Source organism: Mustela nigripes, chromosome 13 (genome assembly GCF_022355385.1).
Source record: "Mustela nigripes isolate SB6536 chromosome 13, MUSNIG.SB6536, whole genome shotgun sequence".
Taxonomy (NCBI): domain Eukaryota; kingdom Metazoa; phylum Chordata; class Mammalia; order Carnivora; family Mustelidae; genus Mustela; species Mustela nigripes.
In genome coordinates this window covers 98,537,548-98,681,726 of record NC_081569.1, presented here as the reverse complement: position 1 = coordinate 98,681,726, position 144,179 = coordinate 98,537,548, and the positions used below count along the sequence as shown (strand labels likewise).

The 144,179-nt window shown below is 40.3% G+C and overlaps 2 protein-coding genes across 6 annotated transcripts; one reads left to right on the top strand and one right to left on the bottom strand.

Annotated features, from left to right (window-relative positions):
• Positions 1–57,891: 57,891 nt before the first annotated feature.
• On the bottom strand, positions 57,892–132,834 carry FRMD6 (FERM domain containing 6). 5 transcript variants are annotated; one of them, XM_059373193.1, is made up of 14 exons: positions 132,713–132,834; positions 94,195–94,439; positions 89,273–89,363; positions 85,867–85,970; positions 84,343–84,419; positions 81,966–82,152; positions 79,838–79,993; positions 76,756–76,821; positions 75,840–75,908; positions 73,002–73,176; positions 68,582–68,917; positions 66,938–67,069; positions 62,977–63,068; positions 57,892–60,854 (listed from the first exon to the last, which is right to left on the bottom strand). In XM_059373193.1, exons 2-14 carry the CDS (start codon positions 94,291–94,293, stop codon positions 60,570–60,572), a joined length of 1,869 nt encoding a protein of 622 aa, XP_059229176.1. In that variant the 5' UTR covers positions 94,294–94,439; positions 132,713–132,834; the 3' UTR covers positions 57,892–60,569. The 5 variants fall into 5 exon arrangements, with proteins under 5 accessions (XP_059229176.1, XP_059229175.1, XP_059229179.1 ...); XM_059373192.1 differs by having other exon boundaries at positions 94,195–94,395; XM_059373196.1 differs by having other exon boundaries at positions 85,891–85,970; positions 94,195–94,395.
• LOC131999434 (serine/arginine repetitive matrix protein 2-like) lies at positions 132,250–140,076 on the top strand. The gene is made up of 5 exons (XM_059372146.1): positions 132,250–132,621; positions 132,720–133,649; positions 135,479–135,526; positions 138,839–138,893; positions 139,662–140,076. The coding sequence occupies exons 1-5, from the start codon at positions 132,250–132,252 to the stop codon at positions 139,730–139,732; spliced, it is 1,476 nt and encodes a 491-aa protein (XP_059228129.1). The 3' UTR covers positions 139,733–140,076.
• The last annotated feature ends 4,103 nt before the right edge of the window (positions 140,077–144,179 follow it).

Sequence of the window (144,179 nt, the reverse complement as noted above, 5' to 3'; positions counted from 1 at the left end):
AGTAGATCTTAAATGTTCTCACCACATTCACACAATATAATTGTGGGAGGTGATGGTTACCTTATTGTGGTAACCATCTTTGCAATATATAAGTATTTCCAGTCACCACATTGGACATCCTAAACTTATACAATGTTATGTGTCAATTATATCTCAATAAGGCTGGAAAAAATATTTAACAATATAAAAAAGTTATGGTATTCTTAGTGGAAAAGTAGAATTCAAAATTATAAGTACAGTTTATCTATACTTAGGTAAAAATAAATCTTATCCATAGAAGTAAAGATAAAAATTACTGAAATAAGGGGTAATGAGTGGCTCAGTTGGTTAAGCATCCAGCTCTTCATTTAGCCCACATCATGGTCTCAGGGTCCTGAGATGGAGCCCCACACTGGGCGTGGAACCTGCTTGAGATTCCCTCTCTCACTCTCTCCCTCTATCCCTCCCTTATGCTGTCTTTCTCAAAAACAAAACAAAACAAAATAAAACTATAAAACAAAACAAAAAATCAACCTTAAATGTGACTGTAGTTCAGTTTGGGTAGTAAGACCACAGGTGGCTTTTTTTCTCTTTTCCATTTGAATCAAAATGTATCGATGAATTTTTATAGTTTAAAAATGTTGTCAGCCATTTGTCAAATCATTTGTGCAACAAACACCGATTTCAAAACTACCGTGTGCGAGGTCCTATGTGTGCCAGTTGCTGGAGATTCCAAAATTGTTAAGACAAGGTTTTTGCCCTGAAGTAAATCACAGCCTAGTATAGAAACAAGAATAAGATGAAGAAGAAAACCCATGATTAAAATATCTAGTCATGGGGCATATGGGTGGCTCAGTTGGTTAAGTGTCCATCTTTGGCTCAGGTCATCATCCTGCAGTCCTGGGATCAAGCCCTGCGCTGAGCTCATTGCTCAGTGGGGCATCTGCTTCTCCCTTTCCCTCTGCTCTGCCCCACTCATACTCTCTCCTCTCTTTCTCAAACACATAAATAAATAAATAAATACATAAATACATAAAATCGTTAAAAAGATCTAATCACAAGTTCAATAATAGAAGAAGGGACTGGCTACTATTGGTGCTTTTGGATCCCGGAAATAGGGCAACTAATTCAGACCAGCTTGGAGAAGAAACAGCAGCAGGAGCAAATTTCACCTGAGGGTCACCAAATAATGACATGCCATGATGAACAGTTTGAAGAGGGGGTTAAGTTTGTCACATATTCAGATGGCAATATCTCAATCAGAGCGACTATCACATGAAATGGAGGATTCCAGGATGACTTGCAGGCTTCTGGCTTAAAGGTACTGATACCTTTTAATAAGATAGGAATGCTGTTTGGAGACAAGATGCTGTCCCTCCAGTCTTGGTCATGTTGAGTTCAGGGTACCTGTGGGCTATACTAGTGGAGATGTCTTATAATAGATAAGAGTTTGGGAGATAGAAGCAAAAGTCTGAGTTGTATGAATTTGGGTGGAGAACACAGGGAAGATGTAGAGAGTGGGAAATGGAGCCAAGAACCTGGGACAGGGCTCAGGGGAAAACACATTTAAAGAGGAACCTGAGAAGAATCCCTCAAGAAACAAAAACCACCTGAAAGCGAGGTCCAGAAGCTACGTGGGAGAGGGGTGTGGTTCAAGGTACTGAGTGCTATGGAGAGTCCAAAGAATAGAGATGAAGTGTCATGGAGGAGCCAGACCTTCTGTCCAATCTGTGAACAAAGGAGGAGCAAGGTAGGAAGGGAAGGTGGAAAGATGGACGAGAAGATGGGAGTTGGGGACCAGTAGTGTTGTGAAGGCATTAACATGGTCCAGGAGTATGTCACTAACATCCAGAGGAAACCCACATGTGCCAGATATTAGGGTCTTGGTATAAAGGCAAGTGAGGCATATATTCCTGCCCATACTGAATTTAAAATGTTATGGGAGACAGGCAACACTCAAATGACTAGCTAAAGAATAAATACTTTTCTTAAACCTCTTCCAAACTTGAGTCATGGTCACAGAATCTAATATGTCGCTTACACAGCTCTCAGCAATACATACCCCCATCTGAAACCTGAGCTGAGAGCCCAACCAGGCTCGGACAGTGTCATCGCCAGAGAGGTTCTTGTCCTGTTACATTCAGTTGCACTTCAACGGGTCTGCTGCTAGACTCATTAAATGCTCTCTATTTCCAGCTACCCTGAACCCTTGCCAGGGCAATACTGTTGTCCAAGAGCCTCTGATACATTTATCTGTCCCCACAAAAAAGCAATGTCTATTCATATATATATATCTATGTAGACACAGATCTGCTCCCTTCGGGGTGCAAGCCCCCTAGGTGTTGGTAGGCTCCTCCTGGTCCTGACATTGTTCCGTGGTTTCTAGGGTATGCTTTGTCTTCCCATGTGAACTGTAGATCCCTGTAAAATTGGGACATGAAGTTTAGTGTTCCATCTGCCCCATGGATTCCAGGGCTTGGTACTTTGTGCAGCCTGTGCCCCTTCCCCCTTTCTTTCTGCTTTGAAACTGGGCATGATGTACGGAGCTGGGAAGGGTGATCTTGGGAGCAAGGGGTGACCAAACACAACCGAAGGGTCAAGAAAATCACTGGGTTTCTAACCATGACATCATCAAGCTTTGGAATCAATGCCAGCAGCCAGCTAATACAATCATTGATGTGAAGAGAGAAAAATGCTTTTGGGCCCAAGCCACTTGTAAATTGAGTTTTGTGTTTCCTGCAACTGTATGTCATCTATCCAGCATCCAGCCTCCCACTTCTTCATGAGCAGAATCCTGACATTGTTCAGATAGCCTCCCCTCTCCACTCAGCGAGGTGCTCAGGGGATACGGATTCCAGCTCAGGTTTGGGGGGTGGGGGGGTGGCACTGATCGGCCAACTGTAATCCCATTCCCCTTGTCAGTGTTAAGGAATCAGTGAGGCACGGGGCGGGGTAAGGGCTGAAATCTGTTTGGAGCTTCTGAGGAAAGGCTCCTGGGACAGATCAGTAAGAAGAGTCCATCTCTCTCCTTCTGAAGGAAGGTTTGATAACCCTGAACTATTGCTGGCACCTTGCTGCTCCCCTGAGGATGATGCCAACACAAAAGATTGTGGGGTGAAGACACAAAGATAACTCGGGTCTTTGTGGACTTTGTTGTCCCTCTGAATCAACCGGCTTGGAAGGTTGCCTAACCCGTGAGCTTCCTGTGCTGCCACAATGTACACTTATGTCTTTATTCTTTCATGTAGTTTGAGTTGGGGGGGTTGTTTCTTCCCCTGAAAGCCCCTTTGCAAGTAATGAGGGTATTTTTTAAAGTTTTGTTTGTGATGATCTCAATCCAGCTTTTTGTAAGAAAAGGTACATCAAGGATCAGCTTGTATATGTAGCATTTTCCAATGCTGAACAGTACTAATTTCCTCCCTCTTGAAGGTAAAAACTTTTGATGCAGACAGGGGTCGAGATCAACATGTGTCCTGAAGCAAACATTAATTTTATCCTGGTCAACCTGACCCAGCCAGAAGAGCGCTCTGATTTATTAAATTTATGTTTCTAAAGAAGATTGAGAAATCAAACCAATAATAGTCTGTCTTCACTGGTGGGGCCTTAGGGGGAAAGGAGCCAATGAGAAATAACACTCTTACTTCTGATAAGACTTGAAGAAGAGAGACCTGTGATTCTCTCGTTATAGGAGCTGAGGCTGGTGTAGATGGCTTTTTCCCTGACCCCTAACATTTCAGTCCCTTCCGGGACTATGAAGATGGGGACCTGAGTGATCTGTGGGGGATCTGTGGTTGGTGCTGTTAGTATTAATTAATTAGTAATTATAACTAATACTATGTCTTGGAGTCATTTCATCCCAAGGAGAGGAATGCCTTGAAACCTGCAAGGTTTATACAGCTGGCAGAGTGCTTGGTACATAAAAGGTCCTTGAGATGACGTGTAAATGGATGAACAAGGGAAGCTAAGACAGGTGGAACCATTCGTAGTTTCCTCTCCCCCTACCGATCAGCCTGATAAGTTGTCCTCTTTTACTTGTTTAGATGCTCATTGCCAAACATAGCTGAACTATGCAGGGTGGTTTAGGGAGACTTGGAATAGCCTGTCCGAGGTCACTGAGCTATTCCAGAAGCATTCTACAGCACACTGCCTCAACCCCTGGGCCAAAACTTTAAGCCCAGAACATTTTTAGAAGCTGTGGGCTAAAAGAGAACCCTTCCCAAAATATTGCTTAGCCACTCAGGATTTAAATGCATGTTGCTTGTTCCAGTCCCCCAGCCTGTCGTGCTCCTCTGACAGGAAGGCTGTGTGAGTCTGTTGCCATGGCCATGGCAAAGACTTCAAAAATGAACTTGGAACGTTCCAAGGATATAGCCATGTCCCTCACCCACTCATGGTGATAATCCAGAGATTATGTTCCCAGACCAAGGTATCCAATGTCCACCTTCATTCTGAGGCTCTTTGGAAGATGTGTCCTCTTAAAAGGCTTAGATCTTACAGTTGTTCAAACTCCGGTTTCCCCCGCTATCCAAAAGTAGAACATTCCTATGAAAGCTTCCGTAAGCAGAAATGGAGTAAAACAAAAAAGCACTTCCCATTAATTTACATGAAAATTTTTTGAGCATTCCCAGACCCCCTAAAGAATCTCTCTGAGGTATTTCTGAGACCTTGGGATCTTGCTAACTGACTCAGAAAACAAATTGAGATATAGCCCAGATGCGCCGAGACCCAGTTCAAAGCCCTGGCGGCCTGATGCTGAGATGTTGAGATGTTGAGTGTGGTTCTCCAGGAAGGAGCTGTGTGGGGCACCTCTGCCTCCATAGCAGGGCCTGGAAAACAATCACTGAACATGCTGTTTTCACTTTTTACCCCCCTTTTTAAAAAAAATGAAAACCCTCTTTGGATTTCTCTCACTGAGCGAAAATAGGTACTAACTAATATAGGTATTTAGTACCAGCAAAGAAAGTAAGGTGAACTTCCAAGGAGTGAAGATACCTATAGTACAATTGCTTACTAAGTGGCATCATAACCAGACGTGTATTCCCAATTTCAACCCTGAACAATCTCACAGCAGACTGAATAGTTCCACCTGTTTTGTCCACACATGCCTTCTGTGGATGCTCACAATCCATGCACAGTGAAACCTAACACAGTCCTCAATACAATCTGTGGAATTAATGAGTGAGATTCATGGATAACAAGAGAGGAAATAGACATAGGATGTTCTTTCTTAAGATCTAAGTACCTCACACTTATTTAAAAAAATATTTTAGAAGATGTTATGTATTAGAGAGAGAGAGAGATCAGGAGCAGGGGCAGAGGGCAAGGGGAAAGCAGGGTCCTTGCTGAACAGGGAGCCTGATGTGGGGCTAGATCCCAGAACCTTGGGATCATGACCTGAGCTAAAGCCAGGTCGATTGCTGAATCAACTGAGCCACCCTAGTACCTCACATTTCTCTTATTTTCTTATCTATCTATCTATCTATCTATCTATCTATTTATTTAAAAGTAATTTGAAAATGTCCCCAAGTCCTTTATTTATTTACTTTTTTATTATGTATCTGGCAGACAGTCTAGCTGACAATTTGGGTAAGAAATAACGTCATGGGAGGGAGGATCTGAAACCTGAAACTAGTGGGTTTTCTACCTTATATCATCATAAATACTATATTTTTATTGTTTATCCTATAGATATGAGTTATTGGCATCACAATGGGTGCTACATATTTGACATTGCATTTTATTCTTACAATGACCTTGTTTAATAGACACTATGGTTGTAATAGTTCTATAGATGAGGTACCCAGGGGATTAAGCAGTTTTCCTGTAGTTGCATGGCTAGAAGTGGTCTATGCACGTGCTTGGCCAATTTATAATCCCACTGGGGGGCCAGGGTACCTCTAAGAAACTGATTAGATCTGAAAGCGGCTACAAGAACAGAGAGAATTTTGGGTCAGGTGGACACTGAAACTATTTCAAAGCTGTAAAGAACTCTTGGGGCACTACTAAAACCCATCTTGGCATGGGTTTGGCTGATATTTTATCTATTTCCAATGAGAAATTTTCAACTCTTTCCCTATAAAAAAATACCTCTAATGCTTTAACCAAGTCATCAATAACACTAGACTTGTGTATGAAGAAAAATGCCAAGGAAGAAGGATAGAAGGTAAATGCTTACTCCGAACTACAGCACTGTCATGAGGGCAATCTTGTTGAATCTTCACAACAGTGATACCCACCCTGCTCCTCAGGCTCACTCCAGACCTTGTGTGTCTCGAATTCTGTGCTAGCATTTCCTTTTTCTTCCAGAGGGGCTCTAGGTGCCTCTCCCATCAACCTAAACCCTGCTCTCCCGTTAATGTTAGCTCAAGCCTAATCACCATTTCAGCCTGCAGTGACAATTTCAACTGTTAGCACTTATTGAGCCTTTACTGTATGCCAGGCTCTGTGATAAACACTTTAATGATTACTTAACTGCCACAACAATGCCCTGTAGAAGGATCTACCTACCGCTAGTCAACTGATGAGAAAACTAAGTCACAGAGCAATTGCATAACATCCTATGGTCATAGAGCAAGGAAGTAGCAGAAGGGTAATCTCTTTTTACTTGTCGGTGAACCATATTTTTTAAAACTTGATTTGACTTTGGGCAATTAAAATACTCCTGGTGTATTTTTCTCAGGTGATTGTCTTCAGGACACTGAAGTACCTAGATTTGAGGAAATGCACCGACTCACAGTAACTAGTTGAGTAAATCTCACATGAACAAACCACCTTTTGGAAATTTCTGTTTTCATGGCATGTGTTCATTCTGTGCCATCCTTTTTTTTTTTTTTTTTTTTGTACTTGACTGGTACCTTAATTCCTCAACGGAGCTTTACAATGCAGCTTAGTGGCTGTGGAATGGTGTTCCTTTTGTCAGAATAGGTATCGTGATGCTCTGCAAAAGATAAAAAAAAACTTAAGACACGTTGGCTGGACGACTGCCTTCAGCTCAGGTCATGATCCTGGAGTCCCAGGATTGAGTCCCACATCGGGCTCCCAGCTGCATGGGGAGTCTGCTTCTCCCTCTGACCTCCTTGCTCATGTTCTCTCTCACTGTCTCTCTCTCAAATAAATAAATAAAATCTTAAAAAAAAATCAAAATCATGATTTTAAAGAATATCTAATGACATGGAAATAAAAAAGCAAATAAAAGCATAATATAATACCAAATATATAATATCTGCCCATAATTTAAATTTAAAATATTTTCCTATAGATAAATATTTTATTTTATTTTACTTTTTTAAGATTTTATTTATTTATTTGACAGAGAGAGATCACAAGCAGGCAGAGAGGCAGGCAGAGAGAGAAGGCAAGCCGAGCAGAGAGCCTGATGCGGGTCTCCATCCCAGGATCCTGGGATCATGACCTGAGCCTAAGGCAGAGGCTTTAACCCACTGAGCCACCCAGGTGCCCCAATACGTATTTTAAAAACCTAGAAATAAGTACAATAAATGTAAAGAGTGGTTAGCTCTAGATGATAGAGGAATAGTGTTTTCATTTTCTTCTTTATACTTTTTTCCCCCAGGTTTTCCACAATGACAAGCATTGCCTTCAAAATGAGAAAACAGCACAAAAGCATTCTCCAGTAAAGGGAACTAAGGCACTCTGAGGGAAATGTCTGAGTCCATGTCAAAGGGAGGAAAAGCACAAGGTGAGTCTTGACATATTGTTTCAGAAAGAAAGAAAATGCTCAAAGGCTAATGGGGTTGTGTCACAAGGTTTTAAGAACCAGATCAAAGGGCTCGCACTAGTCAAAGTCAGAAGGACTAGAGCATCAGAAATAATAATGAGTCTCTCTAATGGCAACACACTGAATAATAGTGATAGAAAAAAACAAAGAGAAAGGGAAAAGAAAGGAGAAGAGATTTTCAAGATAAGAAATGTTATCATAATGGTATTTACTAACATAATCATTTTGCAAACCCCAATGTAATCATTGATTAAGTCCAGAAAGATCAACAGATGCTAAAACTATTGGGTGAAAGATTGCTAGGGCACTAGATAATGTCACTGTACAGACAGTTTATTTATTGCAAAGAGAAGGATGGCCCTTTAGCAAGGAAGAGATTTAGCCAAAAGATCAACTTTCATATCACTAAAAGTGGAGCAATTTGACAGCATGTGCTTTCTGATATGATACAACATGAAGTTCACAACGTCAATGATGTATTCTTGACAAAAGCATTTAACCTGAATCCAATCAAGCCTCTAGACTTGAATCGAGGGGGAAGAGAAACAAGTCAATAGTACCATGAGCAAACAATAAGACAAATGTAGAATGTGATAAATGTGATACACCTAGTAAGACAATTGTCTTAGATTCTTCGAAACAATGGCATAATAAAAAAGAGTAGGATTGTGCTTTTTTCACATTTAATATACTTCGTTTTTTAAGAGCAGTTTTAAGCTTATAGAAAAATTGAACATGAAGCACAGACTTCTCATATACCCTCTCCCAACCCCTGAAATTTCTTTTATTATTAACATCTTGCATTAAGTTCTTCTATTTGTTGCAATTGATGAACAAATATTAATACACTATCATTAGCTAATAGTAGTTCATAGTTTACATTAGGGTTCACTGTTTGCATGGTCCAGCCTATGGGTTTTGACAAGTGTATAACGTCATGCATCTGTCATTCTAGTATAATACAGAGTAAGATTCACTGCCCAAAAAATCCTCTACCCTCCATCCATTCATCCCTCTCCCAGCCCCTTCACTCCTTGGAAACCGCTGATCTTTTCACCATCTCCATACTTTTGCCTTCTCCAGAATGGCACAGAGTTGGAATCATACACTATGTAGCCTTTTCAGACTGGTTTCTTTCACCTAGCAATATGTGTTTAAACCTGGATTACTCTGAAAAGTGATCCTATGTAGTAACACATGAACTTACATTAAATCCAAAGTTTTGTTTTGTTTTAAAGAGGGGTATAAAAGACATTCTTGGGATAATTGGGAAATTTTAATATGGACAGGATAATGGATGATATTGTGGGAATTAGGCATTCCTCAGACATGATCACAGCATTTTGGTTAAATCTAAAAGCATCCTTATTCTTAAGAGATGCAGCTGAAAAATTTAGACATTAAGTATCATAATGTATTTATTTGCAAGTGCTACAACATGTATGTGTGTGTTTGTATGTGTGGATTTTAAGGATGGCTGAGAGAGAAAGAATTATAATAGCACTATTTCTGAAAATAGAAAAATATACAGGTACTACTATAATTAAGCTTTTCTATCTGTTTGACATTTAGTCCTTAAATATTAAAGAATTTGCCTGCCTTTGCTACAAAGTCTCTTTTGGGTAGTTCTACCAGAATCATTAGCTTTGTTCCTCACTGTGACTCTAACTCAATTCAGTTCCTCACTTAGCATGACTCAGATGCCTGTGATTAGTGCCCTCAGTCAGTATATTAGTGGGTGACAGTTGGTTGTTTCCAATTATTTGCTATTACAAAATAATGTAGCAATGAAAATTCCTGCACATATATTTGTAGGCATTTGTGCAAGAGTTTTTCTAATGTATTATTCCTAAGAGTTGCATTACTGGTGAAAGGTATGTACATCTTCAGACTCACTAGATATTGCCAAAAGATTCTCTGTAGGGAGCTAATTTTATCTCCATGAGATGAAACAAATGAGAGTTCCTATTTCTTTTCCATCATTCACTCTCTCATTTATTTTTTTTCAGTCAACAAGTCTTTATGAGTAACTACCTTATGCTAGGTACTATCCTCGGTACTGAAAATACAGTAACAAACAAAACACAGTCTTTGCCTTCAGTGAACTTACATTTTAAGAGTAATGGGATTTTAATATTGCTTAGGACATGTGGTTCCCTTCTACCTTCCATTTTCTCTATTTTGTAACAGTAATGTCGGTAACTGTCCCATCGTTGTATTCTGGAAGCAGATATCTTTTCTAGTTTCATGGGTCACATGGAGAGGAATTTGGTACCAGGATGGATCATAACCAGATTAGCCCCCATTCCTGTCTTAGGTAATTTAGATAATGTGATATGGGCCTTGGGAGCTGAGAAAATTTAGATGAGATTTTGGTCTTGAAATGATGCTTTAATGGGTCGAGATTTGTAAATATAGGAATTGGGTGAATACATTTTGCATGTGGGAGACAGATGAATCTTTGGGGCCAGAGGGCAAAGTGTTATAGACTAAAAAATGCTTCCCCCACCCCAAAGATTCACATGCTAATTCTTAGAACTGGTTAATTTTACCTTATTTGAAAAAAAAAAGTTTTTGCAGATGTGATTAAAGACCTTAGGATAAGGAGAATATCTTGAATTGTCTAGTGGGCTCTATATCCAATTATAAGTGTCTATATGAAAGAAAGGGAAAGACGATTAGACGATTACATAGAGAAGAGGAAGAGGCAGTGTGAGCACAGAAGCAGAGATTGCAATGATGTGGCTCCAAGTCCAGGAATGCTGGTAGTACCAGAAGCTGTCAAGGGCAAGGAATCAATTCACCCCTACAACCCCTAGATGATGCACAGAGCTGATGATATCTTGATTTTGGCCTAGTAATACTGATTTCACATTTATGGTCTCCAGATTAATGAGCCAATAATGTTCTGTTGATTTTAGCCATCCAGTTGTGGTAATTTGTCACAGGAGTCATAGGAAACCAATCCAGGCAGTGAGGGAGGTCACATTTCATAAGAATAAGAAAGCAAGGGACTGAGCCACAGGGCTATCTGGAGAGAACACATTCTGGATGGAGAGAACAGAAAGTGTCCAGGAAGGCCCTTGCTTGGAGTATTACAGGAATAGCAAAGAGGGCAGTGTGAATGACTATGGTAAGAAAAGAGAAATAGATGAAATCAGAGAGCTGAAGACAAAGGACAGAAGTTGTTGCCAGACCTTACAGACAGGAAGGCACTTCTCTTGAGCAGAGAAGTGACATGATCTGACTCATGTTAGACTCCTTTTCTGGGTGCTGTGTCCAGAAGAGACCATGGGGAACCCCCGTGGAAATAGAGAGACTAGTTACAGGGCTCTTGCTAACAACCAGGAATGATGGTGACTTGAACATGGACGGTAATCAGAGGAAACAGTGAGAAGTGACTAGCATCGGGAAACTTAAAAAAAAAAAAATCAGGATTTATAGACAGATTGTATGTGGAATGTGAGAGAAAAAGAGGGATCAGGAATGACTTTTTGGCCTGGGCAACTGAAAGGACAGGATTTACTATTTCTTAAAATGAAAAGGCTGTGAGAAGAGCACATTTGGGGGGTGAAGAATCCAAATGTTAGTTCTGAATATGTGAAGTCTGACACGGTTATTAGACACAAGGTGTTTAGTAGGCATTTGTTTATCTCAGTGTAGCATCAGGGGAGACCTCCAGGCTGGAGATAGAAATCTGCAAGTCAGCAACAAAGAGACAGTATCAAACATGTTGAAACTGATTGAGATCAGCAAAACAGTAAGTGCAGAAGAAGGTGAAAAGATTTCTGGAGAACACAACCATGAGACATGTCAACATGTAGACATCATCAGGAAGAAGAGAAACTGTCAAACGACAAAAAACCAGAGTAATACAAAATAAGAACAAAACAGCACAAACGAAAACCAGCTAAGAAGGAAGAGCTGGTGAAGTAGGAAAAGAACTAAATAGTGTCCTGCACTAAAAGGCAATGGGGCAGTACCTGAAAATGTCCCAGGGAAATGATTTTCAAACTGGAATTCTCCATCTGGTAATGTGTCAATCAGTCGGAGGATGATCAGCAAGGGAGTTGACCACTGAAGAGGAAAACATGAAACCTAGTAGACAGGAGGGCCATCATGGAAGAGAGGCAGAGGGCATTCCTAGAACGATGCTGAAGGGAGAAGACAGAAATCTCAGGAGGAAGGATGCTTTCTCTGGAGGGAAATGGATCAACAGTTATCTGATATACTTGAAAATGGACGTGTGCATACATGTGTGTGAGTGTGTGTGTGTGAGAGAGACAGAGTGTTTGGAAGGGAAGTAGGGAGCAGGAAGCAGAAGAAATGGTGGAAAGTCAATAGGTAAGAGCTAAAGTTGATGATTCAAAATATCAATTTAAGAATATTATTCACCTGGGGCGCCTGGGTGGCTCAGTGGATTAAGCCTCTGCCTTCCGCTCAGGTCATGATCTCAGGGTCCTGGGATCGAGCCCCACATCAGGCTCTCTGCTCAGCAGTGAGCCTGCTTCCCCCTCTCTCTGCCTGCCTCTCTGCCTACTTGTGATCTCTCTCTCTGTGTCAAATGAATGAATAAAATCTTAAAAAAAAAAAAAAAGAATATTATTCACCTAAATGTTGATAGAAAGAGCTGAAGAGGTAAAAGCGGTTGCTATTGGGGAACAGGAATCAAGAGAGGCAAGGAGTAGGATGATGGGTTTTGGCTTTTTACTTATGAAGTTTTAAGTACAATATAATTGGTGAGTATGTACACATAATATTTATTTTAAAACATTAATTTAGAAAGAATAAAGTATAGGTATTCTGTAATCAAGTGAACACAATTTCTGGGGAATAAAGTTGAGTTAGTGGAGGTCTGAGCATTGAACATTGGGTTTCTCCAAGGGCAGGTGATCAAAGTTTGGTGAGTGTAGATGGGGAATGGTAGTCGTGGAGGAGCCGGAATGAAGGAAGTTCGAGAAAGAATGGGAGGAGGGGGAGACAGAGATGGCTTGTGTGTTCACTTTATTTATTTTGTATCCTCTTTAAGAGGGCATTCCTACATGCTCCTCTAAAATTATTGTTCAAGCTTTCTTATTACCTTAAATTTGTTAAAATGAAAACTTTATTTTAAAATAAAAGATGGTGACCCTCAAAATTTCTCTTCTCACAGTTTTCTAACTTCCCTGGACAAAAGGTCAAATCATTTTCTTCTCAAAAAGAGGATATCTATCAAATATTCCCTTTTTGGAATATCTCATGGGATCATTTGAAACAGCCCTCTAGCAACTTTGAAATATGAAAGTATTCGTATTTCATTACTATGGGATGCTAGTTCCCTTGAAGGAAAGAATAGTAACCTATATATGGTCTTCACTAATTATCACAAATCTTTATTCCTAGAACGAGCTGCTAAATTTTAAGTTCCAGGACTCCATATGGTTGCTTAGCCCTTTGTTGCCTGAAGCATGGTCCATGAACTAGTAGGTCAGCCTCACCTCGAAACTTGTTAGAAATACAGACTCTCGGGCCCTACCCCAGACCCACAGACCCAGGGTCTGCATTTTAACAAGGACCCCAGGTGATACCTATGCTCATGAAAGTTTGAGAAGAGTGGGCTTAGCCCATGAGACAGAAAAGTGCGCAAGAGACAAATCTGTCATAATTTCCCTCTTCTGAGTATGGTTCTCCAACTTGCCTGCACACTGGAATCCCCTGGAGAGCTTTCAACACTACCGATGGCTGTGGCCCACTCCCAGAAATTCAGATATGACTGATCTGGAATGCACTTTAGGTCCTGAAAAATTTTAAAGTCCCCCCACCCCCGGGGTAATTCTAATTTCACAGAAGGTGGAGAAACGCTGCCTGAGAAGACCTACGAGTTGGAAATGCTTTCAGCTGCAAGGAATAGCAAACCCTGGTGGTGGTGGCTTAAGCTAGTGGTTCTCAAATTTCGTTGTCCATTAGAGTCATTTGAGGAGATTTTTAAAATCCTGTTGCTCAATGACTCAGGGAGCACTACATCAAAAACAAATGATGTACTGCATGGTGATTCACAAAACATAATTTAAAAAATTATAAAAATAAATTTAAGCAATAAAGTTCTGATGCTCAAGCTACAACCCAAGGGATGGGTGCAGTTTGGTGGCAGATACACTGTGGCGGGTTTAGTAGTTCCGTCATGTTAATTAATACCCAGGTCTTCTCTTCCCTTCTGTCTCCCACCGAATGGAACCATAGCTGGGATTTCTCCAGGCCTCTTTGCAGCCGTTCACCCAAGTCCTTGCCTATGGAAGAGGAAGAAGTGTGTACCACTTCTGAGTCAGCCCCATAAACTTGGTAGGTGTGCTCCTCTAAAAGCTCTCTCCTCCCTCCTGCTGGGAATGGGCATGACCAGAACAACCTTAACTCTAGAGAACAACAGATGGTTACCAGAGGAGAGGTGGTGTGGGGATGGTGAAATGGGTGAAAGGGAAAAACAATACTTAAAAAACAAAAAAGAAGAGCCACCCACCAGTCTGAAACTTCCAGCGTGGGCTGTTCTGTGGAAGAGAAACAATCATCGGAGCCTGTGAGGCATTTTCATTATGTCCACTTTACAGAGGAGGAAGATAAGATGTAGCACAGTTCAGTAACTTGCTCAGAGTCACGCAGCTAGAAGGCAGCACAGAACAGGGGTAAAACCAAAGTTTTCTTATTTTAAAACCCAAGCTCTTATTCACACACCAGGTATCTTTCCATGGATTTTTTTTTAAAGATTTTATTTAGTTATTTGACAGAAAGAGATCACAAGTAGGCAGGGGGTGGGGGAAGCAGGCTCCCCGCTGAGCAGAGAGCCCAATGCGGGACTCGATCCCAGGACCCTGAGATCATAACCCAAGCCAAAGGCAGAGGATTTAACCCACTGAACCACCCAGGCGCCCCTCCATGGATTTTTGAAAAAGAGCACACATAGTTGGAAAAGATAAAGAGTTACTTGAGTCTGTAGTTACGGCAGAAAACTTCTGTGCTTTAAGGTCAGAATGTTTGATTCTGCATTTTGTGGCTTCTTGCTCAGTCATTTCTACGCAAGTCTTTGGTTCAGCAACCAGGTCTTGCTGCCTTCTTCCCTCTCACCTGCATCCTGTATGCTTATGTCTGTTCTATATGCTGCTGCTGTGTTAGTCTTCTGAAAAAACAATCTTCTCATGGCACCTGCCTCCTCAGAAATCTCCAGAACCTACCAGCTAAGGCTGAAATTCCTAAGCTTGGCCCCAAAGGCCCACCTCATCTGGTGCCTCACTTACCTTCCAATCTTTTCCTATATTAGCATTCTGTGCTTACCAAATATGCTTATCCCACTTTATGAGCCATCAACTTTCAGGGCAAGAAGGAACTTCAAGTAATTCAGTAACCATCTGTATCAGTTAACTATTGTTATGTGACAAACCATCCTAAAACTTTGTGTCTTAAAACAAGATTATCATTTCTTACTGTTGACTGGGTTGACTAGGTGGTTCTTCTGTCAGTCTTAGTCGGGGCCTCTCACAAGACTCCAACTGGCTGACAGCAGGGCTGGACTCGAAGTCCGTGAAGGCCTTTCTCACAGGCCTGGGGGGCTTGGTGCTGTCAGCTGGGGTGCCTTCCTCCTCCTCCTAGTCTCCTTCCATGAGATGTCACATTCTCCAGTCTTCTTCACGTGGCCTCTCTTTCCGGCAGGATACTCTCGGTTTCCTGACATTTGGCTTCCAACAGGAGAAAGGCAGAAGCTGCTGGGCCTCTTAAAACTCAGACCTGTATCCTATACAACGTCCCTTGTGCCACATTTAACTGGTCAAAGCAATCACAGGGCCAGGCCAGATAGACTCTGTCTCCTGAAGGGAGACGGGGCAGAGAACCTGCAGCCTTCTTTGATTTCCTGTGCCATCTCATTGCTTCTACATCCTCCTCCCCTTATTCTCACCATCACTACCCAATGTTCCTTCTTAGAAGAGCCACTTCACAGTGCTTGGGGTGGGGGACGCTATGTTTGAATCCCAGCTCTACCCCGATCTGTCGGCGGCGTTCGGTGGATCTAGTACTTCTTAGCTAGAACAGAACACAAAGGAGTCAGGCTAGGCCTGGGGTTTAGGCTCCAGGGCAGAAGGTGCTAGAGGAAGGGAGTAATAATCCCTAAGGAGTCATCCTTACTCAAAATACCTTGACTTAGTCAAGATTACAGGAGGGGTATTTTAGGGGAAGGTGCTTAATGCATCTTTCTCAGCTTCTCAAAATGCCCCCCCTTTGATAAAACCCCTATTTCTATGGAGCTGAAAATACACATCCTCTGCCCTAGAAGGTAATCTCAAAATCAACGAAGTTCAGGTTTCCTAATTTAATAGAGTTTCAAACCTCATTCTATTAAGACTTAGACTCCTAGTATTTCAATGCCTTTTTCTCACAGGGCACTTTTTAGACCTGAAGGAGAAGCCTGCAGGGGAAGCCTGTCTGCGGGATTCTAAATATTGGCAGCTCCAGTGTTGGCGCACAGCACACGGAGCCCCGGGCAGCCGTGATTTACAGCAGGAGAGTCTGGGCAGGAAAGCAAGCAGCCCTCACGACACATGACAGAATGCAGAGCCCAAAGCACACAGACCATGTGGCAAGAGGAGTGGGGCCGAGCTACGAGAATAGATAGGGAGCCGAGGGCAGACCTCTGTGGGTATTGCTAGTCCCCCTCTCTGACCATTAGTCATGCTCTGTGGCGGTGAGCCTTATTTTTCCAGTTCTGATCTTTCACCAACAGATTAATCATTGCTCTTTCTAAGGGAGAGAGGAAGAAAAAAATGATTGAAATTCACTCAGAGGCTGAGAGTCATCATACCAATGCATTATTTCAGTTGTTATTTTGGGGCAAGATTGCTATTAGTTTGCCATAATTCATCTGAAACTTCTGTAATAAGCTTTCCTGCAGTTATTTATTTTTTTGTTTCATAGCCCCAAATATGCCAAGTGTAGTCTGAGAGATGAAAGTGCTGTGTAGAGCTTATGCCTAAAATTCTGAAATAAATTTAGTTAGTGTCTTTATTGTCTTCAGTTCAAGCAATATTGTGAGATTACCCACTGTGGATATTGCATTGTGCTAGGCACTAGCAAGGGGATGAGATGCAGGAAAAGAGAATCAGATGTTACTAAGCCCACACTCTGGTTACTGAGCCCTGATAATATGGGATTTCTAATGGGCCCTGGGAGTCGCAGCTTATAATATAGATGTGGAGATGGCATAAACAGAAAAAAATGGGTAACATATTTTTTTCCGGGTTTATTGAGGCATAATTGACAAATAAAGATTATATATACTTAAAATGTATGATACCTTTTAATGATATATACTTAAAATGTATAAACCTTGAAATGTTTAAATAAGCTAATTAACATATCAATCACCTCACTATTACTATTTCTTTTTTTTTTTTAAGATTTTATTTATGTATTTGACAGACAGAGATCACAAGTAGGCAGAGAGGCAGGCAGAGAGAGAGAAAGGGAAGCAGGTTCCCTGCTGAGCAGAGAGCCCGACTCAGTCCCAGGACCCTGAGATCATGAGTGGAAGGCAGCAGCTTAACCCACTGAGCCACCCAGGCACCTGACCTCACTATAACTATTTCTTTGTAGGAACAATTAAAATTTGTTCTCTTGGCAAGTTTCAGGTGTACCACACACTATTATTAACTATAGTTACCCCACGGCACACTAGCTTTTCAGAATGTATTCATCGGCATATCTGAAACTTAATACCCTTTGATGAATATTTAATCATTTCCATTACCCCTTAGCCCCTGGCAACCACCATTCTACTCTCTGCTTCTGAGAGTTTGACTTCTTTAGATTCGACACATAGGTGACATCATGTAGTATCTTTCTGTGTCTAGCCTCTTTAACTTAGCATAATGTCCTCCAGGTTCATCCGTGTTGTTGCAAATGCTAAGATTTCCTTCCTTTTGAAGGCTGAATAATATTCCACTGTGTGTGTGGGTACATGTATTACATTTTCTTTATCCATTCATCCATCAGTGGATGCTTGGGTTGTTCCAACATCTTGGCTGTTGTGAATAATACTGCAATGAATACAAGAGTGTAGGTATCTCCTCAGCACTGTGATTTGATTTCTTTTGAACATATAGTTCTATTTTTAAATTTTGAGGAACCTCCACACTTCTTTCCCTAATGACTGTACCATACACTGTTGGTTCCCTTTTTCCCTGTTCTCAATGCTTATCTTTTGTCTTTCTGATAACAGTCGCCCTAACAAGTCTGAAGTAATATCTCGTTATAGTTTAGTTTGTATTTCCTTGATGATGAGTCATGTTGCACACCTTTCACATACTTGTCCATTTGTATGTCTTCCTTTGGGAAATGTCTATTCAGATCCTCTAACCATTTTTGAAAAATCAGGTTGCTTCCCGGCTTTGAGTTGAGTTGCTCATTATGTTCTAAATATTAACCCATGGTGAGATGTCCGGTTTGCAGATATCCCCTCTCATTCTCTAGGTTGTCTTCACTCTGTTGATTGTTTCCTTTGCTGTGCAGAAACTTTTTAGTTTGATACGTCCTATCTTTTTTTGTTTTGTTGAACCCTTTTGGAGTCAGCCAAAAAATCACTGCTCAGACCATTGTCAAGAAGCAGTTCCCTTATGTTTTTTCCTAGTAGTTTTAAAATTTTAGGTCCTGTGTTTAAGTCTTTCATCCATTTTGAGTTGGTCTCTGTAGACAGCATGAGATAAGGGCTCCATTTCATTCCTCTGCATATGCATATTCAGTTTCCCCAATACCATCTGTTGAAAAGATCACCCTTTCCCAATTGTTTGCGGCCCCTTGTCAAAGATCAGTTGACTATACATGTGTATATTTATTTCATCGTCCTCTATTCGGTCCCATTGTTCTAAAAATGTCTGTTTTATGTCAGTATCATACTGTTTTGATCACTACAGTTCTGCATTGCATTTTGAATCAGGCAGTATAATGTCTCCAGCTTTGTTCTCCCTCAGGATTGCTTTAGCTGAAGGCAACATATCAACATTAAGAAATACCTTGAGGCTAAATGAAAGTGTGGACTGCATTACTGCTGAAAAAAGTGTGAGCTCCTGCTGTCACGGAACACTTCCTCAAGGAGCAGCGCCCTAGAATGTGCTTGTCATCTAGAGGTTAAGAAGCATGGGCTCAGAGTTCAGATTCAGGCTCTGGCTCTCGCATGTGAATCTGTGTGAATCTGGCAAGCTACTTGACTCCTCTGTGCCTTGGTTTCTTCATCTGTAAAATGGACATGAGTGAGATCTGCTTCAGAGTGTAGTTGTCAATATTAAGTGAAGAAAAGATACTTAGGCTAACCACATCACTAGTTTCACTCAAGTGCTAGATGTATAGTTTCTTATTGTTCTGAAGGGCATGGAGGAAAGAAGAGCAACATCAAAGGTTTATGGAAGAAGATGAGGTAAGCCATCTGTTACTGGACAAAATAATTAGCAGGGGGTTGTCACAGTCTCTTCCACATTCCATTGTTTTCCTCACTTGGCTCCCGGAGCCACAGTGTGTGGCAAATAGAGAGAAATGGAGAGAGACACAAGGTTTACTCTTGTGTGATCCCTTGTGTGTCCTTTGACATTCTTCAAGAAGCTCTGGTGGGGTTTGAATTGCTTTTCAATCATTCTTGCCCTCTAACTGCTCTTTCTTTAAAGGAGAAATGGGGCGGAGACGGTCAAGACGGGCTTCCGGGTTATATCCTCTTAATCTGAAGTAATCTTAGCCACATCTGAACCCTTGGGCCACTCTGTCTGAACTAGGTTCGTTAACTCTTGCTCTGTCTGTAACTGGGTATGTTTTCTTTTGCATGTGTGATACGCCTCTGATAAACCTCACTGGGGTTAAAACTAGGTCTTATTTGCTTTGTATTCTGACCACAGTCCCTTACACAGAGTAGCTTCTCATCATTACTGCTGAAAAAAGAAAAAGAGTATTTTCCAGGGTGAGTGATAAGTCCTCTGCTTGGAATAGAAGGTTCTAATCTTAAATAGTGGAAGTGCTAAGGATTTTATAATCCTAATCTTGAATAGGATTTCTGTTCATTCCAGAAACTGAATTGGCACCTTTAATTTGAAGTAAAAGATGTGACTACTTGTTTTCATTTCAGATGCTCTTTTTGGGCAGAATCGAGAAGCCTCAGCCAGCCCTGGTTTCCTCCCAAGGTATACCACTTTATTAAGAATGTGCTAGAGCTGGGGCTGTAATGCTGTTAATGTGATTGGTTTCCTGGTCAGATAGCTGTGAGCAGAGTTTGAAGGCAGGGGTAGATATTTTCAGATCAGTTGCATTTTCAGCTTATGATGCCAAGAAACCTCTTTAGTGTACAGTATTTAAAAAACAACTCCTAATCCATAATACAGTTTAGGAAATATCACAGGAGAGGAAAATATCCAGATAAATTTTGAATTTTAGTTATCCTTTCCAGTGTTATTATTGCATAAGAAATTCTTATAACTCAAAAATAGAGGTTTAGAGAAATAGTTTAATGTTCATAGCATTTAATTCACTCCTTCCCACTAACACTCAGGCCAGTGGGGATTAACCATGCGAAGGCAAATTTCAGTGGAATCCATTGAAAGAAGGATTTTAGGGAAATAAGAGGAACTAGGCAAACCTCACTAACAAAACGGAGTGTGACCTCTTTGTTAAATGCCAGTTTGTGGCTGGGGCTACAGAGCAGTGGGCTTTCAACCCTGGCTGCCCATTAGAGTTATTATATTTTTTTCCTGCTTTTTTTATTTGTGCTTTTTATCAAAACATGACATATGTTTATAATGAAGTACACTAATCTTAAGTGTGCAGCTTGATGACTTTTTACAAGGCCATCTACCTGTGTATACCATCAGATCAAAATATTTCTAGGCTTCTTCTGACTCCTATCACCATGAACAAATTTCATCTGCTCTTAAACTTCATATACATAAGATCATACAATCTGCATTCTTATGCATCTGGGGTTTTTTCTTAACTGAATAGAATGTCTGTGTGATTTGGCTGTTGTTGCTTGCACAGTTTGCTCTTTTATATAATATGTTATATATATAATATATATATTATATGCTATGTCGTATTCCAACATATGAATATATCAGTTTCTTCATTTTCCTGTTTGCTTTTCTTTTCAGGGCGAAGCAAATGGATCTGTCTTTGTGTGCATGAAATATTCTAGAAAAAACTGTTAACAATTGCTCTGGGAAAGGAAACTGAGTGACTACAGGACAGGAAGTTTATTTTCCACACTCAGCTCTCTCTCTCTCTCTCTCTGTAGCTTTTGATTCTGTGCAGTGTATCTGCTATAGATGATACATAAATTTAAGTAATTAAACATTTCATTTAAAAGTAAATCTTTCTTATGTTTCAACTCTGGAAATTCATTCTACTGTGGATGGACATTTGGATTGTTCCCAGTTTTTGGTGATTTCAAATAGAGCTTCTGTGACTAATCTTGTACCTGTCTTTTGGTGCCACAGACACCAAATTCTCTTGGGCCTATACCTAGGAGTAGAATTTCTAGGTTGTAAGGAAGGCATATGTTTAGCCTTGGTAGACACTGTCAAGCATTTTCCAAGATGGTTGTATTAACTAAATAATTTTTTTTGAGAGAGATAGAAAGAAAGAGAGTGAGAAAGCAGATGGGGAGGGGCAGAGGCAGAGGGAGAGAGAGAACCTTAAGTAGGCTCCACGCCCAGCATGGAGCCCAAGGTGGGGCTCAACCTTATCACCCTGAGATCATGACCTGAGCCAAAGCCAAGAGTTGGACACTTAACCAGCAGAGCCACCCAGGTGCCCCATTGTCTTAATTTATATTCCTACCAGCAATGTGTGAGAATTCCAGGTGCTCTATGTCTTCTCCAACAGCTAATATTACTCGATTTTTCAAAGTTCAGCCTAGGGAGCTTTGTAAGTGACCATCTACCCAGAGACTTATGTAATTCTTCTCAAGCAGCAGTCACACATCAGCACTTTTGGAAGTTCTCCCAGGTTCTTCCAATGTGCAGTGAGGGCTGAGAACCACGAATTTGAATGATGTCCTTACTTGGCTGGCTATTGGAATCAGTGGGAGAACTGTAGAGGATAGAGGTTCTTGGGTCCTATCCCAGGCCTGCTGAATCAAATTCTTCAAGGGAAAATCTGTGGTTTGAACTAGCTCCTGGAATGATCTGGATGCAATGAGCCTTAAGATTTAAGGCTTAAGATTTAAGACATGTTTACAAAAATTTTAGTTACCTTTTTTCCACTGAAAGACACACACAGTAAGAAGCAAAGAGAAAATTAAAGCAGTCCATTTGCCTATGCAGTGGAAAGGAAGCCTTCTCCTATCCTAGACTCCCAGTACCCCTCCATAGAGGTAACTGTACTGTTGAGTTTCATGTTTTGCGTGTATTCTAAAAATTTTTGGAACATACAATATTTGTTAAGATACTTTATGTCTCAAGTCATTGAAAACTCTTCATGCACTGGCTTCAGTTTTAAAAAGAATGTGGGAATTACTGATTTCCAGAACTGATTAGTTCAGAGTTAGTCTTGGCTTCAGGAAGTCAACGTTTTACACCTCTTAGCTGTTCCTTCATTATCAGGCCCATTCCCTTCATGGCAGCAACAGGGAGGCAGCTGTTTCTGGCCTCAGAATTTCACCCCCACACACACTCTACAGATTGTGGCATTTTCTCCACCTCACTGGTCTGAATTGGATTACACACTCATCCCTGATTGGCTTAAGCCTGTCTCTTAGCTCTGAAGACTAGGTCTTTTTTACCAAAATATGTGATTACAAATGTGAGGGAATTTCCTGAAGGAACGTTAAATGAATGTTCTCCACAGAGTAAATCATGACTAATCCTTATTGCCATTTACTATGGAACAGTACACTCTATAGTTATCCAAAACCTGTTTCAAGAAAGCACGTTACAGCGCTCTGGTCAAGACAGGTTGTCTCAGAGAGTTCAGTCTAAACCCCAAAATGTCCTTTCAATGTTTGTTTTATTATCTTCTTTCCTCTTGTCTTAGCAGCAGGGTAATGGAGAGTATGCTTAGGGGCAGAAGCTTGGGGAATCTTGGAAGTGAGGGCTGTTTGGTTTGGAGTGCGCACCAACTCTTATGTTCAGCTCTCCTTCCTCCAACTTGGAAATGAATCGGCTGAATGTTATTTATTTCCCAATTAATAGGCCTTCACCTCTTTCTGAAGCAGTGAGGTTAGGTTAGCTTCCTTAACAGCCAAGATCCTTTACACACACATTCTGGAGTAGCCTCATTATCGACTGTGCTTGCTGTGGCGGCAGGGTTAGGAGGACAATGCTGGCACGTTAAGGATTCGCCTTACAGTCCCATTTAGCTCCTCAAGACAACCTTCTGGCCACCCTTTGTTAAGACTGGTTCTTCCTTAATGTCAGCCCTTAGGAAATCCAGGGGTCTCCTACTCCCACACTGATGCTGGGCAGAATGGTACCAAATGAAACAGCTTCAACATACATCCTAGGACCTGCCTAGTTAAGACCTATAAGCAACTCTCAAATTGTAAGATTTGTATTAGCAATCTTAAAAGGTTTTCCTCCCTATCTCTATTTATCAGTGATGGCCACAATGATAGGAGTTGTCTAAAACAAGAATGGAAATTGTATTAACTTAAATGAATTAATAAACAGCTTTATGGGGGGGGGCGTGGGAGAATTGGTTACAGTATTGTAAACTGTTGTGTGTCTTACAAACTTCCTTGTATATATATTTTATATGACCTATTTTTATAGCATAATGCTTTTGATAGACACAACTTATTCTAATGGACTCTATACTACTATCATTACTATTAATTATTATAAATCTGTTCAGGTTTTTTTCTATCTTAACAGTAGGAATCTGCTTTTCTTTTAACACTAGTCAGAACTTTCTAAAAGTATTCTTGCTTTTTGACAGTATTAGAATGTTTTCAGCCTATCTTGTTTTTTCTCTAAGACTGGTTCCTAGATCCACCAAGGTACTCTGGCTCCTTTTCATGGCAAATAGCGAGAGAGGTCAGATTGTGGAATCTGTTACACTCCAGACTTGACTGTGACTTTTGCCTGCAGGTATGACAGAGCCAAAGGCACAATGTACCATAAAGCATGGTTCTCAGTCTGGGCAAATTTATCCCCTATAAGACTTTTGACAAAGTTTGGAGACACTTTTACTTGTCAGGACTGGGGAGAGGAGACTTTCTATTGGCATCTGGTAACTACACACTAGATGCCCATGGGTACTAAATATCCTACAATATGCAGGACAGCCACCACCATAAAGAATTATCTGGCTCTAAGGTCAATAGTGTTGACGTTAGAAACCTTGCCATGAAGCATTAGTTCATGTTGATAACATTCAATTCACCTGCTCTAGTTCCCTCCCTTTGTTTTGAACTTTCTTATTAAATATATAGGTAAGTCTCCAAGTCTTTTGTACATACTTACACACACACACGTTTGTGCCATATACATATATTTTATATATATAAAAAATATATATATCCCTATCAAATTTGACATTTTATATTATATGTTATCACATAAAATTCTGTATTTGAATTAAAGGGCTGCCCAGAACAGCAGATATTACCTCCACTTCCCATATAAGAGCATTTATGATCCTCTAGTAGCTGCATTTTAGGTCTTAGGGTGACTAATGTGATTTATAAACAATATATAAGTAGAAATGTCATGGGAAAGTGTGGTGGCCATGTTTAGTTTAGTTTTGTTTTTTATTTTATTTTTTTCCTTCCTTCTCAACTCTTAGTTCAAAACCTGGGAACTTGTTCCAAACTGTGCAGAGTCTATGATGTTTTGGTTGGTCCTATCAGAGAGGAGCACCAGCTGTCAGAAAAGAAAAGCAAAATCCAACAACCCTCAAGAGGACCATCCCTCAAAGCAATCTCAAAGGCATGCAGCCCTTAGTATGACAAGGAGAGGCCCTGTTTTGGAGTCCATTTTTGTATTTTCCTGTTAATAGTGTCATTTTCATTCCCTCCTTATTTATTTATGTATATATTTTTAATTATGTATATATTTAATTAATATATTTTTAATTATGTATATATTTAATTAATATATTTTTAATTATGTATATATTTTTAATATTAAAAAAATTTTAGGGGCACCTGGGTGGCTCAGAGGGTTAAGCCTCTGCCTTCGGCTCAGGTCATGATCCTGGGGTCCTGGAATCAAGCCCCACATCAGGCTATCTGCTCAGTGGGGAACCTGCTTGCTTCCTCCCCTCTCTCTGCCTGCCTCTCTGCCTACTTGTGATCTGTCAAATAAATAAATAAAATCTTTAAAAAAATAATTTTAAACTAGTCTCTACACCCAAATCACAACCCCGAGATCGAGAGTCACACACTCTACAGACTGAACCAGCCAGATGTCCCTCATTCCCTCCTTATTTTTAAAACTATTTTTGAAATATAGCATACATACCGGAAAGTGTGCAACTTGATGAATTTTAAAAATCTGATCACACCTGTATAACTAGCACCTAGAGTGAGACATTAGCGATGACCAGTAACCAGAAATCCCCTTGTATTTTTCCTTTCAGTTACTACCACACCTCCCAACCAAGTCATTCTTGTAGCTTCTAACAGCATAGACTAATTTTACCAATTTTATAATGTAAACAAATGAAATCATACACTATGTATTCATTTGTGTCTGGTTTCTGCCACTCACCAGTGTGTTTGTGAGACCCATGGACACTGTTGAGGGTTATTTAGCCAATCCCTTATTTTTACTAATATATAGCATTGCAGTATGTGAACTACCACACTTTACCCATCTGACTATTGATGAACATTTGTGTAGCTTTCATTTATGGGCTATTTGAAATAGTGCTGTTATAAACATTTTTGTCAATATCTTTTGGTGAACCTATGTGACACACATATGCATTGCTCTTGGTTCCTAGGAGTGGCATTTTGGGGTCATAAATATGCACATGTCTAACTGTAGTATATAATGTCAAACAGGTTTCCCAAGTGGTTGTGCCAATTTACACACCCATCATTAGTGTAAAAGGGTTCCATTTGCTCCACATTATCACCAACACTTGATATTTTCTACCCTTTTTTTTTTTTAAACCATTTTGGTGGGTGCACAGTGGTATTGCAATGTGGTTCCAATTTGAATTTTTCCCTATGAGGAATGCAAGCAAATACCTTTTCATATACTGGCTGTCCATTTGGGTGTCATCTTTTGTGACAAGTCAGTTCCTTATTCTTTATTTTTAAAATCTTATGGTATTACCTTCCCTGTTCTATTTTCTCTTGCTGTGTAAAGACTTTCTCCCAACACTTACCCTGGGGAGTCATTATAACATTTGAATTTTTTAAGGTAACATTCTTTCATCTTATTTTTGAGCCTGTGCTAATTCACTCTTCGTTTGTTTCTCTTAATGAGGAGCATAGTATTTTATTTTAATGATCAGTTGTTAATATACTAAAGATATAAAATAAAGGACTTCATTTCTTCAGAAACTTAAAATGTAAAAGTATAACCTCCTCAGCAAAGCAAGTCCTCCTCACGAGGTTGGCTTTTTGGCAGATGTTTTAACTCTAGACCAAACCGGTGCCAGAGAAATCTGTCATATTGAGGGCTTTCTGCTAAATCTTTAATTTGAGTAATTTAAAATGTGGTTAAAATGCATATCAATTTTTTTTAGTGAAATACATATAAGATTACAGAATACAAGGTTATATTCTTACTCACAAGATGGTCTGATTCATCAATACTGATTATGAAAAATACATATGTAGGGGCACCTGGGTGGCTCAGTCATTTAAGCATCTGACTCTTGATTTTGGCTCACATCATGGTCTTGAGGTCATGAGATCAAGCCCTACATTGGGCTCTGTACTCAGCAAGGAGTTTGCTTGAGATTCTTCCCCACTCCTTCCCTCTTCCCTTCACCCTGCTTACTCCCACTCTCAAATAAGTAAATGAATAAATAAATAAAATCTTTTTGCAATACTTATGTAGTTAAAAGCATATTTCAGTTAAAATTCCACCTTCATTATTACATTAGCTCAATTTTTATTAATATTTTTGCTTACAATTTTCACCTATATTTCATAATAGTCTCAGATATTTGTATAAAGTTTAACAGAGAAAGGTTATATTGTCTTGATGTTAAGTATCCAAATTTTTTCATCTTAATAATTACTGTGCTTGGAACTCCCCCCTCAATTATACATTCTGTGGGAATTATATAGCTACTACCAAAAAAGTTTGCCAGTAGAAATTTATTCCCAATTTCACATGGACTTATCTTCTAATGTCCCCCATAGTGAACCCAGAAATAAACTTGCATATATATGGTCAATTAATTTATGACAAAGGAACCAATAATTTATGATGGGGAAAGAATGGTCTTGTCAATAACATTGGAAAAACTGGACAGCTACATGCAAAATTGAGAAACTGGACCATTATCTACATGATACACAAAAATCAACTCAAAATGGATTAAAGACTTGAACACAAGACCTGAAACCATACATCTCCATAAAGAAAACATAGGGGGAAAGCCCTTGGATCTCAGTCTTGGGAGCAACTTTTTGGATTTGGCACTGAAATAAAAAATAAACAAGTGGGATTATATTGATCTGAACAGCTTCTTTATAGCAATGGAAACCATCAGCAAAACATGAAAGAGCAACCTGTGGAATGGGAGTAAATATTTGCAAAAGGTATACCTGATAAGGGGTTAATTTCCAAGATATATAAAGAGCTCATATAAGTCAATATAAAACAGATAATTTGATTTAAAAATAGGCAAAGGACATGAATAAACATTTCTCCAAAGAAGACATACAGATGGCTAACAGATATATGGAAATATGTTCAACATCCCTAATGAGCAGCGACATGCAATTCAAAACCACAATGAGATACTATCTCATGCCTGGTAGGATAACAATTATTAAAAAAAAAAAATAGACAAGATGTAACAAGTGTTGGTGAGAAAGTGGAAAGAAAAGGAACACTTAGGCAGTGTTGGTTAGAACCCAAACAGGTGCAGCCGCTGTGGAAAACAGTATGGAGGTCTTCAAAAATGTTGAGGAAATACCATAGAACAGAAGTAACATATGGTTCAGAAATTCCACTTCTGGGTATATATCCAAAGGAAATGAAGTCACTATCTTAAAGAGATTATCTGCACCCTGTGCTCATTGGAACATTATCAACAATAGCCACGACATGGAAACAATCTTAGTGCTCACCAATGGATGAATGGATCAAGAAGATGTGATATATACACACACATACAATATAATATTATTCAGCCATAAAAAGGAAGGAAATCCTGCCATTTGAGACAACAGGGATGAACATAAATGAAATAAGTCAGGCAGAGAAGGACAAATACTGTATGATCTCGCTGATAACATGGAATCTGGAAAAAAAAAAAAAAAGCCAAACTCATAGATACAGAGAACAGCTGGTGGTTTCAAGGCAGGGGGTGAGGGGAGAAATAGGTGAAGGAGGTAAAAAGTTACAAACTTCCAATTATAAAACAAGTCAGTCTTGGGGATATAATGCACAGCATGGTGACAATAGTTAATAATGCTGTATTACATATTTGAAAGTTGCTAAGTGGGGGGAGGCTCCAAAGTTGTAATCAAAAGAAATTTGATACAAATTTGTAATTATGTGTGGTGATGGAGGGTAATTAAACTTCTTGTGGTGATTATCTCACTGCATTTCCATATGCTGATCACCATGTTGTAGACCAGACACTGATACAATATTATTTGTCAATTATATATCAATTTAAAAATATTTTAAAAAGGAAATCCCTCAACTGAGATATAACAGAGTTTTTATATTGTTAGACTATTTTACCATCTTTTAATTTTTAATTTAATAAAAACTTCAAAATTACTTATCAGTACTTTCATTAAAAAGAAAAAGAAAAAGAAAACAAAGTTGTTATTCTCCCGTGCCCACATTATAGCTTAGCAGGCAAAGCAATGACCTCAGGCCAAAATCATAAAAGCTTTCCATTAACTAATAATTGCTGGCATGCTTCCATTTAAATATATTTGCTTTGTTATCTCTGGTTGCTTTTCAAACTGTTAGGTCACTAAAGTCTGCTTTTGAGACAAAGACTATTCCTCCCCCATAAGTCAGGGGAAATATAAAAAATGAAATTAGTGATTAAGGACGTAAGTTAATTAATGCAATCAATTTGGCTTAATTATTTAAAGTCCAGTTCTTTTTTCTCCAGCACACCTGACAATACATTATCCCCCCAGCTACCAGAATCATACTGAGATCTGTAATTTTTCAATGATGCATTTATAGCTCTCATATACATGGAGAGAAGAGAAAGAAAGAATCTTAAAGGCAAGCCACACAAATTCATTACCTGCAGTCACACATACACCAAGTTTTGCATGCCACACTTTCCACCTCCATTATTTTATTTTATTTTTGAATTTTATTTACTTATTTGACAGAGAGAGAGATCACAAATAGGCAGAGAGGCAGGCAGAGAGAGAGGAGGAAGCAGGCCCCCTGCTGAACAAAGAGCCTGATGCGGGGCTCAATCCCAAGACCTTGGGATCATGACCTGAGCCGAAGGCAGAGGCTTTAACCCACTGAGCCACCCAGGTGCCCCCCCACCCACCACTTACTTTAAAAGATGGGTTCTTTAACAATGAGATTTTTGTTCCAACTAAGCAATGTCAGGACGTCTTTTGGGACACATTTGCCTAGTGAACAGTCACCTTTTAACCCTATACTCTCTGAACTTTGTGATCTTGTTTTTACCATTTTACCCATTTTTAAGTGTATAGCTCAATGATAGTAAGTATATTCACAGCATCCATCTCTAGAACTTTTTCATTGTCCTAAGCTGAAACTCTGTTGCCCTTAAACAATAACTCCCATGACTTCCCCCCTCTACCCCTGCACTGAGCAGCCAGTTTTCTTTTTCCTGTCTACAAATTCGACCACTCTAGGTATCCCCCATAAGGAGAAGCCTAGGATTTTGTCTTTTCGTGACTGACTTAATTCACTCAGCAGTGTGTCTTCAAGTTTCATCCATGTTGTTGCTGGTATCAGAATTTCCTCCTTTTTAAAAAAAATTTTATTTATTTATTAGACAGACAGGGATCACAAATAGGCAGAGAAGCAGGCAGAAGGGGGGGCAGGGAAGCAATGCGGGGCTCGATCCCAGGACCCTGAGATCATGACCCGAGCCGAAGGCAGAGGCTTAACCCATTGAGCCACCCAAGTGCCCCTTCCTCCTTTTTTTAGACTGAATAATATTCCCCTGTACACAGGGGAATTTTTTTATTCATCCATCTGTTGACAGACTCTCCGATGGTTTCTGCCTTCCAGTTATCATGAATGACGTTGCTATGTACATGAGTGTGCAGATCCCAGTTGGAGCCTTGCCTTCACTTTTTTGAGAGCCGTGAAAGAATGCCAGGAGCGGCAATCTTGGGTCATGCGGTGAGTCTGGGTTTCATTTCGATGAGACACTGCCGGGTGGTTTCCACTGTGGCCGTATCATTTTACCCCCACAGTCATGTACAAGGGGGAATTAATGCTTTTTAAACTCATAACTTCTGAATGCCTTTTGTAAAAGTCTTGTGCTCTCAAGACCTGCATTTGTCTGTTGACTTATTTACAGAAATATTTAGAATAAAATACTTTGCAGCTGGTGGAGGCGCTCTGAATCCCGAGGTTGTTCTGATGGGTATGTGTACAGGCCCGGCAGGCTCCTCTCTCGCTGGGGGTCTCTCATTCTTCTGACCGACTACGGAGGGAGGTGGGTGTGGGCAGGTATCTCTCCCTCGCTCTGTAGCCGGAGGGGAAGATAAGCACTGCTGGGCAAGCCCCGGTGACCCAACTGTCCTCAGTAACAGAGACCCAGTCTCTTCCAGAATTCTTTTTGGCAGATTTGTGACTGTGTTCTCCAAGGTTGTCTCCAAACAGCGCCACCTAGAGGGATTCTGTTTACAATTTACTTTATCTTTGATCATCTTGTTGGATTCTCCTCTGATTTTCTTTGTCTGGTCTTCTAATTAATTGAATCTTAAGCGTTTTCATATTTTTGATGATACATGTCTGAGAATTCCTCTGGGTTTCCTTGGACCCGGATCGTTCACATCCTAGGCAGGAATTTGCTTTTGGATGGACTTCTAGCAAGTGATGGCCATTCGATGAGGATCTGTGAGTTTTAATTGTTGTGACCCTTGGCAAGACAAGAGAAGTTTTTAATACCTGAAAAATGTGGACCTGACTTTTGTCACTTAGGGTTTGGAAGAGGTGGCAGAAGAGGAGGGGGTGACACAGAGGTTCATTCTCATGGGATGGAGAGCCTCTGGAGTGTCGCCGTCATAGTTCTGGGAACCGATGATGCCTGAGGGTTCTCCGTGGATCCTTCTCTAGCTTCCCTTATGCCTTCTGAAAGGTCCCTCTTCCAAACAGGGCTGTAGCAAGGACTGGGACTTAGAGTGATCGTGTGTGTAAGCATGTGTGTGTCTGTCCTCTGTCCTCGCTGACACTGCTGAGTTCCTCTGCCGGATCCCTTTCCTCACAGCCTCTAAGTGTGGAAGTGCCCGGACTTCAGATCTTAGAGCTCTTCTCTATTCTATCTACAGTCATTCCCTAGGGGATTTCTCCCCTTCCTTGCATTAAACAGATCATTATGCTAATAACTCCCCTTTTGTCCTATTCTTAAAACCCTGCATTTGTTTATCCAACTTCCAACTTGTTATCTCAAATTGGATATCTGAGAAGAATGCTGAATTCAAGGTAATGAAGACCAAACTCTTCATTTTTTCCACCCAAGTCAATTTTCACCTTCTTTCTTTCCTAGCACTGTAAATGCCCCCTTACCAGTAGCACAGGCCAACGTTTTTTCATCTTGAGCTTTTCATTCTCAACCATACATCCAATCCAATCTGCAAATCCTGCCACTCTTGCGTCCTAATGTCTATCCGTTCTCACCTCCTTCACTGCCTCCCCAGCAGGCCCCTGCTTCCAGGCTTGCCCCTTCACAGGGTTCCCAAGATTGTCCATTCATCATATCACCTCTGTGCTCAGACCTTTAAGGGCTTCTCATTTTATTCCCAGAACCAAACTCAAAGTCTTTGTCATGACCTGAGCGCCCCAGAAGGCTCTACACGATCTGTCTCTGGCTGCCCCTTCCGTCTTATCTCATCCTGCCCTTGCCCCTCGTCCTCCACTGTATCTACACTGGACTTCAGACATTCTTCACACTCAGTACTCCTACCTCAAAATCTTGAACCTTGCTTTCCCCTACATCTGGACTGCTCTTCTGTTTCGACATGGCTCGTTCCCTCCCTGTATTCAGGTCTCTGCTCATCTACACCTCCTCTGAGAGGCCTTGGCTCATGACCTTATGTGGAATGTCACCCTGAACCCCCAACAATATGGTGGGTTGCACCATATGAAATGGCCATCTTTGTAGGTCAAAAATGGTAGAATAGTGTCAATTTCCATTGGCTCAACACACACACACATAACATTATCATACTTACCTGTCATCCTTTAAGTATTTATGGTTTTATTGCTTATTTTTTGGCTTATTTGTCTCTTCCCTGGGAGGTAAATATCTTGAAGGCAGTGACCTAGAGAGCTCATTTCGAGACGGCACCTGTAACAAAGGGGCATGGACTGATCACCATCTGCTGTACACCTCTCCTATCTTTGGCTGAACACTTTGATAAATTAAGCTCAGTAGACTACTCTCTGTGCAGGCATACTGGCATTTCTGGAGGCCGATCTCTTTCACTCCTTGCCAAGAGCCTTACTCTTCCATCCCCAGATTTCCATTTTTGAGATCCGGTCACACCTCATATACTATTTTCTCTTTCAGATCATCTGGCTATGGGATCAGACTGCCCTTTCCTCTGAACTTCTGAGAGCTGTGTGCTGACTTTAGGATCCATATCAAAGCCTCCCCGAATGGTTTTTCTTGGACATTTTAACCCCCCATGTGAAAGATTCCCAGCCCCGCAGCTTCCTACACTTCTGCTTCAGTAATCAGTTTTTAGTTCTTCCTCCAAGGTCAGAATTAAATCTAGGAGGAAAGTTCCTTGCGTTTCTTTCTCTTCCTCTGCAAAATGAAATTATCAGCAAGACAAGGTCAAAAGTATACTGTATGTTCTGCTTTTAGAGAAATGAGATTTCCAGTTGAAACTCAGAGGGCTGGTAAGTTCCCATTATTGCTATGACTTGCAAATGTGTCAATTCTGTGATTTTTTTAGGAATATATTAATCAGAGCTCAGTTTTTTTATTTATCTGAGGCTTTATATTCACTTATGTTATGCTAGGTGCTTTCCAAACCATTAACAGTGGATGGAACCTTCCACCACCAGTATGACAATGTTTTAGACGTTCCCCAAGGAATGCACCCAAAGACTGTAACTTGAGTTCCTAATGATACTTGATTCAAAGTGGTTTTTGAATGACACTGTTAATAAAAAAATTTTTTTATGATATTTGTTGAAGGTGGTGAGACAGACTATATCAAGGACCGTTATGAATGTATGGGGAGCACTGCAATGGGATTTCATGGTGGGAGAGAGAGACGGGACTCAACTCAGAATACAGGATGGGCAAGTGGGAAGCATGGTGAGGGTCAGTAGATAGAGAATTACTGAGAGGAAACATGTGGGGTAAGGGGGATTGGTCTGGCTAAACTGACCAAACTGAATTCCTGCTGAAGACAAGTCAGGATGACCAGACACCTGGGGGGTGCCGGAGGATGGGCAGCCAGATCAGATACTGAGGGTGGAAGGTTCTGGTTAAACTGAGTTAGTGGGGTTTTTGACAAAAGTAGATTTTTATAATGTGGTGCATGGATGGGCCTAGCAGAAGAATTTAGGAGGTTGAGTAGATCAATGCCTCTTTGCCTCAGGTAGCAAAAGGGAGTGAGAGGGAACAGCACATAGCGGGGATCAAGGTTCTGGATTTGAGTCAAACATACTTGGTTTTGAATCCTAATGCTCTGTGTATTAGGAAAACAGAAACCAAGCCAGTAACTTTAACAGAAAAGGATTTAACCAGAAGAATTGGTTAAATGGATAGTGGAGATGGAGTATTAAAAAAAATACAACGAGGTCACGGAGGCACAGAGGGATGGTGACTTTAGGAGGCAGCGACTGCTGCAGGGCTAGTGGGGCAGAGAGAAAAGGACGAGGGTATTAGAACCTCAACGCTCGGAGCCGAGCCCTTCATAACTGGGACCCAGAGCTCTGGGCTGACTGACACTGGCATTTCTGAGGGGCCTGTCTGAGGATGTGGGAAGTCGTGAAAACCACAACAGGCGAGATGCTGACCCTACTGGGAAGCCAACGGGAGGCAGCAGTCCCTTCTCCTTTGCCCAGCCCGACCGTCTCCTGATGGCCTGCCAACGAGGAGCCAGTGACAAAGCAGAAATGCTGCTTGCAGAGTCCGGCCTCAGCATCACAGAGAAGATGGGTTCTGAAGCAGAAAAAAAAAAAAAAATCGCTTCCTAACCAGTCCAATGGCCTTACAGGCAGGACAGAAGCTCTCTGAGCCTCAATTCCTCTCCCCCGATCCTGCAGCCAGAGAGTGACAAAGGAAGGGAGAAAGAAAAAATGGAAAAAGGGAAGAAGAAAGATGAGAGAAGGGGTAGGAGGGATGGAAGGAAAGTGAGACACACCCTGGGCTTGCGTGGCTACATCTAGAGGGAGACTCCCCCCCCACGGAGGGGAGGGCTGAGGCTCTGTGGACCATCCCTGGTCCCCCCGGGGGAGACTTTTCCCCTTCGGAACAGATTACATGCTCCATGTACTTTTAATGACTCCTGGGTGTTGCTATGATTTCTGAAAAATCAAGGGAACCACTAAGAGTGGCTGGAGGTATGGGGTCATTTTCTAAGAAGTGAAGGCTCAGTGGCTTTGCAAAGGGTGGCAGCAGGAGGTCGTAATGAGTGAGACCACAAATTAATCCTGTCTTGCTTCTCCTTTAACTGTTTTTTTTTTTCCCCTTGTCTTTGGCGGGCGCTAGCAGCTGTTCCGACTGTGTAATTAAGTCATTTCTGAAAGAGCTGAGCAGCTGGGTCAGTACTGTATGTTCCAGTGATCATTGGCTGTCAGGCTGAAGCTTAAATTAATATTCTGAACAGTTATTGAATTTATGCTGCCCCATCTTCATGGAAACCAGCGACGGGAACGATACCGCTATTCAGGCTTCTACTTTCATCAACAAATTCAAGGAGGGATAAAATCCAGAGCCAGCCTGCTCTCTCCAGCCATAGTTCTTAGACTAGCTGTTGATGTGCAAAGTAGATAAGCCCAAATTGAGTCTGAGGAATTGGAAATGCAACTGTTGGCGGAGGCTGGACGGAGAGGCATTGCCCGGCCACATGGAGGTGTCTTTCTTGCCTTCCAGCCTCGTTTCCTTCCTGGAGAATAAACACAGATTCCCTATAATGCAAAAGGGTTACTTTTGGGAGGTGCAAATTGAAATTTGCTGGCTGTATAAACTTATGAAATTAGCTTCGCTGGTGGAAGAAATCTTAATTAAGGGACTGCTCTGAAATAAAGGAGAATAATAAAGTATTTTTCAATATGTTCACCTTGGCACCAGTCACCGTCACTTTAATGATCTAATTTCTATTTTTCTTATTTAATGGATGACATTAGATTAGCTTTCCCAACAGTTTCATTTTCAAGTTAATGAAGTCAAAAGCTAAGTACATATAGTAGGATCATTAGGGTTTCTGCCTAGAACCACCAAGATCCCATGGTCCTGGGTTCTGCTGTTTTGTGACAAGATGAGATTTATCAGAAAAATCAGTCCCACTTTTCATACTAAATGGCTGTGTCCTGTGTATGGGGAGATCATTGAACTATCAGAATTACAGAGGAAGCAGCGTCTCCTCCATGTCTGTAAATTTGCTCCAGTATTGGTTTTTCTGTGACTTTTCATACAAAGAATCGGACAAAAAGAAGAGATTTAATGTATGAAAATCAAAATTTGGGCATTTAAAAATTGATGTGTAGTAACCCAATTATATCAAGTGGTGGGGGACAGGGTTTTAAACATTTATTGAAGGTAGTAACAGGAGTAAAATTTAACTTCTTATAAAATCTTTTTTGTTTGTTGGTTTGAAGGTGAGGCTATACTCACCTTCTCTTCCATCAGTCTTCTTAAGGAAAGAGCACAGGATTTGGGGTCAAAGACCTTAGTTTGCTCATCTGCCATTTAGTCAAGATGGAGTAACAGGGAAGAGATTTATAATTCTCACCTAAAACCACTGACAGAAAGAGAGAGAGAAACAATGGTTTTCAAAAATATGGATATTAGAGGGCACCTGGGTGGCTCAGTGGGTTGGGCCACTGCCTTCGGCTCAGGTCATGATCTCAGGGCCCTGGGATTGAGTCCCGCATCAGGCTCTCTGCTCAGCGGGAAGCCTGCTTCCCCCCCACTCTCTGCCTGCCTCTCTGTCTACTTGTGATCTCTGTCTGTCAAATAAACAAAATCTTTTTTAAAAAAATATGGATATTAGGAAACAAAGGACTGTGACTCCTGAGACATGATTTTTATATTTTATTTTTATTTTTTAAAATTTTATTTATTTATTTGACAGACAGAGATCACAAGTAGACAGAGGCAGGCACAGAGAGAGGAGGAAGCAGACTCCCCGCTGAGCAGATAGCCCGATGCAGGGCTTGATCCCAGGACCCTGAGATCATGACCTGAGCCAAAGGCAGAGGCTTTAACCCACTGAGCCACCCAGGCACCCCTCTGAGACATGTTTTTTAAAAAATGAGGTGAATCTTACAATCTGTGTAAAGTCAATGCAATCCTAAACAAAATCTCAGAAGCCTTTTCTGTAGAAATTGAAAAGCTGCTTCTGAAATTCACATGGAAATGCAAACAAACAAAACAACAACAAAAAAAACACAACAAGAATATTCAAAACAAGTTTGAAAATGAAGAGCAAATTTGGAGGGCTTATACTACCTAATTTCAAGACTCATCATAAAGCTATAGTAATCAGACAGTCTGGTATTGACAGAAAGATAAATAGCGGAAAAGAACAGAGATTCTAGAAATAGGGTTACATATATCTGGCCAATTGATATTCAAAAAAGATGCAAAGAAAATCCAATGGAGAAAGGACAGCTTTTTCAATAAATGGTGCAGGAACGACTGGATATCCATTTGCAAACAAACAAATAAGAAATTTGGTACATTCTCACATCATGCAAAAATCAACCAAAATGGATCAGAGACCAAAAGTAAAACCCCAATCACAGAACTTCTAGGACACATAGAAAAAAATCTCTGAGACATAGGGTTAGGCAAAGACATCTTAGATACAGCACCCAAACCATGATCTATAAAAGACAAATTTTATAAATTTGACCTCATCAAAATTTAAAACATCCACTGTTCAAAAGACATTAATAGAAGGAAAAGACAATCTACAGAATGAGAAAAGTATTTGAAAAAATCACCTATCTGATAAATACTCATGTCCAAAATAAATAAAGAACTCCTAAAACTCAAAAAGCAAACAACCCAATTTTTAAAAATGGGCAAAAGGTGCTCAAAGTGTAACACGCTAGATTGTGGTAGGTCTTGAGGACCAAGCTCCTGGACCTAGTTCAGTACTCTTTTTCCACAGTAATCTCTGCTGCTGGTTCCCTTGGCTAGACTGTGGCAGAGAGGCAATTAGATACTGGTTGTCTTAGCTCTCAGTGCTCTTGCCACGGTGCAAGGTAATTTTTTTAAAAACCACCATGAATTGGAATTAACTTATTAATTAGGGAAAAGGACACCTAGAGATAAAATCATACTAGCTGCAGGAAAAAATCCCTGTGGGCTGTACTCCCATGCCATGCATTCCCAGTTCAATCCCCAGTGTCTCTCTAGAGATGCATCCTCGGATTGCTATTGCCCCTGAACCAGAAGCCTGTTTAGAGCTTTACAGCAGGTAACTGCGGGGCTGGACTGGGAAGGCCTCCCTGGTGCATAACCGCTGTCATGGCGCCCTTCCACCACAAGATGGCACACAACTCTCTTCTTTTGGGAGGGAAGTCTGCGCCGCAGCCAAGTCTGAAACGACGCATATTTCAAATCAGTGGAAGATGCATTTATTTTTAAAACTGACTTTCTTTCTTTTTTTTTTTTTTAAGAATTTATTTATTTATTTATTTGACAGAGTGAGAGACAGCGAGAGAGGGAGCACAGCAGGGAGAGTGGGGGAGGGAGAAGCAGGCTTCCCGCAGAGCAGGGAGCCCGATGTGGGACTCGATTCCAGGACCCTGGGATCACAACCTGAGCCCAAGGCAGACACTCAACAACTGAGCCACCCAGGTGCCCCGCACTTATTTTTAAAAGTTGCCCCCTTCACTCTGAAAAACGGCTGGGACAAAACGACGAGCACAGAAGGAGATTCTGCTTGCCGGAGAGGTGATGGGAGAAAGGAGACTGCGACGGAGGGTCTCCTCGAGACTTGACCTTCACGTTCCTGAATTCCTCTTCTACTTCCCATAGAGACCCGTGTTCCTGATCTCTTTTCCCATAATGACGAGGACATGTGTTTCACGCTTCCCTCCGTGTTCTCTGCTGCTGACCATCCACTTCGGACATGCTGCTGTTGGGCTGCCAGTCCAGGCACAGAGAGTCGATGTTATTGTGTGTCTCACCTGGAAGACAACCAGGCCTGGGCGGCAGCCCTGCCCCTCCTCCAAGCTGCGGCTCCACACAGCCCCCTGCTGACAGGGCCACCATCTTCCTTCCAGATCCTTCCTCCTCGCTGAGATCCATCAGCTGGCAAAAAGCATATTATGGAGCCGAAAGTCATTTTTAATGCCTCCTGAAGAGCTCATTCATCTCACTCAAAGAGAGGAGTGAGCCTAAAGTAAGAGAAGCCTGGCACTTCAATCCCATGTCATCATTATTCCTAGGAAGTCTTGAGGAAATGTGGTTCAGACATACGGACAAATCATTGCAACGTAAACCCAAGCAGGTGGGAAGGACGAGTTTGAGATGATCTCCAAAGGCTGAGTGGAAGTTAGCTAGTTCTAGGTGGGCAGAGGTGTGGGGCTGGCAGGAAGGAAAACGTTCTCCACAGACACGACCACATGCAGGCCTGAGGTGAGGAACAGCAGACGTGAGCAGTGTGCCCAGGTTGTTCTGTGGTGCTAGAGACTGAACTGCAGAGAGTCACTGAGGAAGCCACCCCATGACAGGTGGTTGCTAGACACAAGGGCCCGATGTTCCCTAGTCAACGGCTGGGCCTCTGGCTCTGAGGGATGGACTGAACCCCTGACGAGTTTGACAAAGAGGGTGTATGATTTAAATAAATCATTCTATCCCTGAGGTGAAGGACAGATTAAGGAAAGATATTCCTGAATTCTGGGAAAGTGGTTGGGAAGCCATTGTGTTAATTCAGGCGGGAGAGGATGTGGGCTGAGCCTGGTCGGTGGTGAAAGCGTAGAGAGGAGCACCGACTGAGAAGGCTCCTGCAGGAGACTCCGTCAACCAACTGCACGTGAGGCATCAGGGCGACTCCTAAGTGTCTGGCTTACAAGAGTAAGGAGCTGTGGCTTCAGGAGGAAAAGCTGATTTGGAAGGAAGGGGACAAAATAGGATTTGGGTTTGTTGAGTCTAGAGTGCTCAGGGGACATCGAGCTGGAGATGACCAGCGGGCAGGTAGTGATAGCCGAAACCTGGTCAAGGGCCTGGAGCAGCGGTATTTACTGGGATATGGCAACAGAGAAGTGTGGTTAAAACCAGGACGGAGGGTGAGACGGTCCTGGAATCGAGTGAAGAGGAAGGAAAGCAGTGGGTTACAGCTGATTCCTTTTAACATTGACAGTGAAGGGATAAGAAGCAGAAGAGAAGTTAACAGAAAGAGAAATCCATCCAGGAGACAGAAAAGGAATGGCAGAGAGGTGTAAGTCGAAGCAGGAAAGGGCTTTGACTCCAAACGATTAGTAGGAAGGAGTCCATGGTTTCAGTGCAGCCGAGAGGCCCAGCAAGATTGGGACTGTGGCCTCTCCATACTGCTTGGTGGCAGGGAGGTTGCAGAAGGCTGAGGGGCTGGACTGGAGAGCCAAGGGAAGCTGAGAAAGTGAAGACAATAAGAGCAGATAGCATTTTGGGTGGCACAGGCTGAGAAAGGGAAAGAGAGGAGGGAGATGGGGTGGAGACTGTGGGGTGAGCAGCCGGCTGGGCTGAACTGAATATAGGAAAAGAACCTTCTGTTATTTGCTTGATTTTAAAGTACGTGAATTTTTTTTATATTTTACTTTTTATTTTAAAATCATTATAGATCCCCAGGAAGTTGCAAAAACAGGGCAGAGAAGCTCTAGGTACCCACCACCCAGATTCACCCACAAGGAACACTTTAGGTTGCAGAAGTTGAGAGTCTCCAAACCAGGAAATTGACATTGACATTGACAAGTAGACCTTATTCAAATGTTAACAGTTTTTACAGGCACTTAGTGTGTCTGACTAGTTCTGTGCAACTTCATCATCGGCCTGGATTTGTGTCACCCCCACCGTCGAATACAGAACTGTTCCGTCACCACAAAGAACTCCATCATGGTACCCCAACCCCAAGACCACGAATCATTATAACTGTCATTTCAAAAATATGATAGAAATGGCACCATAGAGTATATAACATTTAGAGATCAGCTTTTGTTCACTCAGCCTAACGTCCTAGAGACCATCAGTGTTGTTGTAAATATCAAGAGTTTGTTTTTAATTACTGGATAGTATCCCATTAGATGGAAATACCACTCAGTTCAGCCATTCACTTCTTTGAAAGACATCTGTGTTGTTTTCAGTTTGGGCCTCTTACACAGAAAGGTGCTGTGGACATTGTGTGGTAGTAGGGCAGAGGTTTGGGGGATGTTCGTTTACATTTCTCTGGCATATTTGCCATTTTTGTATCATATGGTAAGTGTATGTCTACTTTTATAAGAAACTACCAATTGCTTTCCAGAAGAGTGTACCATTTTGCATTCCCACTAGCAATTTTTGAGCGATCCAATTGTTCCATATCCTCACCAGCATTTGGTATTGTCTGTATTTTTTATTTTAGCATTTCTAATGGGTACAAGACATAGGGTGCATTTATTGTGTTGTGTTGTATTTGTTTGCAGGTTTGCTACCAAAAGGTGAGCCTCTGACAAGTTCATGGGCTGAAGGGAAGGAATGAGCAGAGATAAGGAATTGAGGGTCTAGGAGAAAGGAGATGAGTGAACGTGGTCTAGAGGAGAAGGAAGGAAGATGGGGGTGGAATGAACTTTGGCAGCAAGATGTGTGCCTTATTCTCTGACCCTGGAGGAAAGAATGTCAGGATGGCTAAAAGTGGGTAGGGAGAAGCTGTAAGTGAGAGTTTAAGAAGTTGACTCTAAGCAACACAGTAGCAGAAGCAAGATGAGAAGTGGAAGGCCCTGGAGATCATTATCACCTGGGGAAGAGCCTGGGCACTGGATGCTGGTACCAGGGCTGCCCAACCCGCTCACCAGCTACGTGACCTGGGGCACGCTATCTGATCCCCCCAAATACTCCATGTCCTCATTTATAAAATGGGGATGATAATAGGCCCTCCTTCCTAGGGTTATCGTGAGACTCGTGTAAGGTTCTATGCATGCTGTGAATGGAGAGTGGCAGTGAAGATGGTCACACAGCAAATCAAAGAATTAAATATGCCAGGGAAATTCATGGTCCAACTAGTTCGATAATTTTTGGTGTATATGTCTTTCTACTACCTCCCACAAGGCTGAAAATAACTTGAGCGTACTTTTCTTTGTCTTCCTAGCATCAAGTGCCATGTCTTCTTCCTAGAGGGCTCTCAGTAAAATTTGTGAAATTGACTGAATAAATGAGTTGCAGTCAACCGGAAAACAGCTCAGACTCCTTGACCCTCAGGCTGCCTTCCCCTTCAGCACACTATCCCTGGGTGGAGGGGGACGAGGTGAGAGGCTCTCACGTCTGTGCTTGCTAGCCTGCTACACCAATCTTTCTCTGGGACCACCAGATGAAAGAATAATGATTCCTCGAATTGGGCTCTATAATTCAGTTCTGAAAATGCAAAAGCATATTACTTAGGATTAAAGTCAAGTGATCTATTTCTGTTGGTTACAACTTAGGGAGAATTTAAAAAGGAAAAGCAGAGGGGTGCCTGGGTGGCTCACTCCATTAAGTGTCTGCCTTGGGCTCAAGTCATGATTCCGGGGTGATGGGTTCAAGCCCCACGTCGCTTTGGGTTCTCTACTTAGCGCCGGGGTGGGGAGGGGGCTGCTTCTCCCTCTGCCCCACCCTACCTCCTGCTCTCTCTCTCTTTCAAATAAATAAATAAATAAATAAATAAAATCTTTAAAAAAAAAGGAAAAGGAGAGAAAGATTGTCAGAGAGATTTCTTTGAATTACCTGTTTTTAGGACCGTCTCGCCTTCTGGGAAGGACCAAACTTCAGCTAGTTCAACAGTGCAGAGTCAGAGGGCTTAGTAGGCGGCTGGGAGCTGGAGAAGGCGGAGTTGGGGGGTGGCGGAGGGGTAGTGGGGCCAGCTGGCTGGTTCTCAGTGGGTTCAGGTGCGCAGTGTGGGGGAGGGGCTCAGACCAGCCAGGCTCACCAGGGAAAGGCAGCGGCCAGAAGAGCGGCGGCCACAGCACACCTGTGTCTGGTCGCATTTTTTAAACCTTGGTCTTCGCCCCAACCTTTAAAAAAATGATTGTAAAAACACCCAGCTTCCGGTCCATGTCTTCTCTCTCTCTCCTCCATCGCTCGGGTAAGATATGGGGCTAACTAACAAGGGGCCTGCAGACGTTCCCGGGGCAGCGGCTCCAGCAAGATGAGTGAGCCACGGAGGCAACACAGGAATTTGGAAAATCCGTGAACTGCATACCACCCCCCGCCCCCGCCTCAAATCCTTCCAGTCTTGGCAATTGCGCCCCCGCAAGCACAGGTGGAGTGTAACTTTTTCCCCCCTGAACCTCCACGAGCCCCAAGCCCTAGGTCCTTCCTGCCGAGCCACTCGCTCTGACCGCCAGGGGGCAGGCTGCGGCCAAGAACGCGCTGGGACACCCCGAGGCTGAGCTCGCGGCCCCGCTCTCCCTCCCGCTCCGCCCCGCCAGCCGGGCGGACAGCGCCCCCAGACTCAGCCCAGCGCGTCCCGCACTGGCCTGTGGGATTCCTTCCCCATTTGTCACAGAGGCTGCCCAGGAGTTGAATTAGGCCCGCGAGGGAATCATTCCCGCATATCCATTTGAGTTTGGGAACCACGCACCTAAGAATTACGTGGGGGTGGGGGGAGACAGCGCTTATTCCGGGTCCTGATTCTGGAGGCTGACTCTCTGGGTGGGGGGTTTGGGCCCAAGAATCTGTATTGTATGCAACCTTTTTGAGGGTTCTGAGACAGGTGGTGCAGGAACACACTTTGACTAGACAGTGCCTTAAGCGGTTCAAACCAGGACAATCCATTCATGCAGGGATTTGGCTTTGTGTCTAGCCCAGGACTTAAGCAGGTCGATGGGATGAGGCGTCAGATGCGTGGTCTCCCGCCACGTGAAAGAACGCCCAAGACCGGGCTGAAGGAGGCTGAGGATGAAGGGAAATTCTTACTACTGGTCCCAGATGAATACTGCTGCTCGCCCAGCCCTGTCCTGATGTCCTTCACGCCCTCTGTTCCTTCTGACCATTTCTGGGCACTGGTTTCCTTATGTCATCCTCTTCGATGTGCCTCCCTCCTCTTCATTGCTCAGGAAAAGCATCCTGGATTAGAGGCCGCTAAACCCTCTGCTCAGGATAATGCTTGCTGTCCTTCATTGGTGCTAAGACACAATCTACCACATGAGCCTCTTGATGGACTAACAGCTCTTCAGGGAGAAGTGGGAGTGAGATAGGGCATCAGATATGCTCATCGGTCCAGTCCCAGACCAATACAAAATGTGTTTGAAAATTGAGAAAGGTTTCTTCTTCTCATGATCGAATGTTACTTTATTCGTTCAACTCAAATTCATAGAGAACCTTCTGTCCAAGAGCCTGTTGGGAGGGGTGAGCCAGGTTCCTAATGTCACCCTCATGGTGCTGCTACCATGGTGTAGGAGGCAAGAGATGAGAGCATAATAAGTGAATCAGTGAATCACAAGTTGGAGATTGTGACCAGTGCTAGGAAAGAAAGAAATAGGGTGATATAGCAGAGACGCAACGGAGGGGCCAATTTCAGTTGGGTGTTCAGGGACGAACTTTCTGAGGACGGGTCACAGAAATGTGGTTGGAAAGAAGAGAAGGACCTAAAGTGGAACATTCCAGGTAGAGAGTGCTTTCTTGTAGTTTCAACCAAGTCCACCAGGTGCCTTGGCCCATGGCGGTGAAACTTGCTCTCATTGCTTAACTCAGCGTTTTCCGGAACACCCTTTTTGAGTCACGTGATACTACTTGGTGAGGATGCGGGTGTGTACGAGAATGCCGTGGCTTCTTCCCTCCTAAAGTTTATAAGCCGGTGCAATTCTTAATGATAAAGCTCTGCTGAGGCTCAGTTCCTAAGTTTGCCATTAATCTTCGTTATAGAAGATTTATTTTAGATTTTGGTTTAGTGTGGCCCTGCTTGGGGAGGCCTTTGTGACTGCAAATACCAAAGTCCAATGGGAAAATCATCCCCGGGGATTGGGGGTGGGGGTTGTCCCAAAAACCTGAATGGGATGTCTGGTGGCACAGATAAAAAAAAAAAAAAAAAAGTCCAGCCATCAAAGCCTGCCCATTTTGAGGGGGGGGGGGGAAGCTTTTCTTGACTCTCTAGCCTTCCCTTCATAACCATCGCATCTCACCAGTTCTGGGTAAGAAGACAGATTGGGTTCCCAAAGCAGAGTAGGAACCTTTCATCACTGAATCCCGCCAGTTCTGGCACTTTCATTTGGGGCGTCATCTATTGGTGTTGAGCAGAAGCGCAACGGCTAGGGCGGCCCGCACTTCCCAGACCTTGGAGGCTGTCAAAGGGGGGAGAACGATTTGTGCTTGAACCTCTCAGTGGCCTTTCTGAATTTCTCACCGAAGATAAACAATGCTATAGAAGTGGCAACAATCTATAGGAGCTCTTTGCTCCCACCCTTCCCAGGAAGCCTCTGCTTCTCCTATAGCATGAATTTGCAACTGCCAGATGCTGTCAACCCTCCCTGGCAAAAAGAGTTTTCCCCTGGGTTTCAGAAAGATCCTACTGCATCTGAATTGCTACTGAAGAAGGAAGAAGAGAAAGCTGAAGTGAGAGAGGACTTCCCTGGGGCCCCGGGCAGGAGTGGTCTGGAATGGTTTGGAAGCAGCAGAGCAGGGCCTCTAGGGGACGATAGAGGAATGAGTGGGCACTGCAGAATCCTGAGCCTCCCCTCTACAGGTTCTGATGGGCTGGTGGCTTTTTTGGCCTGGAAATAAATCTGTCTTTTAAAAAAAGCTTCTTTGGAGCTTCTGAGACTTATTCAGGTTTGTGGACACTTGACCGAGGGCATAGACCCATCAACAGTCTTCTACTTACAGTCATCTCCCATGCTGACATCCTCTGTATCTCCACCCACTCCCTCCGCATGCAAGGCCTCAGGTTCGTTTTCTGCCCCACTTTTTGTCTTAGCCCCTGGAGGCCAGGGGCTGAAACCTGAGTCAGCCCCAATCCCATGCCAGGTGGAGCAATTGACTTGAGCCGTTTCAATAAAGGCTTTAAGTTACCAGACACCCATCTGCTGGCTGTTCTCCCCAAGGAAACAGGAGCCAGATCGCTTTCACTGGGCATCGACCCCACATGTCCCAATGTGCAGGGAGAAAGGGAGATTCATCCCGGCCTTCTGGTGCTTTCACTACGAACAACTCCCATGTGGTTGCCTGAAGTCTTCTTCATTAATAGCCCAACACCTCCCAGAATAGCCTGCAGGCATTGTCAGAAAGAGTTCAAGCCCAGAGGAACAGCCTCCCTCTTCCCTTCCACCTCTTGGGTTGGTGCCCACATTGTGTTCTGTTCATTGGAGATCAACTTAACAGCCCACTCCTCAAAACAAAGCCTGACTCCCCACCCTTCTTGCTTCTATGTGCTGATCCTTTTCTCTTTATGGTCTCTGGGAACCCAGGGTTCTTTGCTAGTGACTGAAATCAGTTTTATTTTCTTAAAAAGAATTTTTAAAGTAATAGATCTATAAAGCCTCTAACAAAAAAGAGCAGTTTCCTCTTCCCTCCCCAGATGCTAACACTTTGAGTTCTTGAGGTGGTTCTAGAAGAAAAGTATTTGCCTCCATATTTTCAAGTAACATTCTTGTAATACTGATATACTGTTTTTTTGTTTTTTTTTTTTTCAATTTAGGATATTATCTGTCAGCTTCCTATTATGGAAGATAAGATACCACTTAGTATACCCAGTCACTCTCCCTCTTCTAAGACTAGAGGTTCTCTGGACCTAAGAGAGCTTAAAAAGAAAGTCCTTTAAATATTGAAAGAGAAGTGCTCTTCAGTACTATACCCAGCAAAGATCTCTTTCAAAAACAAAAATGAAATAAAAACTTTTTTTTAAGGCTTGGCAATAATTTTATTTTTAGATTTATGGACATCAGAATATTCCTGTGGCAGAAATAAAATTTAACAGATAACCATACATACCTATGTTTCAACATGTAAATTATACATTTGCATTTCTTCCCCAAACTTGGTTTCAGCATCAAAACTGAAATAAAAATTTTTGTAGGCTTACAAAAGCTGAAAGAATTCAACACCAATAGATGTGTATAAGAAATGTCAATGGAAATCTTTCAGGCAAAAAGAAAATGCCAGATGAAAAAATTTATTTGCACAAAAAATGAAGAGTACCAGAAGTGGGAAATATGTGGGTAAATATAAAACACATTTTTTTTTCATATTTTAAGTCTCCTTTTAAAAATAACTGACCATTTAAAGCAAAAATAAAAACAATGCTTTGAAGTTTATAACATATGTAAAAAGTCAAATGTGCCACAACTGCAAAGGACCAGGAAAAGGAAGCAAGTATTCTGTTGTAAGTTTCTTATACTATATTTGAAGTGGTGTAATATTATTTGCAGGTGGATTATGAGAGTCTAAGATGTATACTATAAACTTTAAAGCAACCACTACAAAACAAAACAAGAAGCGTTAGAGAGAAAATGAAATAAAAATTTTTAAGGCCAAAGAAGGCAAAGAGGAAAAAAGGAACAAAGAAGAGAACGAGTAAAAACAAATAGAATGTTGGTACATTTAAACCCAATCATACCAATAACCAATTAAATGTAGAATTCACTGAAGACATTTATTTACAAGGGATAGGCCATAACTTTTTAAAATACAGACACGATAAGAACATTTTTTTCCAGAGACAAAAAAAACCCATAGAATTCCTGTTATTAATGAGAGTGATGAAGGTTAGCAAGATGGCAGAGGAGTAGGAGACTACATTTCATCTAGTCCCAGGAATTCAGCTAGATAGTTCTCAAACCACTCTGAACACCCATGAACTCAACAAGAGATTGAAGAAAAGAATCGCAGCAACTCTATGAATGGAAAAGTGACTGACCACTTTCTGGAATTTCCAGGTCTCTTCTGATTTGTTTAGTGTATTTTTTTCTGGAGTCATTGCTACCCTTTTAGCAGTTTGTTCTCTCCTCCATCTATTCTTCTTTGGACAAAATGACAAAACAGAAAAACTCATCTCAAAAACAAAAGAACAAGAGGCAGTACCAACTACCAGGGACTTAATCAATATGGACATTAGTAAGATGTTGGAACTAGAGTTCAGAATAACAATTATAAAGATACTAGCTGGGCTTGAAAAAAGCATAGGGAATACCAGATAATCCTTTTCTGGAGAAATAAAGTCTAACCAAGTAAATATCAAAAAGGCTATTAATGAGGTTCAATAAAAAATGGAGGCTCTAACTACTAGGATAAATGAGGCAGAAGAGAGAATTAGTGATATAGAAGACCACATGACAGTGAAAAAGAAGTTGAGAAAAAGAGAGACAAATAACTACTGGATCATGAGGGGAGAATTTGAGAGATAAATAACACCATAAGATAAAACAATATTAGAATAACTTGGATCCCAGAAGAAGAAGAAAGAGAGAGGGGCAGAAGATATATTGGAACAAATTATAGTGGGGAACTTCCTAATTTGGGAAAGAAAACAGCCATCGAGATCCAGGAGGCACAGAGAACACACCTCAAAATCAATAAAATAGGTCAATACCCCAACATCCAATAGTAAAAGTTACAAATCTCAGAGACAAAGAGAAAATCCTGAAGGCAGCTTGGTAAAAGAGATCTATAACTCACAATGGGAGAAACATTAGACTGGCAGCAGACGACCTATTCACAGAGACCTGGCAGGCCAGAAAGGATAGGCATGATATATTCAGAACACTAAATGAGAAAAATATGCAGCCAAGAATACTATATCCAGCTATTGAAAATAGAAGGTGAGATAAAAAGCTTCCAGGACAAATAGAAATTAAAAGAATTTGCAAATACCAAACTAGCCCTATAGGAAATATTGATAGGGGTCCTCTAAACAAAGAGAGAGCCTAAAAGTAACATAGACCAGAAAGGAACAGAGACAATATACAGTAACAGTTACCTTACAGACAATACAATGGAACTAAATTCATATCTTTCAATAGTTACCCGGAATGTAAATGGGCTTAAATGCCCCCAATCAAAAGACACAGGGTATCATACTGGATAAAAAAAACGAGACCCATCAATATACTGTCTGCAAAAGACTCATTTTAGACCCAAAGACACCTCCAGATTTAAAGTGAGTGGGTGGAAAAAAATTTACCATTCTAATGGAAATCAAAAGAAAGCTGGCATGGCAATCCTAATATCAAACAAATTAGATTTTAAACCAAAGACTATAGTAAGAGATGATGAAGAACATTACATCATAAAGAGTCTGTCTAACAAGAAGATCTAACAATTTTAAATATCTATGCCCCTAACATGGGAGCAGCCAATTATATAAAACAATTAATAACAAAACCAAAGAAACACATTGACAATAATGCAATAATAGTAGGAGGCTTTAACACCCCCCTTACTAAAATGGACAGTTCATCTAAGCAAAAGATCAACAAGCAAATAAAGGCTTTAAATGACACACTGGACCAAATGGACATCACAGATATATTCAGAACAGTCCATCCCAAAGCAACAGAATACACATTCTTCTCTAGTGCAAATGGAATATTCTCCAGGACAGATGACATCCTGGGTCACAAATTAGGTCTCAATCAGTATCAAAAGATTGGGACCATTCCCTGTATATATTTAGACCACAATGCTTTGAAACTCGAACTCAACCACAAGAGGAAAGTTGGAAAGAACTCAAATACATGGAGGCTAAAGAGCATCCTATTAAAGAATGAATGGGTCAACCAGGAAATTAAAGAAGAATTTTAAAACTTCATGGGAACAAATGAAAATGAAAACAACTGTTCAAAATCTTTGGGGCAGAGCAAAGGTGGTCCTGAGAGGAAAGTATATAGCAATACAAGCCTTTCTCAAAAAACAAGAAAGGTCTCAAGGGCCTAAAAGAGTTGGAGAAAGAACAGCAAATAAAGCCTAACTACAGTAGGAAAAGAGAAATAATAAAGATCGGAGCAGAAAACCAATGAAATAGAAGCCAAAAGCACAATAGAACTGATCAACGAAATTAGGAGCTTGGTCTTTGAAAAAATTAATAAGATTGATAACCCCCTGGCCAGACTTAGCAAAAAGAAAAGAGAAAGGACCCAAATTAATAAAATCATGAATCAAAGAGGAGCGATCACAGCCAACACCAAGGAAATAAAATTATAAGAACATATTATGAGCAACAATACACCAGCAAGTTTGATAATCTGGAAAAAATGGATGCATTCCTAGAGATGTATGAACTACCAAAACTGAACCAGGAAGAAATAGAAAACCTGAACAAACCCATAACCAGTAAGGAGATTGAAGCAGTAATGAAAACTCTCCCAACAAACAAGATTCCTGGACAAGACGGTTTCCCAGGGGAATTCTACCAAACATTTAAAGAAGAATTAATACTTATTCTCCTGAAACTGTTCCAAAAAATAGAAATGAAAGGAAAACTTCCAAATTCATTTTATGAGTCCACCATTACCTTGATCCCAAAACCGGACAAAGACCCCATCAAAAAGGAGAATTATGGACCAATATCTTTGGTGAATGCAGATGCAGAAATTCTCACCAAAATACTAGCCAACAGGACCCAATGGTACATTAAAAGGATTATTCACCATGACCAAGTTGGATTTATTCCTGGGCTGCAGGGTAGGTTCGACATGCACAAATCAATCAATGCGATACACTACATTAATGAAAGAAAGAACAAGAACCACTTGATAGTCTTAATAGATGCAGAAAAAGCATTTGACAGAATACAGCATCCTTTTTTTTAAATTTTTTATTTTTTATAAACATATATTTTTATCCCCAGGGGTACAGGTCTGTGAATCACCAGGTTTACACACTTCACAGCACTCACCAAATCACATACCCTCCCCAATGTCCATAATCCCACCCCCTTCTCCCAAACCCCCTCCCCCCGGCAACCCTCAGTTTGTTTTGTGAGATTAAGAGTCACTTATGGTTTGTCTCCCTCCCAATCCCATCTTGTTTCATTTATTCTTCTTCTACCCACTTAAGCCTCCATGTTGCATCACCACTTCCTCATATCAGGGAGATCATATGATAGTTGTCTTTCTCTGCTTGACTTATTTCGCTAAGCATGATACGCTCTAGTTCCATCCACGTTGTTGCAAATGGCAAGATTTCATTTCTTTTGATGGCTGCATAGTATTCCATTGTGTATATATACCACATCTTCTTGATCCATTCATCTGTTGATGGACATCTAGGTTCTTTCCATAGTTTGGCTATTGTGGACATTGCTGCTATAAACATTCGGGTGCATGTGTCCCTTTGGATCACTACATTTGTATCTTTAGGGTAAATACCCAATAGTGCAATTGCTGGGTCATAGGGCAGTTCTATTTTCAACATTTTGAGGAACCTCCATGCTGTTTTCCAGAGTGGCTGCACCAGCTTGCATTCCCACCAACAGTGTAGGAGGGTTCCCCTTTCTCCGCATCCTCGCCAGCATCTGTCATTTCCTGACTTGTTGATTTTAGCCATTCTGACTGGTGTGAGGTGATATCTCATTGTGGTTTTGATTTGTATTTCCCTGATGCCGAGTGATATGGAGCACTTTTTCATGTGTCTGTTCGCCATCTGGATGTCTTCTTTGCAGAAATGTCTGTTCATGTCCTCTGCCCATTTCTTGATTGGATTATTTGTTCTTTGGGTGTTGAGTTTGCTAAGTTCTTTATAGATTCTGGACACTAGTCCTTTATCTGATATGTCGTTTGCAAATATCTTCTCCCATTCTGTCAGTTGTCTTTTGATTTTGTTAACTGTTTCCTTTTACAGCATCCTTTTTTGATTAAAATTCTTCACAGTGTAGGGATAGAGGGTACATACCACAATATCATAAAAGCCACTGATGAAAAACCCAGAGTGAATATCATTCTCCGTGGGGAAAAACTGAGAACTTATTCCCTAAGTCAGGAACATGGCAGGACTATCCACTATCACCATTGCTATTCAACATAGTATTAGAAGTCCTAGCCTCAGAAATCAGACAACAAAATGAAATCAAAGGCATCTGAATCAATTTAGCAAAGAAGTCATGCTCTCACTCTTTGCTGATGATATGATACTTTATGTGGAAAACGTAAAAGACTCCACTCCAAAACTGCTAGAACTCATACAAAAATTCAGTAAAGTATCTGGATGTAAAATCAATGCATGGAAATCAGTTGCATTTCTATACACCAACAATAAGACAGAAAAAAATGAAATTAAGGAATCAATCCCCTTTAACATTGCATACAAAACCATAAGATACCTAGGAATAAATCTAACCAAAGAGGCAAAGAATCTGTACTCAGAAAACTATAGAATATTCATGAAAGAAACTGAGGAAGACACAAACAAATGGAAAAACATTCTATGCTCATGGATTAGAAGAGCAAATATTGTGAAAATGTCTCTTCTACCTAGAGCAATCTACATATTTAATGCAATCCCTATCAAAATACCATCAAGTTTTTTCAAAGAAATGGAATTAATAATCCCCAAATGCATGTAGAATCAGAAAAGACCCTGAATAGCCAGAGGAATGTTGAAAAAGAAAAGCAAAGCTGGTGATATCCCAATTCCAGACTTCAAGATCTATTACAAAGCTGTAATCATGAAGACAGAGTGGTGCTGGCACAAAAACAGACACGTAGATCAATGGAACAAAATAGAGAGCCCAGAAATGAACCCTTAACTCTACGGTCAACTAATCTTCAACAAAGCAGGAAAGAATGTCCAATGGAAAAAAGATAGTCTCTTCAAGAAACGATGTTGGAAAAATTGGACAACCACATGCAGAAGAATGAAACTGGACCATTCCCTTACATCATACACAAAAATAGACTCAAAATAGATGAGCAACCTCAATGTGAGACAAGAATCCATCAAAACCCTTGAGGAGAACACAGGCAGCAACCTCTTCAACTGAAGCCGCAGCAATTTCTTCCTAGAAACATCGCCAAAGGCAAGGGAAGCAAGGGCAAAAATGAACTATTGGGACTTCATCAAGATCAAAAGCTTTTGCACAGCAGAGGAAACAGTCAACAAAACCAAAAGATAGATTGAGATAGATTGAGAAAAGATATTTGTAAATGACATATCAGATAAAGGGCTAGTATCCAAACTCTATAAAGAATGTATCAAATTCAACACCCAAAGAATAATCCAATCAAGAAATGCACAGAAGACATGAACAGACATTTCTTCAAATAGCCAACAGACACATGAAAAAATGCTCAACATTCCTCCACATGAGGGAAGTACAAATCAAAACTACAATGAGATACCACCTCACACCAGTCAGAATGGGTAAAATTAACAGGTCAAGAAAAGACAGATGGTGAGCATGCAGGGAAAGGGGAACCCTCCTACACTATTGGTGGGAATGCAAGCTGGTGCAGCCACTCTGGAAAACAGTGTGGAGGTTCCTCAAAAAGTTGGGAATAGAGATACCCTACAATCCAGGAATTGCACTACTGGGTATCTGCCCCAGAGATACAAATGTAATGATCCAAAGGGGCATGTATACCTGAATGTTTATAGCAGCAGTGTCCATAATAGCCAAACTATGGAAAGAGCCCAGATGTCCATCTACAGATGAATTGGTAAAGAAGATGTGGTATATAGACACAATGGGATACTATGCAGCCATCAAAAAACCCTGAAGTCTTGCCATTTGCAAAGGCGTAGCTGGAACTAGAGGATATTATGTTAAGCAAAATAAGATAATCAAAGAAAGACAATTGGCATACAATCTCACTGATTTGTGGAATTTGAGAAACAAGGCAGAGGATTTAAGGGAAGAGAGGAAAAGATGAAATAAGATGAAACCGGAGAGGGAGACAAAAGATAAGAGTCTTAATCTAAGGAAACAAACTGAGGGTTGCTAGAGTTAAGGGGTGGGGGGAAGGGTAGGGGTTGGGTGATAGCCATTGGGGAAGGAATGTGTTGTGGTGAGTGCTGTGAATTGTGTAAGACTGATGAATCACAGACCTGAAACAAATACATTATATGTTAATTTAAAAAATGGGTGGGGGGGGGGAGATAGCAGTGAAGAATTGGTGATTTTTTTCTATAAAGGGCCAAAGAGTAAGTATGTTGGGCTTTGCAGGCCCTATGGTTTTGTTGTAGCTACTTCACTCCACCCTCACAGCTGGAAAGCAGCCCAGATGATAGGTAAAAGATTGAGCAATGTGTGTACTGAACATTCAGTCCAAGAGTGGGGAGAAGCTCAAGCAGACATCCAGGAGGCATGCGTGCTCTCCATTGCTGGCCCTCTCCCGAGTCTTTCCGCTCTGTGCAGCGCTCTTTTCTGGTACTCAGCCCTATGAACTCAGCCCTATGAACTCTGGTACTCAGCCCTTGGGGCTGTTGGCTTCCCCAGTTCCCCACTCTGCTTTCTCAACTCTGGGAGACCCCTGGGATCTGCTTGGGTCCCTCCTCCCTTGGTGGCCTGGAAACTCTCTCCAGGCAGTAAACTGGGACAATGACTAGGCTCGCCTTGTTTTTCTCCTCTCAGGGCTGACTCTACTACACTGTCTACTGTTGAAGTTCTAAAAATTTCTTAGATATGTTTTCCTTTTGTAAATTTGTTTAAGGTGAGAGGGTAAAATTGGTCCTATTACTCCATCCTGGTTAAGATGTTTCATTGTTGGGATTTAAAATTGATCTCCTATTATTGAGTCTTTCCTCTTAAGAACATGGGGTATTAATTCAGACCTTCTTTTAATTTCTCCAGTGGCTTTGTGGTCTTCCACATTCACTTAGCTGTCGCATATAAAGGCCCTTATAGAGGCTCCTTCATTTTTTTTCCTTAGCATCTTATTTAGACCCTGTAGCAATATAGAGATAGAATCTAAATAAGACCCTGGGGTTTCTGCTTCTACAAGTATCTCCTAGACCCATCCTCTTCCCCCTACGTGCAGATCAGTAGAGGGCCTGTGACTTGACCTTTGTTCATTCCAGCTGACTCTTTCATGACGGTAGAGCGGGGTGGGCGGCTCTGGACTGGGGCCTGGGCTGGTGCTTGGGAAAACCCTAGAAGCACTCCTCATGGGACCCCAAGGTAGAAACTGAGTTAGAAGTGTACCCGGGTAGCTCAGTTGTTAAGTGTCTGCCTTTGGCTCAGGTCGTGATGCCAGGGTCCTGGGATTGAGCCCCATGTTGGGGTCCCTGCTCTCTGGGGAGCCTGCTTCTCCCTTTCCTACACCCCCTGCTTGTGTTCCTTCTCTCGCTGTCTCTGTCAACACATAAGTAAATAATTAATTAAATAAATTTAAAAAATCTTTAAAAAAAGAAACTGACTTAGAGTGGGTTCATTTTGGCATGGCTTGGCTGAAGCTTTTTTCTACTTTTTTTTTTTTTTTTTTAAAGTAGGTTCCACACCCAGTGCAGAGCCCATTGTGCGGCTTGCCCTCATGACCCTGAGATCAAGACTTGAGCTGAAAACGATCATCAGACACTTAACTGACTGAGCCACCCGGACTACATGCTTTTTTCTACTTTTATCTACCCTTGGGCATGGATGTGCTCTGAGAAGTAAAGCCTAAAGATTGAATTATACGTCTTTCTGTATCTGGTTGTGGGGTCACTCTACCTTCTTTGTACTCTGGGCCTCTTTGTTGATGGTTACTAATATGCAGAAAAAATAACCTCCAGTAATATCTCTGGGATAAACATGCATTTGTGGGCTAGTTAGGGAAGTTGGGGATGTTGTGTTGTAAACACCAAGCAAGGAATTTAGAAGCAAACTTGGAACACAATTCCTTTCTAAGTTGAGAACTACCTGTTTTTATGAAATCCATCTCTTGTCATAATGACAGTAATAAAATGAGGAGACCTTAACTGACTACAGTTGACACTAGATGGGTAAACACCCATCCTATGTAATGAGCTGGTTAATTATAGCTGTGCCCTGTTTATAAACCTTCGATTAATCTCTTCAGAGTATATAACTCCATCACCCACAATGTCTCATGGCATCTGAGCAGGACTTTTCAGAGGCCAGACTCCTCCATTAACTCAAACTAATGTCTAAAGAATCAAAGCGCTAGGTGGAAGTTAGCTTACTTTTATTCACCCTCCTCTTTATATAAGGTAGCAATCATGACCTTTATATAAGGTAGCGATCACCTTATATAAAGCGTCAGAGAAATGAAGCTAATAAAAGTGACAGGGAGGAGATCTTCGAGTATTTCACAGAACTCACATCACTTCCACTCTATACTTGGCAAAACAATTATACATACGTATGTACCACCCAGCTTTCTAGAATGTGGGTGTATTCAGACTTCCCGAAGCGGTGAGTTCCATGGACTTGAACACTGGTCCACGCTCTGACCTCTCTCTGCATTGGTAAAAACAATGTCACTCTCATAAAACGCAATAAACCAAGACACTCTGGCAAGGCAACTCAGCCCAAGTGTGGATGCCGGCTCAGCTGCTCGGGCTCACCTGCAGAACGACGGGTCGGCACCCTGATGCACACTGGCATCACTGGCCGAGCTTCTTGGTAGAACCATCCCCACTCGGACGGAGTAAATCAGGAGCTGTGGTCTGGGCCCCGGACACTGCTGTTTTAAGTTCTGCTGGTCACCCTTATGTGATGCCCAGCTTGAGAGCCGCTGCTTCCACATGAGAATGGTGGTGGCCATGGAGCCAATAGTTAACACTTGAAGCATTCATGCAGAGTAGATTTTAATTCATTATATAAAGTGGTAGTGAACTTTTTGGTCTTCCCAAGGAGGTTGCTAAGTATGGAAAACTTGCCTCTTTCTCTCTTATTTAGCTTATAAGGTGATGTGTCTGTGAGACCGAAAGGAGAGAGAGGGAGGAGAGGGGAGAGAGAATGAGAGAGACGGGGAGAGCAGCATAGCTCCGTAATGTCTCAATTTGTCTTCTCCCTGTGGCCACATCCTTTCTCAGGTCATCATCTCTCCAGTCCTGCTCCCCTCTCCCTACCTTCTAGCAGCTCTGATCCCAGTCTTCCTCTCGAACGTGTCCCTCCTTTCATCATCCCCTTTAGTGGCACCCTGTCCAGAGGAAAACTCAGCATCCTCCTCTGGGCACCAAGGGCCTTTCATGACTAGTCTGGAGAGAGTCGTTCTTCAACCAAATGGCCCTGAGTGAGCACTGTTGTCTCTGGCTTCTCATCTTTGAGCGGTCGGTTTGCACCTCACCCCAACCGGCCGGAAGTTCCCTCTCAAGGCTCTTCCTCTGAGTAAAACCTTAGTTCTTTCCACCTTCCACTTCGTACCCACCCCCAGCTCTTCACTGTTTTTGCACCAGAGCAAAACCCAAATAATCCTACCACAGGTCTGGTAGAGGGGAGCTCAAAAAAACACAATGTGCAAGTGAATAAATTTCATTTCTTGCAGTAGCAAAATTGTAAGTCTGTCTTCTGTATTAGATTGTGAGCTCTCTCTAAGTGCAGTGGGTAACACAGTATATGTAGTAGAGACAGCAAAGCTTTTGGAGGTGGATTTGGGTTGCAAATGCTGCCCGAGATTTAAGAGCTGTAGGGTGTTGGGGAGGTCTGTTTCCTTGGCTATAAAATGAGTTGATTCCCTGAAGGTTGTGATGATTAGACATGGCGTGTGTCGTGTCAGCTACACAGCAGCTGACCAGAAACTTAACTCACAATTTACCAGGTGCACTGCAAAATCCACAAAGCTTGTCTTTTGGATTATATGCTTCCAAATGGTCACGATTCTATGCAAGTTACATGTTGGTTAGAAGATCTGAAAACACTCCTCTCTCCCACCTTCGTTCTCGGGCATATTGTAACCATGACCTTATTGAATCCCCCCAAAATGGCCCTCAGAATTATTACTCCCACTGAAGGCAAGAAAACTGGAGTAATGGGAAGTTCATGGCCATCCTTTCACAAGGCTGCCTGGGCTCTTCAGACCCCTGTCTACTGACCTTAAGTGCAGGTCCAGGCTTGAACCTTGATTCCACATGGCACTCACCTTCAGCCTGGGGACTGCCTGCTTTGAAATTTAACCCCTTACTTTTTACAACTGGAAATTCAACACTCCAAAGATGATTATTTTGTGGGCAAAACTAAGGTATTATTTTCATTTAAAAAATGAAAACCATTCTTTACTGAGTGCTTTCAGCCTCTCAGCATGGGCGTGCCCAGCAGCTGGCTGCCACGGCCTCTTGGAGCCTTGGTTCCTTCCTTTCTAACTCGGGAATAAGACTGGCACCTGCCTTATATGCGTATGAGGATTAAAGGAGTTGATCTGTGAGCTCCTAGCATGCGTGGGACGGGCACAGCGTGTGGCGGGGCTCAGCCTCTGTCCTCACGAGCATCTCCGCCATGTGGGCCATCAGGCTCGGAGCCCTACCTACCACACCGGGCCTTTAGGAAGTCCCTCCAGGTGCTCTGTTACAGGAAAGAAGAACACAAAACATTCACTTCTTAATGCCTCTTGGCTAACTTGAGAACTCTAATTAAAAAAAAAAAAAGGCACTTTAAAGACAAATAAAAAGTAACTTTATTGACTGCTAATCTTACCATGAAATGCCTATAAGAAATCATTACAAAATACTGCAGTTTTCTTTTACACACTTTTGGTATCATCCTGATATGATGATCCTTTCACAGAAAGGATTATTTACAGTTTATGTAGATATAAAGCTCATTGTTGCAAATACAAATGTAGACGTAGAGAGGCCATATGTACCAAACAGGTATACCAACCAGCAATACTATTAACAAATGCAGAATAAATTACAGCTTCATATGTTTCTTTTCCTTTTTTTTTTTTATTGTTTAAAACAATTTCCAAATACAAAATGTCAGTAACCAAAATGGATTTTCATATACATATATATAATTCTGCTGCAAACAGTGGATCAAAAAGCAAAAAAGTTCCTTAGCATGTTTCATTTTTGAAAACCCACAAGACTATTCATAAACCCAATTAGAAAGAGGGTGTGCAAAACCACCAACAATGCTGGCAAAACCCTGAAGACCTGATTCTGGTTGAAGTACAGAGAAAAAAGAAAGCACTACATACTTAATTGAAGATGCTTTTGTCTTGATGTTTGCAAGAAATGCTATGAGCTAAGGAAATGCACCACATTATGATCTGGGTTCTTTTCAGTTAAACCTCCCAGGATGTGTCTCTGAGGCATCTATACGAAATGGTGGATAATTCAATGACTTACTTGTGAGTGAAGCAGTCAGTAGCTGATCCTTCTACCCTTTCGTACAGAAGACTGAGACCCTTTTGTACATTCAGATATCTGAAACTTTGGTTCTTTTAGAACTTTTGATAAACACAAAATAATTTCATGACTATAGAACTCTACAGAACTTGTGTTCCTTTCTCAGTGTTGGGTAAAACTGATCTGCCTGGGCTTGGAGGGCACACACTGCCCAGTGGGTGTGCAAGGGGCGGCACAAAGGCGGGGCTGGCCCGTGTTCTCCACACGTTCATCATACCAACTCCCACCCATGCGGAACACTGCATTTTCTGCTGTACCCGAAATCTATTTCTTTGTTACCTGAAAACTTAATCTTGTATAAAAATATGACTGTTTCTTTAGAAAATAATATGTTTTTTTTTTTAAGAAAACCTGGCAGATAGAAAAAATGGTATATCAAAATATGGTAAACAAATGTTGTAAAATACGAAATCATTACAAACATCTCATAGAAAGACACGTTGTGCTAAAGTTCTCTCCCGAAGTGCGAACAACATCGTTACTATACATCTAAAGGTTATTAACAGATTCACTCTCCTGGACCTGGTTTCATTCTCTATCTTAACAGCAGTGGCAGTAACTGTCTTAGAAATGGCCCTCTCTCAAACACTAACATTTTCTGTACACTTAAACTTCGAAATTAACAGACACCCTCTGCAGCTGTGGTTTTAAACCCCAATGCGTATTAGCTCCATTTGGAGAGCTTAAAAGGAAAAGGCAAGGGCGCCTGGAACTTGCCGCAACAGACTGAGTTTATTTGCCTGAAGTGGGACCCAGACATTGTCACTTTTTCTTAAAGCTCCCCAAATAATTCTATTGTGCAACCAGGGCTGAGAATCACAGCAAAAGACCCGTGAGAAAACAGTCATTCTTAACTTGACATATATTAACTGATTGTCTGTAGGTATCATTCATTCAGCAACACATTCTCCATGGTCAACAAGAAAGACCATGTACACTAAAACAGTCCTGGAAGCCAAGAAGAGTTAGTAAGCTTTAAACACATATAAACACACGCAATCTCCGGTATTTATATATGTATAACATATACGTACAGTTATGGTATTTTGGTTAAGCAGAAACTAGCATTACCATAATTGGTTCTTGATTAAAACAAAACACCAAGCACAAACATTTTCTAAGACATTTCCATAGTTTTAACAGAAACTCGTTTTGTAAACGCCACAAAATGCACACAGACATGAACACCACTGATCAGTTTTTCTGAGGAGAAACTCTGCTGGGTCCTAGAGCTTTCTGGGAGAGCAGGAAGAGGACAATGGCACCGAGCAGGCGTGAAGGGGTCACAAGGCATCAAAGCACACAGAGCCTTCTGGTTATTGCTTCATTCCCGTCTTCTGGACCTAGGCTGTGCTTCTGTTACATCCATGTCTTTGGCTTGCTAGAACTACAGGATTTTGACCACTTTGTTAGTGTTCACTTTGGGACAGCCCCGGAGAGGCGGCAATGGCTACGCACTAGACAAAGGTCTCTCCATTAAAAGGAGAGACTCTTCTCTCCTCCCTCAAACCACGTGTGTGAGGGACTGACCAAAAAAAATAAAAATTACAAGCAAACAAATAAATCTAACAACATCTTCCACATGATTTAAAAAAATGTGATGTCATGTAATCAAACGAAGAAACAAAAACGAGGAACAAACACCACGACTCAATGTTCTGAAGGCCTGGTAACCAGTAAAGCACATTTCCTTCCAAAGGATCATGAACTTCTGGGCACTGGTCTTGGTGTACATTCTCTGTAGTTCTTTTATCTCTGTGTGATACTTAAAGTGCAGTTGTCCCAAGGCTTTTATTTCCATCGCAAGTATCATCAAGAAAGAGCTATATGTTCTGGGGTGAAGAAAATCTGGCACAATTCCATGGCTTTCCAGCCTCCAGCAAACAGCAGGCTGCCCGTGGAGCCAGCTGCGTGCCAATGTACTCTATACAACGAACTCTGGAACTTCATCATGAGTGAGATCCAGAGAAAAGTACTTGCTGGTTCTTTTGACTGGAAAAGCATCTTGGATGTTGACACACTGCTGAGCCAAGCAGCTATTGCAGTACAGGCCTTCCTCATCCAGTTCATGGCCGCACCCAAAAGTGTAGCTCTGAGCAGTGTCTTGACACAGACCTGCGATGCGCAGGAAGTCTTTCTGATAAAGTCGGATGTCATCCAGGCTCAAGCTATGTCGATCAGTGGAGGTCTTTGGTTTCCGACATATAGTCTGCAGAATAAGGGAAGGTGAGAACAACTTTAAGAGTATAGACCAAAGTGAAAGGTTAGCAATATTTTCCCTTGTAAAGAGAGAGCTGCAAAGTCTTAGAAGGTTATGGAATCTTTGTATGTTGGAAAGTGATTTCCAGTCTGAGGTTTCAGGGCCGCTGAGGCCCTGTGGGGAAAATGTCACAGCCACTAGTAACAGCAACAAACATTCACCAAGCCCTTAGGTGCAAGGCCCTGACTGTTCAGTCTTCCCATCAGCCAATGGCCTGAGGTCAGTGCCATTATTCTCCCTGTTTTACAGATGAATAATCTAAGGCAAAGGAAGTAAATCCAACAGGAACCAACTGTCTCTACATCTCAGAAGTCAAGCAATGGTCTTGAAATGGGACTGGATAGGTAAAGATAGGGCCCAATTGTTTTTTCCCACTAGAATATGACAATTCAGTATGGTAACATTTTCATGCTGAGGCCTGTTATTATTTTAATAAGAAGTGGGGAAATGATGGGGCACCTGGGTGGCTCAGTGGGTTAAGCCTCTGCCTTTGGCTCAGGTCATAATCCCAGGGTCCTGGGATCGAGCCCCACATCGGGCTCTCTGCTCTCCAGGGAGCCTGCTTCCTCCTCTCTCTCTGCCTGCCTCTCTGCCTACTTATGATCTCTGTCAGATAAATAAAGAAAAAATCTTAAAAAAAAAAAAAAAAAGAAGTGGGGAAATGAACCCATTATTATTCAAGAAACACAACTTAAAGAAGTGTTTTTTTTTTTTTTTTTTAAAAAACTAGAATTCTTGGATAGAAAAATAATACAAAGTACGGAGAAGGCTGGGAGGCAGGAGTCGGGTCCCAAACACTGTCAACGGTGTTCTGCCAAATACTTCATACAGCAGGCAGCAGACTTCTAGAACTCATTATCCTAACAAGTGCTACTGGCTGAAAATATAAATAGGTTAAAAAGTGGTTCAGATAATTACATGAATGGAAGATGCTTAATGGGTGATGGAAGGAAACAAGGCATCATTCCTCTCAACTCAAGAGCTGCTTGAAAATGCACAAGCCAACCTTGTCAGAATAAGTGCTCACGTTTTACTAAAGGCTAAAGTGCTGGGAAAAAGAACAGGGTATGAACCCAAAAACATTTTATTAGGAACTACCACCTCCGGGCACCCTCTGAAGATGCCAATCGGCTGTACTCAGGCAGGCCTCCTGGGGACCGCCAGGGTCTCCCACACAGAATGTGTTAGGTCCTCTCGGCAGGCACACAGGGGTGCTCCTGCCTTGTAGCTGTGAAGCCCGAGCTGGGCCCCACGGACATTTCTGTACCGTCAGACCTAACACCGGGGGCAGAACTGGGGGACGAACCCAGGCGGCATGACCCTGGAGCTCATAATCATCATGCTACACATACTGCTTTAGAAATGACTCAAAAACATTTAATAAGACAGCAGGTGCGCATTAAGGCTACTTAAATGAGACAGACGGAGAAAAGGGAAGAGAGAACCATACACAGAAGACAAAAAAAAAAAAAAAAAAAGAATTTAAAAAAAGACGGAGACAGTCCGAGAGAGAGAGGCATAAAGAGGAGAGCAAGAGAATGCTCAGGAAGAAGATGTGAGAATCAGTTATAGAATAAACCCGGATACTGCAACCAGGAGTTTCAGAGTGCTTTATCTTCTGATATGTTAACAGTGTAGCCAGTGACCACAGGGTATCAAACAGCCTCACTCAGCATACTTTGAAAATCCAATCTGGATGGAAAAATCAGGGTGTGGAAACACTTCTGCCACAACACTCCTCACGAGAAAATCCTTCTCCCAGTTGTTGAGGTCAATAAATACACACACACACACACATATACACACACAGTTAACCAGAAGTCTATAGAGGCTTCCCAGCTATAAGTGTGAAACAAAGTACCTAATTTATCTGAATGAAAATCAACTCAAAGATGAATGGAACAAGCAAATAAAATGGACATAGCTTTCAACAAAACTGGAATATCCCTATTAAGAATCATTTCCTGAAAGTTTTTAATTTTTGCCCATTTATATTAATAGAACAGTGAGTTCTATTTCAAGTTTTCTATAACTTCAGTACCCAATTTAAATTTTCCAATTCCTTCTGTACCTGCGGAAGAGAATCAGTGCTCTGGCCGCGAAGCTTGACGACGGTTTCTGAGGAGCTGGAGGTGGAAGAACCGATTTCTTTCACAATCAACCCTAAAGTAAAACACAGGGAAAAAAATAGTAAAACCAATGAAGACTTCTTATTAGTCATACCTCTTGCCACATATCTGACATATACGAACATCAAGATCAAAAGGTCAAATATTGGCTGTGACTGAATAATCTGTTACTCTTCCGTGGTGTGCGACCAGGATGGAACACATTCTGTCTCTTGTCTTACAGCAAACAGGGAGGAGAAGGTTAGAGGACAGGGAGGAGTTTAGAGCCCTTTCTTTCTTCTTCTTCTTCTTCTTTTTTTTTTTTTTAAGTATTTTATTTATTTATTTGACAGAGAGAGACACAGGGAGAGAGGGAACACAAGCAGAGGGAGTGCAAAAGGGAGAAGCAAGCAGGGAGCCTGATGTGGGGCTCGATGTCAGGACCCTGAGATCATGACCTGAGCTGAAGGCAGAGGCTTAACAACTAAGCCACCCAGGCACCACTAGAGCCTGAATTTTCTAAACAACAACTTCTAATTAAGGTATTTATGAAGTCAGTGGCAAAAAGAAAGACCGTAGGTGAAAAAGCAGTTTATTGCCTAAAGTTCCCTCATGTTCCATAGAGCACGAAGTCTGAACTTAACCCCAGGTGAACCACGACATGGCCTTCTATGTTTGCTTCCCCTTAGATGTGCGGCAGTTTTGTGGGGGCTCTGACCACATGGATCTGGGATGGAACTCGGGCCAGATGAGTCATTACTGTGATTACTGTGTCTGCTGGCCAGTGACATGGCCTCCCTGTGTCGTAGTCTCCTCCTATAAAGGGCTGAAAGCAGCATTTAACCCACAGAGTTTAACAATAACTGAAGAGCAAATGCATGGAAAGGGCAAAGGGTTGGACCTGCCTGCGGGACACACTCAACTCACAGGACCTTCTTGGGCTGATAGGGGCCCTGTGGCACTTGCTTCCTGCAGCAAATCCAACTGGCAGGGGCCACAAATGGGAGGTCATCCTGAACACTTGGTTCTGGATCTCTGAGAGCAATAGGGCTCCTAATCTTCTAATATTTGGAAGCAGAAATTCAAAGCTGAAACTTCCCTCTGTGGCTGTGGTATGTGAGTGAAACGTCAGAAATTAATGTTTCAGAAGATAAAGCTGCTAACAAGAACTGGAGATGGGAGTGAAGATGATCACTGACATTTTTCTTGCAGATCAATGAAGCAAGTCAGTCAAACCCCAGGTCCTCAAAGGTGAATGATTTCTTAGGTAAAGTACGTTTCCACCTTATAAAAAAAGAACCTTGAGTAATGTGATTTTTATTTAGCTACTGTTAATTACCTCAGAAATGGCCTTTTGTGTTCTATCTTTTAATTCTTTAGAAATGACTCATAAGTGACTAGTATAGGCCTTGCATATATTAAGTGTTTGATAATTAGTTCAACTGAAACACGAAAGGAAGACATTCTTGGTTTACATGTAGACAGAAACTCTCAGGTAGATACTTACATCTTGAGGGTGATACAGACTGCTTTGTAGGGGGTCTTTCTCTAGAATATCCTTATATTTTAAAAAGCTTCAACTTTTAAAAAAATTTTTACTTATTCATTTGAGAGACAGCCAGAGAGAGCACAAGCGGAGACAGAGGCAGAAGCACACTCCTTGATAAGCCGGGCACCCGAAGTTGGGCTTGGTCCCAGGACCTGGGGATCATGACCTGAGCCAAAGGCAGACCATCTGAGCCACCCAGGCACCCCAAAGCTTTAAACTTTTAATAAATCCTCACAGAAAGATGTAGACTGGTGCACTAGGACCTGGAATGGATCCTTCTGGATTTCCTGGTAAATGTGCTCTTGGCCCTTATGCCTGTAAATAATCTGCTTCTAAACCCAGACTCTGCGGTAGATAAATCAGCATCAAGTCTGGGGCTCAGAACACTAAACTGACATTGCCCAGACTTCCACCACTACTCAATGTGAGCTCCACATTTTAAAAACAACGTTTAAATGCTCAAATTGTAGAGAATTTGGAAAAGTAGGATGACCCAAGAAATAAAATAAGATCCTCTGTAACCCCATCATCCAGAGAAAAGGCTATTTTTATGTATTTTTTCATATATATACACACATTTTTATAATTTGAGATCTTACTGTTAAAACAATTTGTGTTGTTTTTCTTGCCTTTCTCATATGATTAAATATCCTTTGAAAATCTCATTAGTTAATAGTTGTACAATATTCCACCATATGGACAGAATAAACTTTTCACTGTTACCTGTTGAGGTTTTCTCCTTTTCTTTACTATTATAAATAATATTTCGAGAAGTGCTTTCATATATAAACCTTTTTAAACAACTATCTAATCTATACTTTATTTCTATTTAAAATTACAAAACCTGGGTGCCCGGGTGGCTTAGTCAGTTAAGCATCTGCCTTCGGCTCAGGTCATGAACCCGGAGTCCTGGGATCGAGTCCCACATCAGGCTCCCTGCTCCACGGGGAACCTGCTTCTCCCTCTGCCTCTAGATCTCTCTGTGTCTCTCATGAATAAATAAATAAAATCTTGAAAAAAATACGATAATTATAAAACATCATAAAAGTTAAATTTAGAAATATATAAATAAAAAGCATAACACTGTTTCCCTCCCACCGCCTCTTCCCACCGACACTTTGGTGTCTATTGGTTAGAGAGTTTTCTTTCCACACACACACACACATGCACAAACCGAGAGCATGCACCTATAATATGCATACAATTTTAAGTTTATATTTAATGTATATTAAAATGTATTTATAAGGAAAAATGTCTATTTAATAAAGCAAATGGGCAAAAAAGCCAAAAAGGGTCAAGTGTGGCACAAGAAGTCTAATTACAGGACTAGGGCAAGCAGCCTGATGATTCTGTGTTGTTTCGGCAGAGGGATTCTCTGTAACCGCTGTCAGGCCTTATCCTGGCAGAACATCAGGGGGCCACGGTTCTGCTAGGTCAGCAGGTAAAATTCTGCAATAAAGGAGCCTCATGCTCTTTTGATTAAATGCCAGGATGAGGGGGCCCTGCATGCTGGCCTTGTTCATCTCTGATTCCCAGCACCTGTTGCAGCAGGGAGACCCACTATCAGGGACCATGGGTCTTGACCGAGCAATCGCAGGTCATCCCTGTTGTCAACAGGGTATCTCACTCAAAGCTTGACACAGCTGAGCCATAAGCCCCCACGCTGTGTCCCCACTGCTGATTCCGAACGTGTGGTTTTGTATGGATCGGAAACCAAGGCATGAAATGTGACAAGAGCCATTAGGGTAGACTGATGCTTAAAAACAAAACCCACAGTGCTGGTGTCTTTTTAGGGTAACATCTTTTACTTCATAGAAATAGTTTTTATATAAACCTAGATTAGGGTTCCAGTGAATGTGTGTTCTCTAACAGAATTAATTGAATACGGAATTTAGTAAGTGTCTTTTTATGTCTACCTTTTTTGACACTTTTTCCTCCAGACTCCTACAGCCAGGATGATCTAGAGTGGGGGAAAACAAAACAAACCCAGAGACCTGTTTCTAGAAACCCTGTTTCTAGGTGCAAGCATTTGTCCCCCTCATGGACAGGGTTTCCCATCTGTAGAAAGGTTTCTGAGGCCCCTTCTAGAAGTATTACAGGAGCCTCTGATTATCATTTAAAACAACAAAACAAATCAACAACAAGAGGAAACTGTACTTCGCCCAGAGCTTGGGGTGGAGGGTGCTTCTTCCCCTTCCTTTCCCATTCTCCCTGGGAAGATCCTCAAGCCGGCAGTCTGTGGTGCTGATCTGGAAACTTCTGATTCCAGTCCAGTCGGACCTAGAGCCCCACCCCAAACCTCCTGTTTTCTGAGACCCCTGCTTCTCAGCCTGGGACGGTGCACTCCTGAAGAAGAACTTCCCGTAAGAGCTCACCAGAGTGTCCATTCAGCTTCCGCGACAGGAGCATGTCCTCGGTGATATAGATGCACATGTCTGGGCTGACTTCCAGGGACTCTTCATTCATCCGCTCCAGGTCCCGGGGGTCGTCGACCAGCATCTCTATCTCTGACACAGAAGAAGGAAAAGGCATTTGGGGATACGAAGGGAAATGGACACCAGAATGCACAGCCATACTGTGAAGGAGGCTATGTGATTCCCTGTATTTTAAAATAGATTTGCTGATGAGAATCTACACTAGGAAATTCAAGGGGCAATTCTCAGCTAGATGTATTCTCTTTTTTCACAAGATTGGTGTGTTATCGACATGTCTTCTCGTGCCACGATTTGTCAATTTTTCTTTACTCTTTAAGAAAGCAGGAAAGAGAAAGGGGTGCCTGCGGGGCTCAGTCGGTTAACTGACTCTTGATTTCTGCTCAGGTCATGATCTCGGGGCTGTGAGATCGAGCCTGCGTCAAGCTCCTCACTCAGCACAGAGTCTGCTTGTCGCTCTCCCTCTGCCCCACCCTTTATACATGCTCAGGCCTGCACACTCTAAAATAAATCATAAATAAACTCTTAAAAATAAAAAAAGAAGGAAAGAGCTCTACCACCTTGCTGAGATGACAGAGGGAAAACTAAGACTGATGGGCTGTCTGCCTGAGGCCAGAGCATAAAGAGTTGTTCACGAGGGGCGCCATTTCCCATAGCTGCCTACTCGCAAGGCATTGAAGGGACTTCATTTGAGATCCACATGAATTCTACAGTAACCACACCAAGCAAATGTGCTGCAGTTTTCCTTAATGAAGTCAGTATCTTTTTCCCAAACGTGAATGTTACAGCACTTGAGGCAGAAAAATAAAAAAAGAGAAACATACAAGGGCGCCTGAGTGGCTCAGTTGGTTAAGCATCTGCCTTTCACTCAGGTCATAATCCTAGGTCCTGGGATCGAGCCCTACATGAGGCTTCCTGCTCTGAGGGGAGCCTGTTTCTCCCTCTGTCTCTCACGAATAAGTAAAATCTTAAAAACAAAACAAAACAAAAGAAAGAAAGAAAGATGCACACATAGGCTACGTTTGTCTGATACATGCTGGAGGTCTGGTTTTCTCTCCTTAACACAGACTTAAGCAGCCAGGCGCTAACTTTCTATTATAGTCCCAGAATTCCAGTTGCATAGGAGGAATTTAAGTAATACTTACTAAATAACCAATGGCCTGGACTCAAATCTTTTTTTTCTGCAAAAAGTTGAAGACATTTCTGTCACCACTGTTGCATCTACTCTGCTGTTGGAATCAATGTCTATTTAATCTGGGAATCAGAAACGCAGACCTGAGCACTGCAGGCTGACTTCTGCTCTACTTCATAGAAACCACTAGGACTCAGAAGCCACTAGCACCCCAGCCTGTGGCCACAACGGATCACCCCCAGAGGGATGCTTTCTTTACCACACAAGCAAGTCCACCGAATCACGGGGCAGGGAGGGGGCATTAAGAACCCTCTTCTCTACCAGTACTTCCAAGTGGCGCTCACACAGCATGTCTCCAGAACTGGTAGTTGAAAACAATACTAGGCAGGAGGAAGGAGGGGGCCAGTGCTGGCGGGGCAGCACTGCGAGTGGGGAGAGCCCCGGGGAGCCCTTACCGTCATCCTGTGAGTCCTCCTCCAGCCGGTCCTTGCCGCTGCTCTCCACTCCGGAGGTGTGCGAGCTGCCGTGGCTGGTCATGGAGCTGCAGGTTTTCAGCTTGCGGTGGATGGCGCTGCCGGAGTAGCTGTCCTCCGGCCCCGCGTCTCGGGGCTTGGTGTCCGCCTCGATGCCCGAGGTGTGGGAACTGCTGTGGCTGGCGGTGGAGTGGCGGGACAGGCGTTTGTGCCGGACGCTGCCCGCGCTGCTCCCGCTGGCCCGGGACCGCTTCTCCAGCTGGTCCACGTCGAGGTCCAGGCTGTCGCTAATGTAAGACTCCCGGTACTGCTTCTTCTCTGCGGGGGGAGGAGCACAGCGCGTCATTACAGGCACCAAGACAGAAGGAATGGCCGGCTGGCTTACATGAGGCTAAGAACCAGGGTGCCTGCGTACCCAGAATGGAGGGGTTGGAGGCTGCTGGGGTTTGTGACAGGAGCACAACTTAAGAAGACTGCAAATGAACAGAAACCAGGACAATAGACCTGAAGTAGTATTCACACCACTCCAAGAATTTTAAGGCTTTAAAACTGGAAAAGTGCTCTTCCGAAGAGAGTCGCCAGGCCACCTCTGCTCCTCAAACCACTATGGGTCCACAGTGACATGGGTTCAGTAAGTGCGAATAAATACTCAGAAGTGTTTGGAGCCGTGGGACATCGCCACGACAGCCACTATTGTGATTTTGTATTATGCAGAAGTATCAGTTCCACAACGGATTAGACATTTTAAGATAATTTCAGAAGCACTGCTATAGAAGACTGTTTAAGAAATATAATTATACTAATTGCCATTGATTTTATTTATTCAGTTTGGCCCATTATTAGTTTAGTTCTGACTGCTGAATATAATTTAAAATAAAACTACTCTTCTGCAAATTTCTTCCAAAGAGTTCTAAAATTTAGTTTCTCATTAATGAAGACTCCTTTTCTCTATTTTGGGTGAACTAGTGAGACTTTATTATCTATTTGGAAAATACAGAAATCGCTACTGGTTTGGAGATTTATACCGGGGTGACCTCTGACTGATAAAACTGTTCTTTCACAGGTCAGTGCCATTCTTTAACACAAAGACGTATTAGAAAGTCCCTTTTGTCAAATGCTTAACTAACCATTACATTAAAGCACCAAATCACAACTGAGTTGCAGGTATACATTTATACCCTTGTGTTACACGTCAGAATTTTAAAACACGGAAGTATATCAGATTCTTTGTCTTCTTAATGCAGATGAGAAATAACACATTAGAACAATGTTAAAGACGGCAAATGCACATGAGGAAGGTTAAATTGGTATTATTTCAGAAATTGGTAACTTGTAGACTAACTGGGTTCTCAGGGGACCTACTAATGGATTTAATTGTCTTGTTTCTTGGTAAGTGAAAACACTTGTACTCCTGACGTCTAAATTCAACTATGAAGTATAATCACCATGGGCTCCCCAGAGAGGAAGGAGCATCAGCAGAAAGAGAAGATGTTCTTTCCAGGAAGCAAAGTGCAAAAATGCTTGCAGAAGGTTACGTGTACATTTTTGCGCTCCGGCCATTCATATCAATTCTAAGGAGTCCAGCTACACCACAACAGTGAGTACGTGTAGCCATACAGGAGGCAGACTGGGACTGGAGACCAGAGCCCAACACACCCATACATCTGAGACAAGTCTCACGTGCATCATCTACAACCCATCTTCTAGAGCTAGACCGGGTTCCAAAGATTCCTATTTCCTGAAGGCAACCGCGTTTGAGAGGAAGATGGAGGGCTAAAGGGGTATACAAAATTCTCATACAATTTCTGTTCGCAGTAGTTTCAAAATCATAGCCACGGGGCACTGGGAAGGTGGAAAGCAAAGAGAAAATAGCTTTCTAAAAACTTCTTTAGGGTGCTGGAGTTCTAAGACAATTGGGAACTATGGTTCTAATAACTTAAAAGCTTTTCTACCTTTGTACAAATAGCCCTTTTACTCTCGACACTTCCCAGCACGTTCAGAGTCAATCACAGTTACTCTATATTCATTAGGATAGCAGAAGATAAGCTCTTGTCAACCTGTCCTCTACCTCATAGGAGCCTAGCGTTAATCTACTTCCTGTCAACTTATAGGAACAGCCTCGGTGTTCTATGTGGCTGGCCAGTGTTCCTTTCTTAGGGCTGAAGCACTTAGACCCAGTGCAGACATTTAAAAAGTATCATACCGCTCGGTTACTAACTGAAGGATATGTTTACATAATTCTGAAATTTATTTATTGCAAAAATGCAACCTCTCGCCTCCCTAGTAATCAATGGTGTCAACAGCACAGATCATCGATGTGTTGGCCTTCTTTGTATTCCCTTTGTTGTAAAAGCCCAGAGACCACAAAGCTTTTGATACATGATTTTCGAACAGATTGCAGTCAGTGTGACATCTTGACATAAGACCTAAAAACTAAGCTCTAACTGCTGAATAAAGTTGGGTTAAAAAATCTTTTTCATGACAAAGCAGTTCTTTTTTTTTTTTTTTTACTTCTCTTTTAATGCTATGGAAGAATTCTTGCGATCATTTCCTATTATAAAATGCTAAAAGAGTGTTTCAGACAAGGTGACTCTAAAGAAAAACAGTCTCTTTTTGTGCTGAGCTTTTTGTTTGTTTGTTTTGCTAAACTAAGACTGGGAAAAGAGCTTTCTTGTAAAAATGATGAAGCCCTTAAGTATGAATGAGATAAATGGAGTCAGGTCAAGGCTGGCCCAGAGAAACTTAGTTCAGGCTTTCTTTAGACCTAGACGAATCTCTAAGTAGAAGAAACTAAGAAACTAAATCTGGTTTAGAAAAATAAAGAAAGATGTCCCCCCAAATCTCTCTGCATTTATCCAAATAAAAAATCCAATTTACACCTTTATCATTTCTTCATTGCCCTCCTCATGTAAGCCCCCAAACAGGCACTTGGTACTATATATGGTAAGAGAGAAACCCTGCCCGCCCTCTAAGAACTGAAAATTCTTTGTAATTTTACCTTAGAACCTATAAGGGAGGTTCGCGAATTCTCAGGCTCTAAAGGGCTCCCCTTAAGGTCATCTAAACAAGAATGTACTAAAATGCTGATGGCAAAGCTCATGAAATAACTCTCAATGCCCTACAAGCTGGCCATTTAGGAATGTGGCCAACTTGACAAATAATGGGCTCCACATGGAGGTCACCTACTCTTACAAGTTTCCTTGGTGCTTCTGTCCCATCTTCCTTCCTCCTGAGATTCATGTCAGCACTGGAGAGATGTGATCTGCTCTACCGATGAGTCATGGTGGGGAGGAACTGGCTGTGTGGCCGCGGAGGAAGCCGGGACACCTGGCAGTGACGCCAGTTCTCTCCAAAGACAGAAGCAGTTTGGTGGCAGACGGTGGGGAATGATTCATGTTCTAATGGCTGCTTACAAAGCAATGACATCTCCAAACTGTGTCTCATTCAGTTAGAGATAGCTTTGGGGAGAAATCGCTCAGATGTGCAAACCGCTATAAGGTTTTTTTGTTAAGAGGACAGGTATCTGTCAGGTTTCTGTAGGAAAGGTGGGGTCCGAGAGGTCAAAATTTATTTCCACATACATGACCCTGAATATGAATCTGCATCCAAATGTTCATGCAGATATCCTAGATCTAATCTAATTGAATTGTAAGAATTACCACAATGTGAATTTGCAAAACAAATTGAAGACATTAAAATAGGCAAATATGCAAACTAACATTTGGGGGGATTAGAAGCTGAAGTGTGTTAAGTGGAGACTCCCTGGGGTGCCAGAGCTCAAGATGAAGGGTTAACCGTCCGGTTAATATTATAGAGCTCTTCCTTACCATGACTGGTCCCCTGTTTAAGGGGCCCCAAATAATTTGCTCTCTTCTGCGTCTCAGCAAAGCCCCTGTGGGACTGGCTGATAAAATCCTCGAGTAAGAAATCCTTTCTCCTTTGTCATTCCTGCTCACTTACACTGGGAGCCTCCTGGCAGTCTATGAGAGAGACTGGAGACATTCTGTCACCCACCTTTATTGTTACTCTAATCTAAGGAATAATTGCACTGGAAAAAATTCCAGATCCCAAGGTGCTCCGAGCTGCCAATAAACCTTGGCCTGCACCTTCAAGACATGGCTTTCTGTAGCCATCTTCAAGGCAAGTGTGGGGAAACTTGAGAGACCGGTACCCAGGGACAGCTGAATGACAGGGACAGCCTCAGGTCTTCCACACAGGTGCTGCAGCTGGTGGGCCTCAAGGCTACCCCTGGTCTTCCAGGACAGTGAGGAGAGGCGAACAGGAATGTTGCTCTAAATCTGAGAGGCCTAACCCTTGCATCCTATTCTTCAGAGCTCTAGATAGTAAAGGGCCCCATGTGGCAAAGGCACCACTGGCTGCCCTGCCCAAGACCCCGCCATACCTTCATTTTCCTCCAGCTTCCGGATGTGGCGCAACACGGGCTGCAGATTCATGTAGAGACGGTGGCTGTTGCTCAGGAGCTGTAGCAGGTGTCGGGAGCGCATGGGGCATCCCGTGTAGTAGATGAGCTTCCTGGCTGAGGGGAGGCCATCTGGCAAGATCTCAAATTTCTTACCCTGTGGAGCGAAAGCACACGTTGGATTTGGGAAGAGAGGTCTCTTGTTTGCCAAGGTCCCCTTCATTGTCTTCTTACTAAGGAAGACTCCAGACTCAGAAATAGATGTAGAAAGCTCCATCCAAAATTCACTCAGAGACAAATTATTATTTTTTTATTCAAAAATGCCACAGGACTACATTTACCAAAAAAATTCAGGAAGTGTCTAGCCAGGGTCTTCTGGTAAACACTGACTGGGAATGATAGTCAAGGAGTATCTTTAGTTTCTCTGGCTAAAGGGGCCGTTTATATGATGGAGAAAAGAGGGGCCCATCATGGAAGCATCTTCTAATGCAATTCCAACACCCTAGTTCAGCAAACAAGTTGACAAATTCTAGAAGCATAATGCAGTCACATATTAGTTAAACACTATGTACCAAACACTGTGCTAGTCACTGAGAAAATGACAGTGGGTAGGACAGAAAAGGTGCCTACCTTCATAGAGATATGTTCTGGTGGGAGAGACATACATAAACACATAAAATAACTATAGTTTATCATAAACTCTGGGGAGGAAATAAAAAGTTATGAGAGCAAACACCACAAATTCCTATTTAGGGTTAAGAAAAAAAAAAATGGAAAAACTTCTTTAGCTGGATCAAAGAGGGAGGCTGGGGCGGGGGCGCGGGGGCGTGGGGAGCACCTGGCTGACTCAGTCAGTAAACCGTGGAACTCCTGATCTCAGGATTGTGGGTTCAAGCCCCAAGCCCCATGGGGCATAGAGTCTTAAAAAAAAGAAAAAAAAAAAAAAAAGGAAAAAAAGAGGGAGCTGGAAGCTAGAGGGACAAGAAAAGAAGAGAGAAGTAGTGTAAGTATCTCTATCAGTAGAGATATAAGGAATCTCTTGTTCTTTAAGCCTGGGATCATTAACATAAAGTTCATTAACGTTAAGTTAAGAAGGAGAGTTTGGCAAAGTTTCTTATAGTCATTGGATATTATAAATTCCTTCACCTCTCCCATTAATGAATACGGCAGCAGGCCTGCAAAGGAGTATTCCAAACAATTCTCAGCCAGAGGGGAAAAGTAAAGCAAAGCGGGAGGCATCTTCCAACTATACACTTCAAGTTAATACAAAACAATATGGCTTTGTGTCTCTCAGATGGGGATGGAGTTTTCACCCCTCGACTTTTCATTTTAAAGGAATCACTGGTGGATCCCAATGCTAGAATGGTAATAACTGTCACTTAATGAGCACTAGGAAGGTATTAACTCATTTAATCCTCACAATAAGCCTCTGGGGGAAGACAAATTATCCCCAATTGGGAACAAAGAAACCAAGGCACACAGGGTAAGTAACTTACTTAAGGGTCCTACAACTTGGGCAGGAATGGGCTGGCCACGAGAAGAATCAACTGCGACATTCATCAGAACAGATGCCTTGTTCCCAGCCCACATCCACTGAATCAAAAATTTCAGAGGAGGAGGGCGAGACCTAGAAATCTTTATCTTAAGCTCCTCACATAATGCTAATGCACAACTCAATTCAGGAACCACGGAGTCCAGGACCCTTAAAGCACTCAATTTCATAAATGCATTTTATTACTACTCAATTTGGGACATGACAGGGACAACTGGGGTAATAATATCCTCATTTTCATATTGCTCAGATCCTTTCACAAAGGGCCTGGATGAGAGAGACCAAGTGAGGAGGAAGTCAGGCCCCATTTGATGTATGAGTAAAGTGGAATCAGATTGAAGTATGCCCAAGTAATTAAAATAATGTAGAGTCAGGAACAGATCTTTTGACTTCACAGGGCAGTGTGGAGTCAGTGCTCAAATGCTATTTGGCAATACAGCCCTTTGTTTATATAGGCCATCTTCCTTATGGGAGAGAAGCACACGTGTACAAATCCTTATTGTCCTGCTTTCTTTGAGCATTTTTTCCAACAATTTCTGAACAAAGAAAAAAATATGGATTTTAATGACCACTAGACATACATATCATTAACTGTAATTCTTTGAACCCTACCAAAAACCAGATATAGCTGGCAAGGTAGAGAAACAGCTGGGAAAAATCATGAATTTGCTCTTACAATGAAAAAAGAATACTATTCTCAATATTCTAAAAATAACAGCGTTTCTGCTATTAAGAACTGTAGACCTTTCTTTGTAATGATGAGTTTCAAAGAGATGGATATGAATAGAAACATCTTGTTATCATTCTTTATTCTCTGCTCAAAAGAAGCAACCTCCAAAAGAACTGGTAAACCCCCATGCTATGAGTAATTTATCCTCTGATTATGGCTCTGTTTTCTGATCCCTTTGCTTTTAAAAACAATTCTGTCTGATAAACTCATCTTGTACACTCCCCCTACTACATTTCTTCTGTAACTAGAGTAACTTAGGAAAGCACAGTGGGGACCAAACCCACAAGTTAAAGTTAGTAATTCCTTTGCTGTAAGATTCTTTAATTTTAGGTTCACTCTTCGTGAGTGGCAAGGATTAAAGCACATACAGTAAGAAAATAAGAAAGCTAGTTGTCTTCTTTGACAACTTTTTAAAAATACAAACTTTTTTTGCCTGGGACAGTATTATTTTTAAAAACAAAACAAAAGAGGGAACAACAAAAATCCACAAAAACAAACAACGGGGCAATTTTTCTTTACTCGGTTATTTTAAACTTACCACAAACACCAACTTTCCAACATTTGTCCAGGGGAAATCATAAAGCAATTGCTTCTCTTCATCTAAATTCTGTGGGAAAATTATAATGCATACAGAGTTACAGGGGAAAATGCCGGACGCTCTACAATGGCTCTAACTTCTCTCCCAGAAAACTAAAATACAGTAATTAAACTCTGATAGGGGTCCTCAACTCTCTTTGGAGATGTTCAGATAATAATGAAAAAATTAGTGACACAAAACTGTAGCTCTGGGTTCCTGAGTGAGTCATTATCTGGTCTTTTAAGGCAATCTTTTCCCTTTGAGCCTATCCTTAAATTTAAATAAAAAGTCCAAGACTCAGGCATTCAAGAGATGAGATAAGGCACTTAGACTTTCATAACTGGATATTTGCCTAAATCAAAGATAAAAGAACCTTATAGTCTCCTTGGTCTCATAGAAAGAGGCATTCTCTCTCCCCTGCTGATGGCTGCAGTATAACACTACCCCACTTGCAAGAACGTGACAGGTATTACTTATTCAAGTGACAGGCTTTATCAGAAAAGTGTAATGGAAATTAAAATGTCTGGTCTGGCACTGTATTAAAATGTCACTTTTTTCTTTACACAGTTATAATGCTCCAGAGGATAAAAGAGAATATTTGAAATCCATAACCACAAAGAAGAATGTCTGTATATTAATGATCTATTAGTGATGAAATTGGGTCAATCTTTGTTTATTCTTTTCTGTTCTGGAGGACTTACTACTGTCGAGGTTTGGACTGTATCACTTTATCTATCCTACCTCATCCACATCTGGAAGAAAAATAGGAAGCAATGGCCAGAAATGAACCAGTGAACCTATCAAAGGACCAGACAAGAGCACTTGTCAACATAAGGCATAGCAGATACCGTATGACACTTATTCCTCATTTACGAACCTGAAAAATCTGTATTCCCCGCATGGTCAATCCAAGGGTCAGAGAAGCTTCAATTTCCCTTTTATCCTATAGAAATAAGATCACATGAAAAAAGTACGTTTTTCTAGTATAATGGACTACTAAGCACCAAAGAAGAGAAACAGAAGGAGAAATTCCAGGATTAGAAAGTTTTTGACTAAAATAACTTTGCTCATTTTTTTGCATCCCTACTTTACTATAAGATTTAAGAAAGTCTTGAGTACATACTAAATCAATAATGATATATTCTACTTTTTAAGCCACTGAGATTTCAGAACATTAGTATTGTCACTATATCATATAACACTCTCATATCTGATAATATTCTAAATATTTACATTAATGAAACTCTGATAAACAAGACTATTTTTGCCCCTTATCTTTATTTTTAAGTTTTCTACCTTTTCTCAGATATTAGAATATTGAATACAATGTTATAACTATATTCTGAGATGCACTAGATTTTATAGGTTTCAAACTGTGTAACCCTCCAGCTCTGAAGCCAAAATCAGAGGCAGCCTAATACTTAAGGGTGTCATTTCATGAGGAGAAAAGGCTGTATGTAAAGGCTTTATTCTTAGTTTGGAAAGAAAATACTTATATCTAAGAAATTCAATTATCACTTGCCAATACAATATGCATTCTTTTTTTAGCTTTATTTAAATTCATTTAATTAATATGTATTGTATTATTAGTTTCAGAGGCAGAGTTCAGTGATTCATCACTTGCATATAATAAGATATCCATTCTATCAGCTAAACCATAAAGTATAAAAAATAAACTACAATGAGCATATGGGAAAAAAATTCCTGAAATGGTCTCTGAATTTTAAATGTATTCTGAAAGTGCTTATCTGTAATAATGGGATATAAGGTATGAAGTTCTAAACAGAATATAAATAAAATTACTCAGTAACCAAAATATTTTCATATGAGATTCTTCAATAAAAATAAATGAGTCTGTTTAGGGCCTGTTTTCCCATGAACATGGGAAGAAATGTGTTTAGAAAATGCATCCTTGTCTGGCATAGTAAAGACAAGACGTGGCCTATTTTCACTATTTGGGCTGTTTTTTCTAACGTGTATGTTTTTACATCAAGAAAGGCACATACAGTATAGATTTAACAGGAGAAACCAATCTATTACTGTGAGTTTAGGTCAATTTCCTCTTCAAGGCTACTCTGATTGCTTCCTGAAATAAGACTGTGCTCATAAAAACTCTGGCTGGGTGGGCACAAGGTGTGTGTTACTGTGAAAAGGACTCAGGAGTTTCTTTTCCCAGAATGTTGCCTGTCCTCTCTCTACTTTATAATTTCCACTTTACAAGCGGGTCTTAAAAATGAAGCATTTTAAATAGCCACTTGATTTCTCTAAAGAATGAGAACTCTGCCCAATATGTTTCCCCACTTCATTCAGTTATATTATTATTAATTATCTTGTTTTAAGCAGGTGAGAGGGTCATTTTCCATGCCATACAGAAGTACCACACCGTACGCCAGTAAAAGATTAACTTTTACACAAAAAATAAGTTGGGGAGATTTACTTTACTAAAGAATTCTTAATTCTTTAAAATACTAAGTTCCCCTATCAAAGCAGCAGCAGTTGGTATTTACTGAGCACTGATTAATGTGCCACACATTCCACCTGGTCATTTCAGATTTACTATCTCACAGAATTTTCCCAACCTTGTGAATTGTATAGAACCCTAGATGGCCAAGGATTAGAGTTGTATTTGCCTAGGATCCCATAATAGTGGTAATGTAGGGTTTCTAATATCTGACTCTAAAGCCACATTTTTCCTTATACACCATTCATGCTTCCAGTACATTTTAAAATACAAACTGATCATCAAATGTCATTTTCTCATACACTGAGGTGTCACAAATGAAGTCTCTTAAGGAAAAAAAGAAATAACAACACACAATCCTTCAGGAATTTGGCCAAAGAGATCTTATGGAACTCAATTATGCCTCTCGAGGGTGACAGGACATTAACGATGCTTCTCTTGAGCATGGAAGCAAGAAAAAAATTTTTTTTGGTACCGTATTAAGTTTTCTGACCCAGCCAGGGAGAATATTCAGTAACACATCCAAACTATACTCCAGCCTCCATTGGTCCGGTTATGCTAATCTTACCACAAAGGGTGTGGTAGTAAGAAAAAGCCTGACAGTAACAGTGATGAAGCTAACAGCTGAACATCAGGCTGAACAAGTGCTGGGCACTGTTTTTAACACTTTTTATCCGTAAATTCTTCTAGTTGGGCAGACCTGGGTTGAATCCTGGCTCTGCCACTTGCTAGCTTTGTGCTCTTTGGTCTGTTTCCTCTTCTGCAAAATGAATATCACAGTTTCTATCTTACAGAATTGTGAGAATTAAAAAAATAAATAAATAAAGTGTGCCCCAAGGAAATAATACTCAATAAACATTAGCTGTTGTGGTGGTTCTTATTTGTGGATACAATGAAGTATGGCTTCACTCTGAGGAATATTAAAAATTACTAATCAAATAAGTTGCAAATGTTAGTCCCCAAGGCAGACATGCAGATTTGGAAAAGAGAAAAATAACTATTTCATAATCACTGAAAAGCCAGATTCATGATCTGAAGCCACTTTTTATCTCAATATTAGAACCACTGAAGAACAAAGATTCCATTGTGCTTCCAGGCCTGAGAAAAAGCATCATTAACTCCAAGACTGACCTACGACAAGAGTTCACCTGAAACTTTTTTTTTTTAAAGCCCTTTAATGGGGCACATGGGTGTCAGAGTTGATTAAGTGTCCAACTGTTGGTTTCAGCTCAGGTTGTGATCTCAGGGTCAGGAGATCAGGCCCTGTGTAGGGCTCCACATTCAGTGTGGAGTCTGCTCAAAGTTCTCTCTCTCCCTCCCCTCTGTCCCTTCACCCTCGCCTGTGGGCCTGTGCGCTGTCTCTCTCTCAAATAAATTTTTTTAAAAATTACATATAAAAAGACCATTAAAAAACGAAATGACAAATTTTAATAAAAGCTTCTTCTAATCGAGAAGGTATTTTTTGCTCAGAAGCTGTAGACACACTACAGTTCAGTACCTTATACAATCTGTAGTAATGCACGGCAACGTCATCCAGTCGGACAGCCTCTTTGATGTATTTAAGATGAGCCTCAGAAGCTGTCAGTGCGAACTGATCTTTGTGCATGTTTGGAATGTGCTTCAGGATGTAGTCCTTCCCTCTCTTGGAAACAACCTGTTGGAATACAATGGGCATGCAATGCGACATTTGTTGGAAGGATGGAAGTCCTACCCTCACCCCCAAAATGAAGAAAGGACAAGAACCTAAAATAGGCCATGTAAACTGGCTAATTTCCAGTAGGAAATTTCCCACTTTCATTCCATTTTCACCATCTGTTATCTTACTAGGCTGAATCAGCTAATACTAGAAGCTACAAAGACGATTTAGCTGTAATACTGCATATCTGAGAAGAAAAATCACAAGAAATGAGAAAAATATGTTCTCTTGGCTTTAAACTCATGGAGAGAAAAAAAAACATGCAAACTTGCGAAATTTGGTACACATCACTGTTTATACTTGCAAAATGACTGGTACCATGAAATACACTGACTGTCAACATTATCTTCAGGTTCTGGATCCTACTTAACTCTTCTAAAATTACAGCCAGAGTGGGAGGTTCTAAATGTTAATCCAAAAAAGGCAGGGGACTGAGAGGAATTCTCCGAAACATTTCTGGTTTTTACATAAAACGCTGTTATGAACGCTCAATTTGAATACTTGTGAGAAAACAAGTTCATTCAAGCATTCATTACAATTCACCATGGCTCAGGTTTTCATGGGACAGTAGCCTGAGCCTTTAAATGCCCCAAATATACAGTAGCCAGCAGCTTCAGACTAAGAAAGGTGCTGATTAGTTCAATGAGGATTATAAAATATGGAAAGAATTATGTGAAGGCAGCAAAAAGATTAGTGCTTAAAACGATCAGAATAACAAAATTAAAGAATTTTTAGATTGAAAATGTTTTTACAGATACCGACATTATGTTTCTTCCTACTGAATTATACATGATCAATTACTGGGCCATTTAAGAGGTTTTGCTGAGAACTCAGAGTTACAGATTTTTTCCTTCTAGCCTCCTTTTACATGGAGATCACCTAAGTGAGCATTTGTCAAACTTTCTTCAGTCAAAGAACTCACAGAAAATAGTATTTGTAAGGTCACCAAAGTAGGTGGCTTTGGTGATCCCAAAGATTGAAGGAACTCAGATCTCAGCATACTGGAGGCTGTGGTGCCCTGACAGGGAGCTCGGATTTTTAAAGGACCAAGATTCAGTGACTACCTGACAACAACCAGGCAATGAAAATATGGGCTAATCAGAGACACTGATATGTAAAAGCCTGACACCTTTTGTGGTTTCTCTTCAACAACTGGAGCACTGTTAATCTGTCCACAAAAACTTACGTGGAGCACCTCACTCTGAAATGCTGAACAAACAGTAAAGGTGACGTTTGTGCCTGTCCTTCAGAAGATACTAAACAACAGTTTACTTGAGGAAAAAGATAAACATAGCATTTGAAAAGGAGATGCAAAATGTTCTGTCGAGAGTCTTACAGAGCCCAGAGGTGGGGGGGTGGGGGTGAGTACGATATGTTTTTTATTTTTTTTAAAGATTTTATTTATTTATTTGACAGAGAGAGATCACAAGTAGGCAGAGAGGCAGGCAGAGAGAGAGGAAGGGAAGCAGGCCCCCTGCTGAGCAGAGAGCCCAATACGGGACTCAATCCCAGGACCCTGAGATCATGACCTGAGCCTAAGGCAGCGGCTTAACCCACTGAGCCACCCAGGCGCCCACGATCTGACTTTTTAGAGTTATGTTTTTCTCCCTCCAAAGGGAAGAAGATGGAAGCTTGAATAAGAAGAAAGCAAAGACAATGCAAATGCCAAAAGCAGGCCAGCAACTCCAAGTTGCACCCTAGTTAGTACGGATAGCAATCTTCTTGCCTGTTAACTCTAAGGAGCAGGTGAGCTGTATCGAGAGATCATGTGTACAGTGCTCTCAAGTGTTAAATTTATATTTGGGCATCATGAAAGGTTTTCCTGGCCACAAACATCTGGGTTCCCATTTCTTGAAGCAACACGAGTAGCAGCATAATGAACTAGAAATGTGCTAGAGAAAACACTTTAAAATTTGAAAACAGTGCCTACCCAAGATGGGAAGTAAGCCTCTGGCTCAAAGTATTTTCCATAGTGCTTATTCCTTTTGAAGTTCCCAAGATCAGCCTGCAGGGCAAAGGCTGCCAGCAGGAAATAGGCCTCTTCTCGGAGCACACACTGAGAATGAAGCACTTGTTTTCTCAGGTGCCAGTAATAATAGTATCTTGCTGTTCTGTCACTGGGAAAATAAAAGAAAACCGAACTCACATTTGATGGAACAATCTGATGGCATGTAAACAGAACCCAAATCCTGCTATCCATCTGGTGACAAGAGCTCTTCTGTTTCTGCTCCCTCTTCTTCCCTCCCCCCAATCAACTCCATGAAAAAAAGGGGGGAGGGTTATAGCTAATACCTGATTGCTGCCTCACACAGGTCACAGGGAGGCAGAACTCCAAGTTAGACTACCCAACAGCAAACATACCATTTCCAGAGGCCTATAACATTTGATTCATTCAGAGAATAGAAACAAGGTCTGAATCATTCCACTCCAATATGGTAAACATTTCATTGAACAAGGATTAGTATAGAAGCCTAGGCATTTGTTGTCCACATTAAAATTATTTTGCTGTAATAATGCTACACATATTTCATAAACAAGGACAAATCTGAAGGGACAATCCTGGCTCTAATGTTTTGCTGTTCTCTTTTGGTTTGGTTTACAAGTACTCTAAGGCCCTTTTAAAAATATTTCTGTTTATGTGCCCATTAAAAAATTTATTTAACTCTACATTTTTTTTTCTTTCTCAGAATGAATGAACTGGGAAAAAAAGTGTGCCTTAAATCTATTTTTTAAGCAGATGTTACCTTATGGGTGTGGTTTTATAAGCACATGTTATGACAATCATGATGCTCCTCACCAATGGAAATACTAATAATGCACTCATTACAATCTGTTGAGGTCAGAAATAAATATAGTTCCCATTAAATACATACAGTAAGAAGTGCTGACCGGGGGAAAACATGGTCAAGCTCCAAAAAATGTCACAGGCAAATGGGATGCCTTGTGATCAAAGTAAAAATGCAAGGGGAAAAAAAAGTGTGTGTGTGTGTGTGTGTGTGTTTAAGGAGTTTATTTGCCTTCCTATTATTTTAGGTCGAATGTTTACCTGAGATTCATAGCTCATTAGCTGATGACAATAAAAACATGGGTTGACTTCAACTAAGATGGTGTTTAAGTATGAAAAGTTTAAAAATAAGGCATTTATGTAACTTTTTTCCCCCTCGGGACAGAATACTCTCCAGAACACTTCTTTTTATAATGCTGACCACACAGTGTTTGGACTAGTTCATCCCTGGGGAAAAGGGCAGAAAAACGTGGAGAATTAAACATTCATTAGTCCCAGAGGGTTAATTAGTGGCTACATAACATATTTTGCTTCTTTTCAGCACATTCCACACTTAGTAGGTAAAATGAGTAAAAACTTTACATAAACTTGTAATAACTAAAAAAGTTTCTTAGCCTTTTAAAAAAATTATTTATGGGTTCATATATTTTTTACTGTTAAATTTAAAATATTGGTATTACAAAATACAAATATTAAGAGTGAACTTCACATATAACTCATTAGCCAAATGTATCTGTCTCTTTTACATGGTGTTTCTCAGAGTTTAAAAGTAAAGAAATAAAACAGAGTCCACATTTCCAGTATTTTCTATGGGTCAACAAAACCACCACCTCTGAAAGTTTCTGGCACTGAACCCTCCTATAAAAGTGATAAACTGAGCTTCTGAGATGGTAAATTCTGGGTCTGTATCGTGAGCATAGTATTGTTCACGCACCCACTTCCGGAAAAAGAATCAGTCACCTGCCCTTGCCAAACTGCATCTAGGATTCTCACAGGAAAGCTCCAGTGGGTGTAATCTTAGCTTTAAAGCTACTGCCAACAACAGAAGCAAGACCCCAAAAGTGAAAAGAAAACCAGGCTGTATAAACACCATGCATTTTTATAGGGCAGAGTTCTTGCTTGCTTGCCCTACTACTCCCCTCCCTACCCCCAGAAAAGAATATAATCCTTTAGTTTTTCTATTCTTCACAAAAATGCTAGTTCCTTCTCGAATGAAGTATCTTTTTGTTGACTGATTTGTTATAAAAAACGTGGAGTATGGAAAATGTGCGGCAGTGATATTATTAACATTTTTATCGATAGTTTATCATTCATTCATTCAACAAATATTTATTTAGTGTCTACTGAACCTCTGTTCTAGGAACTGAGGATACATGAGTGTATAAAAAGATTTTTTTTTTATTCCTCCCCTTTGGAATTTTTATCATAGCAGCTGGAGACAAACACATGCAGGGACTTTATTCAGTATGTTAGAAGGTGAGTATTGCAGGAGAGTAAAGGTATAGAATTCCTGTCCTCATACCTGATCAATCTGCCATTTTCCACATAGTACTGCACACGGAAGTGAATGATCATGGGAGGTCCAAATTGGTCAATACCCTAAAACAAAGACACATATAAAAAGCAATATATTTTTAGTTACTACAAGGGGTTTCCAAATCAACAAAATACCGTTATTTACAGGACAGTTTTAGAGTCTTGAAAGGTTTTATCTACTTCTAATGTGGGAGAGGGTAGTAGAGGCAGGCAGAGGACAGATAACTGTCCCATATGGATGGATACCAAGTTCATGCAAACCTGGGAAGTTATAAAGCATCATCACGTATCTGATACTCATTCACCGTAATGCCAATGACAACACAAGGGAAGATAAAAATAAATACCAGTGGAAATTTCTAGTTGAGATCCAGCTCCTCTCTCAGCTCTATCCCCTGTGGTGACCATTTGCTCCTCATTACAAATGTTCTCTTGTTCCTCTGACATTCCACATACCAAATTCTAATATGCTGTTTGTTTATTTAGGCTTTAATGTGCCTTACTTTGTAGTTGGCTTTCAAGAAGCCTTCCCGTTTATCCCAAGAATTCTTAAAATACAAATTGGAGGATCTGGGATTAGACACTAGGGATTTATTCCTGATTTACTAGGATGGTCCTGGAAACACTAGGTGAACTCCCTGTGAATGATCTCCCAATGTAAACGGAATTGATGTTTACTAAATAAAGACATCACCCAAACAAAAAGTAACAAAGTATCAAAGGTTAGTAAAAGTAGATTAAAAAATTATGAGTAACTTCTAGAACATCAGTTTTGACAGCTAATAATAGAGTCACAAAAGAGGAGTAAGCATTTTTTCCATGGTTTTCATTTCAAAGCATTGTCCCAAAATTACTACAAAGTTATTATCCAACATTATTTAAGAGATTTTTTTTTTAAAGATTTTATTTATTTATTTGACAGAGATCACAGTAGGCAGAGAAGCAGGCAGAGAGAGAGGAGGAAGCAGGCTCCCTGCTGAGCAGAGAGCCCAATGTGGGGCTTGATCCCAGGACCCTGGGATCATGACCTGAGCCGAAGGCAGAGGCTTTAACCCACTGAGCCACCCAGGTGCCCCTAAAATATCTTTTTTTAAAAAAGATTGTATTTATTTATTTGAGAGAGAGAAAGAGAGAGAGAGCATGCACACAAGCAGGGGAGTGAATGGAAGAGGGAGAGGGAGAAGCAGCCTCCCAGCTGAGCAAGGAGCCCAAAGTGGGGCTCGTTGAACCCTGGGATCACCACCTGAGCCTAAGGCAGACACTTAAGTAGCTGAGCCACCCAGGCACTCATATATAAGCAGAGATCTGAAATCTACTGTTATATGCTATAAGCTCCTAACACTTGATTAACATGATATTGTGGAACTTAATTATTCATTTCCCTTTCCCATTCTCTACAAAATATTTTTATGAATTAAAATTTTTAAATTTAATATTTTTTCTAGTGTATAACAGCTAAAATAAACCCTTTAAAAAATCAAAATAATTTTGCTTATAAATGTAATCTCACCCAAGTGACTTCGTATTGTCGTACCTTGCTGGCCTCTTTCTTCCATTCTTTTGGACAATACTTATACAGCTTTTGTGACAACTCCATATAGACATGTTCATTATCTGCACATTAAAAAAGGAGACAAGATGACAAAGAAAAGGTTTAAAAGAAAAGAATATATACAAAGACAGGTTTTTTTTTTTTTTTAAAGCCTCAAGATTTGTAAATGTGTTCTGAAGTCACACAGTACCACAAAAACTCAACAAGATACTAAAAGACAAAAGGTTGGTTAGACATTACTGAGCTATTTTATGAATTATTTTGCATTTTCAATACAGAACACATACTATTAAAAATCTGTAATATTTAGAAGAAACAATAGCTTCTCCCTCCTGTTTTTACTTAGTTTCTATGGTCATCCTAATGCACAAACTTCCAGCACTGTGAGCTTCCTTGCTCTTAGAGAAACATGCTTTTGTTGAGTTCACAGAGTATTATCATCAGAGATGCAGAATAATGAAACAGGGCAGAAACACCATCCTAACTGCTATGTAAGAAATTAGGGGACATTGAGGATAACTACCTATTTCCAAGTGAGGGGCCTGACCCACAATTTGTGAACAACAGCCTTTAAGACTATTGCTTCTCTATTCTCCACTATAACACAGCCTGATAAAATGGCAAGCCATTGCTCTCACTGCCTTTGGGATTGATCCTGTGGAATGAGAAGAATCTCACGCAAAAAAAGAATGCCAAAGTGTTTCCTCAAGGGGATGATGTTCTTAAGATGAGCACAAACTATGATTGTTGAAAACTCATGTAAAAATGATCTAAACATGTGAAGACAAGCTGGTAAAAATATTAAAATTTTCAGATTTCCCAAAGAAAATCTTTTAAAAGAGATATTTCACAACAAAACCTTTCAGCATTCCTATCTCAAAGTTCTAAGTCTTCTTTTTTAAAGATTTTATTTATTGGAGCACCTGGGTGGCTCAGTCATTAAGTGTCTGCCTTTGGGTAGGCTCATGATCCCGGCATTCTGGGATCAAGCCCCATATATCAGGTTCTGGGCTCAGAGGGGAGTCTGCTTCTCCCTCTCCAGCTCCTCTGTGTTGTGTTCCCTCTCTCGCTCTCTCTCTCTCTCTGTCATAAATAAATAAAAACTGTTAAAAAAAAAAAAGATTTTATTTATTTTAGAGAGAGAGCAGACGTGTGTGCAGGGAGAGGGGCAGAAGGGGAAGGGAGGAGAGAGAATCTGAAGCAGACTCCTTGCTGAGCTCAATCCACAACCAGGAGATGATGACTTGAGCCAAAACTAAGAGTCAGCAGCTTAACTCACTGAGCCACCTAGGCCCCCAAAGTTTTAAGCTTTTTTAAAAAGTTTATTCCTTTTTTCTAAACACCACTAAGGGAGTATGCTCATGGAAAGCGCTGCATAAAAATGTAGTGTCTGTTTGACTACTCCCAGGATAACAAGCCTGACCACACTGTCACTCCTGTCTGAACGCTGGAGGTGGGGGGAGGGAGGGGGGTTGATGGAAAAAGAGCCCTAAGACAATAGGAAGGGTAGAGCTACTGTTTATAAATGACATATTAATCCAATCAATTTGAATGAAAGGGATAGGGAAAAAGGTCCCAGGGACAAAAAAGGGTGCTACTTAAATCCACTTATCAGATCAACTAAATTATCTCCCATCTCTCATATGCCACCAATTAACATGAAATGAACAAGACCAGACAACCTTCCTATTGAATAGGATTTGAGTTTGGCTTGAGCTGCCATCTGAGGAAGCAATATAATAAACAGAACTGAGACTGTTCACTGTGTAATAGCACATACTTTTAAACTACCACCACATCTCTACCATCTGACAGGTTGAGCATGGCCTTAAATTTTAAGAATTCAAGAGCACATATCAAAATCTGACAAAGCAGGTGAAGCAGTAATATCCAGTTGACCTGTGAGAAAAGTGAAGTCAAGAGAAGTCAAGTGATATTTCTAAAGCCACACAGCTAGCTAGCAGTAGAACCACAATTAGAACCAGGTCATCTGATTCCTTTTCCAATGTTCTTTTGCCACACTACAATCTCTCTTTTAAAAAAAAGGTATCTTAAAGACTCTCGTTTTGAAATCTAAGGAAGCTGTAAACTGGTTTTATTAGACTGACTTGTTGAACGACACAGACCAACAGTCTGGCTGTTGTCATAGAATTAAAAGAATCAACTTTGAGTTTAGAATAAAAGGAAAATTTTTTAGAATCTATGGGGCATCTTATTTCTCCTGGACCCTTCCTCAAAAGAGTGACTGAAGGATACACTGTTAGAAGGATGGGGCTAAGCATTTGTAGTTTTATCACTTTAACTATTACAGGAAGAAACTGAAGAGCAAATAGTGGATTCACTGGTTCTTGAGTTGCCCCCTGCGCCATGTTCTCTGGCCTCTCCTAAAAAGACAACTGAAAATGGTTCACATTTTGGTGGAGAACGGCCTTGTTTATCAGCTGATCATGACACACTTTCCCACCTGGCAGATCTAAGCATTTTATGGTACTAACCAGATTCTCAACATGTCATAAACCTTTAAATTTAAACCAATTCCAGTAGTAGAATACGATCCATAAAGAAGTATAAAATATAATTAAGTACATTTCATAAAAACGTATTCTTGAAAAACTAAACAAAGATATAAAAGATATGTCTTTTGACGTAAGACTAGAGAAATTTAAAAACGTGATTTGGAAAAAAAAAAAAAAAAGCTCATCAGGAATTGTTGCAGATAAATCCTAGTAACTTAACTCAAGATATTATGGGGGTGGGGTGGGGAAGAGACTTGTATTGAGCCCTTTATGTGGAGAAAACCTTTACAGAAAATATACAGAAAAAACTGATCCCTTATCTCCATGTCATATAGGCTAATTGGAAAAAAGAGAAGGTGTGAAGAGGGAAAACAGAAAATAGGAGCAAATTAGTAGATCACTTTGTTATACTATATAGTCAAGAGTAAGAGAACTTGAATAGTTATTTTTCTTATGCTTTAATGCTTTAATGTCAAAAATCATAAAAGAAATTATAAAAACACTCAAGAAATTGCCTACTAGCTCCAGCTGCTCCCAGAGTGCAAGGAAACAAAAACCAAGCTTGGTTCATTAAAACACAAAAGAACAAACCACAAAATTTAGATTCCTACAAAGGAACCCATTTTTAAGTTCAAACTATAATACATGGCCTAAAATACTAAATCTTAAAAGAAATAGATCAGTTAAGATTTTAAAAATGAATACTAGACTAAAAATAATGACCAGCTTATGGGTATTTTGATAATCACAATCTTATCACCATGTGCCTAAATTAAGTTACAGCTATAAAACATCATTTCCTCAGGGATAGTTGGCTAAATTCTATCACAGATGGGACTAAGACCTACTTTGTATGACACTGAGTCCAAACAGGTGACAGTCCTTTAGCCTGAGTAGGTCACACACCTGAACCAGCAACTGGTGACACAAAATTTTAACCTGTAGAGAAAAAAACAAAACAACACAACACAACTTGAGATAGCAAGTAAACCAAACCCACTCACTGAGCCACAATCAGGCAATTTATTTTTTTAATTTTTATTTTTAAAAGATTTTATTTTGAGAGAGAGAGAGAGATCAAGCTTTCAAGTGGGAGGAGTAGCGAGTGGGAGGGAGAGGCAGGGGGAAAGAATCTCCAGCAGACTCCATGCTGAACTTGGGAGTCTGATGCCGGCTTGATCCCATGACTCTGAGATCAGGATCAGATGCTTAACTGACTGAGCCAATCAGGCACCCCCACAATCAGGCAATTTAATCCACCCTAAATATACATCTTAAAACTACAAGCAACACTAGTGAAACAACCGTTGGTTCAAGGAAATTGCTTTACTCTGTATTGTGTTTCAATAATGATTATCATAATACAAATGTTTATGAAATGGTAGTAAGGTACCAATACTGTCTTGTACAAGACTCATAAATCTTAGGACACACGGACAAGGTCTTATTCTAAAACCATGGTGCACAATAAATATTTCAGAATGTATCCAAAACAGGCTACTCAGATTATCAAAAGCTGAGTCAGACAAGTATCTTTACAAGGAAGCTTTTCTTCTTGATAATATACTACAAATTTAAGATTTAAAATGTCATACCATCCAAGGAAACCTTAATCCTTAGTTTTGACTGTATTTTTAAATGTCATAAACAAAGCTCTTAGGATAAAACATGATAAAAAGTTAACTGAAAAATTACAAACCACAAACTATGTACACAAACAAACCATGCTGTAACTCTGTGTAATTGCTATTCAAATAATGCTGTACATTTCCTCCATATATATATGTGTATATATATGTGTATATATATATATCCCACATACTTTTTATTGCTCTGCTAAATTTAAATCAAGTATTTGGAGCCTACTGATAAACCTCTAACAACTACCAAGTAAGTAGTATTCTTGTTTAAAACTGTAATTAAGAAAGGCTGTGGCTCTGAAGTCTTACCTGCTGTGAAAACAAGCTTGAGTTATTTGTATTTGCATATTATGAGTCTTTAAGGCTACGTTTTAGCTGATTGTGAAATTTTTCAAGTTCTTTAATCTTCAGGGGCAATGGAGCTTTAAAAAGTGCTATATAGAGTATGAGCTATTAAGAATTAAAGTATTATCTAAAAATACACTCCATATGGAACGTGGTAATAAAAGCAGCATTTGGTCCTAAATGTCAGTGGCTTGGGAGCCTGGCTGGCTCAGTTGGTTTAGGGTCTGACTCTTGGTTTCAGCTCACATCATGATCCCGGGACCCTGAGATCGAGACCTGTGTTAGGCTCCACACTCAGTGGGGAGTCTGCCCAAGATTCTCTCCTTCTCCTTCTGCCCCTCTCCCTGCTCATGCTCTCTCTAAAGTAAATAAAGATTTGAAATAAATAAATAAATAAATGTCATTGTTACTGAGCAAGCACGTTTAAAATATATCCCCCTCCCCCAAAAAAGAAGACTTGTTCCTTTAGTCTTAGTGAACAGGTATAAACTCTTGGCCACTGTTTATATTACTCAAAAATTTTTTGTACATTTACCATAATTTTATTGTCAAAATTTACCAAGTTTCCATATTTAACATTTACTTGATGATTAAAATCATTTAAAACATCCCCTACTAGTTCAAACTCATGGAGAAACTAGAAGGATCAAAACAAAGTTTACCCCACATGCAGAAAGACAACACTATCATATCAACCACACATGTCAAGGAATAAACTATCTTTGTTTGAAAAATATTTAGAAATGAGGACAAAATGAGACCATTAATAAAACTGTTTTTGCTACAGTTAATTTGTTAGACAACAACACCACAAATATCAACTGCAGTCGTATGAATACAAAGATAACACTGTGGAAAAAGACAGACCTTTGGCAGCCCTGAATTGGTTTTCTAGCAATGAGGGGCCTCCACACTACTTAAACTCGGTCCCTCCTCCTTCCTTTGTTCAACAGCTTGCTAGAGAGGAGTCTGGACATGGCAGGGGAGTCTACGTGCCCTGGAATAAGAAAATCTTATAGGCCTAGAGGGAGTCCAGATTTTCCATTTGAGCTTCATTAACAGAGCTCCCTAATGAAATGAACAAACAGCTCAGAGAAATTAAAACAAGTGCTACTCTATTAAGTGCTCACTTACTGAGCAATTCCCAGCTGCCAGGCACTACAATTAGCGGTTTATTCATGTTATATCTTTAAATCCTCACAATGACCCTGATGAGGAGAGGAAGATTATCTCTACTTTATAGATGAGGAAACAGAAGCAAAAAAAAAAAAAAAAAAAAAAAAAGACAAAACAAACAATGAAACAAACAAGAAAACCAACTAACTTGCCCAAGGCTATAGAGTATGTCAAGGAGTAGGGATTTCAAGTGAGGTCCCTGTGACTCTAAAAATCCTCCTTAATCATGATGACAGACGGCTATACAATCCATAGTCCTGACCATCCTGTGAGGATATTGCACTAATTTTGCAAAATAAGGGAAGTGAAGACACGTAAAATTAATCTCTGATGAGGAATTAAAGTAATAATAGCAGCTACTATGTTGTGTCAGAAAGGATGCTACATGCTAACCTTCAATTCTCACAATCACATAGTACAATTGTAACAGAAGTGTTATTCCTAACGTTCCTCAGCTGAGATTTTAGTACAAATTAATTTCTTTGAAAATTCTAAATTTTTCATGAATAAAATTCCTCATGAAGACAGATTAGTCTGCCTTCCACTTACCTGAGGTCAGGAAGGTTTCGTTCCATATCCTATGTGTGGATAAGTGTTTACATGAACACAACGGATATACAATGCAATCAGTGGATTATGTTTAAAGACATAAACAGAACTGAGAGAAGTTTCTTTACTTTCTTTTTTAAAATTTATTTATTTGACAGAGAGAGATCACAAGTAGGCAGAGAGGCAGTCAGAGAGAGAGAGAGAGGAGAAGGAATCAGGCTCCCCACTGAGCAGAAAGTCTGACTTGGGACTCGATCCCAGGACCCCGAGATCATGACCTGAGCCAAAGGCAGAGGCCTAACCCAGTGAGCCACCCACGCGTCCCCTGAGAGAAGTTTCTTAAGTGCTTAGCCTATATGCATTGATTTTGAATTTTTTAAAAAAATTCAGTGGGTATCTTTTTATAAAATAATTATATAAAAACTGAAATAGCATAGTAGAATTACATGTTAACATATTCTGCCCATGACCAAACTGAAAAAGATTAGCTGCCGAGTTTCATTAGATTTTTAAAAACAAAGTGTAAAAATAATAGCCCATTACTTCACATACTCAAAAACAACTTCAGTTACTCTGAATAATGATGTTGTTAATCAAAAGAAATTCTGTCCAACAGATGATAAAATTCATCCAAGAGGTAGGTTGGATGCTCAAACAATCTCTCTGAGCAAAAACGAGGTTACGTTAGTAAATCAAGAAACTAAAACTGAGAAACTATGGCGATTGTCAGAATAAAACCAAAATAATTATGGTAATAAGTAGAACCTTTTCTTGTCTAAATTTTTTAATGAAGCTACTTAAATGTCATATATATTCAGTGTAACACTTAGAGAGATTCTTTTATATAGCAATTGAGTTAAAGATATATTAGCATATAGCAAAGAAAACCAATTTAAGGCATGCACTGAGGCAAGTTTCTCCCTAATTCCATCTGAATACAATCAGTGAAAGGAAGAATATGAAAGCTGTGAGAGGGGCTGAAAAATGCTAGGCGTGATTCTGATTACTATAAACCTGTTTGGCAACCTCTGCCAAAACTTAACACAGACATGCATAGATTCTCTACTCTTGAATAAACCCCAGAAAAGTATACGTACAGGTATACACACAAAATGTTCATAACAGTTTTATTCATAATAGCCCAATACTTACAACAACCTAATATTCATCAATAATAAATGGATAAACAAATAGGACAAACAAATAGGGCATATTCACAAAACGGAATATTACACAACAGTCAAAAGGAATTAGTGTTACGTGCAATAGTGTAAATGAATTTCACAGGCCAAATGTTGACTGAACGGAGTCAGATACAAAAAAAGAACACAACACATAATTTCAGCTGCATGAAGTTCAGAAACAAATTACAGAGGAGGAAACAGTTACTACCCTTTGGGTAGAGACTACTGTCCAGGTGGAGTCACAGAAGATCTTTCCGGGGTGCTGAAAATACAGCATATCTCAAGCTGGATGATGATTACACGTGTATATACACTTGTAAAAATTCTCTGAGCTGCACACTTAAAATCCCTACACCTTGCTGTAGATATAGCTCTATTCCTCAATGTCCAGGTTAACTAAGAAAGTTAACTCTGACTCAAAAACTGAAAGCCAGAGCTTAGTGCTCAAGTGCACAGCCTTTCCTGAAATTGGCTAGACTTAGGCTACTATTAACGATCAAGACGCACAGTAAGAAGCTAGCAATTACTACCATTTCATGTGTGTGTCAACTCAAAAGCATTTAAAAAGCAAACACATTATATATTAATAAAAATTTATATTTCAGTAAAAAGTTGTAAAATAGTACGGTGTTAGTTTTTCTATAATACGGTCACCAAAATTCTGCTATTTTGCCCCCAGGTGAAAGAACATTGAAAGCAGCTGCTCTTAAGCCATAATTCAGTTTATCCTTGTATAGATAACTTTAACACCCCAGTTCTGCTCCATTACTCACAGTCGCATTCTGTAAGGCTTTCGTCCTTCACCAGGTAGTAACTTGAATGTGGTCACCGCTGGGAACAGAATATTCAAACATTTCTAAAGTTGGATCTACTTACATTTATGATGATGTTCAAAGATTCATCATTGGGGAGGAAAATACACACACTCCGGCGGTCTTGCATGACTCTGTTGTTATGGAAGTTCAATTTGTTCATTGTGTTGTGGGCTCTCTAGTGGTCAGGGCTGGGCTCCGAGTCCTCGGCAATTCCTCTGGTTCCGAGCACTCCAAAGCCAGACTCCGCTCCTCATCACACGCCCTGCAGGAGAAGCAGCATGATGTTCCACTGCGTAGGTTTCATAGCTGTAGGAAAAGCCCCAAAGCCAGCCATAAATAATGGCAGCGAGACTGGCGAGGAGAGAGCCAGGAGATGAGCAGCCGCACAACTGCTCTTGGCACCGGGACAGCAAGTCTCAGAGCTGGGGTTGTCTGGCTTAATAAATGAGAACTCCCTGAAATGTGTTTTGTATTTTGCCCACTATCAACTGCTTTAAAACTTTCATTCACAGTCATGAATTAAACATAAAGCCAGTGAGTACCTCATACATTCAAAGCAGTGCTATGTGCTGCAAGGCTTGCAAAGGCAGAGAACCTGCCTTCGAGGAGCTTCCAAGCTCCCGTGGGAGATAAACGAATGACAAAACAGCCCCAACAACAAAATTCTCAATCTTGCTCTTTTTTTCCATTACAAACTCAAGTTAAATGTCTTGGCATTTTCATTACATTCCTTCTTCAACCACTGTGGTCTGGCTTTTACTCTTTTGCTTCGCCAATGTGGTTCTGCCAAAGGCAGTCAGGATCTCCAGACCATCAGCAGAATCTCTAGGACTCATTCAGTTGATCTCTCTCCCTTAAGGAGGTTAAGCCCTACTTAAAACTTTTTACTCCCTGAGTTTTTACGGCATTGCTCTCTCTCTCCTGATCCTTTAACCTGATGACACAAACAATACCTCTATGTACTTTACCAACCAACTAACATGTAAAAATAACAAAACTGTATATATCGACCATGTTTGTATACAAAAGAACTGTGGATATCTAATCAGTTTATTAAACACATTATTTCTTTTTAGATTTTATTTATTTATTTGTCAGACAGAGATCACAAGTAGGCAGAGAGGCAGGCAGAGAGAGAGGGGGAGGCAGGCTCCCCACTGAGCAGAGAACCCAATGCAGGGCTCGATCCCAGGACCCTGGGATCATGACCCAAGCTGAAGGCAGAGGCTTAACCCACTGAGCCACCCAGGCTCCCCTAAACACATTATTTTTTAACTTCTCTCAGGTTTCAATGTATACTTTTTTTTTTTTTTTGCAAGTAATGAAGATTTATCTCCAATCTTCAATACTCACATCATTTCTGTGTTTCATGACTTATTGCTGGCAAAACTTTGGAGAATAATTTTAAAACAATGGGGGATAATTTCTACTTTTAAATGAGTGTGTCTACACTGTTTCATATATTATTGCAAACATAACACTATTCAACCAAGATATGTTAAGGCTAGTTGCCCCTCAAGCCAACAGTAATTATTTTTCTCCAACAGTATTTATATTGTCTCTTTCAGGCAGACAGAGCAGAAGAGAATTTCCATGAATACAAATTGTTTTACCAATCAGAGAGTATAACCACACAGTTTTAACAAAAAAGCTCATATAAATCAAAGCATAAATGAGATATAATCTGGTCTATTTGCTTAAGGTTAAATGTCCACCTGTTATCAGCAGGAAATGGGAGAGAATATGATCTTATATGGCATTAGGAGTAAACATAAACTATTATTTATTCTTAAAGTATGAATAAAAATATCATCCACAAGGCAGCTATTCAAACTGAGTAAAAACAAATGGTAATCTTATATACAGTATTTCCTTATTAGAAAGGTGACCAGAAGCCCCCTTAGAAGTATTCTGCTTTTCTTAAAGGATCAATAGCAATTGTTTCACATTAAGTTGTAGCCAGGACCTTACACTATAGGATCACCGAAGTTCAGCATGGCAGTTCATCTCCAGTATGGGATGGTTAGGCCATATTTCTCCAACCATGAATTAAGTGCACCCCAAGTCCAATCCACTTTTAGTTCAACAGTTCCAAAACACCAGTTGTAAGACTGGGGTTGGTTGCCTCAGAATCACCTGGGTATGTGTAATAAATACAGAATCCTGAGCTCTCTTAGAATCTCCCAGGTCAGGGTTCAGGAATCTTAATCTTTTTAAAAAGCTCCCAGGTATTTCTGACACATAGATATAAAAACCACACTTGAATGAACAGAAGGAAGGTACCGAGCAGATTGTTGGTTATAATACCTTCACAGCATACACTGGGAAAACATCATGAGGTATAGAACGAGGAATAAGCAACATATGTAACTTTGCTTCATATCATTGCTGTAACTGGAAAAAAAAATCCTCAATATTAAAGGCTCTGAGGAGTCCTGCAGGCAATTTCTTAAATTTCTTTAATTTACTTGGTCACTGAATACTTTCCCTCTCCTCTAAGTCCTATCTATTAAGGTCCTGTAGAATAAATTCTTAAACATACCATTTGAGAAGTATGGCTATAAAGCAATTCCCTTGTCACATCCTAAAATGACAGATTTTTTCTTATATACTGATCTATTCTAACACTTAGGTCTCCTCTCTATTAAAATATTTTCAAGAAGAAATTACAGGCTATCATTAAAAGCATCTTACTTAAATTCAAAATCTTAAATGATATTAATCCCAGTGTAATTCTTATTTAAATCTACACCTCAAATTGAGTTACTCCTATAATTTTCTATTCCTAATTAAACCAACTAAAGGGGGAGTATTTCTCTTGACCTACTTTCTAGAATTAAAAAAATAAACTAAGGAAAAAATATTTTCTGAGGCTTGAGATGTTTCCAGAGCTTCATTAAGATAATTTTCAAATTTCATTTGAGTACAATTTTTACTTATTTTATGATTCAAATAATGCATTAAAAAACAAAAAAGATTGGAGGGGGATTATTAAAGAAAATTTCATAAAAAGTAGAGTCTTTAAGAAGCAGTACTGCTCCTTGGCTGCCTTTTCTGCTTTGAGGATGGCAAACTAAAAAGTCCTAAAAGAGAGATAGGATGAAATTTTTACTTCATCCAAGACTGCATGAAAGCTGATTAAAAGGTTCCAATGAAACAGTAAAATGTCTATATCTCTAATATGCTCCAGTATAAAATTTAATCATACATTGCAGACAGTCCTGGGGAAAAGAATCAGACTCAATTTATACCAATTTGAATTGCAGGAAGTAGCCTCTGAGCCACTGGCTACCTATGCTCTGTTCTCAGCTGAGTCCCAACTCAACCCCAGGAGAGCAAATGTCCTACTCCAGGCAGCCCTTTTCTGTCCAGGGATCTCAGGGTGGATTATTGTTTTTAGGATAGATATTTATGAAGAATACATCATGTTGTAGTGTCATATTCTCAGGTAACAACAAAACAGCTTTAATAATGATCAAACCAGGTGTGCCTGGGTGGCTCAGTGGGTTAAGGCCTCTGCCTTCAGCTCAGGTCATGATCCCAGCGTCCTGGGATCGAGCCCTACATCGGGCTCTCCCCTCTGCGGGGAGCCTGCTTCCTCCCCTCTCTTTCTCTCTGCCTGCCTCTCTGCCTACCTGTGATCTCTGTCTGTCAAATAAATAAATAAATACAATCTTTAAAAAAAAAAATGATCAAACCACCTCCTGTCATCTTTATTAATATCTAACTTACAAATAAAATATGTTAAGCTAGAAGATTCCCCCAGTTGAATTTTAAACCCACATTTTTATAAGTCCCTCATTTCCTGATAAGCCCCATTGGTTCAAAGTTACTTTGTTTCTTTTAAGAATCAGGAAGCCACCACCTGATGTGTGTACACTGAATACCAGTTTTCATTTTTTAGAAATTATAGGAATTATATAGGAACTAATTATATATACAAATATAATAATATATAATATAGGAGTATTATATAGAATATATATAAGAATATTATATAGAAATTATAGGAATTAATCTTTAAACTGGTTCATAAAAGTATGAACTCTAGTTTATGATAATATATCAACACTGGTTATCTGTTATGACAAATGTAGCACCCTCGTGTAAGATGTTAACAATGGGGGAAAGTGGGTGCATGTGGGTTTCTACGAACTCCTGTGCTCTTCGCAAGTCCTATATATCTAAAAGTATTCTAAAATAATAAAGTATACTAACAAAAAAGAACCAGGTTGCCAGATATCTCCAACACATGATATAATCTCACTCTGAATGGAGGCAAAGGAGGATTCTCAATTCTGAGATTGTCACCCTAAAAAAAATGAACAGGTGGTACTGTGATATGATGACTTCTATAAGGCAAGCATGGTGAGTAGCCACTTTTCAACAGTCAACAAGGTGTCTTTATTACCTAACAAAAACAAGATCAAAATTTACCTTGGAAAACTGGATCACAGAGAGCCCTTTTAATTTAATTATTATACATTTAGGAAGCTCACATCATACACACAGTACCATGATATTTATTTGCTAATAAGCAGAATACAATAGCAATAGAAGATGTGCTCTTACACCTTTGAGCTCAGGATCTTGTTAGGGACATACCTCTTGCCGAGAAACTTAAGATAATGATACTGTCTTTGCTTCCCAAGAGCATGTGTATTCTGATGGGCGACTCTCATGGGAAGACATCTGACAGCATGAAATATATGAGTACTGTGGTATCATTTTTCATTTTGGAATAAATAGTATATAGCCTCTTTAGTGTCTGGTATTCGTAAAAGTGATATCCAAACACCATTGGTAAAATGGCTTGGTTTTTTTCCCTCATTGATTTATTCATTCATTCCATGTATACACATTAAACACCTACAACATTCTAAGTGTTGTCATAGGTGCAGAGCATATAACACTGAACAAAAAAATATAACTCCACTGCTCTGGTGGAGAGAGACAATAAACATATAATGTAGATGGTGATATCTACTGTGAAGAAGAATAAACCCAGTAGATGAGAGAGTTGACGGAGATAAGGTGGTAGTGTAGATGCTATTTCATACAGGGTAATCAATCAGGGGAAGCATCTTTTACAAGTTGATATTTGAGCTGGTAACAGAATTAAGAGAGGGATATCATTTCCTTCTCTCCTTCCTTCCTTCCTTCCTTCCATTGATCCATCCATCCCAGGGGAAATGTTCCAAAAGAAAACAGTAAATGCCCAGGTTCACCTACTCTTCAGAAAAGACAGAATAATAGCACTAATTATAGCTAACATTTAGTACATACTTAGTATGTGCCAGGTGCTACTGTTGAGCACTTATGGTATATTAAAGAAAACTGTAGACTCTTTGCCATGCTTCCCATTAAGAGATGGGTTCTATATCCCCTTCCCTTGACTCTGGGCTAACTCATATTTGGTTAGAAATTCTGCATCATGGATAACTCATTTGTGTAAATGCTCTTGGTATGTTACTTCAAATCTCTACATTACTGACATTATGGGTCAAATATCCTTGTAGTGTGGGACATCTGGGGGATTGTGGGATGTTCAGCACCATTCCTGGCCTCTACCCACTAGATGTTAGGAGAATCCCCCCACTTCCCAGTTGTGACAACCCAAAATTTCTTTGGATATTGTCGAATGCCCCTTTGGGGCAAAATCATCCATTGTTGAGAACCAACTACTGAGAGTAAATTTCCTTAAATTCATTACTCTTCACCATCAGCTTTTTTTTTTTTTTTTAAATATAGGCATATCTTGTTTTATTGAACTTTGTTTTATTGCATTTCGCAGATAATGTGTTTGGCGGGGAGGAGAGGGGTTATCAGTTTTGTTTTGTTTTGTTTTTAAACAAATTTAAGGTTTGTAGAAATCCTGCTGGCAACATTTTCCCAACAGCATTTGCTAACTTTGTGTCTCTGTTTCATTTGGTAATCCTCATAACATTTCAACCTTTTCATTATTATTATATTTGTAATGGTGATGTGTGATCAGTGATCTTTAGTGTTACTACTGGAATTGTGTGGGGTGCCCATATAAAACAGTGAACTTAATAAATAAATGTGGGTGCTCTGACTGCTCTGCCAACCACCCATTCCCTGTCTCCCTTGCCTTCCTAGTCTCTGCAAAACAATGATACTGGAATAAGAACAATTAGTAACCCTACAATGGTCTCTAAGCGTTCATGTTAAAGGACGAGTTCCATGTCTTCTACTTAAAATCAAAAGCTAGAAATGATTAAGCTTAGTAAGGAAGGCAATGCAAAAGCCAAGACAGGCTGAAAGGTAGGCCTCTTGCACCATTTAGCCAAACTGTGAATGCAAAGGAAAAATTCTTGAAGGAATGTGCCACGTCAGTGAACAAATGCCAAGAGAGAAGGAAGGCTGAAAGAGTTGAGGAAGCTACAGAAAATGTATGCAGCTAGCATGAAGTTAAAAAAAAAAAAAAAAAAAAAAAAGCCATCCCAATAACGTACAAGTGCAAGGTGAAGCAGCAAGTGCTGATGTAGAATCTGCAAGTTACCCAGAAGATGTAGCTCCAATAATAAATGAGGGTGCTACACTCAACAACAGATTTTCAATGTTGTGAAACAGCCTTCTGTCAGAAGATGCCATCTAAAAAATTCATAACTAGAGAGAAGTCAATGCCTGGCTTCAAAGCTTCAAAGGACAGGCTGACTCCCTTGCTCGGGGCTAATGCAGCTAATGACTTGAAGTTGAAGCTAACACTCATTTACCAATCTGAGAATCCCAGGGCCCTTAGGAATAATGCTAAGTCTACTCTGCCTGTGCTCTGTAAATGGCACAACAAAGCCTGGACGATAGCTCATCTGTTTACAACATGGTTTACTGGATATTTTAGGTCCACTATGGAGACCAACATTCAGGAAAAGATTCTTTTCAAAATATTACTGCTCATTGCTTGCATACCTGGTCACTCAAGAGCTCTGATGGAGACACACAGCGAGATTAATGTTGTTTTCAAGCCTGCTAACACAACATCCTTTCTGAAGCCAATGGATCAAGGAGTCATCCTGACTTTCTAGTTTTATTATTTAAGAAATACTTTTCATAAGGCTCTAGCTGCCATGGGTAGCCATTCCTCTGATGGATCTAGGCAAAATCAATTAAAAACCTACAGTCACCATTCTAGATGCCATTAAGAACATCATGATTCATGGGAAAAGGTCAAAATATAAACATGAACAGGAGTTTGGAAGTCGTGGATTCCAACTTTCATTGATGACTTTGAGGGATTCAAGACTTCAGTGGAGGGAATGACTGCAGATGTGGTAGAAACAGTGAGAGAACCAGAATTAAAAGTGGAGCCTGAAGACAAGACTGAATTGCTACAATCTCAAGATAAAACTTGAATCAATAAGAAGTTGCTTTTATTATAGATGAGCAAAGAAAGTGATTTCTTGAAATGTAACCTACTACTGGTGAAGAAGCTCTGAAGACTGTGGAAATGACAACAAAGTATGCAGAATACAACATAGGTTTAGATGATAAAGCAGCAGAAGGGTTTGAATATTGAAGCCACTTGTGAAGTGAGTTCTACCGCAGGAAAAATGCTATCACACGGCATCACATGAGACAGAGAAATTGTTCATGAAAGGAAGAGTCAACTGATATGGGAAACTTCATTACTGTCTTATTTTAAGAAATTGCCACAGCCACCCCAACCTTCAGCAACCACCACCCTGATCAGTCAGCAGTCATCACTGCACAGGCAAGACCTTCCAGTGAAATAATTATGACCTGATAAAAAATGAGATGATGGTTAGCATTTTTTTTTAGCAATATAGTATTTTGAATTAAGATACATACTTTTTTTTAAGTTTTATTTATTTTATTTTTTAAAATATTTTATTTATTTATTTGACAGAGAGAAAGAGAGAAATCACAAGTAGATGGAGAGGCTGGCAGAGAGAGAGAGAGAGAAGCAGGCTCCCTGCTGAGCAGAGAGCCCGATGCGGGACTCGATCCCAGGACCCTGAGATCATGACCTGAGCCAAAGGCAGCGGCTTAACCCACTGAGCCACCCAGGAACCCAAGGTACATACTTTTTTTTAAGACATAATACTATTGTGTACTTAAAAGATAACAGTATAGTGCAAATACTACCTTTTGTATGCACCGGGAAACCAAAAAGTTCATTGGACTTGCTTTACTACCATATTCACTTCTCTGCCGTGATCTGAAACCAACTTGCAATGTCTTGAGGTATGTCTGTAATAGTACAACATTTACTAAACACATACTGTCCAACTAAATGTCAGCAATTGAGTCAAAACTCAGAAACCTGGCTTGAATCTTGAAGACAACTTTTTCAACTTTTTGAATGTCTTACTAGCCTCTGGCTTCAGAGGCCACTTTGATGTTTAGCCTTCTTGAAACTTAAATTTTTAATGGAGTGTACTGCCAAACTTCTCACATAAGTACACTTCCATTATTATCAGGTACTTATTCCTGAAGAGTTCTAGATTTTGATTTTATACCTGGAAATATAGAAACAAACATGGAAACAAGTAATACCTGAGTTTCAGTTCGTATGCTAGGCATTATGAAGTTATTTTTTCTTAAGTAAGGGTAATTTGCTTATAAGAGTCATTTTGGGACTATAGAAATATTTTTCTCACTTAATTTGAAGAATAAGTAAATTGAACACTTTTCATTTCATGTCCTTTTTTTTCCAGTTACTGTTTTATCTGAAAAGGAAAGTAGTTGCTATCTATCAACTACCTGGAGCCAAACCCTCTAGAAAGATCACTCGTTGCTCTTTGCCATGTTCCAACCATTGCTCTCCAAGATAAATGAAGGACTGTGAAAAGCTTAACATCACCTTTCATATGGTTGAACCTCAGCTATTTAGAGGCCACAGGGAAAGAATACTGATTAAAAACATGGACTTAACCTTTCCAAAGAGTCAAACCTGAGTCCTAATATGGATTCTACAATAGCCACAGGCAAGAAACCTAATCTCTGAGCTGTAAAATATGTAATTTTGGCCTTCTAGAACTATTAAAAAGGTGAAACTGAGATAATGAATATAAAGTATTAGGTATCAGGTTACTGGGTGGATGGTTCATTGAAACAACAGTCATGTGCTGCCAGGTCATAAAAAGGCACATCTACAACTGATCAGCAAAAATACATATCACCTAGAGATCTGGAATTTAGAGCCAGATGCAACAAGTCGGCTAAACTTTGGGGTGGGGAAGGTAAGTGTAATGTTGATTATAAATGGGGCAGTTACATTATACTAGGTGGTGACTCCTTTGAAATTTTATGATTGAAAAAGAGAAAGTGTATATGAATGCATAGGTTCCAATATGCTGGTTGACCAAAAGATGCAATGTCGAAGACATCTGTGTAACTCTCTTTGGCACCTTCTTTCCACCAGGAGTGCCCCCTCTCCAATCCCACATGTTTCCAGTGGGGCTATCAATCAGTGTATTCTCTACTTTGGAAGGGTGAAGAGATGACATAGGGTATGAATGTGACCAAAGCTGGCCAAACGGGTGCCCCATTCTCCAGTCCCAGTGCTTGGTCTGAAGGGTGAATGTATAACCCAAGTGAAGCCAGAATTCTTCCATGAAATCTGTTATACAAATGCTGGGTTGGAGAGAGCTACTCCTCTCCTTGGACAAAGGATAACACTCTCTTGGATGAATATTCATCATTAGCAAAGAAGACCTGGAAGGCCCCAAAAAAAAAAAAAATCTGAGTAACTGAAAAGTTTAGGTGTTTGAGTTGCAGTTCTGACACCACTATTCTGGATGAGTAGAACACATAGCAATTTGAGAAGGGATCAGTTTACAGTACAGTCGTAGCAATTTTAGTAAAAGCATTTATTTTATTTTATTTTTTTTTGGTAAAAATATCTTTAATTTGGGGTCTATTATACAAATGTGGCAAGGAGAAAATCTGCTAACTACCAAATGCAATCTATAACCTGACTCTAGCATTTTTACACTACACACTATAAGTGGCTGTGTATGTTACTTGAAATGCAGCTGTGATATATAGTTAGCATATGTAAAGTAGTATGCAAATATACATATTTTATCTATGTGAGTATATTTATAAATTTTACATATATGACATGTGCATGCAAGCACCTACATATAATACAAGTAATAACTACACTTGAAATGCAGTTATTGAATCAAGAGAAATGTTAAGTTTGGAAAGTAGGAACATAGTGAGAGGCAATATAATGTGCGGCTTAAGAGCCTGGATTCAGACTGCCTGGATTTGGATCCAAGCTGAAAGGCTTGGAACCTGGGTATCCTTGGGCAAGGCTCTGTATTTCTTTGTGTCTATTTTTCTCACCTCTGAAATCAAACTGTTGTGAAGAGTATTAAATTAGCTACTCTTTACTACCAAGTACCATTATTGATGTTGTGTTATAGAAAGTAAGGGGAAGAACTGCTATTTGGTAGTGGTATGGTGGTTAAATCAATCTATTCTGTCAATCATCTCTTGAGTTCTAAAAGAAATAGTGCTTTTCTCTTGTTTGTAGCTAATAGATTATTTTGTTTCTCTATTTATTAATGAGATTTGTTACAGGCACCTTGGAGCTGGGAATGGCAAAGCACCTTCCAATCAAAATGGATTTGAATTGGTGCCAACTAACGCTTATCATACTCTAAGGAATAAAATTACGTTGCTGGTCCTACAAATGTTTGTGCCCTTTGACCCAATAGTCTGACTTCTGGCGAATGTATAAAAAGGAAATAATTCAAACAAAGTACATCATTTTTTTTTTAAATATAAATTAAAACTACAATAAGATAATCAACAACACTAGAAACAACAGGTGTTGGTGAGGATGTGAAGAAAGGGAAAGCCCTCTTGCACTGTTGGTGAGAATGCAAACTAGCGCAGCCATTCCGGAAAACATCATGAAGGTTCCTCAAAATGTAAAAAACAGAACTACACTAGATGATGTAGTAATAGCACTACTGGGTGTCTACCCCCAAAACACAAAAGCACTAATCCAAAAGGATACATGCACCCCTCTGCTTATCACCGCATTATTTACAGTAGTCAAGAAATGGAAGTAGCGTCAGCATCCACTAATAGATGAATGGATAAAGAAGATGTGGTATAAATATACAATGGAATATAATTCAGCCATAAAAAGAAAGAAATCTTGCCATTTGCAATGATAGGCATCCTATGAATGGGAGAAGATATCTGCAAATGATGTATTCAATAAGGGGCTAATATCATATACAAAGAATTTACACAACTCACCACCAAAAAACCCCAAATAACCCAATAAAAATATGGGCAGAGGGCCTGAATAGATATTTTCCCAAAGAAGACATACAGTGATGTTCAACACCACTAATTATCAGAGAAATACAAATCAAAACCATAGTGAGCTATCACCTTATACCTGCCAGAATGGGTAAAATCAGAAAGACAAGAGATAACAAGTGTTGGCAATGAGTGGAGAAAAAGGAATTCTCATGCGCTGTTGGTGGGAATACAAACTAGTTCAGCCAACTGTGGAAAACAGTATGGAGGTTTCTCAAAAAATTAAAAATAGAATTACCATATGACCCACTAATTCCACTACTAGGTATTTACCCAAAGGAAAAAAAAAAACTAATTCTAAAACTAAAAAACTAATTCAGAAAGATATATGCACCCCTATGCTTATTGCAACATTATTTACAACAACCAAGATATGGAAGCAACCCAAGTGTCCATCAATAAGATGAATGGATAAATGGTGGTGCATATAGATAAAATGGAATGTCACTCAGCCACAGAGAAGGACGAGATCTTGCCATTTGCAAAAAAAAAAGGATGGACCTAGAGGGTATTACACTAAGTGAAGTCAGACAGAGAAAGACAAGTACCATATTCACTTGTATGTAGAATCTAAGAAACAAAACAAACAAAAAGCAGAAAGAGATCCCAAAATACAAAGAACTGGTGGTTGCTAGAGGAAAGGGGAGTGGAGGGCTAGGCAAAATGGGTGAAGAGAGTGGGGGATACAGGCTGCTAGTTATGGAATAAAGAGGTCATGGGTATTAAAAGGTACAACATAAGGAGCAGTCAAGGACACTGTAATAGCATTATATAGTGACAGATGACAGCTACACTTGTGGTGAGCATAACACAGAACCTTGTTAAACCACTATGTTGTACACCTGAAACTAATGTACACTTTGTGTCAACCATACTTTAACTTAAAAAAAAAAAGGTAATGAGAGCTTTACAATTATTTTTAATATTTCAAATATGCTGATAAAACTGGTACAGTATATTAAAAAAAGAAAACCTGGCACGTTTATCCTTGGTAATATTTCAAGGAAAACTGAGAGTGTTCACTTAAGCAATTTTAATACCGTTTTTCAAGTGCTTATTTTGATAACACAGTTTTACGTGTCTGATTTAAAAAAATCAAAACAATTTATTTTAATAGACAATCTTTTCAAACATGAGGGCCGAGGAAGATGGGGGAGAAAAAGGACAGCAAAAGTGAACCTCGGTGGTCAGAAGGTTGGGATTTCGTTGCTATACATACACTTAAAAAAAAAAAAAAAGCTTAGTGAAAAAAAAACAAAAACAAAAACAAACAAACAAAATCCTTCCTTCTATCTAATCTATCCTTCTAGTGCCTTTCTCCTCCACCGTACATATTCACTGAATTCTCACCTGGATTTCTAGATGTTCTATCTTGTCTCACTCTTGAAGTCGGCCATCGCCCCAAATGCTGCCACGGCAACCCTGTTACACTGCACAACCATCTCTCACATCCCAGCTCACACACTTTTTCATGCTACAGCACTTCCATGGGAAAACACCTCAACTCTAAGGCAGAATCTTTCACCACCGGCTTCCACCCAGCCTCTGTGTGGCCTTCTCTAACTCATATCTTAACATTTATTACAATTGTTTTCCTCGTAGTCCTCTGAGCAAGTCTTGCTCTCATATGTCTGTGCTTGACTGTGTTGTTCCCTCTGCCTAGATATCCTTCCTTGCATATTATCCACCCACCTTCAAAAGAATAAAAACAAAATATCTTCTTTCTCCCCCCAAAATTCAAGATACTTGTCTGGGAAGCTTGCTTCCACATAGGCAGGCAATAGAGGGTCATTTCCCTTGCGCTCATATCACCCTCTGTAGTTGTCTCCCCATGGAGAACTGGAATCTCCTCCAGGACAGGATCCATCAGCATCTAATGTCTCTAATGTCTGCGGTAGTACTGGGTCTATAATAGGCACACAGTAGGATGTGAGGAGTAAATTATTTATAAAATCACCAAACATGCGAATTCTCTAGCAATTAAGATTAAAACTATGAGGACACCTAGTCAGTTAAGTGTCTGCCTTCAGCCCAGGTCATAATCCCAGGGTCCTGGGATCAAGTTCTGCATCAGGCTCCTTACTCACTGGGGAGCTTACTTATTCCTCTGCCTGCCACTACCTCTGCTTGTGTTTTCTCTCTCTCTCTCTGTGTCTCTCTGACAAATAAATAAGTTGTTTAAAAAAAAAAAGATTAAAATTATATTTTTAAAGAAGCACTCTCCTGTCCCCACTCTAGAAATGGGAGTCAGTATTGGTCACAGCTTCTTAAATATTTTCTGCATGTTAATTACAGCGGAAAGGTGCATATTGTTCCTTGTCTTTAAATGTAGAAGACAAACATGAAAAAATAATAATCTCCAAATTGTCAACAAAAATACAGTTTCTAGGAAAGTTTCCCTATGTATCAAGTTAAGCCAGCTTTGTTCTTTTTATTGGTTGTCTATCTTACATCTCCCATCATCTCCCAGCTTATGTTAAAGCAAATATATAAAAAGATACATTGGGGGCACCTGGGTGGCTCAGTGAGTTAAGCCTCTGCCTTCGGCTCAGGTCATGATCTCAGGGTCCTGGAATTGAGTCCTGCATCGGGCTCTCGCCCCAGCAGGGAGCCAGGTGCCCCCCCCCCAACCCCACTCTCTGCCTGCCTCTCTGCCTACTTGTAATCTCTCTCTCTGTCCAATAAATAAATAAATAAAATCTTAAAAAAAAAAAAGATATATTGGTTGGGAGGCATTAAATCACAAGTGCCAAAATTATCCAACTCAAACTTGAACTCCATTAGTCAAATTATCTGGTTTGACTATTAGTCAGCTATTTTGTAGCTATATGACCTTGGTCAAGTTCTATCACCTCTCTACATCTCTGCTTCCATGTCTGTAAAATGGAAATAACAACAGCATCTACTTTAAAGGATGACATAAGGCATACGGTAGAAATTACAGAAATCTTAACTACTAGTAAACTAGTTAAATACTATAAGGGAAATTTATAAAAACCAAAGTAACTTGAAAACTACAAGTAGGCTAAAAGGGTTTGTGGGTAATTTGATGTAGTTTGAGATGTCATGCAAAATCTAGTTTCTTCCTGTTAACTTGGAACCACTGTGTTTTAAGGCTTGCATCTCTCAGTATGATCAAATAAACCAGAATGAGGAAGTAAACAAGAGTAATGATACTTGGCCGAACTGGATGTCTAGGTCACCAGCACCCCCATCATAGGGCAGGGACAAGGAATAGTTAGCCTAGTTGAGGTCACGTGAGGCCCACCTCTAGAGCTAGAGAAAGGATCAACTTCCCCTGCACTACATGGATATCAAAAAATCTGAGTACCTTTGGGAAGCTGAGAGATGAGGGGAGATGTTAGATAGGCAACCAACAAAAGAACAAAGGCAATGGTAAAATTCATGAATTTTCAACCAGATAAACTTTAGTATTTCATAGCCATCTGTATTCAGAAGTCATATCAGGTTTAGCAACCAGGCACAAAAATTCCTTTCAACCAAGATGAATTTCGAGCATGACATCGCCAACAAAAAGTGCTGTTCTCACGGAAAATCCTCCAACTTAGAAGCATCTGCTTCTAATTTCCACAATGAAATCTTTGATTCCTTCATTCATGGGACTTATACACAATTCCCTCTGACACTGGAACTGCAGCTTTCTAGATAATGATTTTGCTAATAATTCTCATTATGTGGTAGTAATACAGAAATTCTAATATCACATAGGAATTTTAACATTAACTTTACTTATTTTTTTCCCCTGAAATACTTTTTTTTTCCTAAAAGAGTATAATGCTTGTAAGAAGATTGAATAAAGCATTTGGGAAGTTGCTAACTTTATTTTAACACTGCAGAAGGATTTTCTAGATTATTAACAACAACAAGATAAATGTAAAAACTGTATTAATAGTAGAAGAAATAAAACATGGTATGTGAAACGATTCAATGAACATTAATGATCCACAGCCATACGATGATAACAGCTATGAATCTCAGACAGTTAGCAAAAAAAAGTTATAGAAGAATATATACAATTCCTTCCTATGAATACAAAGTTCAAAAACAGGTGACTAGGAGTGCCTGGGTGGCTCAGTGGTTTAAAGCCTCTGCCTTTGGCTCAGGTCATGATCCTAGGGTCCTAGGATCGAGCCCGCATCCCGCTCTCTGCTCAGCAGGGAGTCTGCTCCTCCACACCCCGCCTACCTCTCTGCCTACTTATGATCTCTGACAAATAAATAAATGAAATCTTAAAACAAAACAAAACAAAAAAACAGGTCACTAACCAATAAATCATTCAGAATTACATAATATATATTAGTAAGACAATAAAGAAAGGCAATAACCTCAAAATGGTGCTGGATGGGATAGTCTGGGAATAGCGAAGTCTTCAGAAAGGGATGGAAGCTACAAAGGAGCTAGAGGAATATTACTTTTCTTATGCTTGACAGTGGATACAATAATGTTGATTACTATTATTGTTTAAAATGTACATATATTGGGGTATGTGGGTGGCTCAGTCAGTTAAGTATCTGCCTTCAGCTTAGGTCGTGATCCCAGGGTCCTGGGATTGAGCCAGATCAGGCTCCCTGCTCAGCAGAGATCCTGCTTTTCCCTCTCCTTCTGCCTGCTGCTCTGCCTACTTAAGTTCTCTCTAGCTCTCTCAAATAAATCTTTATTTTAAAAAAATAGAAAACATAAAAAGTAGACATTATAGGCACTTTTCTGTGTATTTCGTAATTAAAAAATAAAACTTATCAGAGATGTTGTTGAAAATGCTGTGAATACATACTGGTGATTAGACTTGAAAAGATACATAAGGTAGGACAAGTATGCAATCCTGTTATAATAGCCCGCTAATACATCCATTGAGGATCCTATACAAACACTTAGACAGCAGCAAACTAAAGTAATCTTTGTAAAATATTATTGTGCTTAGTACACAATTGTTTCCATGGTCCAGAAATAGGGAAAAGCCTTAGATATTCTAGTGTTGTTAGTGAATCCCTATAGGAGTATTTACAATCTGGTAGTATGCATATGTTTTAATTTCTGGGATTCTATCTACCACTAAGTAGAAAAATAATGCAACAAAATAACCACCAAATGAAAACTTCACCACTCTGATTTTAGAGATGATCTCTTCCAACTCCATAATTTTATTGGTAATGAAGCTGATGCTGTGAGACATTGACCTGCCAAGTTAATACCAGTTAGTCTTAGGTGCTTTTCTTTTCAGGATTTTTCTTCTCTAAAGTCTGTCCAAAAGCTCCCATAAGTTGGGGACAATTTAATCTAGTCTCTTCACAAAGTTCATTTTTTATATAAAGTTAAGAAACATGCTAAAATGACTTACTAAAGTGAAAATATGCAAATGCTAATAAAGTTGTAGAATTATATGCAAAATAGTCTATGAAGCCAGAAAAAGAGTGTGAGATGTTAGGAATCCAAATTTTACCCTTTTATGGCCTGCAATTATTTTGTTAACCAGACACACCTGAAAGTAGCATTTGCAGCAGGACACACCCTCATGCATGTACACATACTATGCACCTGCCGTATGTGCGGAATGGTATAAAGTAAAATTATCAGGTCCAGGTTCTCTTTACGGTAGAAAAAGATCAAAATCACAACCTACAGACTTCAAAGTAAAAGATTCTTCTGGACATTCTAACAAGGCTTTGTACTGCTACAAAAGGTCTTCTTAACACCCCAATGGGGGTTTGGCAGTGAATAAGTAAGTTAGAGACAAAGTTGTCACATAATCTTATAAATACATCTGAAAATATTGTCAGAGAAAACAATGATTCTTTTTAATCATAAAAAAAGGCTGAAATTCTGATTTAGAGTTTTAAAAGCCCTTATTTAAGAAAACTGATAAGAATGTTTATTTTATATAGGGCTTCCCTGTTACTTCTGGCTACCCCATTACCCAGGAGCACCATCCAATCATTAGCCAATCTACTCTAAGAAGACTGAGGTGATTTGTGTTATTCTGGAGAAACACAAATCCAAGACTGTGAAGGCGGCCGTAGGGAACTGGGGAGCAGAGGCTGCATCCCTTAGGTCTCCCCCAAGGTAATCTTCAGTCAGAAGCTGGCTCTCTTCTACCTGTCATCCAGCATTAAATTCCCTTAGCTTACTTTTAGAAGATAACTACCATAAATATGCCAGTTCCATCAAGTGTGAAATCTCATTTCCAAGTAGTATTTACCTATATAGTAATATTCCATTTCCCTTATACCAACTCACAGGCCTTGTTTCTAGAACTCTTCTCAACTGGGGTTTTGAAATAAGATTAAAAAACCCCAAAGCCAACTCAATTCATAGCCGTATATTCCGAAGAGAGTAGAAGTAGAAGCCATTTGTCAGTGAACCTCTGGGCTCCCAGGTGTGTCAAGTTTACACAGTCCAACGGTGTGTCACTGAATAGCCCAGTCAAGTTGTCTCCATTTGACCTACCTGCTCATTTTTTTCTGGCTTTGTGATGTGCATCCCCCTGGTGCACTGCCAAAAGACAACATTCCTTCTTACAGTAATCATCCGCTAATACTTTGAGAGAGACTTAAAACTCTGGTTTTAAAAGGGTGTGGAGGAAGGAAATCAGAATTACACTTTACCCTACAATGACAGGGTTAATCTCCATGAAAAATGGAACCATAACTCAACCTCGAACTTAAAGACAAACAATGCAAACAAACAAAAAACAGAAACCAACCTATGTCTGCTCAGCACTTGCATGCTTTTTCTATATGGCTCTCATCATTCTGAAAAGGAAATGAGTCCTGAGGTTGAACTATAGACTCTGATCCTGAAAAAAACAGATGAGCAGCCTATTCCGAAGTCAACCATTCCTCAAGGCAGGATCACTGCCCAATACCAATGGTGCATCACTGTCATCTTACTGCCTTAATCATATCCAAGAAAATGTTATATAATGCCAACAGATGCCTTGGAATCTTATCATCTCAGATCCAAGGGCAAAACTATTCAAGTGTTCAAAAAATACTCATTAACAGAAGAGTGCCTATCTTCCTTCATGACCCTCACATTTGGAAAAGTGAATTAAGAGAACATGGTGTTAGCACTAATCATGGGCTTTCCAGGGAAAGCTGGATGAAAATTTTTTTTCAGATAAGAGTTAGAAAGTTGTAAATTATATACTGGTAACCTTTGATACAGTTCTCAATAATGAGGAGCCAAGTCCTGAAATTCCCTCTAAAGAGTCTTTCAAAAATATCTTCCAATTGCATTAATTTGTTTAGAATTTGGAAATTACATGCTCTAAGAGTAGAAGTAATAACAGTTTATGAGAAATCTATAGCTAAAATGTACTTAATAGTGAAAGACTGAATGGTTTTCCCCTAAGATGGGAACAAAACAAGTATGTCTGCTCTTACTACTCATATTCAAAGTTGGAAGGCTTACAATCTAATTTTCAGATTTACTATAAAGAATATACACATTAATCAAAGCAGCATAATGTTGGCCTAAAGAGATATTGGTCAATGGAATGAGAGTCCAGAAATAGAGGCATCCTAAAAAGTCATATGATTTTTGGTAAAGGTGCTAAGGTAATTTAGGGAGGGAATAAACTTTTTTTTTTTTTTTAAGATTTTTTTTTTTAAAGATTTTATTTATTTATCAGAGAGAGAGAGAGAGGGAGAGCGAGCGAGCACAGGCAGACAGAATGGCAGGCAGAGGCAAAGGGAGAAGCAGGCTCCCCGCTGAGCAAGGAGCCCGACGTGGGACTTGATCCCAGGACGTTGGGATCATGACCTGAACCGAAGGCAGCTGCTCAACCAACTGAGCCACCCAGGCATCCCTAAAGATTTTATTTATTTATTTAACAGATAGATCACAAGTAGGCAGAAAGGCAGGCAGAGAGAGGAAGGGAAGCAGGCTCCCTGCTGAGCAGAGAGCCCAATGTGGGGCTTGATCCCAGGACCCTGGGATCATGACCTGAGCCCAAGGCAGAGGCTTTAACCCACTGAGCCACCAAGGTGCCCGCCCCGGGAATAAACTTTTTTTTAACAATAAAAGACCTGGAGGATAATAATGCTAAATGAAGTAAGTCAGATGGAGGAAGACAAAACTGTATGATTTCACCCATACAGAATTTCATTCATATGGAATTTAAGAAACAAAACAGAGGAACCAGACTTTTAAATAGAGAAAGTATTTAGTTGTACAAAGTACAACGAAGAGTACAAAGTTGTACTTACCAGAGGGGAGGTGGGTGGGGGAATGGGTGAAATACATAAAGGGGATTAAGAGTGCACTTATCTTGATGAGCACTGAGAAGCAGAATTGTTGTATCATTATATCATACACCTGAAACTAATATAACACTGTATGTTAATTATACTTGCATAAAAATTAAAAAAATATAAATGCATTGACAGGTGTGCCTCAGATTAAAAAAAAATTTACACACAAACCTTCATTCATAATGAAGTTCCGTTCCCTACTCGAAACAATCCAAATATCTATTAATAACAGGTGAATGAATAAACAAATTGTGACAAGTGAATATTACCCAATAATAAAAAAGAACTATAGATATATGCAGCAAAATGAATAAAAAAAAACATTATTATGCTAAGTGACATAAACCAGATACAAAAGCAAGCCACAAAATCTGTAAGTCAGATGATTCAATTTACAAGAAATTCTATAAAAGACGAAACTAGGGACGCCTGGGTGGTTCAGTTGGTTGGATGACTGCCTTCGGCTCAGGTCATGATCGTGGAGTCCTGGGATCGAGTCCCGCATCGGACTCCCAGCTCCATGGGGAGTCTGCTTCTCCCTCTGTCCTCCTCGCTCATGCTCTCTCACTGTCTCTCTCTCAAGTAAATAAATTAAGAAAAAAAAAAAAAATCTTTAAAAAAAAAAAAAGACGAAACTAAAACCCAGCAATTGTTGTGGATAATGAGGGTGAGGGAGAAAGGAGGAAAAAGAAGAAGTGGTGGAAAAAAAAGAGGACCGACTAAAAGGGGGTGAGTAGAAAACTTTTGGCATGACAAAATATTCTGTATCTTGATTGTGACATTAGTTATGTGATATATACATTTCTCAAAAGTGACCAAATTATCTACTTAAAATGTGTGAACTTTATCTTTACTGTATGTAATTTATATCATTAAAAAGCTGATTTTTAGCGGCGTCTGGGTGGCTCAGGGGGTTAAGACTCTGTCTTCTGCTCAGGTCATCATCTCAGGGTCCTGGGATCAAGCCCCACATTGGGCTTTCTGCACAGCGGGGAGCCTGCTTCCCTCTCTCTTTGTCTGCCTCTTTCTACTTATCATCTCTCTCTGTTGAATAAATAAATAAAATCTATAATAAAAAGGGCTGATTTTTAAAAATTTCATGAATCTACACATTCATTAAAGTGCCATGTTTGTTAAGTAATACCACATTACCTCAAACCCCTGCTGCATGACACAGGGTATGAACAAAGTGGTATCATATGATATTAGCTAACCTGGCTAAACCCATGGCTTCAGAAAGTTTAAACCAGACCTTAAAAATTAAAACACAGGCTTCATGTGACTTGGAAAAAGAGTATAATTTTAAATGTTTTACTAAGTAAAAACAGAGGTCAGCCTTTTAGGTATACCAACAGTATCACCTAGTAAGAGTTTTGGAGAGATCAAAGAAAATTTCTTGTTAAACAAAAGCTGCACAGCAGAGTTTAAAACAGGTTGCATTTCATTTGTCACCTGGGTTAAGTGTTCACTTGTTTGTCTGTCCCTCATCATCCAGTCTCTAACTTCCAGAGGATAGGTGCATGCCTTGTGCATCACGGAATTTCCAACAAAATGCTTGGCATATAAACGGATAGCTGAATGACAGAAAGAACTGCAGATGTTCTCATGCTAAACTTGGGTTCATTTGCAAAATCCACATGTAAGTTAAACTTCCTACAGAAAGGCCTGTGGTATGTGTCCATAAAACATCAGCACTTAAAGATTACAATGTTTAAAGATAAATCAAGCAAAATGTACTTAGTGTTTCACCTTTAAGTGTACAACGTGCAATCATTTCAAAACATCTTTATTCTAATTTTCCTTTACTAACCAATCCTACAAATTACTAGAGATTTTTTTCAAGGTAACAGCTGTTCCGAACAAAGAATTAATAGTGTAAAATTTTATGTATACTTGCTATCTTCTAATAAAATCCAATGATCATGAATTCCATGCCATGTTAAATGCATTATCACAGGAAGTGCAGTATGTTTGAAAAAACTACCCTATCTAGTTTGGCCTGACACAAAAATTCTCTATGGTAAAATCAATAAGCTACTTAAGGAGCACAAGTTGATGTAGTATCTGGCAGAAACTAAAATTGACTTAAAAAGGTACTGAAAAAAGAAAAGAAATAAAAATGTCACACTTTTTTTTGCAAATACTCTAGAAATGTTTTATCAACAGGATGACTGTGACTGGTAGCAGAGGAAAAAAGCACAGGTGACAGAGTTAGAAATAGAGTACCATGTTCTGGTTTTGTCACAAACTGTATCAGGTAAAACTATCAAATCATACAAATTATTTAACCTCCTCATCTGTAAAATAAGGGGACTACTACTCTGAAGATCAAAGTAATAAAAAGTATGGTAAAAATTCCTTTTAAAACTATAAAATGTCACATATTTATGATATAATTATGATAATGCCAGACTATCTAGTTAAAGGAAATATATGCTCACCTTCAATTTTTAGGAAAGAGGTAACATATGTGACTCATGGTTCTTACTCTGATGAATACTCTGCATCCTTGCCCTACAAGTATGTGTCCATGTACACACATACAACATCTGTGCTTCATCTGAGAGTGTCACAGTCTCCTTCTCATGACCTGCAGCCCAGGGTAAACATTGCAGCACTTTCTACTCTTCTTTCTCTTGTTGATACCTACTATCAGTAGTACATGACCATCCAGATAACTATCTAAGACCCTGAGATGACAGGGTATCATGTTTACAAAGCACCTACAAATATACTGTTTTATCTTAGTAGTATCTTCCCTTATCTAACAACACTTTAAGATCTGGGACTTCTCAAAATCAGATGTAATTCAACTTCTGAATAGTCATCTATTTTAATATCAAACTCTAATGATAGAACTCTCAATCATACCATATGGCTATATTTCTATCTGCATTTAGGCAGAAAAACCTCATTAATTAACCTACATATACCATTCTGAAGATCTATTATTTTATTTTACATTTTGGCATCTCAGAGAATTGAAAGAACACCATTTGGAATTATTCTTACAATTACATAATTATTCCCATAACCAAACATTAATATATATATATATATATATAATTTTTTAATTGCCAGAGGAAGCAAATCAATGACATCTTCATTTGTTTCTTTGAAGAAAATGTTCTATTGTATAGCTAAATTCTATGGGTAATCAAAACACTATCTTTACAATTTTTGAAAACTTAAAATTTATATTTTTCAATGCTACATTAAATCTAACTACATATTACTGTTATGAAAGTTATATTTTATTCATATATCAGACTTGGAAATATATTACGTGGATTTTCATAAACATAGTTTATAGTTTGTGTTATGAGTCAACTGCTCCTGGCCTGTGGAAGGTTCAAAGTCATAAAGACACTTACAAAATAACTATCATTATCATCTCACTCCTAGGCCACTGGACCAAGCACAACAACTCAAATGATCAGAGGCCCATGTCATTTTTAAGACTACTTCCTCACAGAAAACTTGATTACCAGAACAAGAGTGGACAAACCACTTGTCACACCAAGGAGAAAAAACTGCAGAAATGGTTAAATGGGTGTTTCCAATGGATTAAGCTTTGTGTCTCGGGTCAGCCCCAGGAAAGCAGAGGAACGCTATGCATACTTTGAGAAGACTCATGGCATGAGGAAACAAGAAACCTGTTCTGATGCAGGCTGGGAAGAAACGCCAAACTCAGGTATTTCTAAAAAGACCTTGTCTTCTTGCACTGAGAAATTAGAAATAATTTCTATCACAGCAGTCTGTTGATGGTTTTTAAAACACAATATTTACTTACGGTCTTTTGAAAGTTTATGGAACAAAATTTGTATTTTTCAGTCTTTTGAGCATTTAAACAACAAAATGTATATTTCCAATGTCAACCTGAAATATGAATATGTATCACTATTGTACAATTTACACATACATATCATTTACATGTCAGACTTGGGAGGTACGCATAAACACAATTCTGTTACCTTTTATTTTTTTAAATGGTCAAATGCTTGCTTCCCTGACTTGCTAAAAGGTTTAAATCCAGATGACAGTTCTCTCACCTCATACATACCACAGAGAATAAAACCATAATACTGGTTTACATCAAGAGCCAACAGTTTTCCAGGAGCTATGGAAGAATTCAAGAGAGTAGGAATATAGCATCTCGTGTGTCCTCAAAACATCCTATTGCCTACCTGAAAATACATGACTAACATCCAAAGCACAGATCAAGAAAAAGATAACACAAACACAAATTACCACCACAACAGGTCTGGTTAGGATTCAAGCTCTAGAAAATGGAATTCAACTGACCACTAGCCAGCCTACCAGGCCCCTGAACAACATTTCATAGCCTTTCCCATCCCTTTGGCAATTATTTATTTCAGTCTCCTCAACTGAAAATAATTCATAAATTAAAATGCATTCTCTTAGATCCTGTGTTTATGAAATGCAGCTTACAAGTTCCCCAAAAACTTGTTGGTCAGAAATACAAGTCTAGTTCCAGAATACATAAGCCAGAAAAAAAAAAATCATTAAAGGAAACTTTATAAGTTAGGTAACTTTCATTAGCTTTCCCTGTTGGTTTTTACTCTACAACTAAAATTCATGACAGTGTCTCTTTAATTTCTGTAGGCACCAGGAAAAGCAAGTAATTTAGTAAATTACAAATAATCAGTTAAACATTCTCTTGGTAACTTAAAATTAATGTGGGCTCAGTTAATGCATATTTGGGATTAAAAAGATTTATCTGGCATTTATTTTAAATTCTACATGACATTTGACATTTCTTAAAAACTATGCCCTGATTTGATTTCCTTAAATTTCCTTAAGCTCACATTTGAAAAGCCTGGGTTTATTTGAACTAAAACTTCCTCAAATATGTTAATTTTCTGAATCTCCTTCTATAATTACCAGTAACATGAGTTTCTCAACAGAAATTTCAGAAATGGCACCACGGCAGCTGACCTTTGTTTCAGTGTGACACTAAACTATGCAAAAAATTAACTTTCCCACTATATTTGGATGGGTTTAGTTAAGTATAGAATTCTATTTTCTTTGGAAAAAAAAAAAAAAAAACCTACGACATTTCTGATTGCTGTGATAAAATATATGCACCACACAAAATTCCACTCTATTTTTTGGCTCACATATGCCACTAACTTTACTGCTAAGGTTTTTCATAACACTATTATTACATCACTCCAAGATCAGACCAATAAACTATTAATATTTTTCTGTCATGGACTTAGAAATAGAAAGTAAAGGTACTAACCACTTGAGGGGGGAAAAATCAGTTTATTTTTTTATATCCTATTTTGGGAAGCTATAAGAAAAGTCCTTACTTCAAACATCTTTAAAATAATTATAGTTTCATAAAATTTAAGTTGGTTTCCAAGTTAGCTATATCTGAAATTTCTAGTCCAATTTCCCTTTTGTCTCTCATTTACTTATTTAAATCGAGTTGAACTTAGGTATCAAACAAAACAAACGATGAAGTTATTCCCACCCTTACCAGAGTGCCATCTTATATAAGGTCTCTGAACACCCTACATCTTGGTAGTACTTATCAAAACTGGGACACCTGGGTGGCTCAGTGGGTTGGGCCTCTGCCTTCGGCTCAAGGTCATGGTCTCAGGGTCCTCAGATTGAGCCCTGCGTTGGGCTCTCTGCCCAGCGGGGAGTCTGCTTCCCCCTCTCTCTCTGCCTACTTGTGATCTCTCTCTGTCAAATAAATAAACAGAATCTTTAAAAAAATACTTATCAAAATTGAACAATTAGATACTCTGTTATTTCATATCTGCCTTTCCAGCCAACGGGTTAAAGCTTCAGGAGAGTAGGAACAATGCCTGTTGAACTCACACTACCGCCAGGGCCTTCTGCATAGGGTACATACTACTTGTCAAAAGAATGAAAAAATAAGACATTTAAAAGAGTATTAGCCTTAGAAGGAAGCATGTCTAAAATAAGAAAATGCTATGTAATAATGATCCACTTATTTGGAAAATTCATCCATCTACAATAACAGAATCAGAATGGGCAATAAAAGAGGTGTTTAATGAATTAATACTCAAATAAATTACACAAATCCTGCTACAAAGAAATGGGCATAGTAAATTAAGAAAGCTCTATTTGAGGAAATACATTTTATATAAATTTTTGTTTTTTTTTTTCTTTCGCCTTTTTTTTTTTTTTAAAGATTTTATTTATTTGGCAGAGTAAGAGAGCACAAGCATGGGGAGCAGTAGAAGGAGAGGGAGAAGCAGGATCCTGGCCAAGCAGAAAGCCAGATGTGGGGCTTGACTGCAGGACCCTGAGATCATGATCTGAGCCAAAGGTAGGCGCTTAACCATCTGAGCCACCCACGTGTCCCAATTTTTGTATTTTCTAATTCTTCTAAAGCATCATTATAATCATATATTATCATCCACTAGGAGGTAAATCCAAACAATAGCTAACCTAGTACATCTAAAATAAATTTGCTAGGCACTAGTAAATTATAAGATATGGTTGTTGCCCTCAAGAAACTTATAGTTTGGGGAGCTAGAAAATACAGATAAAAAGGGGATTACATAAAGTAGGATGTACTAAGTTCTAGTGAAGTGATACAGACATTCTGCAGCACTGGTCAGTACAAGCAGAAGAGCAAGGAGGACCCAGACTAAGTATCAGTCTGATAATGGAGACGATGGGGGACAACGAAGAGCACAGTTGGTTAGACTTAACGATCTGTGAGATGACACTAGAAAATAATCCAAGGGTCTATAAGGACAGCCATTTCATGTGCCTACTGGAGCAGGCAAGAAAGGAGGGAAGCCTGCAGGATGAAAATGCCAACAGCCACTTGGTCTCAGTGTTGGGGGCAAGACGATCTCTTCTGGGGTCGATGGTGGCCTGCACAGTATAAACCTCATATAAAAGGGGAAGCTGTTATGTTGCCCACAAAGAATCATTGTCCCGCCTTCTGGTTTTTCAAAAGGCGGTGCAGGGTTCAAAAAAAGTTCTTTAATTAAAAAATTTAAGCTTTTAAATGTTGGTAAAAGAATGTTCTAATACTGTGTTAGAAACCCAAACATGTCTTCATCCAGTCTTCCCAGGGGGCCGCAGAGTGCAGCTCTGGTTTGGCAGGTTGAGTTCCACACTTAAGAGCTCTGGATTTCATCCTGTAGTCACTGACTTAAAAGACTTAACATTTATTTCAAAATTTGCTTAGTTTTATACCTCTGCACACTCTAATATTTACCATGTAAAACACCTAGGGCTGCCAAATTATTTCACATTGGCCTTGTGTCAGAATTTCTGTTACAAGCCAATTACGCTCATTTAACTAACTGTGGAGTGACTTATAAGTTTCAACTGAAAAAACATTCAAAATGATACTAATAAAGCAGTGTTGACAGCGCAGTACCCAAGAGAATGCTGACATTATGTGTATACCACAGTCCACTGGAAACACATATAGCCCCTGGAGCTCCACTTCTCAAAAAACACGCACCATAATCCCCTGCAAAACAAAAGCCCCTGTTCTTTCCAGCATTTTCCCATAATTAGCAACCTTCTAAAGACTATCGCTATACTTTTCTTTTATTACCAAACAACACTCAAACACATGTAACAAAGTTTTAATTCTACCATTTACTGTAAGCCTTTAACTACCCAAAAACAATATTTTAAGCATTAAAGGCCTATATGTTAACATTTTAATAAGCTCAGGGAAAGAAAAGATAATTAGTATCAGAGACTTGCAGATTCATTTTGATGATAGTATTACAGAAAGTTAGCATTATAATTGAAAGGTAATTCCCAGAAGAGAAAATTCTTGGTGCATAATTATGATATACAATACAGAACTATGAAAATTGCATAATCACATGCTTTGAAATAATATTCACAACGGAAGATACCAGCAAGGTATAAAAGAAATATTAAACGAGCAGTGTTTCTATTACTTAATTTGTTCTGGCTCTTGGGAACCCCTAACCTGAACCATCCATTCCGTGAATGAAGGCTCCCAGGTCCGTGGGGCACTAGGATATGTGGCTGGTCAAGCTGAAACCTATCAAGATTGCTGAAAAAGAAGCCAACTCGAAGCACAGGTCTCCCTGGGGCTCTGTTGTATCCTTTTCATAGAAAGGATCAACGAGTTGAAGTAAAGAACACGTCTTTACTAGAGGCAGAACAAAACAGGCTCAACACAAGCGACTGTGCTTCCAGGATATAGTTCTTACCAAAGGGATGCAATTTAGAATAAAGAAACCGCATTAGAACTGTTTTTCCTATTTCTAAAGAAACTGACTACAGTCTAAACACTAGGAGCTCTACCAATCATAACTCGAAGGAAGCTCAAAGGTTCCCCACATCCCTGTCAGAACCTGTTGGAAGACCTTCATGGCCTCTAGTATTCTGAAGTTCCACCCCACAGTCTATCAGACATATTAAAGAGTACTCAAATTCAATACTGGATATTTATAAGAAATATCACTGAACTGAAAATAAGAATTCTCTTTCAAAAGTGTTTTATTCCCTCTTGAGCCCACTCCAATCGGGTTTTCTCCCCACCCCTCCGCCAACACAGCTCTGATCAAGGTCCCAGTGACTTCTCTTGCTAAACCCAATGAGCAACTCAGTCCTCATCTTACTTGACCTCTCACACCTCTCAACCTATGACACCACTGATTCACTCTCTCTTCCTTCAGACACTGTCTTTATTAGACTTCAAGGATATTCTTCCAATTTCCCCCTTATCATTCTGGCTGTTCCTCCTCAGTCTCCTTTACTCCTTTACTGGTTGCTTCTTACCAACTCAATCTCTCCACGCTGAAACACCTCAGGCTCAGCCCAAGCACCTCATCACAAAAAAACAACTCACAGTTCATTCTTCCTGCCTTGTGGGTCAACAGAAATAGCAGCATCTTCTAATAACAATAGGGATGGAGAGAATGGAGACACTTAGGTCCACCATGTTGGAAATATGTGCAGAATTCTTATGTTGTAAGATAATTTCTTAGGAGATTTCTTCTATTCTTCAACAAACTGTAAATACTGGTATAACCCAAGGCTTGGTCCATGGATTGCTTTCTCTGTCTAAAAACATTCCTTAAAGGAGTTTATCCAAACTCTGTTGGCATCTTCCAAATTTGAATCTCCAGCCTGGATGTCTTTAACTCCAGATTCCTATATCCAACAACCTACTCAACCTCTCCGTTTGGAAGTCAAGCATTACATGTTTAAAGCAGCTCGTAGTCGTCTCCTCCATCAGATCCCCATCCTGGTTCATAGCAACTCAACAATTATGCAAAAATCTTGAGGTTATCCTTATTCCAATCTCTCTCACACTCCTCTAACAGTTGGCCAGGCAATCTCAGTGGTTTGATCTACAAAATAAACTCTGGTCATTTCTCACCACTTCCTCTCCTGCTATTGACATTTCTCAGTTTGGATCATTATCAGCAGCTGCTAACTTGTATCCTGGCTTCTGCCCTTGACCGCCCTACTCCATTTTTGTCTCAATATAGCAGCCAATGATTCTATTAAAATGCAAATCAAATCCCCTTGCTCCCCTGCTCAAAGGTCTCCAAAGATTCCCCATTTCACTCAGTAAATGCTAAAGTTCTTAAAATGGGCCACCAGTCAGACCCTATAGGATTGCCACCTAAACCTCTCTGACCTCATCTACTACTATTCTGTGACCTCACTGTTCTTGAAACACACCAAGCACACTTCTGCCTGAGGCCTTTGTTAATTTCTGATGGAATGTTCTTTCTCCCAATTATCTCTGTATGGCCAACTTCCTCCTTCAAGTCGTCTTCTCAGTGAGTCCTACTTTGACCATACTATTTTAAATTGCCAAGGGCCCGAGTACCCACCTCCAGCACTACCACCATCCATTACCCTATTCTAGTTTTCTTTTTCCAACTACAGTTAGTATTTTCTAAAATACTATAAATTTGCTTTGTTGTGTTTATTGTTTGTCTTCTAATAGGATATATGCTCCATGAAGGCAGGCCTTTTGTCTTTATTTTGTTCACTGACATATCTCTAAGGTCTAGAAGAGTGCCTGGCACACAGTAGGCACACATTATATTAAATGAATAAAGTTGGATAAACATTTAATAATTTCAATTTCATAGTTTTCTCTTAATATTTGAGCCTTTTACTAGATCCTAACCTTCTTATTGTTTGTTGTTGTGCCTGAAGAAGAGAAAGATCCCAGCCTGACCTCAGGGCCCAACACAAATTCGGAAGCCCCAGGGAAGCAAGGGACATCCTCCCTTTGGCCATTAGTGATTCTCCCTAAAACTAGGACTCCATTTAGCACTTATCTGGAAACATCTAACTCCTTTCGACATACAAGTATTTTGTTTCCCCATCTAGACAAGACGTACTTTGGCAGGACTTGCTCAAAGTATTCATTCTGGCCCTGGATATCTTATAGAGGTATAAAATTCATTTTTCAATGATCTTAGTAAACTGAATGCTTTATTTATTTTTTTAAACATTTTATTTATTTATTTGACAGACAGAGGTCACAAGTAGGCAGAAAGTGAGGCAGGGTGGGGGGCGGGGGGAAGCAGGCTCCCCGCTGAGCAGAGAGCCCAATGTGGGACTCAATCCCAGGACCCTGAGATTATGACCCACTGAGCCACCCAGGCACCCACTAAACTGAATAATTTTAAAAAACGCCTGCTGAGTTCAAGATACTACACAAAGAAAAAAAAAGATACTACACAACGTGTAACAGGGCATGGGGTTACACAGAGTATGTCCTGTTTTTAATGAACACAGTAGAATTATACATCATGGTTATTCTGAAGGAGCCTGTGCCTATTTTCACTGAATTTACAATTATACTGTTTAGATGTAAATGTGTCTTTCTAATGTGCTCAAGTTTGTTTTTCTTAAATGGTCCTTTTGAAACTTTCAAACTTTCAGACTATTAATTTCCATTGAATGAATGGCTTAAAATCGTAAGCTTTTATAATAAAATTATAAAGGGGTCTAGCCCACATTATATAAATGGTGCCAATGGTTGGGGGGTGGGCATGAGAGAAATAAACAATTGCTTTATACCAATAATCGTGGTTTTCTCTATAAAGTACATAAAATCTGTGTAGAGCCAAAGACATCAGCCATTTGGTACTCTTTACATTTAAAAATACTTTGCTTAAACTTAATTATCATAAAGAGAATATTTTTTAATCTTCAGATCTATCTTTTGGCATCTGGAAAGAAATTATTATCTAGGGGCTCCTGGGTGACTCAGTGGGTTAAAGCCTCTGCCTTCGGCTCAGGTCATGATCCCAGGGTCCTGGAATTGAGCCCCATGTCAGGATCTCTGCTCCACGGGGAGCCTGCTTCCTCCTCTCTCTCTCTTCCTGCCTCTCTGCCTACTTGTGATTTCTATCTGCCAAATAAATAAATAAATAAAATCTTAAAAAAAAAAAAAGAAATAATTATCTAGCAAGCAGAAGCTGAGAGACTGAGTGAGACTACTGGAAATTAGATGAGAATTAGGAAAGATCAATCAATTAGTGATCAATGAACAGGCCAGCAGCTACTCTTAGTGCAGCACCATAGACTGCCCGATATCTGTAACTGAGAAATTCTAGGTTTTTTTTTTTTTTTTTTTTTTTTTTTAAAGATTTTATTTATTTATTTGACAGAAATCACAAGTAACAGAGAGGCAGGCAGAGAGAGAGAGGGAAGCAGGCTCCCTGCTGAGCAGAGAGCCCGATGTGGGACTCGATCCCAGGACCCTGAGATCATGACCTGAGCCAAAGGCAGCGGCTTAACCCACTGAGCCACCCAGGCGCCCGAGAAATTCTAGGTTTTGTTGCCTGCTGAATGTCATCAAAACCAAAACATAATAAAATCTCAAGTTGATTGTAAATGAAAGGTTCAGGCACTTCCAAGAAAACTAAAAATCCTACAGCATCATTTCTTTTGTCCTCAGTAATAAGAGCTAACATTACTAGGCAATTTAGTGTGTCAGACCATGCCATTGTTTTATGTGTACTATTTCATTTAATAATCAAAACAACATGGTGCTATAGTTACTAACATTATCCTCGTTTTACAGATAAGGAAAAAGAGGTTCAGAGAAGTAAAGACTTCCTCAAGGTTACACACTGGAAGACCGTGGAGCCTGGATCTCCACCCTAGAAGACTGATTTCAAAGACCTCGTTCTTACCATTGTACTTTCCTGCTTCTCTTCCATGCTGCCTCCAAAACACACTACTCTTTCTGCAGTAATTTCAGCGAGCAACTTGTCAGAGTTGTGACCCTATGGTAAGCACATTTTTTATTTCCTAAGATTATACATGCTAAGCTTTTGCTGTTCCAAGCAGTATCTCATCTGAACAAAATGTATATACTACCCATTTGTAAAACTTCTGTTATTCTGTTTTTCACCTTCCTAATGAGCCTAAGTCAAAATTCTAAGCCTTTTCTTAAACCACAAATTAAAAAAAAAAAAAAAGAATGCCCTTTTCCTCTTCAGGGAAACACGAGAGAAAGATGGGTATATATATCTCATTTGTTTCCTTTCGTAAGCACTTTGTTTTATCTATTAGGTTTCTCATAATCCTATGTTTTACAGTAAATGCTTCATGGATGCTGCAGTAGACTTCAACAACTGAATTTCACTGTTGTTGTAGGTAGAGACAGGATGTTTCCAGGGATGTTTACAAAAAGATAACTTGAAGGAGGCGGAAGGGTTTCCAGGGGAGGAGAAAAGTGTGTAAAAGGTGGGGGAAATAATGGCAGGAAGAGGCAAACAAAAAACAAAAAACAAACAAAAAAAAAAGAATTTTTTACACTATCTTCTTAAGAGTGAACCATTCTGAAAATATTTGGAAAGCAGTCCTTTGAAATTGGGGTCCAGCCCAGATCATTTATGGATCACTGTTATGAAACACCGAATCAGGAGGGACCTTGAGATGTCACCTACCCATCATTCAATCCCCAACATCTCACTGGAAAGGCCTAGAACACAGGGAGAAGGAAAAAAGGGAGAAAGAGACGTTCCAAGAGACTTCTGTATGGGAGCAGAAGTAGATCAGCCTTGAGGAGGTTAAATTCTGCCTCACTGTGCTATTCCTCTGTTTACTCTGGGCAGGTCTGAGTCTATCTCAACAGAGCCACAGGAGACCTTGGTGTCAATCAGAAAAGGGCACCCCATCCTTATGCCAGTGGACTCTCTGCTTGGGCTGCAGAGTTGGGGGCTAGGTTTTAGCCCTTAGACGGCACTAATGTAGGCTAGACTGGGCCTCAGTCCCTCCACTTCTAAAAAATGCTAAGGCTAGCTGCCACCTAAGCACTCCTCCGTCTTCTCAGTCCTCAGTTAAAATCTGGCAATATCCAGCTGGTATATTCCAGTGTCCCTGAAACACTAGGATTCTGTGGACTAAGTTGAGACTTCCGTGTTTTTGTAATGCTGCATTTTTTTTTCTCTCACATTTCTGAAGTACTCTTCCCTTTTCATCTTAAGACTACACTCTCCTTTCAACTCCAAAGTGCTCAAATTTTCTTGAGCAATCAAAAGGTCATACCCCACATACCAGCCCCAAACCTCCCCAAATGTCCACCAACAGAATGGATAAATAAACTGGGTACATTCATCCACAGAAATAAAAGAAAAAAGCACTGCTATCTGCATCAATTTGGACATGACACTATGTTGAGCCGAAGAAGACACAAAAGAGAACTTATATTTGATTGCACTTAAATGCAGTCTGAGAACAGGTTAAAGCTAACCGGCGGCAATGAACGTCAGAATAGCGGTTATCCCTGGGGGGGCAGGGATTACGAATGTAAGGAGAGGCTTGGCTGGGGGGAGGTTGGGAGTGGGGAATGAGGTACTGATCTGTTTTTCTGATTTGGATGCTGGCTGCCTGGATATAATCACTTCATGGTATACACTTCTGATCTGTGCATTTTTCTGGTTGTATGTAATTATTCAGTAACAAGTTCAAAGAAATAAAGCCTCAGGGACACCACTCCCCAAGCCATCTACTGAAACTGGACAGTACAAGTGTTGCTACTTGTGGGGAGAAAAATAACTACTCATTTAATGTAAACCACACAAAGAACTACCTAATTTCCTAAAATCTTCATCCAGAACTTGTGTGATTTTTATGATTTCCTCCTTCATAGGAAACTATGGCTATAAGTTAGTATAAAATAATTGCTTTTCTGGGTTCATATATCTGAAAAACCTTACTGCTCAATGCTTTATAATAAATATGTATAAAGGCAGGGTTATTAGAAAACCTCGAAAAATATTCCTGGATAATCAATTAGGAATGCTGACAGTTCTAAATCGGTTTTTTTTTTTTTTTTTTTTGGTCAGAATTATCTCAGTCATCACATTAATGAAACACACTGGATAATTCCCAAATCGCTACTTAGTTTTCCTCCTGTACAGGTTAAACTGTTAGGTAAGGCCACACAGGTGGGGGAAAGGCATTCAAGAAAACATTATGCTCAGGCAGCTCCAAGGAAGCTCCAGTAAACACTGCCTTCTCCTCTGGCCTATAACTGGCTCATGTGAATTTGGTGCAGCACTCCATTTTTCTCCTCCTGAGAAAATTCTTCCTGTCAGATCAGTGATTTCTTTCTCCTTCCCAGTGTTCTAGAATCTCTTCTCGATCAGTATGGTATACTACATGATTGTGGCACTACATACAGATTAAAAGTGATGTGATACAAACGTGCATCAGAGGTAATTACACCACCAAATCATATCAGATAACCTGGAAGCATAGGTAGCTTCTTTTCACTCAAAATTTTAGGATCACTATGGCCATTACTACTGTAGAGCCCCTCTGGTCCCATGGCATGACAGGCAGACTCTAGGGCTCACAAACATTTGGGGTAATAATTAGAGATTTGTAGAATCCTTAGAGTTTAGACAGAAAATGTTCCCAGTCTTTGAAATGAGAAGTATAGGCTGGGGGCGCGGACCACGATGATAAGCATCCAGTCCCCAAACATTATTTAACACCAACGCAGCAGTTTGACACAAATGCAGGCAAGCTTTCCAAGATAAATACCACTCAACAACCTAGGTCATGTTGTCTCTAGACTATGCTGGGGACCTTAATACTAATCCTTTTTCTCCTCAGCTAAAAAGATCTTACTTTTTAATTTCCACTTTTAAATAGAATTTTTCCCCTACTTCAGCCTTGTTTTAAATATTCATCTTCCCAAGTTCAGATTTCCCTTGCAACTCAATGCTCAGTACTCCACTTCCTCCTTCCTTTCAAATTATTCCTTTGACTTGTTTCTACTTAAATTTATAGGCCCACAAAGCCTTTTTTTCCAGATAACATGCAATTTCAAAAGTATTTTCTACTATCCCCCATGTCAAAGTTTAACTATAAAGGTCAACAAGTACTATTTTTCCTGTTTGGGTTTAGGAAAGATACATTTTTTTTTTTTTTTAAAGATTTTATTTACCTATCTCAGAGAGTCAGAGATAGCAAACACAGGGTTAGGTGGAGAGGGAGAAAAAAAAAAGCAGACTCCCCACTGAGCAGGGAAGCCCCAGGATGTGACCAACTGAGTCACCCAGGTGCCCCTAGGAGAGATACATTTTAACTAAAATTTCACCACTCATAAAATTCCATCTTTGTATCTTTTCTATTCCCCCAACTACACTCAATTGTTTAATATACAATCAAAATGTAATTAAACTCCCAAATGTGTAATTATATAATCAAAGACTCCTTAAAAGTATATAATTTTAAGTGTGCAACACACACCCTTTATAACTTTAGTACTAGAACAACAGATTTTTTTTAAACTACTGGAGACTTCTTAGAGGTTGTCTTTGCTGTTTCTTAAGGGTGAGGGAGCCGGGTAGAAGAATCATCATGTAAGGACTAACTGCTTTATAGAAAACCAGAAACAGTGTTACAACAGGATTCTACTGAAGACTGCAAACACACAAAACTCTTTATTTTCTTTAAAACAACGTTGGAATTTCCTAAATGAGAGTCAAAGATTCTATGCTTTGCCCATAAGAATACACAATACTAAATACTTCTGGCTTTCCTACAGAGACTTCATTTACCAAACCAGGGTATTTATAAGGTTTGTATTAACGTGGAGTAGGAAAAACCCATCTCTGCATAAAAACAGAAAACTTTCTGTCCTTTAGAACATTTAAAACAGTATTAAAAGGACTTTAAAGAAGGTCCCTGAAATCTAGTTCTGAACTCAGAAAACCACCTAAGGGATAATTTGTGAATGCCATCTGGGATCCAGGCAGTTTCATCAACAAAAGGGAAAACTTGTTGAGATCATCCGAATCTAAAATTCACATACATTTTTACATCTGGACTGAATTAATCTTTTCTTAGTACTGGCTTTCATGTAATAAAATAATTGTTTGCAGGTTTTATTTTTTTTTTTAACCCTCAGTCTCAAAATGAGAATGTGCAGCATCCAAGCTGAAAAGTACAAAGAATTCCTTTATCAAAAAAGTTGAGAGACGGGACTCATTTACACTAAACTCTGAACTTGACAATTCAGTCAAAAACAATTCTGTTTGAAAACTTTCATTTCAAGCATCTGCCATAAAAAGGCTACACAAGTCTATTATGTCAGAAGTTCTGAAAGCCAAAGGCTTTATAACTGTAGTTAAAAGTAGAAACAAAGTCCAGAAACTAGAAAAGCTCTACAACCCCCGCTTCCCTGGATTCAGCTGGCCCAACTGAATGAGTTTTTACAGGACGGGTTACCAGAAATGATTACCTAGCACATGGACTCTGCTTTCAACCACAGTGTCTCCAGCCTAGCCCCTACTGTTTTCCTGGAGAGCCAGGAGCATCTTAAACCAGCAAGTTCAAATTACGTACTTGAAGCTGGTAGCTTACCTAGGTTGCCCCCCCAAAAAGGGAATGGAAATAGAGAAAGATTTCCTTTCCCTTAAGATGTTTTGAGTTCTGCAAGAACTGCTGATTACTGTGGTCCATCAGTGTCAGATCTCAGGTATTTTTACAAGCAATTCAAAAGGGAGAAAATTAGTTCATATTACAGTCAGTCTGCTTTCTGGAGAAGACATTCTGCAGATAACTTACTTGATAGGAGATATCCCCTGGGGGACCCTTCTCATCTAATGATCCCAAAGGTCCATTCTAATATGAAATATAAATCCAATATGTTTATAAACCTACTGAAAGAGCATTTAAATGTCAGCTGTCTCATACTGTGGAGTAATTTCATTTTTCACACAATACTTTTATTTCTCAAAACCACACCCAAGGAAAATGATTAAGTTCTACAAGTTTTATACTACAAAGGACAACAGCAAAAGCATCTGTTTTCCTGCCTCTCTTTTCTGGTCTTCTCCCCTCCCCCACTCTCTATGGAGCACACTGTTTGTAAATCTTGGTGGTTAAAATTAGTTTCTACAATACTCTCATAATGCTGTAAATTCTGAGAAACTTCTTATCCTTTAACATTGCTGGGCCTGAATTTATGCGCTGCTCTAAGAAGAAAAAAATCCAAAAGTCAAAAGCCTTTTTAATGACAGATGTATTACGGAAAATTTTCCCCACAAAGTTTTGATGCTGTGAAATATCAACTCCCTGAAATCACAGAAAGGAAATGACTTACATTCTTGGAAAATGAAGCCACTAGCAGCTTTCTCCAACAGTATTTTCTAATCCCTAAACTACACCCTGTGGCAACAGGGAGTATTTCGTGCAAAAGCTAAATTTAAATAGATGCTTATAAAACCAATAAACAAACATTGTGGGATCTCAGAGAAGAAGGGACAGAATCAAATACTTTTTCTGCACACTCAAAAAAAAAAAAAAAAAAAAAAAGCTGGAGAGTACGGGCTTGAAGTCAAAAGCAACCCGAGAACGCTTGCTGAAGTTTTCCTTCCCCGCTGTGGGCAATACAAAGCTCCTGAGGGAAATTCTGGCAACACAGATTTTGCCAAAAAATAAAAACGAAAAGGGTGTAAAAGAGCTAATATTTCTTTGGACACTAACTACACAACTGCACGGCCTGAAAATCTGCCAGCTTTCAATTCAACTTTAAAATACGCTTGTTTTGACAGCTTTCCATTTATTCGTGCCCTTAAAGAAAACGCCCTCCCCATTAGGTTGTGCTGTCCCGGGACTCGAGGTGCTGTTGAAGCCCTGTGGATCTCACAAGGGTGGCCCCCAGCGGTCCATACCTGACAGTTCCTGGTCCTCCTCGAGCACAGGATGGTGGTCTCCTCTGCCCGGGGCCCAGCCTTCACGCCGCAAGCACCTCCAGGAACCCAAATTCTGCAGGCCGCGCCCCCCACTCGCATCCCACCGAGGCCCCCTTCTGGCGCCGCCGAGCCCCAGCTCAATCTCCGGCTCCCCGACCAGACACTTCAGGGACCGTGGGGCAGACGCCGCGCTCGGGTCTCTGCCCGCAGCCCGGTTGCCCGGCCCCGGCGCGCGTACAACAGGCGGCACGGCACCCAAGAATCCAGGGTTTAGGGGCTGGCCCCGGCGCCCCGTCAAAGGCGCGACCGATGGGGCGCAACCGACAGGCGCCTCCAGAACAGGGCGCCGGAGACCACCGGGGAACCGAGCGCGGCACCGTGAGCCCGCGGCGCAGCCCGCAGCCCCGGTCGGCCTCCCGCCCTCGCCGCACAGGCGGCCCCAGAGCTCCGCGCCTCCCCCGCTGCCTGGCTCGGCTGCCCCGGGGCCCTGTCCTCCCGTCCTGGTGTGGGCGAGCTCTGCCGGTGGAGCGGCGACCTTCCAGCCCGGTGCCCGACGCCCAGAGCCGAAGAAGCAAAAAGAAGGCGAAGAAAGACGCAGAGAAGGAGACACTGCTTTGGCTGGGGCTCTCCACTCGCAGAAACCTTCCCAAAGTCCCGTCCAGCCGCCGCCGCCGCCGCCCGGTCGGCAGGGGGCACAGTGGGCAGCCGGGGCGCCGTGGCCGGGCTAGGGGGTCCCCTGGGAGGCCCCCAGGCGCCGAGTTCCCGCTCGTACCTCGCAGAAAGCCCGGAGCACCCGGCGTCGGACTCTCGTCAGCACCCCAGCCCCTCCTGCTTGCACCGCGCCAGCCCGGCTCTTCTCAGCCCCTCTGCCCTGGCAGCCAGACGAGCTCTCCGTGTCCGCCCCGCCCCCCGCCCACGCCTCCCGCCCCGCCCCCAGAGGCTCCGCCCACACGCCCGCCCCGAGGTGGCGGGGGAGGCCGCGGAGCCGCGCGTTCGGAGAGCCTAGCTTGCGGCCGCACGTGGAGCGCCTGCTGGCCCCGCCCCGGACCCAACCAAGCGTCCCGCGGAGGGGTGCCGCCGACTCGGGGGTGGGAGACAGCGGAGGGCACCACACCTCCCGGGTCCTGAGAAAGGAGGAGAATGGTAGAAGGGCGCTGTGTGTGGACCACTGCGATCTAGGCCTTTCCCCACGCGACGGAGGCGGGAGGGGACGCGGTCAGCTTCCCCCTTCTGGCCGAATGGCCCTCTCCGACGCTCGGCCCCCGCTCCCCTGGAACACTCCCTCCCGAGCCCAGTCGGGCTGGGCGGGGGTGGCTGTTTGGCCTGGGCATCGTCTTACTAATTCGGAACGACGGAGTGGAGGCCACTCAAGAGGAGGCGATCCCAGCGGAGGAGGCTTCGTGACTCCTAGCTTCTCCCCCTTACTCCTGTCCCGCACCCACCGGCCCACCCACCACTCGGGACGCGCCCTCGTGGGTTTTTATACTGGATGGAGGGGGCGCCGCCAGGAAGCCAAGCCTCCCCCGCTAACTCTTGTTTCTGCAATTGTAAAGGTAGACACAGCCTCTATTTGCTGTGAGTGTAGCGAATGTGACCCCTCAGAAATTCTTTTTGTCCGCCCCCGAAGGTGGCTGGAGGGCTTGGCGGAAGGTGCCAAGGGCCGCTGGAAGTTGTTTTTATGGCACTACGAATCGAATCAGAAGATTGAGGTTTGTTTCCTGTTTAGTTGCTGGGTCTGGGGAAGAACTATGCCTCTTTGGTCAGCGTGTGCCCGCTAGGACCTGCTCCTGGGAACTGGAGACACTGGGGAGGACCCAGCCTCCCCTGGACCCCAGGCCCCGGACGCACTGTACTCCCACCTGGTGGGCTTCTGCCCTCTGAGGCCTTATGCTAACTGCTGACCCTGTGACCCCTGGCCCCACGGGGCCCCTCACTAAAGGAGGAATAGGGTGTATGTTTCCGGGTGTGACAAATGGGTGAGGAGACAAATACAGGAGGACCTGAGAAAGGACATTACCAAAATCAGATTTATGCTTGCAGAAGCCAACTTAACGGGTCTGCTCTTTAATCCAAACATCAGTATGTTAGGCTGGCTGTGACTGCTTGACAGTGTGCCTGTTTGTGTGCCTCCTTTACTTGGCAGAAGAAATTCAGTTTTGTGTTCATTAGGGCTGAAGCTAACTTGGAATAGTTGCCTCATTCACAGCTTTTACAATTTGGGAACCATGACACTGGAACTGAGTATTAGAAGCTGTGATCTTTTTTCACAATTGATAATACATTCAGAGTTTATTTCTGATAAAGCAAAGCAGCAGTGTCTAAGGATATTGCACTTAAAATTTAAAGTCATGACTTCGTTATGGAAAAGAGAAGAAGAGCTACATTTCAACGACTGCCTTCTAAATTAGTTGTATTTAATTAATAGACTAAAATTTAAAAATGGTTTATGGTAGTTGATGACAATGTAGGCATTTAAAAGTGGAGAATTACACTTTTCTCTCATTTTTATCTTTTTACATGCATTCGGAATGAGTGCACAGTGAACACAAGTTGGTAAGGTCTTAAATTAATTTGATGTCTAATGAAATAGTCCAGCATTTCATATGCAAAGATAAATGAGTAATACTTTACCATCTTGGAAAACAGTTCCTAAATCTGATTTCTTTTTAGGCTTTCTCCATCTAGCAGATCAAGAACAACATATTGGGGCGCCTGGGTGGCTCAGTGGGTTAAGCCTATGCCTTCATCTCAGGTCATGATCTCAGGCTTCTGGGATCGAGTCCCACATCGGTCCCTCTGCTAGGCGGGGAGCCTGCTTCCTCCCTCCTTTCTCTCTCTCTCTCTCTCTCTCGCTCTGCCTCCCTTTCTGCCTACTTGTGATCTCTCTCTGTCAAATAAATAAATAAAATCTTAAAAAAAAAAAAAAGAACAACATATTGTTAGATTGTAAAACATTGCTACAATATAAAATAATTAGGTAACCCAAGGAGCAAAATATTTTAAACAGCTTAAAAAAATATATGTTTAAGATTGAGTTTATGGTCTAGAATTAGATTGTAGCAAAATTTACTATGTGAATATTTTTTGAATCATAATGGTCATATTAATAGTGAGTACCACAAAAAAACATGGACTCTTACATAATACATTTTGTAAACCAAGTACTTTAAAACTCTTAAAAATCGTTTTATAACCCCCTGAAACATTGTAAAACTCTGAAAGGACTGACAAGTAATCCACTCAAGATGGAAATGGAGCTGAGAGAGGATGGGTTGTTTTAAATATTTCTTATCATTGGAAATATTTTCCTGTACTTATTACAGCAATGAATACAAATTCAAAGGTAAAGTTATATTTTATGATTCTTTTTGATGTTGAGATATAGTTCTATTTTCATCAATATGATGAGATGTTTTCCTAAACATGAGACTGCCCATCAGTGAAATATTGCCTTAAGCACATCTTAAATTACTATTTTTTCCATGGCACGTAAATACTAACATAATTCTATATTATTGCTTTTTTTTTTTTTTTTAAGGAAGAAGATATTCATTCCATGAATTTATTGAGTACTTCCAAATGCCAGGTACAGGATTAGATTCTGAGATTCGAAGGTAAAAATATTCCTGAATTTTATAGTAGTTTGAGGGAGCAGGTATGTGAGTAAGCGGTTAAAATACACTTTAATGCTTGCCAGCATAGGGCCAAGCAGGAGGAATAGTGGGAAAGCTTAGGACCTGCAGAGAGGGCATCGGACATCCTCTGGATGAGAAGGATGAACTGAGATGGGAAGGATGAACAGTTTCCCTGGGAACAAGTTGTTTGAGGTGGTGGGTCTCAAACTTGGAAGCGCGTTGGAATCACATGGGGACTTTGAAAAACTTTGTCCTAAGCATGTGATCTAATTGGTCTGGGACGTGGCCTGGGGTATGTTTTAAAATCTCCAGATTATTCTAAGTGGAGACACATGTGGGAACCTTGCGTCATGGCATCCCGGGTAGAGGGCACAGAGTGAGCATGTACACTGGGGTGTGTGTTTAAAGCATGATGGCCAGAGCCTTGTTTTGTAATTGAAGAGGCTTAAGCTTTGGTGGTTGATATTTACACATTTTTGGCATAAAGAACACATTTATATGGAAAGCAAAGAGATGTGAGCTGCTATAATTCACATTCCTTTCCAAATATTTTCCAAACATTATACAAATAGTATTATGAGAAGTAAGATCAGGGGTGCCTGGGTGGCTAAGTGGGTTAAAGCCTCTGCCTTTGGCTCAGGTCATGATCCCATTGTGCTGGGATCGAGGCCCTCGTCGGGCTCTCTACTCAGCCGGGAGCCTGCTTCCTCCTCTCTCTCTCTGCCTGCCTCTTTGCCTACTTGTGATCTCTGTCAAATAAATAAATAAAATCTTTAGGAAAAAAAAAAGAAAAGAAGTAAGATCAGCTCAGTTTTTTAAAAAGAAAAAGATTTACTTCTTTATCTTCCATATATAATTCAGGGTCATTTGAGACTCAGAGTATGTTTCAATGCTGAAATAGAATTTTTTTTTTTTTTAAGATTTTATTTATTTATTTATTTGACAGAGAAATAGAGAGCACAAGTATGTAGTGCGGCAGGCAGAGAGTGAGGAAGAAGCCCGCTCTCCGCGGAATTAGGAGCCTGACACAGGGCTCAATTACAGGCCCCTGGGATCATGACCAGAGTTGAAGGCAGATGCTTAACCCACTGAGCCACCCAGTCATCCCTGAAATAGAAGTTCTAGACAGAGAAAGAAGTCAGTAATTTGACCTACTGGCTTTTAAAGAAGACCTTTCCAAAATTAAATACTATTCTTCATTCTGGGTGAAGTTCACAGTAAAAAAATTAGTTCATTTTTCTTTTTGGTAACTTCTGAATTTCCATTTTAAAGCAAAACAAAATACATTTGAAAGCAATCAAAATTCATTCAAATAAGTCCTAATCTATGGTCTTAAATGTCCATTTAGCTCATGTATATTTCTTTGAAAGACAAACTAATCAGATTTGGAAACTTTACAGTGATGTAGTCCTGTTTCGCACTGCCTAGCATTTAAAATGATCTTCTTATTATTCTCAGTGGCATATCACTATATTCTTTTAAACAAAAACACACCAAAAGAGATTCTAATATTTCAAGTCAGGAAAATAGATTACCAAATAATATCTCATTATTTTGCACCAGGAGCCCCTAACCAGGACAAATAATTATTCTGCAGAGGCAGACCAGCACAAGGCTTAATATATTATGGAGCAATCTAATGCAGAAAGATTTTACCTTTACCCAATTTAGAGACACAAAGTTGAAAAAATTAAATTAATTGAATTCTGCCCTTACGGCCATCAAATTTTGAGAAAATATTTTAAAAAGAGGATATTTGATTATCCTGGGACAAAGTTTGGTTTTAATGCAACATGTAAAACTTTACAGGAGAAATATTTGAAGAGCCACCTTTCTTTCCATTCTATTATGATGTTAGTTTCACCAGAACATAGCATTACTGTTCCTTGAGGGCTTAAATACTTAAATACTCCAGACAAAAAGTTCGATAAGACTGGGTGGGCCAGGCCAGGCCCTTCACTCTTGAGGAGAGGCAGTTTTAAGTGGGGGCAGTAAAGGTGTTAGCTGCAAAAGGTAGGATACCCCAGCCCTGAGGTCTTGGAGATAAACAGGCATGGTGTAGGGAGGCCATGCTTGTTTGAGGGCTTCACATTCTAGAGGAGGCTGAGGACAGGTATAGAAAATTGTCTAGTCGAAGGGACAAGACAAGGGGTAGGCTCCCTAGAGGATAAAGCTTCGGGATGCATAGCATTTGTGTTTATACAGTAGGCCCCAAAGGTCCACCCAAAGCACCCAAAGGTGCTTCAGCTCTCATTCCTTGATTACTCTCTGAAAAGCTGAAAGAAAACCTTCCCACCCCCAGAGATCGAAGGCAGCTCCCTCCACTCCCCATTGTGGGAGATAGATGTGCACTGAAAAGAAGTAGGAATCTGGTGACAGACTGGTTTCTCCAAATTTTGCCCCAGGCACACTCTGATTATCTATATGGATGGGCTGTTCCTAGAGGAGTCACTTTCAAACCCAAACGATAACATTAGAGATGTCATTGAAATTCTCTTCAGTATTTTCTGACATCTTATCAATTTGTGCCTAAGACATGCTGAACTGGAACAGGAGGAGATGGGAACATCCCTCTTCCAGAACACAGGCTTACAGCCGGGCCAATACTGGCTTTCTTGTGAATACCAACCAATGTTTCATTTATGAAGACAGTTTATGAAATCTACCCATTCAGTTTTAATTTGGCCACCTTGTGTAGAATTTAAGCCTAACAAATGTGCCTTTTAGCTTCTTTTTATCTGCTTGAAAAAGAACGATGAATCAAAGTACAGGTAAGATGTGCTAGCTCTGGATTCCTCTGAAAGTTCACTGAAACTAAAGGTCTCTGCCAGCAGGGCCTCCAAGGAACACCCTGTCCGTCCATGGCACGTGGGGTACGGGTTGTAACTCAGGGTCCTCATATGCTGGTTCTATTGCCCAGCTGTATACAAGGGAAAAAAACATTTATGAACACCCACGTTGGATCCCTGTTTTCCTCTCTCCTAATCCTAGGTTAGAAACAGAATCTACACTCACCCTTGTTTGGTGTGGCTATGGAACCAAATGCCGAAAAAATCTTAAGAAATTCTTCATAAGCAGGGTACTGGGTCTATTTTTCTTTTTCGAGGGTAGCCTAATGTGTTATTCTGTTCACCTAAATAGAATTCTTACACTATAGTTCCTTGAAGAAAGAACACTGGTAATTTGGCATGGAGCATGAATTAGAAACGAAGCATTGTGAACTTGTTCTCCAATGGCCTCTAATTCAGATACTTGGTTGTCAGGTCTGGAGAAGAAAATGCTGGGGGATAGCACTCGTAACTGGATCTGGCTTTGTAGGTAAGACTTCTGGAGTGAAGAGCTAGGGCTAGGCTGCCTGAAACATGCTTTCCTTTAAAAAGCTTTTTATGTATTTACGATTCACATATGATTAAACATTTTATGTAATTTCTTGGGCAGAAAAATAGAATCAGAAAATCAGTGATTTTCTGTTCTGCCCATAGTTCTATGTTGGATAATCACTTTTGTCCTTTACACCCCAATTTCTTAAGAGATAGGGGGATATTTACTCAACATATAACTTTATGTATATGTATATATAGAATTCATATAATATACAAATCGATGTAAAATACTTGATCATATCACTTTTTTTTAGCACTTTTCTCATTATCTGAAATTATTTATGAATATGTTCGCCTTTTTGTCACTGTCTTTCCCCTTAGAATTTAAGCCTCATATGAACAGACCTAATCTCACTAACTGTAACTGCTGTGGCCCCAACATCTAGAACAGTGTCTGGGGGTGTGTGTGTGTGTGTGTGTGTGTGTGTGTGTGTACAGGCATGCATGTTAAGAGTGGATGGAAAAAAGAGAAGTCACTGAGGTGAGAATGGGAAAAATTTAACATTTTTTGAGAAGCTTCTTGGACAATATCCCAGGTAACCTGAGAAAGGCTCTATCCCTTAAAAAGATTTTTGGTTGATTTGAATGGGATACCATATATCAGCCAGTTCATATAATGTTTATATTTAAAGTTTAAATATATAGTCATCAATATTCTACATCTATTGATATTCCTTCATGTGTGTTTTATTTCTGTTTGCAGCTTTCCCTCTACCTGTACTCACCCTACAGACTTTTGAAATATTAAGAAGAATGTTAAAGGGATTTTACTAGAGGAGTTGATCAATCATTGAATTCCTTGCCAGCAAAACGTTTTGATGAGATACACTTGGGAACAGAGTAGTTTGAGTCGAGCAAGGGAAGAATTGGTGACCTTGCTTCCATTCGCTCATAGCGCACGTCCATGTCAAGCTTTCCTTGTGTCATCCGGAGCTGCTCCTCCTCTGAACACCGGAAACCTCTCTGTCCACCAGAGCCTGCCCTTCGACCTCTCCCACCAGAGATGTTGTTTGACTTTCAGTCACCAAAACCTACCCAGTTCTTCCAGTTTATTAGCCATTTTTGGCCTCACTTCTTTCCTTTTGAATTAAATGCCTAGACTCACCATTCTGAATTTATTCTCCCCTGTAGTCTATACTTCATCTCTCCTTGACCTTCTAATATAGCTTTGCTAACAACCCTAATAGTCAGGAGAACTCAGTCACCCATTCCTTGCATTTTGTTTTAAAGTCACCAAGGAAGACCAAAGAAAATCTAATGACTGTGTTGATCACTAAGACAACATTTGAGCAGTGGAGCACTTACAGATGCTTGGTCAATTTTTTATTCATTCCCGGTTGGCTCCCTTTCCCTTTCACCACAGTGTTCAGATTTTTTTTTTAAAGGATTTGTTTATTTATTTGAGAAGATGGAGAGGGAGAGAGTCTTAAGTAAACTCCATGCTGAACGCAGAGCCGCATGCAGGGCTCTATCCCATGACCCTGAGATCACGACCTGAACCGAAACCAAGAGTCGGACACTTCACCAACTGCACCACAGTGATCAGATTTTAATAGCTTTCTTCAAGTCTGTCATCCCAGTCTATAACCCTGCCACACTCAAGGCTCAACCTAGCCCATCTCCTGGTGGGTCTGGCCACTGGTCTGAAAGGCTTATAAGTATTATCTCATTGAATCCTCACAACAGTCCTTTGAGGGAGGCACACTCATTTTCCCTGGTTTATGGATGCCTAAGATCTTAAGGAAAGTAACTGTTGGATCTGAACTCAGGACATCTGTCTCAAAGCTCATACACACTCTTCCTGAACTGCCTCGCTTCTGCTGCAGAGCTGACTCTAGGCTTTTCTCCTTAGGGATTTAGTTCCCTCCACCTCCAAAATTCTGTGTGTCTTCCTCTGACTCCATTCCCTCCTGACCCCTCTCAGTCAATCCCCTACCAAAGCCCCATATCCCAAGCCCACCTAGCTGTTCAGGGTCTTCTCCATCATTTGTTTATTCATTTAGCAAATGCATATTAAGTGCCTGTTGTATACCAGGTGTTGGGGACAGAAGTAAACAAGGCCTAATCTTCCAACCTGGGAGATTAGCTAATTATGCACTCTCCCTCTTAAGTATTCAACATCTGGCAAGCTCCTAGACCATTCTTTGCATTGAAAGAAAATCACTGGACATTTCACACTACATCTAGCATTGACCCTGACAGGTGCATTGCTGACAGAGGGATGAATGATTTCAGGTAAAGTATATTAGTTTGGAGGTTTGTCCTTAGTCCTCTTTCTGAAAAGTAGCCCACTTTAGGTGGGCCTCCAGCTCATACCTTTTTGTCCACAGTTCTGAGAAGGTTTGGAAAACTAACCGTTTGCCATTACTGACTGACTAGTTGCACTTTAGGTGAAATATAGTCCCAACAAAGGGACCTCAAACTGGTTCTTGTGGCTTAAGCCTTGTAATCTATGACTGAAAAGAAAGATATAATCTTATTAAAAGAATTTCAGCATTTGCAAGGGGGGAGATAGATATTTGTGAGACAAGACACTTTTTAAACTTGTATTTTGCCACTTTTAACCTAGTGGTTCTCAACTGGAGGGTGATTTTGTCCCCGAAGAACATTTGGCAGTGTCTGGAGATTTGCTTGGTTGTCGGAACTCGGGGTTGGGAGGAGTGTCTAGTGGACAGAGGTTACAGATGCTACTAAACATCCAATAATGCAGGGCACCTCACAACAGAATTACTGCCCCTGGTTGAGAACCATGGATCTAACAGGTGAACTCGACTAGAGCATTTAGCTACCCTATAAGTTGGGTTTGAGGGACAGGTGCCTTTGGGGGTGCTGGCTGAGCCTGCTGAAGGTCTGTTGAAGAGTTACTAGAGGGGAAGAATCATTTGGGACCTACAGAGTAAGGTATTTGGGCCGAGTTTCTCCATCTCCTCTCCCTAACTCTACCTGGATCTTGGTCTTAGCCCCCAAGACACCTGATACACATTTTATTTCTTCTTGTATCACCTATTTAGTGTGTGATGACTTCAAGGAGGGATAATCCCTGTGTCTGACAAAGCAATTTTTTTTTTTTAATGCAAGTATAATTTCTACCTCTGGCTATAAAATTTCTAATGTGGCCAGAACACTATTCTGTTTGTCAACAGAGGCATAGTAAGATTGATCTCAATCCAAATTAAATGATAGGTCAAAGAAGAAAAAAGCTGGAAACATTCTTTTCACTTCTATCAGTGAAGAATCAACTTTTGAACTAAAATTAGTGTTAAAGACCTTTTAATAAAATTTATAATTTAACAGACCTGACCAGTTATTCACGTTTATAGTGAATAATTATAATTAAATAATCTGCTAAATTTTATTTTTAAGTAGAAATGCATATAATAAACCATGTGTGTTTTGAACAAAGAGCTACTGCCAAATATATAGAAATAAATTTTGAAAGGATCACTAGGATTATTAAAAATGATTTGCATGAATCACACTCTTCACATTCTTATGGCTTAAAGCCATTTCCTATCTATATACTTCCTTCCATTATTCTTCATATCACTAGCATTTATAATAATGAATGTATATGTATGTATTCAAATATATTCAAATTCTCAGGAAAGCAAAAACCCACGAATAGCTATAAAAAGTACATCATTAAACACATTTTCAAATATTGCCACTTAGACGTATTAGCTGATTTATTTTAGACTGTTGTTTCCAAACCTGTAAATGTATCAGAACCTATGTAAGAATTGGGTGGCAAGGCTGGGAATCTCAAATTAACATAATGGCAACAAACTGCAAAGAGTTCTGTCACCTATTTGTGACCTTGTGTGTAGTTGCACTATTCATGCTTATGCTAAAGTAAGATTTACATGAAGAGGCCAGATTAAAGATACTTTGGTAATGTTTGATACCCACAAATTCTTTAGGTATTGTAACTCTCCCAACCCCTTCCAATGAATAAAATTAGGTGGGAGGGGAGGGGGAAGGAAAATACATTAAGATGTGTTTAATAATCTTTTATCACAATAATGACAGTGATGTCAGTGCATCCAATTCAAATTAGGGAAAGGTTCCCTTTTTCTGATTCTTTGTGACGTGAATGGAGTAACTAAAACTGAGATTTTTAATTTGGTCCATAAGAAGCCATTCAACTCAAGATAAAGCAATAGAGCCTACCAGTCTTATTGAATAACCTAATTGCATCTAGTCCCCAGAAACTTCCACATCAACCTAATAGCGTACAAATGAATCACAGTCTTAAGTAACATTGCCAATAAATACGCTGAAGGACAGCTCTGAGAAAAAGGAATGTGGACTGAACGGGATATGTAAGCATCCCAATTTCTATTTCTTCCCATTTCACAGTTTTCCTCTTTTTGATGCTGCCTAATAAACATGGACGTGTTTCATCCCCACAACACTGACTCAACTCAGGACTTTAAAAGGGGACACGTCACTGATAAATAGAAGGTTGCATGGATAGATACTGTTTTGTTCTATGAATGACAAGTAGCTTCAGAAGACTGGTTTACAGGAATGCCATGTATTTAAAATAATGACAGGCGAGTGTTTATTGATCCTTTACAGTGTCTTAGGTATTGTGCCAAATGTTGTTAAGTTTATGATCTAATCGTAACAGCCACCCAATGAGATATGTACCATCACAGTTTCTATTTTACAAGTAAGTAAAATAGCAATTTTTCCTTTTACAAGTAAGGAAATCAGGGCAGTAAGGAAATCAGGGCACAGATAATTTCCCCAAATTTAAGTAGCCCATTAGTACTGGAGTTTCTAAATAATTAAAAGAAAAAAAAAAGGAATAGAAAAAGTCACATGAAAATGGAAACACCTTGACTTGATAAAATTTTTAAAATCGAACACTACACTGTCCACCTTTCTTTTTTTTCAAAATTTTTATTCATTTATTTGAGAGAGAGAAAGAGGGAGAGCACAAGCAAGGGGAGGGGTGAAGGAATGGGAGGGAAGCAGAACCCCCAGAGGAGCTGGGAGCCTGAGGCAGGCCTCAAGCCCAGGTCCCTGGGATCATGACCTGAGCCAAAGGCAGCGCCTTAACCAACTGAGCCACCTAGGCTCCCCAGTGTCCACCTTTTTATCAGAGTATCTGATTTTCAGACAGCAAGCTATAGTGTCAGAAGAAGTCAAGAAGAACCCAAGATATGTGCCCACTCAGACTGTTTCCAACCCAGATTTGTATATGGGACAGAAA

What these genes read in the sequence shown, in the direction of transcription:
- FRMD6 (XM_059373193.1), bottom strand. Translation starts at nt 94,293, where the DNA reads ATGAACAAATTGAACTTCCATAACAACAGAGTCATGCAAGACCGCCGG. An exon ending in GAAAATGGCAGATTGATCAG is followed by an intron (nt 82,153 to 84,342) that starts GTATGAGGACAG and finishes TTATTTTCCCAG; the next exon opens with TGACAGAACAGCAAGATACT. An exon ending in GAAGCTGAATGGACACTCTG is followed by an intron (nt 63,069 to 66,937) that starts GTGAGCTCTTAC and finishes GTTTTACTTTAG; the next exon opens with GGTTGATTGTGAAAGAAATC.
- LOC131999434 (XM_059372146.1), top strand. Translation starts at nt 132,250, where the DNA reads ATGGGGCGCAACCGACAGGCGCCTCCAGAACAGGGCGCCGGAGACCAC. An exon ending in GCCGCCGCCGCCGCCGCCCG is followed by an intron (nt 132,622 to 132,719) that starts GTCGGCAGGGGG and finishes CGTACCTCGCAG; the next exon opens with AAAGCCCGGAGCACCCGGCG. An exon ending in TGAGTACTTCCAAATGCCAG is followed by an intron (nt 135,527 to 138,838) that starts GTACAGGATTAG and finishes CTTGGTTGTCAG; the next exon opens with GTCTGGAGAAGAAAATGCTG.